The sequence below is a fragment of the Bufo gargarizans genome, chromosome 1 (assembly GCF_014858855.1).
Source record: "Bufo gargarizans isolate SCDJY-AF-19 chromosome 1, ASM1485885v1, whole genome shotgun sequence".
In the NCBI taxonomy this organism is placed as follows: Eukaryota; Metazoa; Chordata; class Amphibia; order Anura; family Bufonidae; genus Bufo; species Bufo gargarizans.
Window position 1 is genome coordinate 725,348,569 of NC_058080.1, and position 144,179 is coordinate 725,492,747.

Here is a 144,179-nt window from a genome sequence, read left to right on the forward strand (position 1 = left end):
CTTTTATATGAATTTTTATGATAATTGTATTATTACACAGTATTTGATGAATTGTGCAAATCTATATTATGAATAAGTTGCAACAATTGATTTATGACACGTAGATATTTTCTTTTCCTGTAATCATGATACATTAGATGGTTAAAAGTTTTATGTATTGTAATGATCACGTGACACTTTGTTAATAATGTGGGTGTATATATTCTGTTCACTGAGTCCCTTTAATTGCTTGAGAAAGGCTCAATTGTAGAGCCGAAACGTCGATACGCCATGGGTGAATACATTTTCTTGGATTTTATTTTATCATGCGTTGGAGTGCTGCTCTTTTTTGCACATTATATATAATGTGGGGAATTACTCCGGTAGACAGGGGTGCGGGTGCAGTATAGAGGCAAATGGAGTCCAGGTAATGAAGCAAAAGAGCGTTTATTTTACACTTGCTCAAACAGAAAAGCAAAACAGTCAGTTGGTGTTAGTTCACACACAAAATAACACAGAGCTTCACCTGGCTCCTTACTTGAATGAGTCCTGTCCTGGCCGATCGCACAGCCACATAAAGTTTTCGCACAGGATGCTGGGCGCTCTGTACGCTTGTGTCGGGGTCCAGGCCTCAGCTCCACACACTGCAAAAACCACCCAGACTCACAGTGAATTTTCCTTCCTTCTCCTCACAGCTGAGGTTGGTGCCTGGGAATTTAAATCCCAGCTCCAAAACCTGGTTCTGGAACGTGGGGAGTAGGCACCCGCCCAACTCTTTACCTACTCCCAGTAAAAGCCGGCCCGGATTGGCTTTGCAGCCATACTAAGTATTAAAGGTGTCTGCTGTTAACACACAAAATCCGGCTCTTACCTCACCGAGGCCAGGAACCTCTGTGACACGTATCTGCCATCCATTTTGGTACCCTGCACCTTACCACAATATATATATATATATATATATATATATATATATCTAAAGATCAGCGTGAGACCTGGGGTTTATTGGGCCCTCCAGAGAAAATAATTCTCGGGGCCCAAACCCCACATCATCAATAATCTATTCTAATAGGTTATATTTCAAAGAAATAGACCCTAGTGACAAGTGATTGGCTCCAAAGGTACCTTCAAATGTTGTTTTTTTCTCCTGGACTTTGGGGCCCACTATGGTAAGAGAGCCTGTGCCCAACAGAGGATCCTCTGATATCCTGGTGGTCCAGTCCGACACGGAAAAAGATGTTATATAACAACAATGTTAATGCTAAATAATAATAATTTAGGGTCAGGTGAACATAATTACAAATTTTGCTCATAAAACCCAGACGCTGGAGAAGTGTCACGACCATGGTCATGACTCCTTAGGACCCGCATGCATTTGCCCGCGGTCTGGTATTCTTGTCAATCACTGGTGAGGGCTAGTATCTTGCCTCACGTGTGGTTGCTGCGGGCAACTTGTGGTTGTTGGGCAGTGGAGCAGCCGGAGCTGGTGGCTAGGCGGCTCGCTGTCCATGCATGCGGTGGTCTTTGTTTACGTGTGTTTATGTGTGCACTTATCTTGTCTGGTGTGCACGGGGTTTATTGTGTGTATTCCCCTTTAAGTTGATGTCTTCCCTTCCCTGGTGTTGGAAGGGTTAACGTCCTTCCTAGTGTGTGTGTGCACTGGGTGTGTCTGATTGTGGGTGTGACTACATGGGCTATAAAGCCTCTTTGGAGATCTGAAGCTGAGGGGTTCTTCAGCCATGCTTTGCTGGAGACATCCTCCTGGTTATTCCATCTGCCAGTGGGGGCCACCCTTGTGGTCATAAGTTTATGTGATGTTCAGTTGATGTTTTCCTTTTGTTATTTGGTGCAGCTATGGATCTGGGTTCCTGTGTGTGGATGTGTGTGTGCTGTGTTCATTTTGTATTCTGTGTGGACATCAGCTTGCCAGCACAGGGATCCAGTCAGCAAGGCAGTGGCTGGAACTAGTGCAGTTCACCTGCCATATCCATAGGCCTGTTTGTGTTCCCCTCTTCCTTGCAGCGTGGCCAGTGAGACTCCTGTTCCTCCGTATCCAGAAGGAACAGGTCGTCTTACCCTACTCCTAGTTCAGGGATCGGTCGGAGGGTGAGTAGGGATCCGAGGTTCCTGAGCATGGCCCTCCTACCTTCAAGGTCGGCCCATGCAGCTGGGAGTTGGGGTCGGATTGGGGATGCGTTAGGAGGTGACCTGCTCCCTAATTCTGTCGTCCTGGCCGAGCAGCCATTAACATCTTCTGGCATCGCACGGCTGAGGGTTTTCCCCATCCTCAGCCGTGACAAGAAGACTTTGGGGGTATTGGTGGACAGTAGTGAACTTTAGCAACTAATACCAGGCAGCTGCTGCGGCAAATAAAGTAATGGGATACTTCAAAAGAGTTGTAGATGCTCATGACAAAAGCAAAACGTGTTAGGGGAGATCTAATTACAATGTACAGATATATGAATGGATAGTACAAATTTCTACAATCTAATGATTTTTCATACCTAGACCTGTAGACATGACAATAGGGCATCCTCTGCGTCTACATAAATGTGGATTCTTTACTGTAAGAGCAGTGAGACTATGGTCTCTCTGCCAGAGGAGGTGGTGATAGTTCATTTATTGTATGTTGGACCTGTGTCTTTTTTGAACCTTATTAAAGGGGTTATCAAAACTATAAAACATGCCCCCCAAACGCCCAGGCCCCTCATATAGATTATACTGTACTTACCCTGCTCCGCGGCACCTGCATCGCTTCTGATCCCTGCACAACCGCCACTGCATCTCCGCGTCGTGCGGATCAAAACATCCAGCAATGGGGGGAGCAGCCCGCGATGCTAGGGAGGCTCATCCCCGTTGCAGCCTGCTATTGAATGCTCTCCCCGTCTACAGATGTTTTGATCCGCACGATGGGGAGATGCAGCGATGGCTGTGCGGGGATCAGGAGCGATGCAGGTGCCAGGGAGGGTAAGTATAATCTATGAGGGGCCGGGAATTGGGGGGCACGTTTTATAGCTTGGATAACCCCTTTAACTATGTAACAATAAAACAAAACAAGAGAGGACTTGAGTCAATAGCTCCCTTGGCTCTCAAGGTTCAAATGGGCTCCCATTATGGTGCCAATTTTGCAACTGAAATCAGATTTGGTCCAATGTTTATTTTGCCCTCCAGACCCTTTTCACAACCCTTGGGCCAAGAATTATTGTGAATTGGTCTAGTGATGACTGAATCGAATTGTATAAATCATGAGTTCTTCATCTGTGGGGGGCCGTCCTTGCTGCTGATGAAGCTCGCCCCTGTGCTCGGTTGACAGGGAAGATTAATTATCCTGGAACCTCTAGGAATGGAGGAAATGAAAAATCTACAATGTCTCCTACTATGAGTCTTTGATTGGAGAAGAGGAAAAATATCTCCCCCGATGAAGAATAAAAGAAATAAGCAATACTCCCTCCGTTTTCACGCTCATGAGATAAGGCATCAAGGTAGAAAGTAGAATAGACGTGACTTGCGCAGTATCTGTGTCTTCCACTACTGATGCAGTGACTGCAAATGTGCCGCTACATTTCTGGACAGCAGCACTCATTAGTGAATTGGTCCCCAAAAAATTTTTGGGGTAAAACCACAGCTAGGCCCCCTCTCCCTTAGAGACCCCGTAGAAGCCACATATCCCATCTCTTTTGGACGTAAGTCCTTGTTACAATGCAAGTTCCAAAGTCAGCACCATGTGGGGTTGTCTTCTGCTGGATCTTTAGCCTCCTCCCACAATTCGCAGACATGCTGGCAAACAGGCAGGTTGTCTGGTTTCCATTACAGATGGGCACTGTAAACCATAAAGAAATTGTAATGCAGGCTCCTTCGGCTGGAGAATGATTTCATTCTCTATGGAGTACTGAGAAATATTGTGTTATATATAAATGAAATAAATGTATCTGCATGGAGCAGTATTTGCATTATATTCTGCTCATTTCTGCTGGCAGCACGGAAATGATAATGCGGTCTCCCAGGTGCACGTCCGCATTGTGCACAGTGGTTGTCAGGCAATCTTGCCAAATGACTGGATCCTAGCCGTGGACACCATGACATCACGTTGTATATTTGTAGAAATGGAGAGTTCTATATCTGGAAGCATTATTCCTTCCTTCGGAAACAAATGACATAAGTTGTGAACTTGTAATGATACTTACCGCTGCCAATGAGAGAATTGCATCCATGATGTTTGGAGTCTTCTAAACGGAAAATTAAAGGAAATAGCCCACTAAATGTGCCCTCCGCGTGCATTCATCAATTCTTAATCACTCTGCTGTGTATGTACAAACAGCTGGCAATTTAGGCTAATTACCAGAAATACCAGTCTCTTCAATTAGTACTCTAATTTTAACTCCCGCTACCTCTATGGTGCCCATGCTAAATGTCAACAAGTGCTGAATGATTGAATCTCTTCCTCTCCAATCAAGTTTTCATTGTCTGACATCTCCCGAGATATTTTAGTGGTCTTGAGGCAATGTAGCAATAGACAGAATCAAGGCTAAATTTTATCCCATGAATAGTCTGACAATTGTAATCACGTAGAAATTTCATCGTCTCTATCCCCCTCCTTCCGGATAGGAACGTTATCCTGGAGTCTCTGAAATTAGGAGTCATTTTGTTTCCTCCCTAGTCATTTCTGATGCCTCATTGTTAACCCATTCCTCATAGGAAGGACTGGAAACCATAGGGATAACACTATTACTAAGTAATACAAAGATGAAATATATCAATATAACTAATAAAAACCTACATCATTGTATGTATACACATTTTGGAAATATTTTTTATTTATACAGAGCCAGAATATTGTGCAAAGGCATACAAAATGACAGATATGATCAAGCTTTGCAACTTCTGGTGGATCTTGATCTATTGCTGCAGGAGTGTTTCTGGGGGAGGGGCCATGTGCCCGGAATACCAGATGGCATAGGGGAAAGGGCCGAAAAGCCACTCTGTCTTGGTTAGGGTAGCTAGATAAGCCTAGATATGAATATGGTTGACCTCAGACCAATGACTAGTAGATCTTTATGTTGGGACATCAGGGCATGTGAGTGTTCAAAAGTGCTATTAGCTGGTAGGGGTCTTATGTAGTTCCCTGGAACAAGGGTACTTTGGAGTATGGATATTTGTGGACATTTGCCCAGATTGCTAAAATGCCAAGCTATCAACTCACTACTTCATTGCACATTGAAGGGTTAACTTGCACTGTGATTGATGTCGTTATTTACATGTGTAACACCCCAGAGTTGTGTTACTACACGCCTCTACCCCGCTACTATCTGTTAAGAGCCTGTATATTGTCATCTGATTGCAAGAAAATTTAGACTAAAACCTTCAGAATCACAGGTGCATATCCATGAAGCAAACCGTTATATATACAAACAATAGTAAAAAGATCACAGAGAGGTAGATGGGCCCGACACGTATATGCACTAAGAGCTTCCATTACTCATTTATAATCGGTATTGTACCACTTTTATCTAGAATGACCCCCATTTCTTAGCTCTATTGTTTGTATATAACGGTGTGCAGCCATTTAGTTTTTTGCAATTATGTTTGCTTCATGGATATGCACCTGTGATTCTGAAGGTTTTAGTCTAAATTTTCTTGCAATATATTGAGGGTAGCGCCTCTTTTAGACTGAACACGCCCATCTACCTGGGACTTCTGGGCGGAGTACGTTTTTAGCTGGTTCCTACACTGCCCTGAATATTGTAGGCTTAAGGAAGTCCAAAGTGAGGCAGTATATTTAGTGTTAGGGACCCATCTGCGGAAGCCACCTTGACGCCTGGTAGATGGGCCCGACACGTATGTGCGCTAGGAGCTTTCATTACTCAGTTATAGTCTGTATTGTACCACTTTTATCTAGATTATGACCCCCATTTGTTAGCTCTATTGTTTGTATATATAACGGTGTGCAGAAATTTAGTTTTTTGTAATATTGTCATCTGATGTAATTTATATTATGTGTCCACAAATGTGCATAAACCTATGTTAAATACAATTGTTCCTTGTAATTTTCCAGGTTTACCAGCAGGTGGCAGCAATGCATTGGCCAGGTAGAAGTCTCAGTTTAATGTATCTAGGCTGAAATCTATTATTCCAGCTTAGCTCCCCCTCTGTGGAGGAGTGGACTGTTCCCACACCCTGCAGCATGGGTGGAGAAGGAAGTTAGAGTCAGTGTGACAGCCACCCCTGTTGGAGAAGGCTGTGAGATAGCGTTCAGGAGATCCCCTGCATAGGGAAGAGAGCCAGGATCTTGTCTTGGCTGAGATCTGATCAAATTCCCAGTCTGAGACCTGCAGCCTCAGCTGGATGAGAAGAAAGCAGACAATCTCCAGAGTTCCAGGAAGAAAGCATCTCCTGAGAAATCATCTGAGAGTAAGTCCAGAGACCTAGGAGAAGCCATTTCTCCTCAGCTAGTCTGTCCCCACGAAAGTACAGAAAAGTGCAGAAGATTAATTCCTGCCAAAGTTACAGAGCTACCAAGCAGACGTCCTATCCTGCAAGCTCCCCACATATCAAGCAGAAGCATTTATTCCTGCCAATCATTGCCAAAACCTGCTGGGACCAGAGACCAAAGCTGTATACTGCTTGGATGCAAGTTATCTTCAGTAAAGAAAAGTTTGAACTTCATCTAAAGGTCTGGACATCATTTCTGCTGCAAAATTCCTCTATTACTTCTCCTATCACTACACTCAAATTTATTGCAAGTGAGCCAGGAGTCCAGCCGTACCCAGGTAGGAGACACCGTTGACACAATTATCACCACCTTATAGAGACATTATAGGCCATTACACCACTCTGGCATTCCTAATCTGGGACGTGCGTTATTAAACCTTGGAAGGGCCCTGGGGTAGTACCATGTGCACGCTGCAATTGGTGTCACGAACAAATACAGACTATTATCAACCCGTACCTGCCCACTGCATAAGTGGAGTCAGCGTTACCCCATATCCTGCTCACTGCACATGTACTGTACTGTTTTATATTGTTGAACTGCATTTCATGTTTATTCTAATATATTCAGTTTGATTGCACTGCATTGTGGAAAGGGTTAATGCACAGCCAGTTCACATTAACAGACTTTGGGACATTCCAGTCTGTACACTGAGAAGCTAGTCATTTCCCACAGTTAGGCCTCTTGCACACGAATGTAATTTCTTTCTGTGTCCGTTCCGTTTTTACCATTCCGCATTACGGACAAGGATAGTACAAACATTCTTCTACAGTCTATACATCATTCTGAGGGAGAAGTGAGGGGCCTATTGCAGCTTCAATTCCCCTCCGTTCGCACCTTCAGTGTTGGACAAATAGACAGCTTGAAGCAAAGGGGGAGGGGAGGCAGTTGAGATAAGGAACAAGCAACTTAAGGCAACTATCTAAGAAAATCAATCTAGTTACATGAAAGAAAAATATTCACACATCTCTATCAGCCCCCCTTGAATCTCATTTTCCCTAAACCTAAACATCTGTCCCAATGCTCCGACTCCTCTTCACCAGCTTCCATGACAACTTATTATTAATGAATAGGCTCCGATGACACTGGACTTGAGCACGGGGAAGTCAGATGATCTTTCCCTAATTTGCGCTGACGTCATATGGGGGAAGACTGGAGGTCATCAGTGCTTCTGATTTTTCTGGATCGAAGTCTTCATACAATTCTCCCATCATCATCTCTGGTATGGCCTCGTCAACTGCCTTGCTGAGTCAGAATCAGCAGTCACATAAGGGGAAACAAGAAACATCATCCTTTCAAGTCTCCAGACTCAACTTTCTTGAAATGACTCTGACTAGGCTTTCCTTTGAGCTTCACTGGTGTGCTCATGGTCAATCAACACTCGGAATGGACCATCAAACCAGAGTTTAAGGACTTTCCTAACATGTTTTTTTTACTACCACCTAATCTCCAGACAAAAGTGGGTGGGTTCCCGGTACTACATTAAGATCTGGAAGTGAAGCAAGAACTCGAGAATATATTTTAACCAAATGCTTGTGCAAACTGATCACATAATCTGTCAGATAACCATGTTGCATCTGGGGCTGCTGTGGGAAATACAATCATGGCCTGACCCAAAAAGGACTTTATAGGGACTAAGCAACCAATAAATGTTTCCCTTTTACTTACTATATCAATGACCCAATATCACTATTATTGGAACCAATACTTGAATATATAGATCAAAACTAATCACAAATCATAACTCCACCACTAGATATATTTTAAATAATCATCAATTTTCTTAAATACTTCTGGAGTTACAAAATCTGGCCTCACATAGGTTAAGAACATTTAAAATCTTTCTTAGGCTTTAGGTGTATGGTAAATTCAAATTCATACATATAAAGTGCAAGTGCAAAAATACATATAGGATACTATAGTCAGTGCATAAAATGGGTGCTGGCCTGTCCACAATATACGGAGGTCACAAAGTCAGACTTCCGACACCTAGATCTCACGGTAAGGGAGTGGATGTCACATAGCCCATCTATGCGGTATAGATCCCCGTCATTTGTATACATCATATGAAGACCCAAAGTAAATTTCAAGATCATTACATAGAGATATATATAGAATTCAACATGTTTCTCCACAAGATCATTATATAAAGATGTACATAGGATTCAGCATGTTTCTCCACAAGACATCAACAAATACAATTTGTGCATATAACAGCCATTAGAGAGCTCAGAGATTTTTTGTTATATAAAAAATTATATAAAAATCCTCAAGTAGCCATAAAAATCTGCAGATAATGATATGTGTACATATAATATTGTGATATGTATTGTGCAATGTAAGATTGCACTGAAAGAATTTTTTTCTTAAAGTGACAGTGCATAATATACAGTGAATACACACCTCCATCAAATATTGTGCCATTAATGCTGAACATATAGTGATAATTCAATTTTAGAGCACAATTTAGATATGCGAGTAGAGAAAAATACACAAATAGGGACAAACGAAAAAAAAGAGAAATAATAGGTTTTATGGGATTTGGACTATATGTCCTGGAGAGCCAACTCATACATCCCTCCTCCCATATTATGTACTCCCAACGACACATCAAAAATTCATAAATTTGTGATATCAAATAACAAATAAGAATATATATCAAGTGTACAAAAAATATGTAATTATATAAATTAATTAATACTGGTGTGTCCATCACGAATCCCATACAGGGCCGATAATGATGATAGTGTCATGAGGAGAATGGACTTCCAATATTCATGTTCCATAGCCAAACTAAACATATATCCTACATATAAGATAAAAAAGAGAGGGATGCACATTAGTAGTTATCAAGAACCAATACTCCGGCTGAAGAATCACTAAAATAAAATAAATCTTTATTAATTAAACTGTTTAAGGGCTCTTTCACACTTGCGTTCTTTTCTTCCGGCATAGAGTTCCGTCGTCGGGGCTCTATGCCGGAAGAATCCTGATCAGTTTTATCCTAATGCATTCTGAATGGAGTGAAATCCGTTCAGGATGCATCAGGATGTCTTCAGTTCAGGACCGGAATGTTTTTTGGCCGGAGAAAATACTGCAGCATGCTGCGCTTTTTGCTCCGGCCAAAAATCCTGAAGACTTGCCGCAAGGCCGGATCCGGAATTAATGCCCATTGAAAAGCATTGATCCGGATCCGGCCTTAAGCTAAACGTCGTTTCGGCGCATTGCCGGATCCGACGTTTAGCTTTTTCTGAATGGTTACCATGGCTGCCGGGACGCTAAAGTCCTGGCAGCCATGGTAAAGTGTAGTGGGGGAGCAGCATACTTACCGTCCGTGCGGCTCCCGGGGCGCTCCAGAGTGACGTCAGGGTGCCCCAGGCGCATGGATGACGTGATCGCATGGCACGTCATCCATGCGCATGGGGCACTCTGACGTCATTCTGGAGCGCCCCGGGAGCCGCGCGGACTGTAGGTATGCCGCTCCCCGCTCCTACTATGGCAACCAGGACTTTAATAGCGTCCTGGGTGCCATAGTAACACTGAAAGCATTTGAAGACGGATTCGTCTTCAAATGCTTTCAGTACACTTGCGTTTTTCCCGGATCCGGCGTGTAATTCCGGCAAGTGGAGTACACGCCGGATCCGGACAACGCAAGTGTGAAAGAGGCCTAAAACACCACAATTCAAGGATGATGCTGCACCCTACAAGAATGAAGCAAATGGAATCTTATAATTTAGGCCATGTGGCACTTGCGTGTTCAATTTTACAATCCACTTGCTTTCAATCTGCTCCAACCGTCTGAACAAATTTCCACCTCGCGCACCCAAAGAGATCCTGTCTATCCCCCCGAATCTTAAATCCTGCCAACAGTTGTTATGTTTTTGGCGGAAATGTCTAGCAATCGGTTTCAACTTTAAAAGTTTCTCCCTATCCTCGTCCCCAATCTTAGCCGAATGTCTTTTTGATGTTCCTGTATGCGAATCCGTAATTCATGGGTTGTCATACCGATATATATCAGGCCACATGGACACGTGGCATGATATATAACACCTGTTGTGCTGCAGTTAATAAAGTGTACAATGTTGTAACTCACTTTATTGGAGGAGTCCTCAAACGTGTTGGTTTTAACAATGGCCCTACATGTTGTACAGTGTCCACACGGTGTAGATCCCCATTTGGGGCCCTTGGACTCAAATATGAAGCCAGATCTTGGTGGTATATAATCGCTCCTCACCAGGATATCCTTAAGATTCCTGCTACGTTTGGCCACAAACATGGGGGTAGATGTTAATACTTTCTCCAAGTCAGCATCCGATTTTAGAATGGGCCAAAATTTCTTAAAAATGTCTCTCATATTATACCACTGTGTGTTATAATTGGTTATCATCCGTACAGTAGACAGTGCTGATGATTCATCCCGAATTTTTGAGGATAGTAAAGACTCCCTCGGTGTGTTGATCGCACGCATATAGCCTTGCTGTATATCAGATTGGTTGTAACCCCGTTGAGTGAACCGATTTTTCATGGTATCAGATTCCCTTTCAAAATCTTCTCTGGATGTACAGATGCGCTTCGCCCTCAAAAATTGACCAATGGGTATTGAGCTTTTCTGATGTTTGGGGTGGAAGGAGGTGGCATGGAGCAGTGAGTTGACAGAAGTGGATTTTCTATGGACCGAGATTTCTAGGTCACCAGTCATTGTTACTTTGACATTTATATCCAGAAATTAAATTTCCTTTTGACTTAGGCTACTTTCACACTAGCGTTCGTCGGTCCGCTCGTGAGCTCCGTTTGAAGGAGCTCACGAGCGGACCCGAACGCCTCCGTCCAGCCCTGTTGCAGTCTGAATGGAGCGGATCCGCTCAGACTGCATCAGTCTGGCGGCGTTCAGCCTCCGCTCCGCTCGCCTCCGCACGGCCAGGCGGACAGCTGAACGCTGCTTGCAGCGTTCAGCTGTCCGCCTGGCCGTGCGGAGGCGAGCGGATCCGTTCAGACTTACAATGTAAGTCAATGGGAACGGATCCGCTTGAAGATGACACCATATGGCTCAATCTTCAAGCGGATCCGTCCCCCATTGACTTTACATTGAAAGTCTGAACGGATCCGCTCAGGCATCTTGCGCACTTAGAAATTTTTCTAAGTTATTAATGCAGACGGATCCGTACTGAACAGAGCCTCCGTCTGCATTAATATGATCGGATCCGTTCAGAACGGATCCGATCAAGCGCAAGTGTGAAAGTAGCCTTACTGTTTTGGTTAGGATGATGTTCCACTTGTTTTCATTCAGTTTCTCCAGAAATAAATTCAAAGACTCCTGTGACCCCTCTTGTTCAAGCAGAACTGGATGGACGAATGTCTTTTTTCGGCCTTATGTACTATGTTACTAGGTCTGATGGGGGTCTAAAACAAAAGGGTTGATCTGAGGTCTGAAAGAAAAGGGCTGTTCTGAGGTCTGTTGGGGGTCTGACATGGAGGGCTGATATGGGGGTCTGATGTGATGTCCTGATATTTATGGGGGTCTGATCTGAGGATCTGATAGGAGGTCTGATGAAAAATATTTTTTGTGCACCATTTGTTAAAGATGTGCACCATGCTTTTGCCTGTTTGTACACGGACCCCTTAGCCTGATGAAGGTAGCAGTCTGCCACAAAGGCATAAGTAATACTTTTTGTTTGTATATTTTTTAATAAACTTTTTATTGAAGCAGTCAGTGCAGGGTGTGTTTTTTCTTTTGCTCTATCCTTGAGCGTGAGTTCCTTCATTGTCTTTTCCGGACTCCCCTGTGATATATCTGACAAACAAGCGCAGCAGCCTGGTTACTCTCCCAGTCGGGAGACACTTCAGTCTTCACTAGTGTTGTGCCTGGTCTGCACAACACTATTCGGTAAGGTGTAGTGTTAATCGAGCACCATAGTGTTCCCGTGCTCGGGCCGAACACATCGGGGTGCTCGGGTGCTCTACCGAGCACCTGAGTTTAATGGAAGTCAATGGGAGAACCCGAGCATTAAACCAGGCACCCCCTGCTCTGAAGATGGGAGGGTGTCTGGTTCATATGAAAAGGTCAGAAATTGATGGAAACACCACCAAAATGGTTCGGGAACAGCATTGGGAGGATGTCTGGATGCATCTTGGACTCCCAGGTCACTGCTGGGAACGATGTTGGAAGAGGCACTCCAATACACCCTGTGCATCACATAAAGGAGAGCCTCATTCACATTGTAGTACAATTGTTCAGGTAGTGGGACTCCTACACTCATAAAGCCTATGCACTAAGTGAAAGGGCTGCCAAAAATTACAAGGAACCGGCACTACAATACACCCTTTGTTACACATACAGAAGGGCATCATACACAGCCTTGAAAAATTATGATTGATGGCCTGCTGGTGACCCTCAAAAACATTAGGAGCAAGGACCTGCTGATCTGACCATCTAAAACATTATGGGCGAGGGCCTGCTGCCGCTTTGGTGACTCTAGATGACCTGGGCCCGATCGCACGTCCCCGTGACAGCGACGATCTATTCGGATGTCTGCCCTATCAACTTTCGATGTTATTTTCAGCGCGAACCACGGGAAACTGGCAAATTACCTATTAGGTATAATTAGGTGAGGGCCTGCAGGTGAGCTGATCCTGTAAAAGATTGTAGGTGCGGACCTGCTGATGAGCTGACCCTATAAAAGATTGTAGGTGAGGGCCTGCTGGTAAGCTGACCCTCTTAAACAGTATATGCGAGGGCCTGCAGGTGATCTGACCCTTTAAAAAATTATATGCGAGGGCCTGATGCTGAGCTGACTCTCTAAAACATTATGGTTGAGGGCCTGCTGCTGAGCTGACCATTAAAAAAAGTTATGGGAGAGTGCCTGCTGCTGAGCTGACCATTTTTTACAATGTTCAAAGCAGGCCAAGTCGCGTGAATACTTCAGCTAGGAATAATGGAAAAGGACTCCGGTTCAATTTTGTTGATTTTCGGAATTGGGGTCATGATTAAGAGGGACGGCCGGGGCCATCCATATTGCGCCGCTAGAGGTAAAATTCTTGGACCGGCGCAAGAAGAACCAAAGCGAAAGCATTTACCAAGAATGTTTTCATTAATCAAAAAAGAAAGTCAGAGGTTTGAAGACGATCAGATACCGTCGTAGTTCGAACCATAAACGATGATGACTGGCAATCTGGCGGCGTTATTCCCATGAACCGCCGAGCAGCTTCCAGGAAACCAAAGTCTTTCGGTTCCGGGGGGAGTATGGTTGCAAAGCTGACAAAGTACACTGTATGTCACAGATACATTTTTGAAGCGCACACGTTACACTGCAGATGTGGCACTGGTAAGGTCACTGTCAGAAGCGGACAGATGCGCACACTTTACACTGGAGATGTGACGCAGCTAATGTCGCTGTCTGCAACGGACACCGTCTACGTAAAAAGTACACTGTATGTCACTGATATTTTAGGGATGCACACACTTTACACTGGAGATGTGGCGCAGCTAATGTGGCGCGGATAATTTTACTGTCCGCAGTGGCCTATTAAACGCTATTTAACGCAGGATGCGCTAAAAATATTGCTGCTGTGACACACAATAGTCCTTAAGGACTTTCGGGTCTCTGAAAAGTTTTTCTAATGAAAATCTTCCTATTACACTCCCTACACTCTGTCTCTTCCTATGCTCAGCTCTCCCTAAGGCCTCATGCACAAAAACAGGGGTTCCGTTGGTCCGTGATCGTTTTTTCGTCCGTGGGTCTTCCTTGATTTTTGGAGGATCCACGGACATGAAAAAAAAGTTGTTTTGGTGTCCGCCTGGCCGTGCGGACCCAAACGGATCCGTCCTGACTTACAATGCAAGTCAATGTGGACAGATCTGTTTGACGTTGACACAATATGGTGCAATTGCAAACGGATCCGTCCCCCATTGACTTCTAATGTAAAGTCAGGAGTTAATATACCATAGGATCTGAGTTTTCTCCAATCTGATGGTATATTTTATCTTGAAGCGTCCCCATCACCATGGGAACGCCCTTTATGTTAGATTATGTCATCGGATTTGAGTTAGATCGTGAAACTCATATCCGACAGTATATTCTAACACAGAGGCGTTCCCATAGTGATGGGGACGCTTCAAGTTAGAATATACTGAGAACTGTGTACATGACTCCCCCCTGCTGCCTGGCAGCACCCAATCTTTTACAGGGGGCTGTGATCCGCACAATTAACCCCTCAGGTGCCGCACCTTAAAGGGACACTGACAGGCAAATTCAGCATATTGTGTTATATATCTGACATTACAGGTCTTATACAGTCTATTAAAAGCATGTAAGTATCCCTCCTGTCCACCTTCTAAATACCGAAATATAAAGTTTTATAACTTGCCTGTCTCCTCACCAATCTGCCCAAGGGGCGGCGTTTCACCTGAAAATGCGCCCAGCCAGCTGCTCCCAACTGCCGTTCTGTAGCCCCGCCCAGCTCATCAATATTCACTTCGCTGGGCGGGGCTACAACTCTCCGCACTATCATTACCCCTTTGGAGATGTGAGTGAGCAGCGCTCTGAAGCGCTGCTTTGAACAGTGCCTGGGGCATGCGCATGAAGCAGAGGCTGCAGCTGCCTCTGGGAACGCAGGCAGGGTGTGTACAGCAGGCGCGATCTAACCACGGCGGGGCGCAGGCGCAGAGGATTAGACGGACGCTGCCAAGAGGATTCTATCAACCATACGCAGGATCGTGACTGGGGAGAGTTGTAGCCCCGCCCAGCGAAGTGAATATTGATGAGCTGGGCGGGGCTACAGAACGGCAGTTGGGAGCGGCTGGCTGGGCGCATTTTCAGATGAAACGCCGCCCCTTGGGCAGATTGGTGAGGAGACAGGCAAGTTATAAAACTTTATATTTCGGTATTTAGAAGGTGGACAGGGGGGATACTTACATGCTTTTAATAGACTGTATAAGACCTGTAATGTCAGATATATAACACAATATGCTGAATTTGCCTGTCAGTGTCCCTTTAAGGTGCGGCACCTGAGGGGTTAATTGTGCGGATCACAGCCCCCTGTAAAAGATTGGGTGCTGCCAGGCAGCAGGGGGGAGTCATGTACACAGTTCTCAGTATATTCTAACTTGAAGCGTCCCCATCACTATGGGAACGCCTCTGTGTTAGAATATACTGTCGGATATGAGTTTTCACGAAGAGAAAACTCATATCTGAAAAAGCTTTTATGCAGACGGATCTGCGATCCGTCTGTGTGAAAGTTGCCAACGTCCACGGATCACAGACGCTGATGCCAATCTTGTGTGCATCCGTGTTTTTTCACTGACCCATTGACTTGAATAGGGTCCGTGAACCGTTGTCCGTCAAAAAAATAGGACAGGTCCTATTTTTATGACGGACAGGAAACAGGGATCACGGCCGCGGATGAACAACGGTGCATTTTCCGAGTTTTCAACGGACCCATTGAAAGTCAATGGGTCCGCAGAAAATCACAGAAAACAGAACAACAGCCACGGATGCACACAACGGTCGTGTGCATGAGGCCTAAGACTGAGAAATTTAGAGCAGGTTGCGCTACAAACCTATATTGCTGCTGTCACACACAATAGTCCTTAAAAGAACTTTTGGGTCTCTGAACTGTTTTTGTAATAACACTCCCTGCACTGTCTTTCCCTTCCTATGCTCAGCTCTCCCTCACTAACACTGAGCCAAACACGTGTCATCGGGTACTTTATAGCACCTGATGGCGCGTTCCGGCCAGCCAATCACTGTAATGCCATTACAACGGCATTACAGTGCGTGCCACTACCGGTCTGCGCATTTTTTGGCTGCATAGCAGCCAAGAAACGTGCGGGGAGGAGACTCGACCATTGTGCTCGAGCACATGCGGTACTCGGCCGAGTACCGTTATGTGCCGAGCATCGAGATGCTCGAGCCAAACAGGTGTTCGGCCGAGCATACTCAATCATCACTAGTAAGGTGTATCCGCCTGTACAACCCATCTGAGAGTCCCTTGGGTATTACACTAGGGAGCGCCCCTCCATGTTTTATTCATCATACTTGTGCTGTGACATCACTATCTTTATTATCCCTGTACTGTGACATCACTGTGTCTATTATCCCTGTACTGTGACATCACTGTGTTTCTTATCCCTGTAATGTGACATCACTGTGTTTATTATGCCTGTACTGTGACATCACTGTGTTTCTTATCCCTGTACTGTGACATCACTGTGTTTATTATCCCTGTAATGTGACATCACTGTGTTTATTATCCCTGTACTGTGACATCACGGAATTTATTATCCCTGTACTGTGACATCACTGTGTTTATTATCTCTGTACTGTGACATCACTGTGTTTCTTATCCCTGTACTGTGACATCACTGTATTTATTATCTCTGTACTGTGAAATCACTGTGTTTATTATCCCTGTACTGTGACATCACTGTGTTTATTATCTCTGTACTGTGACATCACTGTGTTTATTAACTCTGTACTGTGACATCACTGTGTTTCTTATCCCTGTACTGTGACATCACTGTTTATTATCCCTGTACTGTGACATCACTGTGTTTATTATCCCTGTACTATGACATCACTGTTTTTATTATCCCTGTACTGTGACATCACTGTGTTTATTATCTCTGTGCTGTGAAATCACTGTGTTTATTATCTCTGTACTGTAACATCACTGTTTATTATCCCTGTACTGTGACATCACTGTGTTTATTATCCCTGTACTGTGACATCACTGTGTTTATTTTCTCTGTACTGTGACATCACTGTGTATATTATCCCTGTACTGTGACATCACTGTGTTTATTATCTCTGTACTGTGACATCTCTGTGTTTATTATCTCTGTACTGTGACATCACTGTGTTTATTATCTCTGTACTATGACATCACTGTGTTTCTTTTCCCTGTACTGTGACATCACTGTGTATATTATCTCTGTACTGTGACATCACTGTGTTTATTATCCCTGTACTATGACATCACTGTGTTTATTATCCCTGTACTGTGACATCACTGTGTTTATTATCTCTGTACTGTGATACCACTATGTTTACTATCCCTGTACTGTGACATCACTGTGTTTCTTATCCCTGTACTGTGACATCATTGTGTTTCTTATCCCTGTACTGTGACATCTCTGTTTATTATCTCTGTACTGTGACATCACTGTGTTTCTTATCTCTGTACTGTGACATCACTGTGTTTCTTACCCCTGTATTGTGACATCACTGTTTATTATCCCTGTACTGTGACATCACTGTGTTTATTATCCCTGTACTGTGACATCACTGTGTTTATTATCTCTGTACTGTGACATTACTGTATTTATTATCTCTGTACTGTGACATCACTGTGTTTCTTATCCCTGTACTGTGACATCACTGTGTTTCTTTTCCCTGTACTGTGACATCACTGTGTATATTATCTCTGTACTGTGACATCACTGTGTTTATTATCCCTGTACTATGACATCACTGTGTTTATTATCCCTGTACTGTGACATCACTGTGTTTATTATCTCTGTACTGTGATACCACTATGTTTACTATCCCTGTACTGTGACATCACTGTGTTTCTTATCCCTGTACTGTGACATCATTGTGTTTCTTATCCCTGTACTGTGACATCTCTGTTTATTATCTCTGTACTGTGACATCACTGTGTTTCTTATCTCTGTACTGTGACATCACTGTTTCTTACCCCTGTATTGTGACATCACTGTTTATTATCCCTGTACTGTGACATCACTGTGTTTATTATCCCTGTACTGTGACATCACTGTGTTTATTATCTCTGTACTGTGACATTACTGTATTTATTATCTCTGTACTGTGACATCACTGTGTTTCTTATCCCTGTACTGTGACATCACTGTGTTTCTTACCCCTGTATTGTGACATCACTGTTTATTATCCCTGTACTGTGACATCACTGTGTTTATTATCCCTGTACTGTGACATCACTGTGTTTATTATCCCTGTACTGTGACATCACTGTGTTTATTATCTCTGTACTGTGACATCACTGTATTTATTATCCCTGTACTGTGACATCACTGTGTTTCTTACCCCTGTATTGTGACATCACTGTTTATTATTACTGTACTGGGACATCATTGTGTTTATTATCCCTGTACTGTGACATCCCTGTGTTTCTTATCCCTGTACTGTGACATCACTGTGATTATTATCTCTATACTGTGACATCACTGTGTTTATTATCTCTGTACTGTGACATCACTGTGTTTCTTATCCCTGTACTGTGACATCACTGTGTTTATTATCTCTGTACTGTGACATCACTGTGTTTATTATCTCTGTACTGTGACATCACAGTGTTTATTATCCCTGTACTGTGACATCACTGTGTTTATTATCCCTGTACTGTGACATCACTGTGTGTATTATCCCTGTACTGTGACATCACTGTGTTTATTATCCCTGTACTGTGACATCACTGTGTTTATTATCCCTGTACTGTGACATCACAGTGTTTATTATCCCTGTACTGTAACATCACTGTGTTTATTATCTCTGTACTGTGACATCACAGTGTTTATTATCCCTGTACTGTAACATCACTGTGTTTATTATCCCTGTACTGTGACATCACTGTGTTTATTATCCCTGTACTGTGACATCACTGTGTTTATTATCCCTGTACTGTGACATCACAGTGTTTATTATCCCTGTACTGTGACATCACTGTGTTTATTATCCCTGTACTGTGACATCACTGTGTTTACTATCCCTGTACTGTGACATCACTGTGTTTACTATCCCTTTACTGTGACATCACTGTGTTTATTATCCCTGTACTGTGACATCACTGTGTTTCTTATCCCTGTACTGTGACATCACTGTGTTTCTTATCTCTGTACTGTGACATCACTGTGTTTCTTATCCCTGTACTGTGACATCACTATGTTTACTATCCCTGTACTTTGACATCACTGTGTTTCTTATCTCTGTACTGTGACATCACTGTTTATTATGCCTGTACTATGACATCACTGTGTTTCTTATCACTGCACTGTGACATCACTGTGTTTATTATCCCTGCACTGTGACATCACTGTGTTTATTATCCCTGTACTGTGACATCACTGTGTTTATTATCCCTGTACTGTGACATCACTGTGTTTATTATCCCTGTACTGTGACATCACTGTGTTTATTATCCCTGCACTGTGACATCACTGTGTTTATTATCCCTGCACTGTGACATCACTGTGTTTATTATCTCTGTACTGTGACATCACTGTGTATATTATCCCTGTACTGTGACATCACTGTGTTTATTATCCCTGCACTGTGACATCACTGTGTTTATTATCTCTGTACTGTGACATCACTGTGTTTATTATCCCTGTACTGTGACATCACTGTGTATATTATCCCTGTACTAGAGAAGGGTTGAAGGGGGCCCTCCCTGGTGTGATACCCTTTATACAGATCTCAGACTACAGGGGTAAGTATACCTGCCATGTAGTGTTGTGCAGTAGGTATGACACTAGAGACTTAGACAGCAGATTTACTCCTGAACAGAAGAAATGCCGTACTGCTGCTGCTGCTGCGGCGCTCCTGTGATAATCAGACCTTTGGGGACATTGGAAGAACCATTTGGAATTTTTTTCCCCGCTTCCCACCACATTTTGTGCAATTGCATATGGTGCCATTAGAAAATAATGCAACATTTCTTGGCCATTAAAGGGTTAGATAGAGCCTGACACCGTGAAAATGAGAAATAATCTGCAGGCAGCCCCTCCAGCATGCAGTCCCACGTAAATACCACCTTTGCTCTCTCCTTCACTACAACGTGCACGGATGTTTCCTCAGTAATCCCAGAGGCCCCGCCCAGAAGACCACGAGTCCCCGCCTCTTCCAGTGACGTCATACATACCAGGAGCAACTCCGTTGTGTGAGCGGCCAGCGCTGAGGACAGTGATGGAGAGCAGGATTACCGGGGGGAGGACACGGACCAGCCGCACCGTTATCCTACCCTGAGGCGGGAGAGCACGGCCGGGGACAGCTAGCACGGTGCGTTTTCATTTTACTCAGTGTGAACAGTGTTGTGAATTGGTGCCCTCCATCCCCAGCAAGGTCGCCTGTACATTATTAATCCCCCCGAGGAGGAGGGGGGCTGGAGGGATGCTGTAGTGGCCGCTGTGCTAGGCCTCTGGCTGGTAGCCTCTATGTCCCGGGTGTATTCAGTGCGGCCATTCACGGGTTAAGCATGGTCTGCGCTGTCAGTGACTGTGTGTCCATTGTGATGGCTGATACTAGTGACATTGTAACTTCTGAGCCTGTGGGGGTCCTGACTGAGGGGAATCCCTCCTGTATCACTTCTGGGAGGTTGTTATGGTTACTAATGTAACATTTAAAGGGGGTGTTCGTATTAACAATCGGATACCTGATTGTGGTGCTGTGGATGGGGGTCTGTATCCAGAATGAAGCCTGAGGTGCAGGATTCCCAGAACAGTACCCTACCAGGCTCGTCGATAGGATTTTTAGCGCAATTTTCATACGGAAAAATGACCTGCGGTGCGGATTTTGCAATCTGCGGCATGTTAACTTCTGCAGTGGATTTGTTGTGAATTTTGTCCATCAGAGAGGTCCCAACATGAATGGGGCGCACCCCGCACATGGGCGCTGAATGGAGAGGACGCTGCTACTACGTTGCATACTCGCGGTGGACCCCTGTTCTTGTGAAGGCGATGGGTCCTAGAGGTGGGACCTGTACCTATCCAACCTGCCTTAAATGCCCAGATGGGCCAACCCCTTTAAGGCCTCCTGCACACGACCGTTTTTTACGGATCCGTTCTGTTTTTTTTTTTTGCTTCCCTTGTGTTTCCGTATGGCATATACAGTAATTACATAGAAAAAATTGGGCTGGGCCTAAAATTTTCAATAGATGGTTCTGCAAAAACGGAACGGATACGGAAGACATACGGAGTACATTGCGTTTGTGTGCCGTTTTTTTTTTTTTTTTTTCCGGACCCATAGACTTGCATAGAGCCACAGAACATGAATTGCGGGCAGTAATGGAACATGTTCTATCTTTCAACAGAACGGAAATACGGAAACGGAATGCATACGGAGTCCAATCCATTTTTTTGAGGAACCATTGAAATGAATGGTACCGTATACGCAACCCATAAAACGTCCCGTAAACAGAAGGAGGCCTAAATGGGAAAGGCAAAATCGGCAAGCAACTCCATTGCTGGGGGTTACCTGCGGTTCTGTTGAAAGTCACTGGTATTTTCTTATCTTTTCTTTTTTTATTTTGCATAATCCGCATAAAAACTACAACATCAAATTTGCTAAATTGTTTTCAATATTTGCTGCAGAAATATTTTTCTCAGCAAATCCAACTCATGTGAACTTGACCATAAGTAGCACCTATAGGTCCGAGGCACATTACTGCAGTTGGGATGTAAGGCTTTTTGGGAGCTGAGATCAAGGACTACAGCTCCCAGCATCCCCCCCCCCCCTCCCTTTCATCCCGCAGCACTGGTAACTTAAGCCTGAGGAATTTCCCTTTTGCAGCCATTGCACATAATGTCACATATGGGGCACTGCACATACTGTATTCAGTCCTATTGATTTTAGGAGGAGGGGGGGGGGGGGGAGCTTGGCAGCCCTGGCCGTCTCCGTGAAGGGCATTTGCTGGGAGCATGGAAAGCCTGAGCTGTGTGTGAATAGGGAGTAGACAGCACGTTGTTCTGCTCATTCATAGTCTGGTGAGGAATGAGCCTCGCAGGGATCTCACGCCTCTTTGCTCAATTGTCTCTGGGCGACTCGGTCCGGCTGCAGCACTCTCCCCTGTCCGCGCTGCGTCCTCAGGAATTCCTGCCATGTGTCCAGCAGGCAGTTCTCGCTGGTCGTCCAGCTGTCCCATCAGTCTGTGGCGGATGATGAGCTGGGATTTGGAAAGATGAAACCTGGCCGGGTCCAAGCGATTATACGGAATTGAGGGCTAGCGCTGTTCAGCAGTTGTGTGAGGGTAAATGCAGGAAAGGGTGCTGCATTACTTGATGCGTGCGGGCAGTTTGCAGAGCTGAAATCCTTTTAGTGTGGACGGGGTGGAGCAGGTGCCCAGAGTATCATTGACGCTGCAGCCTCAGAAGCCAGGGGAATTGAAAATGGTACACCGCAGATAAATCTGCCAAAATGCAACCTGTCACCGCGCGGAAATCAGTGGCACGCCATTAATATTTCATTTAAATCCATTACATCCTGACCGGGGAGTAAAGTCGGGCTGGTTATGGCCGGGCTGGTAATGCGTTGGATTGATATGTGCAAGAAATTAGACGGACCCTGATCTTTTTGCGTAACGGACATAAGGATCCGGAAAAAACGTGGATGATCCGTGTACTTTCTACATCCGTATGTCCATTCTGCAAAGGGATAGAACATGACCTGTACTTGGCCACAAAATGCAGACCACAGACACATTGAAGTCGGTGGGTCCGCAAAAAATGTGGGTGCAACACAGCTGGTATCTGTATTTTGCAGATCTGCAATCTGCGGACCCCAAAATACATGCGATCATGTGCTTGAGGCCTTATTGTGAGTGTCTGTGGTGCTCAGTTTGCATCAGTTGTCAGTGGGCAGGACTTTTTCGCCCATCACAATAACTGATGTCTGTCGGAAATGACACATAATGATGCAAACTGGGCACAACTTTTTTTTATTTTATTAAATTTTTATTATTTTTATTATTATTGCATTGTACTCATTTTGAGCTACAAATATTTTTTTCAAATGGTCTTTAAGGCTTCGTTCACATGACCGTTCAGCCTTTCCGCTCTTAAAGAGGACCTTTCACTCGTATACAAACTAAAAACTAACTATACCTGTGGGCAGAGCGGCGCCCAGGGGTCCCCCTGCACTTACTAGTATGCCTGGGCGCCGCTCCGTTTGCCCGGTATAGGCTCCGGTGTCTGCAGCTCCGTCTGTTGTACTGGACTGATTTTTTGTAGGAGGCGTGTCCCTTGCTGCAGCACTGGCCAATCGCAGCGCACAGCTCATAGCCAGTCTATGAGCTGTGTGCTGCGATTGGCCAGCACTGCAGCAAGGGACACGCCTCCTACAAAAAATCAGTCCAGTACAACAGACGGAGCTGCAGACACCGGAGCCTATACCGGGCAAACGGAGCGGCGCCCAGGCATACTAGTAAGTGCAGGGGGACCCCTGGGCGCCGCTCTGCCCACAGGTATAGTTAGTTTTTAGTTTGTATACGAGTGAAAGGTCCTCTTTAAGGCAGGAAAACGGAAAGGACGGATTCAGCACATAACTGAGCCGAACGGATCCTAAGGACCCCACAGACTATAATGGGGTCCGTTAGGTTTCCGCTCAGAAAATGATTTTGCAGCAGAGACAAAAGTTGTGCACGCAGGACTTTTGTCTCCGCTTCAAAAATCTTCCTCTGAGCAGAAACCTAACAGACCCCATTATAGTCTATGGGGTCCTTAGGATCCGTTCGGCTCAGTTATGTGCTGAATCCGTCCTTTCCGTTTTCCTGCTCCGAGCGGAAAGGCTGAACGGTGATGTGAACGAAACCTTATAAACATTTCCAGCCCCTTTCTCTGTACAGCATTGAGTTTAGTGCATTTGCAGAGTACCAGGCTTTCTGTTTACACTCTCCCCTCAAGGAACTTGGCTGATGGCTCAAGTGAAGCCCTAACCCTGGGTTCACACCTGAGCGTTTCCCAAACGCGCGTCAAACGCGCGTTTTTGACGCGCGTTTCTGACGCGCGTTTTTGTAATAGTGAACGCGCGTTTGACGCGCGTTTGTGTCATTGACTGCAGTGTCCTATGGCCACAAACGCGCGTCAAAACGCCCCAAAGAAGCTCAAGTACTTGTTTGAGCGTCGGGCGTTTTACAGCGCGTTCGTACGCGCTGTAAAACGCCCAGGTGTGAACCATTCCCATAGGGAAGCATTGGATTTCATGTCTTGAGCGTTTTACAGCGCGTTTGAACGCGCTGTAAAACGCTCAGGTGTGAACCCAGGGTTATGTCTGAACTCCTGACAGCTCATAAACACTCGGCTCAATTCTTATCAAACTCATGAGAATATGACTTAAAGGGGTTGTGCAGCGATATATATTGATGACTTTTCCTCCTTCAGGATAGGTCATCAATATCTCATCGGCGGGGGTCTGACACTGAGCACCCTCACTAATCAGCCTTTTGATAAGGAGATAGCGCTCCAAACAAGCGCCACTTCCTCTTCATTACGCTGCACTTTGTTTCGGAAGTGCAGTGTAATGACAAGTACTCGCTCCATTTGCTTGAATGGGGCGAGTACTTGTAATTACACTATGCTGCCGCTCCACAGATAGATGTTGCGTAGTCTAAAGAGCAGGAAACGGCGCTAACATGGAGCGCTACCTCCTCTTCAAACAGCTGATCGGCGGGGGTGCCGGGAGTCGGACCCCCGCCGATCTGATATTGATGACCTATCCTGAGGATAAGTCTTCAATATCAATCACTGCACAACCCCTTTAAGAGGGTTGTCCGCTTTATTTATATTGATGATCTATCCTCAGGATAGGTCATCAATATCAGATCGGTGGGGGTCCGACTCCCGGCACCACCGCCGTTCAGCAGTTTGTAAAGAAGGCCATGCTCGTGCGAGCCCTGAGTTCTCTTCATTGTTTACCTGCTCGCCGTCGCAACTGAGAAAAGGTCAACAATATAAATAAAGCGGACCACCCCTTTAAGTAAGTGCTTATAAGCTGTCAGCGGTTCAGAGATAAGCGCTTCACATGAGCTGTGAAATGATGACTCGGAGTAAGGTCGCATTCACACGTTCACAAACTGCAGATCCCCACAATATACGGTTACTGGACGTGTGCATCCCTCACTTTCCTTGGTCACTTATAGAAATAGCTATTTCTGTTTGCAAAACGGGCAAGAATAAGGGCATGTTCTATAATTTGCAGAATTGCCGCACGGATTCGGACAGCACAGCATCTCCGTGCTGTCTGCAATTTTTGCGGTCCCAAAATAAAATATGAAATAAATTGGTCCACCTGCAATCCGCTGATTGGACGCGGACCAATAATATGCTCCTGTACATGAGACATAATGGTGAAATTAAGATTAGTCTGCAGCTAGGCTAAAACTTAACCCTTTATGACAAAACTGCCGAAAATTTCTAATAAAGACCAATTGAAATAAAGATTTTTTTTGTCCAAAATGAGTAAAATGCAATCATAAAAACTTGGACTTCTCTGTGGTGCAGTATAGTGGGCTGTGTAGGCGCTATGGGGAGACTTTATCAATGTGCACAAAAATTACAAATTTGTGCGCAAGCAGAAACTTTTGGGGATTTTCCGCTGCTCACAGCATTTGGCTAGGGCTTAGCAGAAGGGCTGGGCCTCCTCGGCTTGGCACATTTTTTATTTTTTTTCCGTTTCGTTTGCGGTCCGTATGTGGAACCATTCACTTCAATGGGTCAGCAAAAACAACGGAAGGTACTCTGTATGCCTTACATATTTTCGTTCATGTCCTATTATCGCCTGCAAATCACGTTCCGTGGCTCCATTCAGGTCAATGGTTTTGCAAAAAAATAACTGCACGCGGAATGCATCCGTATATCTTCCGTATCCGTTTTTGCGGAACCATCTATTGAAAATGTTATGCCCAGCCCAATTTATTTTTTTATATACTTACCGTTTAAACATTATTGTATGCTTCCGTTTCCGATCCGCAAAAAACGGATCACAAACGGAATGGAAGCGGAAACTACTGAAATAAAAAATGGAAAAAACTGATCCGTTTAAAACTGACCGCAAAATACTGAAAAAGCCATACGGTCGTGTGCAGGAGGCCTTATAATAATTTATGCTAGAAATTTATAGCTGCAATCTATGGCCGTCAATACCGCATAGCTGTGTAGAGTTCAGTGTGTGGTGCACAGGTAGCCCAAGATGATCAAGAGGCCTGCAAGTGAATTCTGTGGCCAAATTCTTGGTAAATCTGCTCCATGTGCCCTCGTGGGGAGACTCTTATGTATGAGCAGTACTGCATGGAACAGCAGAGGGCCATGTGGGTAGATTCCAGTGGAAGGTCCTCTAAAGGCACCATAAAGACTGCCACAAAAGGGAAGATGTGACCTTTTCCTGCTCTCAGACACTCAAAGGTCTCCAGCTTGCTGCTCCAACATGCTGGGAGTTGTACTGCAAGAGCTGGAGAACTACAGGGTGGGCGTGATTGGGCTGATGGACGATTATCAGAGCTCAGTATCTCCAGTGGTTGGCGGGTTCTCATATTGGGCATGCTGTGTATGATATTTTTATTCTAGTAGAACTCGCCTTTGTCTAGGGCTCCTTCAAGCCCCCAACGATCTGATATTGATGACCTCTACTGAGGATGGGTTATCAGTCTTGTACTTTTCGGAAACCCTTTTAGATGTATGAATTTCAACATTGTGGGGGACATTTACTAATGCTTTTGCTCTGCAGTAGTTGTGGGGGGAAAAAAGTTGCAAATTTTGGGACACCCCACTTGTGCACAATAATTTTTTAGAAAAGTGGCGAGAAAAGGGGCGTGGCTTGATATAGGAGGTGGGGCTTATCGATGCACACGGGATTTAATATTTCTGGGTAAATTATGGTTGAAGTATATGCCAGCTTCTAGCTGGAGTAGACTTCAGTTTTCAGTGTGCGGAATGCTTAAAGGGTTTCTGTCACCCCAATTTCCGCTATCTCACTGTGCATGCGCAGAATACTGATGGTGCAGGCGCAAGATTTACACGGCAGACGGGGCCAGCAGTAGAACCACTGTTGGCCTGGCCCTGTCAATCAAGACAGAAGGGCGTGGAAATGAGCCTCTAGGAGCAGGTGCAATGTGTCCCCCCCCCCCCCCCCCCCTTGCTCCTGCTCCTAGAGGCTAATTTGCATATAATACAAATTCAAATTAACTCTGCATTTCTTTTCTGTTTTCGTGTAAATTCATGTGACATTTTCACATCTATAATGTCATCCTGTTTAATAGAGAAAATTGGGGTAACAGAAACCCTTTAATAAATTAGGCGCATCTCACCCCGGTGTAGAGGGATCTAGACGGACGTATGGGAACTCCCCATTCATTGCTCCAGTTGTTCTCCTAGATTTATTTCAAGCTGGCAGCTCAGCAGGTGCTTCCATGCTCAGGGGGGGGGGCGTTTCCTTTCTGCTGCAGGTTTCTCCCAATCACAGCTCAGGCGCTGTGTCCTTTCTGCTGCAGCTCCCTCCCTGTAACTGGCACAGCTTCGATGGCAATAAAGCTTGTGTCAGTTGACAGCATGTGTGACCATTCCGCAATGTTACTGATGTGGAGTGAGCAATAAGGAAATAAACAAACAGCAGGTGGCGCTATACAGATACATTTTATTGAATAACTTGGCGGTTATACTACATTTTTGATTACATGTAATTACAAAACTTTTCAGATCTAGGAGCTGATTTGAAATATAGAGAATACTTTTCATGGGACGACCTCTCTAAAGCCAGTGCCACCGATCCTCCCTGCTAGTCTCCACTTACTTGACTGCAGTGGTGATGTGGCTGTATAGCCATGTGACCGCTGCAGCCAGTCTCTGGCCTTATGGTCTTGTGACATATACCTCTGAGGCCAGTGAAAATAAATGGAGACCAGTGGTGGGGATCGGAACAGCAGGACTGGAGCTTGCAAAGGAATCGATGAGTAAAGTAAGTTTCTCTTACTATTTTATAATCTTTTGCCCGACCTGTACAACCCCTTTAAGTAGCAACATTTGAGATGACAGGAGGAATAATAAAGTGCCCTGGTTTTCCCACGATATTCCTGGTTTTAGCTACTGATTGTTCTCATGGTATTTACGTCCTTCCACATTTACATAATTGGTGAGAACAAGAGATAAACTTCTTCCGATACGTGTTCTGCTCCTTTCTGGTGGAGTAGAGGGGCCTCCGCCGCCTCGAGAATTCCTAATTGGAAAGAGATTATGTCCCCGATGAGGGACTGCGCAGTCATCCATTATTTGTATCCTGCCAGCCCGTAAATCCTGCTAATTATCATTAATAAGTTGGTTGTGCCGGTTACCATTGCCAGCAGCCATGTCCTCCTGGAGTCGGCACAGGATGTAGACTGTCTATTGCAGTATGCAGCTCATGGGGAGGAGGAGGATGAGCGGGCACGCTGCTCGCCTTCTGATAATAGGCGTCTTTAAAGTAATATTCCTGTTTAAGCAAATAAAGGATATTTTAAAGTAAAAATTTTTCAAATATACCATTCCTCCCTCATTCGAGATCTTTGCTTGCTGTCATTTAGTGGAAACCTTCCGTGTTTACTTTCATTGGATACCAATCTCTCAGGTCATGTGACTGGTGCCCAGGTGCAACTGTACTGTAACGGCAAGTGCATCACATGCTCAGGACAGGTTTGCATCTTCGGAAGGCTGTCCTGGCAGGGAGCGGCCTGCCAGAAATGTCTGGATCCTGCACTGCCGGACTCCACCTGACACCCGCCAGCCCCATCCACAATAATGGGGACCGGTGGCAATCTGGCAAACATGTTGAAGGACCATACTGGGTTGCGGTTGGATCGCCGACGGTCCCTATTATAGTGAATGGTGCCGGGTGGTGATGCGGTTGCCACAGAAGCAACTGGGCCTGGGGCAGCTGTCCCTTTTGCCCGGCGTTAAAGACGGCCCTGCTTGCATGCTATAGGAAAAAGCACCAGCCTTTGTGCCCTCCCACGGTCTCGCCCACTAGAGAGGCTGGCACTTTTTCCTATAGTGTGCAAGCACGACCACCGCTGATGGATTGCAGGGTGGTCATAACCATGGAAATGAGCTGTGTGTAATGTGATGGAAAAATGTATCCAGCCAGCAAAGGAAGCAATATGGACAATCACAATAGATTAGTAAGTGCCTTGTATTAATTTTCTCTACTAGGTCATCAGTATCTCATCAGTGGGGGTCCGACACCCGGGACCCCCACCGATCAGCTGTTTGAGAACATACCGGCGCTCGCAGTAGTGCCACGGCCTTCTCTCAGTTTAGTCTAGGTCATGTGACATCGCATTCTCCGGTCACATGGCCTAGGCGCAGCTGTGCTTGGTGCAGGGAGAAGTCGGCGGCGCTACTGCAAGTTCTGAACAGCTGATTGGCGGGGGTTGCCAGGTGTCAGACCTTCACTAATCAGATACTGATGACCTATACAGAGGATAATATCTCACCAGTGCAGGTCCGAGACTCTGCACCCCCACCAAACCACTGTTCCCTGCAGCCTCCGGAACAGGAAGGACATCTCCGTTCAAATTGTAGCAGTTGTGTCCGGTTACCACAATTCTGCTCCAATTCACTTCAAAGGTAGCTGAGGTGCAGGAATGCAGCTGTCCTTCCTGTTCCCTGCACAGTGCCAGTTCCAGCGCCGGAAGCTGCAGGGAACAGCTGTTTGGTGGGGGAGCAGAGTCTCGGACCCTCACTGACTGATGACTTATCCTTGGGATAAGTCAATAATATCCAATGTCAGGAGCCTGCAAAACCCCTTTAAAGTGAGAGTGTCCCCAGGAAAGTCTCAGACAAGCCCTTCAAAACCTTAAAATAAAATAAAAAAGATAATTATACTTGCTCTATTCTCGGCGGTCACTCAGTAGTCTAAGTCTAAGGCCTCTTTCACACAGGCGAGTTTTCAGCGCGGGTGCAATGCATGAGGTGAACGCATTGCACCCGCACTAAATCCAGACCCATTCATTTCTATGGGGCTGTACACAGGAGCTGTGATTTTTCACGCATCACTTGTGCGTTGCATGAAATTCGCAGCATGTTCTATATTGTGCGTTTGAATGCAGCACTTTGACATTTCTTGCATGTGTTCCTTGGGTTTCTTGACCTTTCCGATCAGACACCTTCAGCTCATGGCTTCCTTCAGCAGTGACACACACACGAATTGTAATTACATCTTGTTCATTCTTAGCACTTCTTCGGATGAGTCGGCCAATGCGCTGAATGGCAAAAGCTGCCAGAAGATCCAGTTTGATCAGCGCTGTGTTGGCAGTGGTGTGCATGGCGTGGCACATTGATATTGTCAGTTTTGCGGTACCTTTCAGCTGCCTCAGCATCATCTGACAGAATAACCACTAATTGCCAGCTTCCATACACATTGGTGTTCCTGGATGATACCTAGCCTGCCGTCAGCAAATGTAATGTGTAATTTTGGTGTCTGCATACAAGGTCTTTTTCAGTAATCATAGGCTTGGGCATAGATTTTCCTTTGGACGTTATCCAGCTGTGCTAATTTTGATGCTATAAATAATTGTAATTGATCCTTCCAGAGCTTTTGTATGGTGGATGAGCTAGTGTGGGGAGACATGTCCTTCTGATTATCACTTCTTTCCAAAAGTGTACTGAATCCTTGTGTACAGTTAGGGCGAGTCCACATAGCGCGGCCCCAGTATGGTCCCCTAAAAAACAAGCATTACAGAACCTCGTCGATTCACATGCTGTTGCACTTTTTGCCCACTATGTGTGGCCTCGCCCTAAGGCTCCATTCACACGTCTGCAAATGGGTCCGCATTCGTTCCGCAATTTTGCGGAACGGATGCGGACCCATTCATTTTCTATGGGGACGGAATGAATGCGGACAGCACACAGTGTTTTTTTTTGTTTTTTTTTCCAGTTCCAGCACCTTCTGAAAGCATCTGATCAGTTATGGTGCTGGGTGTAGGACCCCCACCGATTTGATGACCTACCCTAAGGATAGGTCATCAGTATCTAGAAAGCGGAAAGAAGCCTTTTAAAGTAACTAGTGAGTTCACATGTGCGAGTTTCCCCTCGGACTGTCAGTGTGTGCTGATTAAAATGTAGTGGGTGGCAAATTTGGTGCAAAAATGTCAGTGATCATCCCATTTATATGAATAGAGCTGGCAAGAATCTATAGGCTTGGGACCAAAACAATCCTATTCCAATGACTGAATGTATGCAAATGAGCTGTAAGCAAGCTATGCCTCTAATAAAGTCAATGTTCCACCTTTTTAAACAGGCCCTGAGACATGACTTGGGTATTAAATAAGCTAGTGCAGAACAGAGAGTACTGGCTTAATTTACACTGCACTGATGAGGGAAATCACCCTGAAACATCTATCTGCAGAAGAGGAGAGGTGCTGGAAGGGGGGTTTTGATGGAGAACGTCCTACAGTATCTGTTTAATATTGTGTAGCAGATGATAACTTTGTAAGATCACCAAAGAGTGTAATTTTGGGCGGGCCTTCAAGACTTCTAACAAGTATGGACTGTTATCACGGGACCAGTCTTCTATTGGAAGTGTGATGCGTTTATTGTCATCAGTAAGGGTTGATCTAAAAAAGGTAGAAGAGTCCCATAGAACATCTCGTATCTGAGTAGGGAGATCTGGAGAGACAGCCTGGATCAGTCCTGCTCTCCACACCTTCACTGTATTCCTAGATACTGTAGGGAGTAATATGAGTAATATCTAAGGTTCGCGGCTGGAAGAGCAGTAATGATCTCAAAGGTATTATAGACATTAAGCCCATTACAATAACGGGCGCTAGAACATTAGTGCATACACATTAGTAGGAACAGTCTATATTAAATGGCACTGACTGGTGGCCGATACTGCTGGCGCTGAGACTGCTGGCAGCGACTGGTGGCTGAGACTGCTGGCACTGTGACTGGTGGTTGGTGGCACTGACTGATGGCTGAGACGGCTGGCACTGACTGGTGGCTGAGACTGGCGACTGTGGCTGGTTGCCGAGACTGCTGGCACTGTGACTGGTGGTGCTGAGACTGGTGGCTGAGACTGCTGGCACTGTGACTGGTGGTTGGTGGCACTGACTGATGGCTGAGACGGCTGGCACTGACTTGTGTCTGAGACTGCTGGCACTGTGACTGGTTGCTGTGGCTGGTGGCACTGACTGATGGCTGAGACTGCTGGCACTGTGGCTCGTGGCTGAGACGGCTGGCACTGTGACTGATGGCACTTACTAGTGGCTGAGACTCCTGGCACTGTAACTGTGGCATGTGTGATGTGTGCCGATTAGTGAAGTGTGCATGTGCGCTGTGCCCAGACCCGCTGTGCCTCCTCCCGCCCCCCCCCCCCCCCCGGCTTCCTCTGCAGCCGACTCACACCCCGGGATCTGGGCCCTGCAACCGCCTGCCACAGCGTATCCTTCACCGGACACCCTTATACACCGCCCACACCTGCGCATCAGGCAGAGAGAGGCCCTGTATCTGCTGCAGCATGGCATCCTGGAGTTCATAGAACTCCCAAAGAGCCTGGGTGGAAAAAGCTTCGAGCTCTGGGGACCTCTAATTCTGGACCCCAGGTATATGTCAGCACAGGGGGCACATGTTAGTCCCCGCAGCGGCCGCATACTCCTCACTCCTATTTCGCCCTAACCCGGCCCACCAAAGTCGGAAAATGGCTGCATAGTAGCAAGTGAGGGACGCGATCACAGGCTGGGAGCATTACACACGTATTACACTCCAACCCCTATCATTGTATACATATCACACAGGGATTTTATTATGTAGGATTACACTCCAGCCCCCATCATCCTACGTAATAAAAGCCCTGTGTGAGTGCCGTTTGTAATACTGGGCATGCGCGGCGCAGGGACCTATCAGCACACAGCGCTCCACACGCCGCCCGCAACTGTCCACTGCTGTGCCCACCTCCACCGTGCCTCCTCCAGCTTCCTCTGCAGCCACCTCATACCCCTGGGATTCCCATCACTATACACATATTACACTCCAATCCCCATCATTATACACATATTACACTCCAACCCCCATCATTACACACATTACACTCCAATGAGGGCTGTAGTGTAATGATGGGGGTTGGAGTGTAATATGTGTACAATGATGGGGACTGGAATGTAATATGATGGAGGTTGGAGTGTAATATGTATACAATGAAGGGGGGTTGGAGTGTACTACGTGTGTAATGCTCCCTGCCTGTGATAGCTTCCCTCACTTGCTACTGTGCGGCCATTTCCCGGTTTGGTGGGCCGGCGGGGACTAACATGTGCCCCCTGTGCTGACAGATACCCGGGTTCCAGAATCAGAGGTCCCCAGTGCCCCCAGCTTTGTCCTCCCAGGCTCTTTGGGAGTTCTATGAACTCCAGGATGCGATGCTTCAGCAGGTAAAAGGGCAACTCTCTGCCCGGTGCACAGGTGTGTAAGGGTGTCCGGTGAAGGATACGCTGTGGCAGACGGCAGTTGCAGGGCCCATAGTTGGCTGCAGGGGAAGCCAGAGGGGGAGGCACGGCGGAGCTGGGTACAGCAGCGGGCCGGCGAGCAGGTGTGGGCGCACACAGGGATTTTATTATAGAGGATGATATTCTGTCTATATATCTGTCTATAGTCGGTCTGTGGGTTCATATAACCATTTTAGACTCTGTACCCCTTAAATAGCTTTATAGTATAGGAGAAAATCTGGTAGACCAAGCCCATCCTTTTTATTCAGTTGAATAAAGTAGTGGTGAGAAGTCCTGGGACTGAGACTGAAATAACCTTAGAGCAGGTGTATAGGAAGAGTTTGCATGTAATACAACACTTTATGGAAGTGCCGAACAAAGGTAAAGGGAATGTGCCTCTAAGAGATATTTAATTTGGTAGATAGGTAGATCTTGGAAATTTTCTTTATTTGGCAGCGAGGGTTTGGATATGATATTAAAGGATATGCCCCCATTGCCTGATAGGTGCGGGTTCCACCTCTGGGACCCGCACCTACACGGACAACGGAGCTGGGAAGGTGGTGGCCGGAAGACCCCAGGTTTTCCAGGGTCCGGCCACCACCAAATGCTCTCTCTGTAGTAGTAAATGGGAGAGCACCACGCTTGCGCGGCCACTGCTTCTTTTCATTTCTCTGGGGCCAACTTTGGCTCCCCAAAGAAATGAATGGAGGGCAGCTCCGCATGCGCAGTGCGCCCTCCATAACTTTTGTGGATCCGTTCTCAGTGTAGGTGCGGGTCCCACTTCCAGGCACCTATAGGACAATTGGGGCTAGGGCTGCATCGATCGATTTATTTTAGTTATCAAGTAATCTATCGATTTAATCCAACGATTATTCAAGTACTCTAATAAGAAGAAACTAATAAAAAAGAACGTTTTCCTTTATAAAATGTCATCAGACCCCCGTGCGATCAGTGCTCTGTGCCATCAGCTCCCCCCAGTGCCATCAGTCCTTTGTCACATCAGACCCCCCCCATGCCATCAGCTCAACTCCCCCCCAAAAATTTGCATCAAGTATTTTTTTGTGTCAAATTACTCGATTCAATCGAGTAATCGTTTCAGCCCTAATTGGGGCATATCTTGGCGATATGCCCCCATTGTCTCAGATGGGAATAACCTTTTAACTTCAAGCAGATTAATGGAATTACTTGACCATTGGAATGGATTGATTAACTCCAGTGTCTTGTTGGTCTGAAGGTCCAGTGTTACATTAAGCTCTTGCAATTAATTTTGACATGTGATAAACTGCAAAAAAAAAATTGAGTATCGATTGCCAGGAATACTACAGCTGGAGTAGTTATTAGTATTAGAATGTCATCAGCAAAGGCAGCTAGTTATTGTAATAGAGATTCAACGGTCAAACAAAAAGCCTTGCAGAGATGGGGCATCCCTCACGGGCACCGTTGCGGATATGGAATGAGGGGAATAATATACTGTTTACTAAAAGGATGTGGATACATGGCCATGATGGCTGTTATAAACTGAGGTAGGGGCCAAATCAAAAGCCTAGAGAGACTAATAACATAGATTTCTAGTGGGCGAAGTATATGAAGTCATTAACCCCTTAAGGACCCTGAGGGATTATTTTTTGCAGGACAAGTTGTACTTTCTTATGGCACCATTTATGGTTGCATACCATGTAGTAGAGAGCGGGAAGAAAATGCCAAATGGGGTAGAATTGTGAAAAAACACAATTATGATAAAGGTTTTTATTTATGTGGTAAAATTGACCTGTTATCTTCATTCTCCAGGTCAGTACGGTTCCAACGATATCACACTTGTATAATTTTTCTTGCGTTTTAATACTGGAAAAAAAAATTAAAACCTTTTTGAGGAAAAAAACTTATTTTTTTCATAACCATATTCTGACCTCTAACTTTTTTGTAGTTATGTGTGAGGGCTCATTTTTGCGGGACGATCTGTTATTTTTAGTGATACCAATTTTAAGTGTGTGCGACTTTTTGATCACTTTTTTTTTAAATAAATTATTGGGTAGTTGAAGTGACAAAAAATTGCAAATTGGCTGTTTTTATTTTTTTTCCTGCTACTCCATTTGCTGTATGGCATTAATATTGTTATATTTTAATAGTATGGGCATTTTCGCACGCGGCTATGCCCATGATGTTTTATTTTTTTATTGGTTAAGTATTTTTATTTTACCCACCTCCCGTCCGCATGTTGACGTAAAAACGTCCGGGAGGTGGTTCTATATCTCTGAATCGCCAATCGTGCAGCTGCAGATCTGGTTGCCCGCTGTCAGTGACAGCAGGGGCAACCCTTACCCTAAGTTCACACCTGAGCGTTTTACAGCGCGTTCAAACGCGCTGTAAAACGCTCAACACATGAAAACCAATGCTTCCCTATGGGAATGGTTCTCACCTGGGCGTTTTACAGTGCGTACGATCGCGCTGTAAAATGCCCGACGCATAATCAAGTTCTTGAGCTTCTTTGGGGCGTTTTGACGCGCGTTTGTGGCCATAGGACACTGCAGTCAATCACACAAACGCGCGTTTACTATTACAAAAAACGTGCGACAAAAATGCACGTAAAACGCGCGTTTGAGAAACGCTCAGGTGTGAAAGCAGGGTTAGAGAAGGCAATGACAGTTCCCAGGTGTCCCTGCCTTCTAGATTTCTGTATACACAGCGCTCACCGGGCGCTGTGTATACAGAGCTGTTTTGGCCCGGTGGTCATGTGACCGCCGGGGCCGGAGAGTGCAGGAGCTGTCGGGTCTTATACATATTTGGTATTGCCATGTCCATGACGGTCGGCTCTATAAATATATCACATGATCCACCCAGTCCGATAAACACCATAAAAAAATATATAAACGGTGTCAAAAAAAGCCATTTTTGTCACTTTACATCACAAAAAGTGCAACACCAAGTGATCAAAAAGGCTTATGTCCCACAAAATGGTACCAATAAAACAGTCACCTCATCCCGCAAAAAATGAGCCCCTACATAAGAAAATCATTAAAAAAATAAAAGAACTATAGCTCTCAGAACATGGACACATTAAAACATAATTTTTTGGTTTCAAAAATGATATTATTGTGTAAGGCTAGTTTCACACTAGCGGCAGGACGGATCCGACAGGCTGTTCACCATGTCGGATCCGTCCTGCGGCTATTTCGCCGTGCCCGCGGACCGCCGCTCCGTCCCCATTGACTACAATGGGGACGGGGGCGGAGCTCCGGTGCAGCACGGCGGTGCACGGAGAAAGCCGCCGGACTAAAAAGCCTGACATGCAGTAATTTTAGTCCGGCGGCCTTTCTCCGTGCAGCGCCGTGCTGCGCCGGAGCTCCGCCCCCGTCCCCATTGTAGTCAATGGGGACGGAGCGGCGGTCCGCGGGCACGGCGAAATAGCCGCAGCACGGATCCGACATGGTGAACAGCCTGTCGGATCCGTCCTGCCGCAAGTGTGAAAGTACCCTAAAACTAAAATAAATAAGAAAAAGTATACATATTAGGTATTGCCACGTCCGTAACAATCTGCTCTTTAAAAATGTCACATGACCTAACCCCTCAGGTAAACGCTGTAAAAATAAAAAACTGTGCTAAAACAACCAATTTTTGGGTCACATTGCCCCATAAAGTATTATAATGAATGATCAAAAAATCATATGTACCCAAAAATAGTACCAATAAAACTGGCACCTTATACCTTAGTTTCCAAAATGGGGTCACTTTTTGGGAGTTTCTACTGTAAGGGTGCATCAGGGGGGCTTCAAATGGGACATTGCATCTAAAAACCAGTTCAGCAAAATCTGCCTTCCAAAAAACATGTGGCGCTCCTTTTCTTCTGCGCCCTGCCGTGTGCCCATACAGCAGTTTATGACCACATCTGGGGTGTTTCTGTAAACCGCAGAATCAGGGTAATAAATATAGAGTTTTGTTTGGCTGTTAACCCTTGATGTGTTAAAGAAAAAAATTGATTAAAATGGAAAATCTGCCCAAAAAGTGAAATTAAAGAATTTGATCTCCATTTTCCTTTAATTCTTGTGGAACAACTAAAGGGTTAACAAAGTTTGTAAAATCTGTTTTAAGTAACTTGAGGGGTGTAGTTTCTACAATGGGGTCATTTATGGGGGTATCCTCTATGTAAGCCCCACAAAGTGACTTCAGACCTGAACTGGTCCTTAAAGTGGGTTTTGGCAATTTTTTTTTTTTTACAATTTTAAGAATTGCTTCTAAACTTCTAATCCTTCTAACTTCCTAAAAATATAAAAAAATGACATTTCCAAAATGATGCCAACATAAAGTAGACATATGGGGAATGCTAAGTAATAAATATTTTATGAGGTATCACTTTCTGTTTTAAAAACCGAGAAATTTTAATTTTGAAAAATTTTCAAACTTTTTGGTAAATTTGGGATTTTTTTCATAAATAAAGGTAAAATATATTGACTCGAATTTATGACTGTCATAAAGTACAATGTGTCACAAGAAAACAATCTCTGAATGGCTTGGACAAGTAAGTGTTCCAAAGTTATTACCACATAAAGTGAGATATGTCAGATTTGCAAAATTAGACCTGGTCAGGAAGTGGTTAAGGAAAGGGGGGTGATTTAAACTTTTAGGTTATTATATTTGTAAAAAAAAAAAAAATGTAAAACTTTTTTTTTTTTAAAGTCACCTTGGGTGACAATAACTGGCAATCATTCGATTGCCCATAGTATTCAGTGATGGCTAAATAGCCATCATTGAAGACTTCATTTGCACTATATCAATACAAGGCTGCCACCTAGTGGCCTGTATTGATATATACATCTAATTGACTCTGAAGCCTGCTTGAGGCTTCAGTCAATTAGAGCAAGGCAACAGGTTCCCCGATCTCAGCTGGGGAAAGCTGTTACGGGACCGGAAGCGCCTGACTTCCTGTTCCGGTCTGTGCAGATGCCGTGGTCACATTTGACCATGGCATCTGAAGGGTAAGATGTATGCAATCAGCCTTATGGCTGATTGCATACATGTGCTGCGGGTCTCTGCTATTTAAAATAGCAGAAACCCTGCGACTAAGGCGCCCGCTGCACATGCGAGCGGGCGCCATGTTTAGGGATCAGACCCATGATGTACAGCTACGTCATGGGTCCTTAAAGGGTTAAAGGGGTTGTCTCACTTCAGCAAGTGGCATTTATCATGTAGAGAAAGTTAATACGAGGCACATACTAATGTATTGGGATTGTCCATATTGCTTCCTTTGCTGGCTGGATTAATTTTTCCATGGTTACGACCACCCTGCAATCCAGCAGCAGTGGTCATACTTGCACACTGTAGGAAAAAGTGCCAGCCCCTCTGGTGGCCAGGACGGCGGGAGCTTACATAGACTGGTGCTTTTTGTCTATAGTGTGCAAGCACGGCCACCGCTGCTGGATTGCAGGGTGGTCATAACCATGGAAACAAGCAGTGTATATTGTAATGGGAAAATGAATTCAGCCAGCAAAGGAAGCAATATGGATAGTAATACATTAGTAAGTGCCTTGTATTAACTTTCTCTATATAATAAATGCTATTTGCTGAAGTGACACAACCCCTTTAAGGCTTGCAGGGTTCATGCATCCTTCCTGCCACACTACAAATCCTACTTACTCCATATTTATTTAAATAGGGGCTTCGATCTCATGGCTATCATATTAGAATATAGTTTTAAAGCATTGATCAGTAATGAGATTGGATTATAACTTGGGTCTTTCCCCTCTTTTGGAATGATAGATATCTGGTCTGTTAACATATATACAGGAAGTTGATGCCCTCAAAGAGTGTTGTTGCACACTTGTAAGAGTTTAGGAAGAAGGATAATGTTGCGTTGTATCTAATAGTTAAAGGCTATGGACACTTTTGGGGGCAAACGTTTTTTTCTGTTGATCTTTATCTCCCTTTTCTCTGTACAGAGATGAGATGCTCTATTAACAGGATCTTAATTTTCTCTCTCTTCCGTCAGGCAGGGAGCTGATGGGCTCCTTTTCTCTGCTCTCTGACATTATAAGCACCCATTACAGCTCAGTTCTGATCTTACTGATAAGAATGTGGCTTAAATACGTGTTTATGACCTCTTAGTAATCTAGAGAGAAGAGTTATTAGTAGGACAGCTAGAAAAACTGTTAATCCTTTGTGACAGAACGGATCAATATTTTTTAATAAAGACAAATTGATAAAGTGACTCTTAGCCCAAAATGAGTAAAGTGCAATAAAAAAAATATTAAAAATGCCCTGAAAGGTATACATAGCCTGGACTCTTAAGAGGAGGAGAGGCATCTACTAGTTCTTTCCGGGTGAATGGTTGAAGTAGAGTGGAAGATTGTTCTTCTGTTAGTGAAGGGAGATTCAGGGACTGTAACCAACCGTCAATTTTATGCGTCCTGGGTTCCCTTTCTTGAGGAGAAGGCTTTTCTTTAATATTGAACAGGTGGTGATAGAATTCGCCAAATCGATCTGCTATCAATTTAGTAGGTGAAAGCAGATTTAATGGTGTGTGTATAAGAGAGGGGCCTCGGTTTTTTGTTTTTTTTGTTTAGAGACTATAAAATATTATCGAAATATTATCACCATGGGTGTAAGAGTGGAATTGTGAAGACAGATAAAGATTAGCTGCTCATACATTAAATAAATTCTTAAGTTCTGCTGTAAGATGTTCTAGACGTGGTAGCATATCAGGTGTCAGATGTTTTTTATGTAGCAGTACCAGTTTAGAATTTTCTGTTTGTAAGTCTATAATTGCAGTTTCTTTACATAGGAACCAAGGGAAATTGTGGTAAATCACCCCCTACGTTGGCTTTATGAGCATCCTAAATTATACTAGAGGAGAGGGAGGGGTTTTCATTCATTTGGAAATATTCTTCTAATGTCTATATATTAGTCAATACTAATGACTTCCATGTGTATTCCGTATTTTGCGGAACAAAACAGCTGGCCCCTAATGAGAACAGTACTATCCTCGTCCGTAATGCAGGCAATAATAGGACATGTTCTATTTTTTTGTGTGGAACGGAAATACAAACATACGGAAAAGGAATGTTCGTATTTGGTGGACCCATTGAAATGAATGGTTCCGTATACGGTCCGCAAAAAAAACCTGAATGGACACTGAAAGAAAATACGTCTGTGTGCATGAGGCCTAATACAGCCTCTGATATGAGCGGTGGACTACCAAAAAAAGGAGAAATCTTTATCAGTGGGGTTTAACATTCGCCACAGATCTAATAGACCTGTCTGTCTAAGTGCTGTTTGGGAGACAGAGGATGGTCTGTAGACATATGAGTGTAATCTCTGTAAATCCTTCCGTGAAATAATGTTAGGGTTGCACATTGCAAGAAGCTTGGGCAGAGTTTGGATGTTTCCAAAAACAATTGTACATGTAAAAAAAAGGTAGCTCCCCTGAACATCTATGAGGGTTTAACGGAGTGACAATTGGGGGAGTGACCCACCAGAAACAGGCCTTGTCATGGGGTAGGAATAGAGATGTATAATATACACAATACATGATATACAGTGAGGAACAGAAGTATTTGAACACCCTGTGATTTTGCAAGTTCTTCCACTTAGAAATCATGGAGGGGTCTGGAATTCACATTGTAGGTGCATTCCCACTCAGAGACAGAATAAAAATAAAAAAAATCAGGAAATCACATTGTCTGATTTTTAAAGAATTTATTTGTCTTGCACTGCTGAACATAAGTATTTGAACACCTGAGAAACAGCAAGAATTCTGGCTCTCAAAGACCTGTTACTGTGCCTTTTAAAAAGTCCACCTCTACTCCACTCATTAATCTAACTTAGTAGCACCTGCCTGAGCTCTTTAAAGACACCTGTCCACCCCACAGTCAGTCAGACGCCAACTACTACCATGGGCGAGAAACCGTAGACAAAATTGTGGACCTCCACAAGGCTGGAAAGGGCTACGGGGCAATTGCCAAGCAGCTTGGTGAAAATAGATCAACTGTTGGAGCAATTCTTAAAAAATGGAAGAGGCTAAAGACGACTGTCAGTCTCCCTCGGACTGGGGCTCCATGCAAGATCTCACCTCGTGGGGTATCACTGGTGATAAGAAAGGTGAGGAATCAGCCCAGAACTACAAGGGAGGAGCTGGTCAATGACATAAAGAGAGCTGGGACCACAGTTTCAAAGGTCACTGTCGGTAGAACACTACGCCGTCATGGTGTCAAATCATGCATTGCATGAAAGGTTCCCCTGCTCAAGTCATCACATGTCCAGGCCTGTCTGAAGTTTGCCAATGACCATCTGGATGATCCAGAGCAGGCATGGGAGAAAGTCATGTGGTCAGATGAGACCAAAGTACAACTTTTTGGTCTAAACTTCACTCGTCATGTTTGGAGGAAAAAAGCATGAGTTGCATCCCAAGAACACCATCCCTACTGTGAAGCATGGGGGTGGTAACATCATGCTTTGGGGGTGCTTTTCTGTGAAGGGGACAGGATGACTGCACCGTATTAACCCCTTAAGGACATAGGACGTACCGGTACGCCCTATTTCCCGAGTCCTTAAGGACCAAGGACGTACCGGTACGTCCTAACTTTAAAATCGGCATTCCGGCGCCCCAGGGGTTAATTTGAACAGGATGCCGGCTGAAATCATTCAGCCGGCATCCTGTTAAAACGCCAGGGGGGTCATGTGACCCCCCCGTGTCGGCGATCGTAGCAAACCGCAGGTCAATTCAGACCTGCGGTTTGCTGCGCTTTTTGCAGTTTCTGATCCCCGCGGTCCCTGACCGCGGGGATCAAAAAACTTCAGAGTGCCTAAAATCAATATTGTACACCCCCCCCCCCCCGCACCCCTGCACGATTTGATGGCGGCGGGTGGTGCAGGGGGGGTGTCGCAGGCGGTGGGGGCGTTGCGGGAGGCGGGCGGTGCAGCAGGCGGGATCGCGATCCCCCGCCCGCCTCCCATTGCATAATCGTTGGTGTACAGTGGGTATACCAGGGTGCCAGCACATTGCTGGCACCCTGGTATAAACGGCTGACATCGTTGATGCGATGTCAGCCGTTTAACCCTTTCCATACAGCGGTCCGTACGGACCGCTGTATGGAAAGAGTTAACAGTAAGAAGGAGCTCCCTCCCTCTCCGATCGGGGGGCTGCTGTGCCTTTGCAGCCCCCCGATGGGAGAGGGAGATAGCCCCCCGAAGCCCCGTCCTCACCCTTCCCCGTCTGCGAAGTTGTGGCAGACGGGGAAGGTTCCCATGGCAACAGGACGCCTGCTCAGGCGTCCTGCTGTCCATGGTGCTGAACAGATCTGTGCTGAAAGCATAGATCTGTTCAGTGTAAGTAAAATACAGTACAGAAACCTATATAGGTTCTGTACTGTATTTTACAGACATCAGACCCACTGGATCTTCAAGAACCAAGTGGGTCTGGGTCAAAAAATTAAAAAAATAAGTGAAAAAAGTTAAGATAAAAAAAACTGAATAAAATATCACTGAATAAAAATTAAAAAAATTAAATACACTACACATATTGGGTATCGCCACGTCCGTAACGACCTGATCTATAAAACGGTCATGTTACTTTCCCCACACAGTGAACGCCAAAAAAATAAAAACTATGAGAAAATTGAAATTTTGCCCACCTTACTTCCCAAAAAAGGTAATAAAAGTGATCAAAAAAGTCGCATGTACGCCAAAATAGTACCAATCAAACCGTCATCTCATCCCGCAAAAAATGAGACCCTACTCAAGATAATCGCCCAAAAACTGAAAAAACTATGGCTCTTAGACTATGGAAACACTAAAACATCATTTTTTTTTTGTTTAAAAAAAAAAATCATTGTGTAAAACATACATAAATAAAAATAAAGTATACATATTAGGTATTGCCGCGTCCGTATCGACCGGCTCTATATAAATATCACATGACCTAACCCCTCAGGTGACCACCGTAAAAAAATAAATAATAAAACTGTGTAAAAAAAAAAGCTATTTTTTGCCATCTTACGTCACAAAAAGTGTAATAGCAAGCGATCAAAAAGTCATATGCACCCCAAAATAGTGCCAATCAAACTGTCATCTCATCCCGCAAAAAATTAGACCCTATTCAAGATAATCGCCCAAAAACTGAAAAAACTATGGCTCTTAGACTATGGAGACACTAAACAATTTTTTGGTTTTAAAAATGAAGTTATTGTATAAAACTTACATAAATAAAAAAAATTGTATACATATTAGGTATCGCCGCGTCCGTGACAACCTGCTCTATAAAATTACCACGTGATCTAACCTGTCAGATGAATGTTGTAAATAACAACAAAAAAAACGTGCCAAAAAAGCTATTTCTTGTTACCTTGCCGCACAAAAAGTGTAATATAGAGCAACCAAAAATCATATGTACCCTGAACTAGTACCAACAATACTGCCACCCTATTCCGTACTTTCTAAAATGGGGTCACTTTTTTGGGAGTTTCTTCTCTAGGGGTGCATCAGGGGGGCTTCAAATGGGACATGGTGTCAAAAAACCAGTCCAGCAAAATCTGCCTTCCAAAAACCGTATGGCATTCCTTTCCTTCTGCGCCCTGCCGTGTGCCCGTACAGCAGTTTACGACCACATATGGGGTGTTTCTGTAAACTACAGAATCAGGGCCATAAATAATGAGTTTTGTTTGGCTGTTAACCCTTGCTTTGTAACTGGAAAAAAAAAAATTAAAATGGAAAATCTGCCAAAAAAGTGAAATTTTGAAATTGTATCTCTATTTTCCATTAAATCTTGTGCAACACCTAAAGGATTAACAAAGTTTGTAAAATCAGTTTTGAATACCTTGAGGGGTGTAGTTTCTTAGATGGGGTCACTTTTATGGAGTTTCTACTCTAGGGGTGCATCAGGGGGCTTCAAATGGGACATGGTGTCAAAAAAACTGTCCAGCAAAATCTGGCTTCCAAAAACCATACGGCGCACCTTTCACTCTACGCCCCGCTGTGTGGCCGTACAGTAGTTTATGGCCACATATGGGGTGTTTCTGTAAACGGCAGAGTCAGGGCAATAAAGATACAGTCTTGTTTGGCTGTTAACCCTTGCTTTGTTAGTGGAAAAAATGGGTTAAAATGGAAAATTAGGTAAAAAAATGAAATTCTCAAATTTCATCCCCATTTGCCAATAACTCTTGTGCAACACCCAAAGGGTTAACAGAGTTTGTAAAATCAGTTTTGAATACCTTGAGGGGTGTAGTTTATAGAATGGGGTCATTTTTGGGCGGTTTCTATTATGTAAGCCTCGCAAAGTGACTTCAGAGCTGTAGTGGTCCCTAAAAATTGTGTTTTTGTAAATTTCAGAAAAATTTCAAGATTTGCTTCTAAACTTCTAAGCCTTGTAACATCCCCAAAAAATAAAATATCATTCCCAAAATAATTCAAACATGAAGTAGACATATGGGGAATGTAAAGTCATCGCAATTTTTGGGGGTATTACTATGTATTACAGAAGTAGAGAAACTGAAACTTTGAAATTTGCTAATTTTTCCAAATTTTTGGTAAATTAGGTATTTTATTATGCAAAAAAATTAATTTTTTTGACTTTATTTTACCAGTGTCATGAAGTACAATATGTGACGAAAAAACAATCTCAGAATGGCCTGGATAAGTCAGTGTTTTAAAGTTATCAGCACTTAAAGTGACACTGGTCAGATTTGCGAAAAATGGCCTGGTCCTTAAGGTGAAAATGAGCCTGGTCCTTAAGGGGTTAAGGAGAGGATGAATGGGGCCATTTATTGTGAGATTTTGAGCAACAACCTCCTTCCCTCAGTCAGAGCATTGAAGATGGGTCGTGGCTGGGTCTTCCAACATGACGACCTGAAGCACACAGCCAGGATAACCAAGGAGTGGCTCCGTAAGAAGCATATCAAGGTTCTGGAGTGGCCTAGACAGTCTCCAGACCTAAATCCAATAGAACATCTTTGGAGGGAGCTAAGACTCCGTGTTGCTCAGCGACAGCACCTAAACCTGACAGATCTAGAGGAGATCTGTGTGGAGGAGTGGGCCAAAATCCCTGTTGCAGTGTGTGCAAACCTGGTCAAGAACTACAGGAAACGTTTGACCTTTGTAATTGCAAACAAAGGCTTCTGTACCAAATATTAACTCTGATTTTCTCAGGTGTTTAAAGAGGACCTTTCACTGTGAACTAAGAATACAGACATGGAGAGCGGTGCCCGGGGATCTCACTGCACTTACTAATTATCCCTGGGCACCGCTCCGTTCTCCTGCTATGCCCTCCGGTATCTCCGGCCACTAAGTTATAGTAGGCGGAGATTTCAGTCACTAAGTTATGGTAGGCGGAGTCTGCCCTTGTTCTGCTCTAGCGCTGGCCAATCGCAGCGCAGAGCTCACAGCCTGGGAGGTTATTTTCTCCCAGGCTGTGAGCTCTGCAATGCGATTGGCCAGCGCTACAGAAGTACAGGGGCAGACTCCGCCTACCATAACTTTGTGAGTATAGTAGACTTACCAGGTTCACCAAGTTTGTAGGCCAAGGTAGAATTAAAGAAAAAGTAAAAGAAATAGGCATTCAGGTGACATAGAAAAATATAATGGGAGGTCATGCAGTCAGTGTCCACTGAGATTCTTCGTGGTATCAATTTATCCAGTTTCACCCTCTGCGGTTGTGGTTTTGCTGTGCCAGAGGTAGTCCACGACATTATCACAGGCAGTTTTGGGAGCGATTTTGTATCACAAGCTTGATTCCAGTCCTCAATGGCTAGCTGTAACCATCTATAGATTAGCTTCTTTTCTCGTAATATATCCAGTAGAGATTTCAAGATGTGGCATTTCCTTGGGGAATTGGGGAGACGTCCTGAAAGATGAGTACAGTGGACCCCAGGAAGGTGTGAGTGGAAGACATTTTTGCAATTCTAAGTAGCTATTCTTTGTTTCGGAACTTGCCAAGCGGCATGCCACATGTCTGGGCTGTTAAGTTGGTGGTCTCTGTGCCCTTTGGGTTCTGTCCATAGTAAGTGCCCCAACAACGAAGTAAAGAATTCAGTGAGCATGACCATGAGCGAGTCGGCAGAGACAGACTTGGGGGATCCCTTTCTGGAGTAAGTTGTTGCACCACCCTTGTATATCTTGACCAGGTTATATAGTAAATAGATGCAGGGTAGTGAATAATCTAAGTTGTGAGATATAGCCATGTTGATGTCTATAGTGTCTCAACCCGCCCACTTGCCTGAGGTCTTGCTTTATGTCCTTCAGGTCACGTTTCAAAGGATCAACGACCTCTGCCAAAAGCTCCCTCATAAAAGATCTGGAGATCGGTAAGTTTTCTTGTGTTTGTTGTGTCCTTCCATCTCTCTGTCTCCTTCTCCCTCTGAGTCACCAGCTTCACCAGCAGGAGGATGCAGGGTTTTCCCTGGCGCCATCTTGTCCTTTTCTCTTGTCTTTTTGATAAATCTGTCAATTTCCCCCATGGCTTCTGCTTTTTGAGGGCCAAGACTTGTCCTTGGTGAGCTTGCACATTTTCTATTTGTGTAGAGAGCTGATGTTGATCACACCTGTTGGGCCCACAGCAGAGCTCAGTCAGATGTGGAATGTTAGTAGATTTGTTGAAGATTTAGGTGTGAATCCTGAACTTATGAATGTGCCCTAGCTGTGAGCAGTTGTTTTCTCCACTCTCTGTCTGCTCACTCTGGCAGTCAATCACTGTGAGACAAACCTTTTGTCCTTCTCACTGTGCTGAAGCATGGCTGACTGGATCTATTCCTCTAGCTGAACGGTAAGTCCAAACAGTGGGTGAATGTAAAATCCCGTAAATAGGAATACATTTATAAAGAGACCCTGGCTGAACGTACAAAGCACATAAATAATGCATATGAGTATTGAAAGCACACGCTAAATAATATATAGACATTGATAGCTCTCTGGAGAGATACCCGGCATGCTGGGTGATATAGTTCGTTGGAGGGAGGAGGTTACAGTTTGCGGGGGAAACCTCCTTTCACACACACTAATGCAGTGTGCAGCTTATGTAGAGTTGGGTGCGTTAGACTTGACAACAGTTTGACAATGAGCAACTATAGTCATTTCATTGTGGAGACTTTGACTGTTTCCTGTAATGTTTTTGGAAATGCCCTTTAATTGAAGGGATACAATGGGAGTGTTAAAAGGGTTGTCTAGTTAAACAAGATTTGGTGGCATCATGGTCAGAATGTCTTAAAAACATAAAAGAACCAATACTCTCCTCCACCAATGCAGAGGATCGGTATAAAGTAACACCAGTAATGCACTGCAGGCAGCTCTTTTTCATGCACAGCCCCAGCGATTCCACTAATATTTGGGCAGCACAGTGGCTCAGTGGTTAGCACTGGTGCTCTGCAGTGCTGGGGTCCTAGGTTTGAAACGGACCAAGGACAACATCTGAATGGAGCTTGTATGTTCTGCTCTGTTCAGTGTTTGCGTGGGTTTCTACCGGGTGCTCCAGCTTTCTCCCACATTCCAAAGATAGACTGATAGGGAACTTAGATTGTGAGCTCCACTGGGGACAGCAAGTGATGATAATGTCTGTAAAGCGCTGCAGAATGTCAGAGCCAGGGGAGTTGCTAGGTTAAAATATTTGGGGCCTGGGCCCCTGATGTTTTGTCCCAGGCCCCGAATGTCCTGCCTGCTAAATACAACTGTATTGCCGTCCTCAGGACAGCAATACACTTGAATCTAAGGCAGTGTTTCCCAACCAGTGTGCCTCCAGCTGTTGCAAAACTACAACTCCCAGCATGCCCGCACAGCCAAAGGCTGTCCACGCATGCTGGGAGTTGTAGTTTTGCAACAGCTGGAGGCACACTGGTTGGGAAACACTGAGGCACTGGAAGAGCTGAAGGACATGTGACCAGTAAAACAGGCAGTGGTTGAGAAGGACCTGCTATGATGTCACCATCATGTGACCAGTGCAGGAGAAGACGGCAGTGAAGAGGCGAAGTCCTGGGGGAAGAAGCTGTGTCTGCTACATGAGGAGAGGTAAGTGAAGGGAGAAGGAAGAGCAATGCTGGGAGTTGTGGTTATTTAACTGGGACTGTATGTTAGGGATGAAGGGAGGAAAGTTATTTACATGGGATGTATGTTGGAGGGGGCTGGGGGAGGGAGTGATGTTATTGACATGGGACTGTATGTTGATGGCGGCTGTGGGAGGGAGTGATGTTTAATACATGGGACTGAATATTGGAGGGGGCTGGGGAAGGGAGTGATGTTATTGACATGAGTCTGTATGTTTATGGCGGATGTGGGAGGGAGTGATGTTATTTACATGGGACTGAATGTTGAGGGGGGCTATGTTATTTGCATGGTACTGTATGTTGAAGGCGGCTCTGGGAGGGGATTATGTTATTTACATGGGACTGTATGTTGGTGGTGGCTGTGGGAGGGAGTGATGTTGTTTACATGGGACTGTATGTCGGCGGGGGCTGGGGGTATCAATGATGTTATTTACATGGAACTGTATGTTTATGGTAGATGTGGGAGGGAGTGTTATTTACATGGAACTGAATGTTGAGGGGGCAATGTTATTTACATGGGACAGTATGTTGAAGGTGGCTGGTGGGGTAGAATGATGTTACTTACATGGGACAGAATTTTGAGGGGACGGTGTTGACATGGGATTGCATGTTGGAGGCGGCTGGGGAGAGGTGATATTATTTACTTGGGACTGTATGTTGAAGGCGGCTGGGGAGGAGGTGATGTTATTTGCAGCAGGGGGTGATGTTATTTACATGGGACTGTGTGGTGGAGGGAGGAATATAACTACAGGGGGCATTATAAATACTGGGGGAACTTCATGTGAGCATTATAACAGTAGAGGGCAGTATAAATACTGTACTGGGTGCACTGTAGGGGTATCATAAATCCAGGGGACATTATAGGCATTCTTATTACTACTGGGGGCTCTATAAGGGGACTTATAGATCTGCCTTATTTCTACTAATAGCACTATGGGAGCCTTATTACTACTGAGGGGTCTGTAGAGAGCTTTATTACCACTGACGTAACAATAGGGGGGCCTTATTTCTACTGGGGGCTCTGTGAGGCCATTATTAATACTGGAGGGCTCTTCTACTAATGGAGGCACTCTTGTTGAGCATTATCACTGTTGGAGACACTGTAGGGGGCAGTATTACTAATGAGGGAATTCTAGAAGGGAATTACTATTGGTGGGACTATGATGAGCACTATTACTATGGGGGGGGCACCATTTTTTTTCTTCAGGATAGTATTTGGGGGTATTGGGGAGCACAGCAAGCACATGATAACACTGTGGGGACTCCAGGTTGGGGGATAATGATAAAAAAAGGGAGGAAGCTAAGATGTCTGTGTGTCACAGTCTGCAGAGATATACAGACCAAATGGAGAAGATGATGACAGAGAAGATCTACATCGGAGGAGACGTCACCTGGGAGGCCCGGGATGTGAGAGGTATGTGCTGCTGTATAGCAAGTACAACAAAATGCGGTGTATGGGGGGAGGGGGGACTACTTAGAGAACTGGGGCATATACATTGGGGCTTGGGCCCCGGATCTTTTGAGACCCTAGCAATACCCCTGGTCAGAACTATATCTGAGAGTTAAATAAATAATATATAGCACTATGATTAATGCCCCTTCCAAAACTTCTTTTTCCGCTGTCTAGCTGTGGGTCTATGAATCTAGAAGTGGGGATGAATGAATGAAAGGTGTCTGGACCGTTTCATCTGCTTCTGTGTAAGATCACTATGCCTGCACTGATATCAGGAAGGGAGCAGGGAAGCTACTGAGCAGGTCTCTCCACCTCTGAATGCAGGAGAAGGTGAACCAGAAGGATAGACAGCAGGGGGCGCAATCAGAGAGAAAAATACAAGCACATAAAAACCTACCAATATTTTTTATTGCAGTAATATTCATTGTATAGTAATACTCTTCATGGATAAGTGGGGATAGTCATCTTCTCACTTGGGTCATGGCCAGTTGGCATGATGCAAGAGGAGCAGTGATTTGCTGCAGTAGTGTCAAAGCGGATGTTGAGAGCAGGTAACCCAAGTGAGACCGCAAAGGCCGTGGAGTGAAGGAGCCGGGACCTAGTGCTGGGGAGCAGTTAAGTATGCTTCCCTTTGCAGGTCTGCCGGGGGTGGGGGGTTGCCAAAAAAACTAAAACAAACCGCAAAATGTGGCCAACCTCCTTTAACCACTTGGCGCCACGCTAACGCCGAAAGGAGTCATCTCCGCGGCGCTCCCAGGCTACGCTAACGCCGATTGGCGTCATCTCGCGTGAGCCGAGATTTCCTGTGAACGCGCGCACACAGGCGCGCGCGCTCACAGGAACGGAAGGTAAGCGAGTGGATCTCCAGCCTGCCAGCGGCGATTGCTCGCTGGCAGGCTGGAGATCCGAATTTTTTAACCCCTAACAGGTATATTAGACGCTGTTTTCATAACAGCGTCTAATATACCTCCTACCTGGTCCTCTGGTGGTCCCTTTTGTTAGGATCGACCACCAGAGGACTCAGGTAGGTCAGTACAGTCGCACCAAACACCACACTACACTACACTACACCCCCCCCGTCACTTATTAACCCCTTATAAACCCCTGATCACCCATGATCACCCCATATAAACTCCCTGATCACCCCCCTGTCATTGATCACCGCCCTGTCATTGATCACCCCCCTGTCAGGCTCCGTTCAGACGTCCGTATGATTTTTACGGATCCACGGATACATGGATCGGATCCGCAAAAAGCATACGGACGTCTGAATGGAGCCTTACAGGGGGGTGATCAATGACAGGCGGGTGATCACCCAATATACACTCCCTGATCACCCCCCTGTCATTGATAACCCCCCTGTAAGGCTCCATTCAGACGTCAGCATGCGTTTTGTGGATCCGATCCATGTATCCATGGATCCGTAAAAAATCATGCGGATGTCTGAATGGAGCCTTACAGGGGGGGTGATCAGTGACAGGGGGGTGATTACCCTGATCACCCCTGTCATTGATAACCCCCCTGTAAGGCTCCATTCAGACATCCGCATGCGTTTTGTGGATCCGATCCATGGATCCGTAAAAAATCATACGGACGTCTGAATGGAGCCTTACAGGGGGGTGATCAATGACAGGCGGGTGATCACCCATATACACTCCCTGATCACCCCCCTGTCATTGATAACCCCCCTGTAAGGCTCCATTCAGACGTCAGCATGCGTTTTGTGGATCCGATCCATGTATCCATGGATCCGTAAAAAATCATGCGGATGTCTGAATGGAGCCTTACAGGGGGGGTGATCAGTGACAGGGGGGTGATTACCCTGATCACCCCCTGTCATTGATAACCCCCCTGTAAGGCTCCATTCAGACGTCCGCATGCGTTTTGTGGATCCGATCCATGTATCCATGGATCCGTAAAAAATCATGCGGATGTCTGAATGGAGCCTTACAGGGGGGGTGATCACCCTGATTACCCTGATCACCCCTGTCATTGATAACCCCCCTGTAAGGCTCCATTCAGACGTCCGCATGCGTTTTGTGGATCCGATCCATGTATCCATGGATCCGTAAAAAATCATGCGGATGTCTGAATGGAGCCTTACAGGGGGGGTGATCAGTGACAGGGGGGTGATTACCCTGATCACCCCCTGTCATTGATAACCCCCCTGTAAGGCTCCATTCAGACGTCCGCATGCGTTTTGTGGATCCGATCCATGGATCCGTAAAAAATCATGCGGATGTCTGAATGGAGCCTTACAGGGGGGGTGATCAGTGACAGGGGGGTGATCACCCTGATTACCCTGATCACCCCCTGTCATTGATAACCCCCCTGTAAGGCTCCATTCAGACGTCCGCATGCGTTTTGTGGATCCGATACATGTATCCATGGATCCGTAAAAAATCATGCGGATGTCTGAATGGAGCCTTACAGGGGGGGTGATCAGTGACAGGGGGGTGATCACCCTGATTACCCTGATCACCCCCTGTCATTGATAACCCCCCTGTAAGGCTCCATTCAGACGTCCGCATGCGTTCTGTGGATCCGATCCATGGATCCGTAAAAAATCATGCGGATGTCTGAATGGAGCCTTACAGGGGGGGTGATCAATGACAGGGGGGTGATCAGGGAGTCTATATGGGTGATCACCCGCCTGTCATTGATCACCCGCCTGTCATTGATCACCCCCTGTCATTGATCACCCCCTGTCATTGATCACCCCCCTGTCATTGATCACCCCCCTGTAAGGCTCCATTCAGACATTTTTTTTGGCACAAGTTAGCGGAAATTTTTTGTTTGTTTTTGTTTTTTCTTACTAAGTCTCATATTCCACTAACTTGTGTCAAAAAATAAAATCTCACATGGACGCACCATACCCCTCACGGAATCCAAATGCGTAAACATTTTTAGACATTTATATTCCAGACTTCTTCTCACGCTTTAGGGCCCCTAAAAAGCCAGGGCAGTATAAATACCCCACATGTGACCCCATTTCGGAAAGAAGACACCCCAAGGTATTCCGTGAGGGGCGTATTGAGTCCATGAAAGATTGAAATTTTTGTCCTAAGTTAGCGGAAAGTGAGACTTTGTGAGAAAAAAACAAAAAAAAATCAATATCCGCTAACTTATGCAAAAAAAAAAAAAAAATTCTAGGAACTCGCCATGCCCCTCATTGAATACCTTGGGGTGTCTTCTTTCCAAAGTGGGGTCACATGTGGGGTATTCATACTGCCCTGGCTTTTTAGGGGCCCGAAAGTGTGAGAAGAAGTCTGGGATCCAAATGTCTAAAAATGCCCTCCTAAACGGAATTTGGGCCCCTTTGCGCATCTAGGCTGCAAAAAAGTGTGACACATCTGGTATCGCCGTACTCAGGAGAAGTTGGGGAATGTGTTTTGGGGTGTCATTTTACATATACCCATGCTGGGTGAGAGAAATATCTTGGTCAAATGCCAACTTTGTATAAAAAAATGGGAAAAGTTGTCTTTTGCCAAGATATTTCTCTCACCCAGCATGGGTATATGTAAAATGACACCCCAAAACACATTCCCCAACTTCTCCTGAGTACGGCGATACCAGATGTGTCACACTTTTTTGCTGCCAAGGTGGGCAAAGGGGCACATATTCCAAAGTGCACCTTTCGCATTTCACCGGTCATTTTTTACAGATTTTGATTGCAAAGTACTTCTCACACATTTGGGCCCCTAAATTGCCAGGGCAGTATAACTACCCCACAAGTGACCCCATTTTGGAAAGAAGACACCCCAAGGTATTCCGTGAGGGGCATGGCAAGTTTTTAGAATTTTTTATTTTTTGTCGCAAGTTAGTGGAATATGAGACTTTGTAAGAAAAAATAAAAAAAATAAAATCATCATCATTTTCCGCTAACTTGTGACAAAAAATAAAAAGTTCTATGAACTCACTATGCCCATCAGCGAATACCTTAGGGTGTCTACTTTCCGAAATGGGGTCATTTGTGGGGGTTTTCTACTGTTTGGGCATTGTAGAACCTCAGGAATCATGACAGGTGCTCAGAAAGTCAGAGCTGTTTCAAAAAGCGGAAATTCACATTTTTGTACCATAGTTTGTAAATGCTATAACTTTTACCCAAACCATTTTTTTTTTGCCCAAACATTTTTTTTTTATCAAAGACATGTAGAACAATAAATTTGGCGAAAAATGTATATATGGATGTCGTTTTTTTTGCAAAATTTTACAGCTGAAAGTGAAAAATGTCATTTTTTTGCAAAAAAATCGTTAAATTTCGATTAATAACAAAAAAAAGTAAAAATGTCAGCAGCAATAAAATACCACCAAATGAAAGCTCTATTAGTTCGAAGAAAAGGAGGTAAAATTCATTTGGGTGGTAAGTTGCATGACCGAGCAATAAACCGCTAAAGTTGTGGAGTGCCGATTTGTAAAAAAGGGCCTGGTCACTAGGGGGGTATAAACCTGTGGTCCTTAAGTGGTTAATATTGGCACTGGAAATTATTAGAGATTCTCAAATTCAGTGTGGCCTGAGAATATCAGCAGATCTGTTATGGTGAATTCACAGGGCATTAATTTGTTGCAAAAAAAATTCTGCAACTGTGCCATTCATCTGGATGGAGCTGGCAGAATCCCATGTGCTTGGCGAAACTACATCATTCACATGAATGGAACTGATTTCTGCAACAGATCTGTATGTTAATACAGCACTATAAGATTTGTGTAGTAGAATCTGAAGACCTTCATAGGAGAGTGGTCCTGTCATGTTCTTCTGATCCCCTCCCCTTTCTCAAGAAACCTTGATTGATGTTTCCGGATAGCTCATAAATTATTTTACACTATAGTAGTTAATAATTCAGGAGAACTGTCTGTTTTCTTTTTTTTGATTTTATTTTTATTCTTGTGACTCGTCAACTTAGAATATACTTGAATGGAGAACCAAAGCAGGTGAGCGTGCTTTTGTAAAGAATTGCTTGTTCTCCCAGGATGGGTTCCGATCCTGACCTTGGCACTAGGTTCACAGCTCCAGCACAGACTGGTCAGGACGAACTTGAAAAAAATAATTTCAGGGATGCAGGAGGAGGTACATCTGTATGATATGTTTGGGCTTGGTGATGTAACATACAGCGGCAGTAATTGATCTCCATTATAGTCGGCACATTATTGATCCAGGAAGCATATACCACAGCTGTGCAGAACAGACCATAACGTCGAAGGTAAGTACCATGTATTCTACATTTTATTTCATTTTTGTATTTTGTGGGATTTGAGGAGATTTGATCTTCATGAAATTATTTGAAGGCAAATTTGTTCACACAGGGTCTTTATCTGACGGAATTTGGCATGGATTCCATGACCACGTCAAGAAAAGACATGACCTTTCTTGGCAAAGTGTCACTATGGATGCCGCTTGACACTACAGCAGGTGCCTGCTCGCGGTTTAGCTCCATTCAGTTGGGCTAAACTGCAACAGGGGCTAAACCGCAACAGGGTCTACAAAATTCACATTGAAAAACCACGGCAGAAACCGAAGTCCCCTGATGAAGCCAGTACGCTGGTGAAACATGTAGGGAGGGTTTGGTCACTGGTACCTTTTTTTAGGCAGGGGACCGCTATTCTACATCTAGCATGGGATAGTGCTTGTTAACTAACGGACCTACAGAATCTACCTCTTGATAGAAGTGTTTGTGTGTGAGCAACTCTAGTGTGCTTTCTCTCCCTTCTCTTTCCCCTGCTTAGAAAAGAGCAAGGGGAGATCCTAGCAGTGAAAGAGGTCTCTCTCCACACCTAGGTTCTGATAGGAGTGTGTACTGTATGTGTGGTCTTAACGTACCTTCTGCCCCTCACGCCTTCCCCGTTTAGGGGTGTAAGAAAGGAGGAAGAGGAGTTTTTAGGAGTGGAAGAGGCCAATCTCCACACCTATGTATGACTGCTGACAAAAGCGAGCAATCACAAAATCGAATGCTCCTCTGCTACTATGGAAGAATCTAATAAGTAGCCTGCAGCCAGACCACACTAAGACCACTAGACCTAGGACGTATTGGGTAATCTGGATACCTACATGACTGCCCCCTGCTGCCTGGCAGCATCCGATCTCTTATAGGGGGCTGTGATCCGCACAATTAACCCCTCAGGTGCCGCACCTGAGGGGTTAATTGTGCGTATCATAGCCCCCTGTAAGAGATCAGGTGCTGCCAGGCAGCAGGGGGCAGACCCCCCCCCTCCCTCCCCAGTTTTGAATTCATTGGTGGCCAGTGCGGGGGGGCCGCACTGGCCATCAATGAACTCAATACAGGGGAGGGGGGCCCGCGGAGGCCGCACTGGCCACCAATTAATTTAATACAGGGATGGGAGGGAGGGGGGGGGCCGCACTGGCCACCAATGAATTTAATACAGGGGAGGGAGGACCAGACTGGCCACCAATAAATTTTAAACGAGGGAGGGAGGGGGGTCTGCCCCCTGCTGCCTGGCAGCACCTGATCTCTTACAGGGGGCTATGATATGCACAATTAACCCCTCAGGTGCAGCACCTGAGGGGTTAATTGTGCGGATCACAGCCCCCTGTAAGAGATCGGATGCTGCCAGGCAGCAGGGGGCAGTCATGTACACAGTTCTTAGTATATTCTAACTTGAAGCATCCCCATCACCATGGGAACGCCTCTGTGTATACGGTCGGATCTGAGTTTTCACGATGTAACTCAAATCCGATGGTATATTCTAACATAGAGGCGTTCCCATGGTGATGGGGACGCTTCAAGTTAAAATATACCATCGGATTGGAGAAAACTCTGATAGGGACTCCTGACTTTACATTGAAAGTCAACGGGGGACGGATCCGTTTGCAATTGCACCATATTGTGTCAACGTCAAACGGATCCGTCCCCATTGACTTGCATTGTAAGTCAGGACGGATCCGTTTGGCTCCGCACGGCCAGGCGGACACCAAAACGACTTTTTTTTAAACTTTCCTTCATGTCTGGTGATCCTCCAAAAATCACGGAAGACACACGGAAGAAAAAATGGACATGGATCACGGAACAATGGAACCCCATTTAGCGGACCGTGAAAAAATACTGTCGTGTGCATGAGGCCATAGGCTGCTTTTTGTCTTTTCTTGCCCTGGGCGCTCATGGCAGTGCTGTCTTCTAAAACTCTTTATCTGAATTATGGATATAGCCTTCCAAGTTTTATACTGTATGCAGTTTTTTTCCTGGCATTTGTTGCTGTTATTTTCAAGCTGCTAAAATCATTGTAAAGTGTTCTTGCTAACAGGTGTGCGCCATTGAACCAAAGCGATAATTTGTAGTCCTTTCCTCCCATTGTCGCCATGGTAACGGGCACTTACCAGCACATCATATAGGCACCTGCCTGACCCAGCGCTTCCCATGTGCTTGTCAATGGTATCATACACTGAGCTGTGTTGCTGTTGCAGACTGGTTTATACTGTATACTTTCATGCTTCTTCATAATGAGCAGATTCAAAAGGTTTTCAGGGACCTAAGTGTTGATAACCTATCCTCAAGATTGGCCATCAGTTTTGATCTGGGTAGGGATGGGGGGGGGGGGGGGGGGGGTTGCGGCACTCAGGAGAGAGCTACGGGTTCTTCTTTGCCCATTGACCTCATGACCATGGTTCACATGTCCTTTGTGTACCCAATTCAAGTGAATTTATTGCCAACTGTTCTTTAGTTCGAAGGGGATTTTGTCTAGACCAGAGATTGCCAACTTGCGTCTCTCCAGCTGTTACAAAACGACAACTCCCATCATGCCAAGTCTGCCTACAGCTATCAGCCTACAGCAGGGCATGGTGGGAGTTGTAGTTTTACAACAGCTGAAGAGCCTCAGGTTGGCCAGCCCTGGTCTAGACGGACCTCTTCTAAGCGATAACAGTTACTGACTGCCACCAAACTAATTTCAAGGAGTTGTAAAGGGTTCACCACTTGTTTGGCTAAGAAGGCTTATGTGACTCCTAAGTAACTTTATTTAAAAGCAGTTGGCGAGCCAGCCAGATGATCATCTTGGCCAATATGTGAGAGACTTAAAAATGACCCTAATGGACCTCATTATACAATATGTTAATGAGTTCTTTAGGGTGTCCAACGGGAATATATATATATATATATATATATATATATATATATATATATATATACTCACCTAAAGAATTATTAGGAGCACCTGTTCTATTTCTCATTAATGCGATTATCTAGTCAACCAATCACATGGCAGTTGCTTCAATGCATGTAGGGTTGTGGTCCTGGTCAAGACAATCTCCTGAACTCCAAACTGAATGTCAGAATGGGAAAGAAAGGTGGGCTACAACAGCAGAAGACCCCACCGGGTACCACTCATCTCCACTACAAATAGGAAAAAGAGGCTACAATTTGCACGAGCTCACCAAAATTGGACTGTTGAAGACTGGAAAAATGTTGCCTGGTCTGATGAGTCTCGATTTCTGTTGAGACATTCAAATGGTAGAGTCCGAATTTGGCGTAAACAGAATGAGAACATGTATCCATCATGCCTTGTTACCACTGTGCAGGCTGGTGGTGGTGGTGTAATGGTGTGGGGGTTGTTTTCTGGGCACACTTTAGGCCCCTTAGTGCTAATTGGCCATCGTTTAAATGCCACGGGCTACCTGAGCATTGTTTCTGACCATGTCCATATCTTCATGACCACCATGTACCCAATCTCCGATGGCTACTTCCAGGAGGATAATGCACCATGTCACAAAGCTTGAATCATTTCAAATTGGTTTCTTGAACATGACAATGAGTTCACTGTACTAAAATGGCCCCAACAGTCGCCAGATCTCAACCCAATAGAGCATCTTTGGGATGTGGTGGAACGGGAGCTTCGTGCTCTGGATGTGTATCCCTTAAATCTCCATCAACTGCAAGATGCTATCCTATCAATATGGGCCAACATTTCTAAAGAATGCTATCAGCACCTTGTTGAATCAATGCCACGTAGAATTAAGGCCGTTCTGAAGGCAAAAGGGGGTCCAACAAAAAGCTCAGTGTGTTATTAGGTTGATTCCTAAGCGAAAGGTCACTGGTTCAAATCCAGGAGCAGCCATGAAGTAGATTTCCCAAGAAAAGGGAAACTGCATCATCCAGCTCATCGATAGCAGTATCTCGGCCAAGAAAATTGCCAAACTGCATCATCATGTGAGTGACTTGACATTTGGAAGAATAAGGAATGGAGTCCATCCATCCATTCCAAAGCCAAGAGGTGTATGTCCAGGCAAAATATCGGAGTCAACAATTTGGCTCATCTAAAGTTCTATCAGTTCTGGTGCGACAAACACTGCAGTGGAGGTGGCTCGTATGCTTCGTAATATTGAGATCACAGACGTCCATGCAAGCACCGTGCGATGCACATTACAAGTCTAGAATGGTGGCCTGAAAAAAGGTGAAGAAGCCTTGATTTATCGATATCCTAATAAGCGTTGGCTTGAGTTTGCAAAAAAGTATGAATAATGGACAGTAGAAGATTGGAAACAGGTGATTTAGAGTGATGAGATGAAATTCAACAGATTGGGCACTTATGGGTGCAAATGGGTCTGGATGAAAGGGGGCTAACGGATCGAGAAATTGAAGGAACTGTCAATTTCGGTGGAGGAAGCCTGATGATATGGGGTTGTTTCACGGCCAAAGGCATTGGGTACTTGACCAGGATCGATGGTGGTCTCAATGCTGAGCTATATGTGAGTATACTACAAGACGAGTTACTTCGTACACTCGAGTACTATGGGTATAAAAAGGATGACATGGTGTTCCAGCACGACAACAATCCAAAGAATTCGTTGAGATTAGCGAAGAAATGGTTCAATGACTATGAAGTAGAGAAGCTTGATTGGCCTCCCCACAGTCCCCAGTCCACAACCTAATTGAACACTTGTGAGTAGAGTTGAAGAAAAAGCCGTATTTGTACCGAAGTAAGGCTACTTTAACATTAGCGTTTTTTGCGGATCCGTCATGGACCTGCAAAAACACTTCGGTTACAATAATACAACCGCATGCATCCGTCATGAATGGATTCGGTTGTATTATGTCTTCTATAGCCATGACGGATGCGTCATAAACACCATTGTAAGTCAATGGGGGACGGATTAGTTTTCTATTGCGTCAGAGAAGACGGATACGTCCTGACTTACATTGTGTGCCAGAACAGATCTGTCTTGCTCCGTACCACATGGCGGACAGAAAAAAACTATGCATGCAGCGTTTTGGTGTCCGTCTCCAGAGCGGAATGGTGACTGATCGGAGGCAAACTGATGCATTCTGAGTGGATCCTTTTCCATTCAGAATGCATAAGGGCAAAACAAATACGTTTTGGACCGCTTGTGAGAGTCTATGACGGATGTCGGAAACAGAAAGCCAAAACGCTAGTGTGAAAGTAGCCTAAGCCGACCAGTATGCCCCAACATTGGGAATGAATTGGGACAGATTTCGCTCTATCAGATTCAAGCATGCCCAGAAAGATTCAGACAGTGTTGAAAGCCAAAGGTGGATTTACAAAATGTAGAATTTTAGGAGCAAAACAGTAATATCACAGTTACATGACAAGAATCTGCATAACTAATCATATGCTAAATAGTTGCTAGTCCAATTTATGTATGAGATAGCCAAGATGATTGTCTATAAAATGATGGGAGTCTCACGTTCTAAGCTGCAGTAGATGGTGAGATATGGAGCCTGAAAGTCAAAAGTTCAAAACATTGTTACACTTTTGCTCGTGTGTGTGTGTGTGTGTGTGTGTGTGTATATATATATATATATATATATATATATATATATATATTCGTGTTTTGGCTTTCCATTTGTGAGATCTGTCATGGGCTCTCAGAAGGAGTCCAAAACGGATCAGTTTTGCCCTAATGCATTCTGAATGGAAAAGGATCCGCTCAGAATACATCAGTTTGCCTCCGTTCCATCACCATTCCGCTTTGGGGGAGGACACCAAAACGCTGCTTGCGTTTTGCTGTCTGTTTGACGAAACTGAGCCAAACGGATCTGTCCTGGCACACAATGTAAGTCAATGGGGACGGATCCGTTTTCTCTGACACAATCTGGCACAATAGAAAACGGATCCGTCTCCCATTGACTTTCAATGGAGTTCATGGCGGATCCGTCTTGGCTATGTAACAGATAAAACAAACGGCTCCGTTCATGACGGATGCATGCGGTTGTATTATTTTTGCAGATCCATGACGGATCCGCCCAAAAAGTGAGTGTGAAAGTATCCTAAATTGCATGAGCTGTGTTATTTGGTATTAGTGGGTAGGAATGCTAGATGGGAGCAATAAGGCATCACCCTGAAAAGGCAAGACAGACACTCCTTGGTGGTGTGTACACAGGAAAGGAATCAAATGAGGTTGTATGCACGTAACTAAAACAAGAGGATTTGGAAAGGAAGAAAGTTACATATAACTTGGTACAGGTGCCAGCAATCTGAACCTCTAGTCCAGATCCTTCCAGTGATATAAGATCCTGGGGGACCTAATTTTCATACGTGTGTCATTGAGACTACTGGTAAAATTTAACTTGTTATTAACCTCTATGAAGGGGACAGAGTATTTCTGTTCCTGGTGTGGGGACTCGCTCTGGTAGTTAGGATAAGCGGGCGCAGTACAGAGGCAAAATACAAGTTTATAATTAAAACTTCAGTGTTCATTCACACATGATGCCAAAAGCAAAACGTCACTTTTGCAGTGTTTTTGTTACCTCACACCCAATGGCAAGTTAACATAATAAAAGTCACCTTGGTGGCAGTTCTGCCTCAGAAAGTTCAAACAGAGGCTTCAGACGGCCCGTTCCCCTGACACACGGGTCTAAGTTGCCCAGCACAGCCCTCAGATACCAGCACACAGACCTCCTGAGCTCCACTGTCAGACGGAGGTAATCCTCTGCACCTGGCAGTGCTCGCTGGTTTTAAAGGGGGTCTTTCACCTAATCTGAGCGTTTTAGACCGCTCAGATCAGGTTATAGACTCTTTAACCCTCATTACGATCATACCTTTGTCTTATGTGTCCCTCGCCCAGATAATGAAAATAATACTTTTTAAACTTATGCAAATTACCTTCTTAAGGTGCCCAGGGGCGGCGTTACTGGGCGATGTGCCCAGAAAAACACACCTCCAGCCGGCGGACGTCACGAGCGGCACCAGAGGACGGCGGGCTGTGAACTGGCCCGCACCTGCGCACTGCTCTGCCCATTATGGGCAGAGGAACATCCTTTCATATTGCACATGCGCCGGCCGGCTGTCTTTAGTTGGCCGGCGCATGCGCAATATGAAAAGCTGTTCATCTGCCCATAATGGGCAGAGCAGTGCGCAGGTGCGGGCCAGTTCCCAGCCCGCCGTCCTCTGGTGACGTCCGCCGGCTGGAGGTGTGTTTTTCTGGGCACATCGCCCAGTAACGCCGCCCCTGGGCACCTTCAGAAGGTAATTTGCATAAGTTTAAAAAGTATTATTTTCATTATCTGGGCGAGGGACACATAAGACAAAGGTATGATCGTAATGAGGGTTAAAGAGTCTATAACCTGATCTGAGCGGTCTAAAACGCTCAGATTAGGTAAGAGACTCCCTTTAAGCCTGGCAAAACCCAGCCTGGAATGTGGGGAGTAGTCACCCACCCAGCACTTTGACTACTCCCAGTAAGAGCCGTCCCGGATCAGCTATACAGCCATGCTAAGCACCAAGGTGTCAAACAGCAACTGCTACATAAAACCGGCTCTTACTCCACCTAGGCCAGGAACCTCGGTGACACGTACCTATCATCCACGATGATTCCTTGTACCTTCTTACATTGGCTATTGTTTATTGACTAGCAATGGGAAGAAGTCTTGTCATATAGCTTCAGAATAAAATTGACAAAATGACGACAACATCCTTTTTAATAGTTATCATTTTTTATTAATTTCAATAGACCAAACATTTTTTAGCATTATTGTGTCACAGTGGTATAACCCAGCCGTGGACCCTCAGTTGAGATCCAAATATAGCAGCCCACCGAATAAAACAGTACAATTCCCCTGTGGCTGCAGAATATTCTGTTGTCTTCAGAGTTAAAGCCGAGGTGTATGTTTCTTAGTTATTGAATTTTTGATCATAAAGTAGACCCATCTAGCCACAACCCTGGAGTCAGGTGGCCATGCCATTGCCAACCCATTCAGGGTTTCCTGTTGATGTCTCAAAAAAAAATTAAAAATAAAACATCAGGTGTGGTCTGCCTGCTCTCCAAAGTCAGCATTAAGTTGTCCATTCTTGATTACAATTTCCCATAGGCCCAAAAAGTTCTCATAGACATGGTAAATCACTTACCAACCGATTTCAAGGAACAGACTATATAGCAGATTAAGGACCATTGTCTAGCAGCCTTCACTAAGTACTTTAGTTATTATTAGCTGATTTCCAGCTCAAGATCTTTTTTTAACTATGGCTTGATCGGAATTAGAGAAGCTTTTTTTTTTTTTTGTAATCCCAATAAAGCCATTTGTGTATTTGATGAGGAAGAGCTACTTGGTATCATAGACAGCTGGCACCCAAGGTATACACAGTGTAGCTCCCATCTTCAAGAGACCCCCTTGTGAACCATCTGGATCTGTGGAAGTTCAGTCTGAGTGTCTAAAAGAAGAGGATTAACACGTCAGCATCTTCTTTCCTTAATACTTTAATCTAGTTGGTGCTTGGAGAAGGAGAGTGGCCAAGTTACCAGGCAGCTCTTGAATTTGTTTGCAAATAGGGGGTCTAGAGTGAAGAACCCTGCTAAAATCTAGGAGGTGGGCCTATCCTAGGGAGGGCGCACACCCAATACCTAGGCAAGTGAGCAGTAGGTCAATCATTATTTAGTGTAGATGGTGTTAATTCCTTGTGGTAGTGTTTATTTCTTAGGGTACGTTTAGATGCTGTGGAAAACAACTGCCACTGATTTAAGGGTACGTCCACACCCACACGTGATGGGAAATACAGAGGGAAGGTCTGCTGTGGATTTTGCAGCTGATTCATGAATATGTAAATATTCATGATTCAGTATTTCATGCAGGTTGTTACTGTGGCATTGGCCGTAGACTTTACCCTCTCCACTGAGTGAAATCCGCTGGGGGGATCTGCAGCATAAATTGACACTTGGCAGATTAAAAATTTCTCACCGCAGATCAATTTACAGTTCAGATTTTTTTATGTAGCGTGTGGATGGGAGTTCCTAAAATCTCACCCACTTGGCTGGTACTGTGCAACACTGCAGACTTGCTGCACGAAAATCTATGACTGCAAATTTGCAGTGCGTGTGAACAAACTCCAAATCCACAGTGATGCAGATTCTGCCGCAGATTTCTCCCTATGCATTGCAATGGTCATGTTCAAGGAACAGCTCGATTTTAAATGATTGGGACTATTATACATTGTTCTGCACAGCAGGTCCCCAAGAGTGCACCTGCGCAAGAAATCCCGCTAGGGAGGCCTTCCCATGCTGCTGATTTTGTTGCAGAATGGGGCAGCAAGCACACGGATTTCTCCAAGCCTCGCTCAGGTGAACGGAACTGATTTTCGATTGCAGAAAATTCTGCAACAAAATCGGCAGCGTGTGAAGCCACCCTTAAATGGGCCACAGTGCAGCTTTTGCAATCAGTGGCAGCATCAGGAGCCGCACCACTCAGAAAGTTATCTTAGTGATATACAGCAAACTTCTGTGGTGGAAACGGACGAATTCCGCCTGTCACGGTTTTACATCCCTGACCTATTTTGGCCAGGGATGGACAGAATTTGGCATCCAGAGGTTTCCAGGGGGCAGCTTGACTTTTTTTTTTATTTTTTATTTTTTTCCCTCAATGGTCCAACAATAAGTACATCCATAGACAGAAAGCTCAAAAGTGCGATGCTGTCAGTAAAGTTGACGGAAAAGGGAAGTTGTGGTTTGGACTCAGGAGTGAGACGCCCAAATATCTGTAAAGTTTACTGCCAGTCCACTGATCTCTCATTTTATTACTTTGCTGGTTACAGCTCTTCTAATTACATTTTTCTGTAAAGCTGGCTTTAAGGGTTTTTCTGGGAATAATTACTTTTTATCTAATGCCCATGCAGTGCTGGATGTAAACACTCTTTTTGGACCAGGATATGGACTCACCGGATGCAGTGTGGAGTAGGTAGGTATAAATCTGTGGGCATTACATAAAAAGTAATTATTCCCGGACAACCCCTTTAAGGGGTGTTCAGCATTTATAAATGAAACTTGTTATGTAGAAAATGATTTGCGTTATTCCAGCCTAACAATATCGATGACCAAACCTTTGATAGGCCACCAGCATCCCTGCCGATCAGCTGTTTGGAGGAGCGCTGCAGCCTCTTCAGTATTTCCTAGACGCCCCTTTACATAGTAGTGACTGTGCATGGCAATTACAGTTTCTTCTAAGCAAACAGGACAAAGCTGTAATCACCTTCAGGATGTTTTCCTTAGAGCAGGAAACATTGAAGAGGCTGCAGTGCTTGCAGAAGTGCTGCACTCTACAAACAGATGATTGGTGGGGTGTTAAGTCAGACCAAGGGCGTTGCTAGGGTCTTCTCAAAAGATCCGGGGCCAAAGCCCCAATGCATATGGCCCAATTCTCTAAGTCCACCAAACACCCCCACCCCCCAGAAACACTAGCACTGAAGACATTTTACTGTATTTGCTATACAACAGCACATACCTGTCACATCCAGTGCCTCCCAGGTGACGTCTCTTCTGATGTAGATCTTCTCTGTCATCATCTCCATTCGGTCCGGACAACTTCTCTCAGCCGCGCCTCGTCTCTGCAGAGTGTGACACACAGACATCTTAGCTTCCTCACTTTTATGAACCCCCAAATACTATCCTGAAGAAAAATGAGTGCCCCCATAGTAATTGTACTCCTCATAGTCCCACCAATAGTAATTCCCTTCTAGAATGCCCTCATTAGTAATACTGCCCCCTACAGTTCCCCCAACAGTGATGACGCTCCCCAAGAGTGCCTCTATTAGTAGAAGAGCCCTCCAGTATTAATAATATCCTTACAGAGCCCCCAGTAGAAATAAGACCCCACCTATGGTTTCCCTAGTGGTAATAAAGCTCTCTACAGACCCCTCAGTAGTAATAAGGCCCCCATTGTGCTCTGGTAGAAATAATGTGGATCTAGAAGTCCCTCCTATAGAGCCCCCAGTAGTAATAAGAATGCCTAATGTCCCCTGGATCTAAAATGCCCCCACATTGCCCCCGGTATTTATAATGCACCCTACTGTTATAATGCTCGCCCTGAAGTGCCCCCAGTATTTCTAATGCCCCCCGTAGTTATGTAGTTATATTCCTCCATTTACTGTCCTCAGAAATTATAATTCCTCAGCCCCCTCCAAAATACTGTCCCATGTAAATAACATCACACCATCTCTCCTGCCCCCTCCAATATACAGTCCCACATAAATAACAGGCCCCCGAATGTTTTAACCCAGCAACGCCCCTGAGTCAGACCTCCACTGATCTGATATTGATGGCCTGATACCACTGTAAGCTTATCTTGCTGATTCTGCGTCCCTCCTATTCTGCTGATCTGTGTTGGTCCTGTTCACAGTTTGTATGCGATGATGTTGTGTGCCAATCCTTACCTTGTGGTGTGACATCAACCTAGACAACATGTCACCAGGGTGGCTAAGTGACACCTGCCATTGTAGCATTTTGTCCATGACAACATCACGTCATGTGGCAGAGAGGTCCAAAGACCAGTGGAGATCGGCATTGTGGCAACTTCGCTGAATCAAATTGACAGACCTTTCTATGCTTACAGCAATGGGTCGATCAGTGTAACGGACTCCTCTTCTGCCTATTTTATATAGTGGGTTCCTGAGACAAATAAAAGATACGTTGAAATAAATTCCGAATTTTTACTTGGACTTCGACCACACCTGAGGAACAAGTGTCATCATGTTCTGGTTGGTAAGGTATATTAGATGTGTATCGGACAAACCAGCCATTATCTGTGGCACTGGCCGGCCATCTAATGTGTATGGAGACCTACCTCTCCCCTTACACCTGCCTGCATAAGCATCAGGCGGTTGGATTTCAGTATGCCCAATCCTTTTGTTCATAGGTAGATAAGACACCACTTTTAGACTTGTGCGTTACTGGTGTTTTGTAGATTCTCTCCACCGTGCAGCTAGAGATCGATGAAACCCACTGATAATTCAGCAGACGTCTCCATTACTCTAGCCAGAAATGGACTGAGGAACGGAAACCAGTTCTAGCTGTGCAGAGGCTTTGATTAGAAGACAGCACTTTCCATTTAAGCTGGTTCATTTTCCTTTTCTACTTTGACTTTGACATTATTTTCTTATGCCACCCCCCCCCCCCCCTTTTCTTTCCCTTTAGATACTAAGCCATGCCATTGGTGAAGAGAAACATAGAACCCCGGCACCTCTGCCGGGGATCGGTGCCGGATGGGATCACCAGTGAACTGGAGTGCGTGACCAATAATACCCTTGCCGCCATCATCCGACAGCTCAGCAGCCTAAGTAAGGAGCCTTCATTCTGTCATGTACAGCTGACTTAATGGTCTAAGTAAAGGCGCTATCGGTTTTAGGGTGCCCGTACACATTGGTTGTGCTGCACCAGGTTTACTATGAATTACTGCAGTTCGGCTTGTGCAGGTGAAGCATGTTTTTTGCATTTTTCACCTTTACTAGCCGCACGACTGAAAACGTCGCGATTTACTATAAAACAGTAAGCAGATTTGGCCACAGCGATCCAGCCATGCTTCACATACACTTTGTAAGCACCGCACTATTGTAATATACCTCCTGATTTACCCAGATCCCTTCCCCCAAACCACCAATTAATTATCTAATTTTATAGAGCACTGCATGCACCTCCATTGATATCAGCTGGCGTCCTGCAATGTGAAGCAAGCCCTGGGCTCCCAGCAGCAGGACCCGCTATAATGAACCTGCAATGTCAGATGGGATTTTTATTTTATACGGTTTCTTTAAATGAGATTACACAAGATCCTGTCTGCCGGTCACAGCATTATTCTCAATAGCTGTACATTGTCCTGTTTGCCAGCACAGCTTTATACTGGATGTCCTACCATCTGTGCCCTCCTAAGATCAGACAGGAATATAAGTGGTAGATTTGTCTAGTCTAAGGCTCCATGCACACAGCTGTTGCCGTTTTTGCGGTCAGCAAACCGTGGATATGCAAAATATGGTTACCGGCCGTGTGCATGCTACACTTTCCTCAGCCCCTATTATTGAAATGCCTATTCCGACAAAAATAGGACATGTTCTATAACAGGGCTTGTCAAATTTTCTTGGAACCTAGGAGCTAAAAAAGTTAGGAGCCAGGCAGAGCCGCGTCATAAAGCCCCCAGTAGATGCCCCCATAGTGCTCCCCCCCCCCACTTCTCCATAGAGCCCCCTAATAATGCATGCCAATACATAGGGCCCCCAGTATGTGCCCCCATAGTGCTCCTTCCCCTCTTATCCATAGTGCTCCCCATAATGTGCCAGTATATAGGGCCCCCATAGTGCCTCCCATAATGTGCCAGTATATAGGGTCCCCATGGTGCTTCCCCTCTTCTCCATAGTGCCCCCCCCCCCGTTGTGCCAGTATATAGGGCCACCATAGTGCTTCCCCTCTTCTCCATAGTGCCCTCCCCATATTGTGCCAGAATATAGGGCCCCATAGTGCTTCCCTCTTCTCCATAGTGCCCCCCCATATTGTGCCAGTATATAAGGCCACCATAGTGCTTCCCCTCTTCTCCATAGTGCCCCCCATATTGTGCCAGAATATAGGGCCCCATAGTGCTTCCCTCTTCTCCATAGTGCCCCCCCTTGTTGTGCCAGTTTATAGGGCCCCCACCCCCCTTCTTGCCACAGTATACTACAAATAATAGAAACCATAAACGTACCGGTATATACTTACCTTATGCTGCTGTCAGTGATGCGATGCAGGCCTCTTCCGCCCTGTGTCCCACACTGTACGGCTCAGGCGGCACGATGACGTCATTGCGCTGCCGGCACCTGCCTCTGATAGCCTACAGGCACTAGGCCTGTAGCATTTCAGAGGAACGGGCGAAGGAAGACTCCTCTCCCCTGCTCCTCCGCACCATTCATCTGTATCGCTGTCCTGAGGACGGCGATACAGATAAATATGGAGATGAGCGCTTCCACAATGGAGGCTCTCATCTCCACTCCTGCTGCCTCCGGACAGATTGGGGCCCCCTCCGCTGCTCCGCACCCGTCACCCGGGCACCTTTGAAACAGGCTGACAAATACCCAAGCGCCAGGACCAAATTCCTGATCGGCATGGCGACCTGGCGCCTGGGATTTGTCGAGCCCTGTTCTATAATTTGCAGAATGCACGGATGCGGACAGCACTCGCTGTCCCCAAAGAAATGAATGGAAATTCTTCAAAATAAAAGTGAATCTCCAGATAAAGAGAGAGTAGTTTTTTTGCCTGCAGGGTTTCTTAACTGTTCTGCTGCCAGGAGATCCTACTAGGGATGAGCCATAAGTTATGGTCCATGGTAGCGGAATCCATAACGGAATTCTTAGATAACCCGAACCTTGTATGCCGAACTTGACAACACTAGATCCTACACATTGTGCACAGTCTTTGTCATACAGTACAGACCAAAAGTTTGGACTATGAAAATTGTAGATTCACACTGAAGGCATCAAAACTATGAATTAACACATGTGGAATTATATACATAACAAAAAAGTGTGAAACAACTGAAAATATGTCAGTCTAGGTTCTTCAAAGTAGCCACCTTTTGCTTTGATTACTGCTTTGCACACTCTTGGCATTTTCCTGATGAGCTTCAAGAGGTAGTCACCTGAAATGGTTTTAACTTCGCAGGTGTGCCCTGTCAGGTTTAATAAGTGGGATTTCTTGCCTTATCAATGGGGTTGGGACCATCAGTTGCGTTGTGGAGAAGTCAGGTGGATACACAGCCGATAGTCCTACTGAATAGACTGTTAGAATTTGTATTATGGCAAGAAAAAAGCAGCTAAGTAAAGAAAAACGAGTGGCCATCATTACTTTAAGAAATGAAGGTCAGTCAGTCCGAAAAATTGGGAAAACTTTGAAAGTGTCCCCAAGTGCAGTCACGAAAACCATCAAGCGCTACAAAGAAACTGGCTCACATGCGGACCGCCCCAGGAAAGGAAGACCAAGAGTCACCTCTGCTGCGGAGGATAAGTTCATCCGAGTCACCAGCCTCAGAAATTGCAGGTTAACAGCAGCTCAGATTAGAGACCAGGTCAATGCCACACAGAGTTCTAGCAGCAGACACATCTCTAGAACAACTGTTAAGAGGAGACTGTGTGAATCAGGCCTTCATTGTAGAATATCTGCTAGGAAACCACTGCGAAAGGACAGGCAACAAGCAGAAGAGACTTGTTTGGGCATTAGACCAGTGGAAATCTGTGCTTAGGTCTGATGAGTCCAAATTTGAGATCTTTGGTTCCAACCACCGTGTCTTTGTGCGACGCAGAAAAGGTGAACGGATGGACTCTACATGCCTGTTTCCACTGTGAAGCATGGAGGAGGAGGTGTGATGGTGTGGGGATGCTTTGCTGGTGACACTGTTGGGGATTTATTCAAAATTGAAGGCATACTGAACCAGCATGGCTACCACAGCATCTTGCAGCGGCATGCTATTCCATCCGGTTTGCGTTTAGTTGGACCATCATTTATTTTTCAACAGGACAATGACCTCAAACACACCTCCAGGCTGTGTAAGGGCTATTTGACCATGAAGGAGAGTGATGGGGTGCTGCGCCAGGTGACCTGGCCTCCACAGTCACCGGACCTGAACCCAATCGAGATGGTGTGGGGTGAGCTGGACCGCAGAGTGAAGGCAAAAGGGCCAACAAGTGCTAAGCATCTCTGGGAACTCCTTCAAGACTGTTGGAAGACCATTTCAGGTGACTACCTCTTGAAGCTCATCAAGAGAATGCCAAGAGTGTGCAAAGCAGTAATCAAAGCAAAAGGTGGCTACTTTGAAGAACCTAGAATATGACATATTTTCAGTCGTTTCACACTTTTTTGTTATGTATATAATTCCACATGTGTTAATTCATAGTTTTGATACCTTCAGTGTGAATCTACAATTTTCATAGTCAAGAAAATAAAGAAAACTCTTTGAATGAGAAGGTGTGTCCAAACTTTTGGTCTGTACTGTCTGTCCTTGGTTACAGAAGGCTTTGCCGTGTAAAGGTAGTTGTCCAAGTAATTTAAAGGGGATCTGCCAGTTCCAAAATTATGGTAAGCAGTGTATAGTCTTCTGAGTTATGTAATTTTTATCTTTATACTCACTTGCATTCTGCAGCTGTGCTCCAACATACCAGCTGTAAAATGCATTAAGAGGACTTAAAGAGGAGTCCTCCCAATCAGAGGTCACAATAATGCCTGTACAAGCGTCATAGACGCCTGTTCAGGCCATTTTACTACCTGAAAAAAGACTTTTTCGAGTCAGGAGCGCTGTATCAGAAGCTACTAGGTCCGGTGTTCCGTTAGTATTCCCTACCCCGTGAGATTTCCCTACCCTTGTCACTTCCGGCCACACCGGATATGACGTGAGGAGGTGTGCTGCGCCGCGCAGGCGCACCACGACGTGGTAGGGAAATTTCACAGCAGAGCCTCACCAGCGGTTAGGGTAGGGAAAAAGCACTGGCCCGCAGTGTCGGGCCAGTGTCCTGCTGAGAACATCCATCCGATCACCGCGCCTGTGCACGGCATACCTCCTCACATCATGTCCGGTGCGGCCAGAGGTGACGAGGGTAGGGAAATCTCACTGGGTAGGGAAATCTAACGGAACACCGGCACACATGAAGCCATGCCCCTCTCCCAAGAAGCCCCACCCCTCACGGATCGCTCTCTTGCTCGCTCTCTCCAGCTCTCTTGCTCTTTCTCTCTCTCTTTCTCTCTCTCCAGCTCTCTTGCTCTTTCTCTCTCTCTCTCTTTCTCTCTTTCCAGCTCTCTTGCTCTTTCTCTCTCTCTCTCTTTCTCTCTCTCCAGCTCTCTTGCTCTCTCTCTCTCTCTCTCTCCAGCTCTCTTGCTCTCTCTCTCTCTCTCTCTCTCCAGCTCTCTTGCTCTCTCTCTCTCTCTCTCTCTCCAGCTCTCTTGCTCTCTCTCTCTCTCTCCAGCTCTCTCTCTCTCTCTCTCTCTCTCTCTCTCTCTCTCTCTCTCTCTCTCTCTCTCTCTCTCTCTCTCCTCTCTCTCTCTCTCTCCAGCTCTCTTGCTCTCTCTCTCCAGCTCTCTTGCTCTCTCTCTCCAGCTCTCTTGCTCTCTCTCTCCAGCTCTCTTGCTCTCTCTCTCCAGCTCTCTTGCTCTCTCTCTCCAGCTCTCTTGCTCTCTCTCTCCAGCTCTCTTGCTCTCTCTCTCCAGCTCTCTTGCTCTCTCTCTCCAGCTCTCTTGCTCGCTCTCTCCAGCTCTCTTGCTCGCTCTCTCTCCAGCTCTCTTGCTCTCTCTCTCTCTCTCTCTCCAGCTCTCTTGCTCTCTCTCTCTCTCTCTCCAGCTCTCTTGCTCTCTCTCTCTCTCCAGCTCTCTTGCTCTCTCTCTCTCTCTCTCCAGCTCTCTTGCTCTCTCTCTCTCTCTCCAGCTCTCTTGCTCTCTCTCTCCAGCTCTCTTGCTCTCTCTCTCCAGCTCTCTTGCTCTCTCTCTCCAGCTCTCTTGCTCTCTCTCTCCAGCTCTCTTGCTCTCTCTCTCCAGCTCTCTTGCTCTCTCTCTCTCTCCAGCTCTCTTGCTCTCTCTCTCTCTCCAGCTCTCTTGCTCTCTCTCTCTCCAGCTCTCTTGCTCTCTCTCTCTCGCTCTCTCTCTCTCTCTCTCCAGCTCTCTTGCTCTCTCTCCAGCTCTCTTGCTCTCTCGCTCTCTCTCTCCAGCTCTCTTGCTCGCTCGCTCTCTCTCTCCAGCTCTCTTGCTCGCTCGCTCTCTCTCTCTCGCTCTCTTGCTCTCTTGCTCGCTCTCTCTCTCTCTCGCTCTCTCTCTAGCTCTCTTGCTCTCTCTAGCTCTCTTGCTCTCTCTCTAGCTCTCTTGCTCTCTCTAGCTCTCTTGCTCTCTCTAGCTCTCTTGCTCTCTCTCTCTCTCCAGCTCTCTTGCTCTCTCTCTCTCTCCAGCTCTCTTGCTCTCTCTCTCTCTCCAGCTCTCTTGCTCTCTCTCTCTCTCCAGCTCTCTTGCTCTCTCTCTCTCTAGCTCTCTTGCTCTCTCGCTCTCTCTCTCCAGCTCTCTTGCTCGCTCGCTCTCTCTCTCCAGCTCTCTCGCTCTCTCGCTCTCTTGCTCGCTCTCTCTCTCTCTCTAGCTCTCTCTCTCTCTAGCTCTCTCTCTCTAGCTCTCTTGCTCTCTCTAGCTCTCTTGCTCTCTCTAGCTCTCTTGCTCTCTCTAGCTCTCTTGCTCTCTCTAGCTCTCTTGCTCTCTCTCTCTCCAGCTCTCTTGCTCTCTCTCTCTCTCCAGCTCTCTCTCCAGCTCTCTTGCGCTCTCTCTCTCTCTCTCTCTCTCTCTCTCTCCAGCTCTCTTGCTCTCTCTCTCTCTCCAGCTCTCTTGCTCTCTCTCTCTCTCCAGCTCTCTTGCGCTCTCTCTCTCTCTCTCTCTCTCTCTCTCTCTCTCGCTCTCTCTCTCCAGCTCTCTTGCTCACTCTCTCTCTCTCCAGCTCCAGTGCGTGGACTAAACACTACATTGTGGTTACAGTACCTGTGTTGATGTCAGTCATGTGATCAGCTATGTGTGTGTGTGTGTGTGTGTGTGTGTGGGAGGAGTTAGGGGAACACAGGCTCCATGTAGGACTGTGCTGGTGTAGAGTGCAGAGGTACTTTATGTATGGAAGGTGTGTATAAAGCAGGGCTATATCAGTGTAAACAGTCTACAGTTTTCTGTGTGTAATGTGCACACAGTAATTCCATCTGTGTAAGGCCTCATGCACACAACCGTTTTTTTTTTAACCACTTCAACCCCGCTAGCTGAAACCCCCTTAATGACCAGGCAACTTTTTACACTTTTGCACTACACTACTTTCACCGTTTATTGCTCGGTCATGCAACTTACCACCCAAATGAATTTTACCTCCTTTTCTTCTCACTAATAGAGCTTTCATTTGGTGGTATTTCATTGCTGCTGACATTTTTACTTTTTTTGTTATTAATCGAAATTTAACGAATTTTTTTGCAAAAAAATGTCATTTTTCACTTTCAGTTGTGGGTCAAAAAAAAATGGTTTGGGTAAAAGTTATAGCGTTTACAAACTATGGTACAAAAATTTGAATTTCCGCTTTTTGAAGCAGCTCTGACTTTCTGAGCACCTGTCATGTTTCCTGAGGTTCTACAATGGCCAGACAGTAGAAAAAACCCACAAATGACCCCATTTCGGAAAGTAGACACCCTAAGGTATTCACTGATGGGCATAGTGAGTTCATAGAACTTTTTATTTTTTGTCACAAGCTAGCGGAAAATGATGCTTTTTTTTTTTTCTTTTTTTTTTTCTTACAAAGTCTCATATTCCACTAACTTGTGACAAAAAATAAAAACTTCCATGAACTCACTATGCCCATCACGAAATACCTTGGGGTGTCTTCTTTCCAAAATGGGGTCACTTGTGGGGTAGTTATACTGCCCTGGCATTTTAGGGGCCCAAATGCGTGAGAAGTAGTTTGAAATCAAAATCTGTAAAAAATGACCAGTGAAATCCGAAAGGTGATCTTTGGAATGTGTGCCCCTTTGCTGCAAAAAAGTGTCACACATCTGGTATCGCCGTACTCAGGAGAAGTTAGGGAATGTGTTTTGGGGTGTCATTTTACATATACCCATGCTGGGTGAGAGAAATATCTTGGCAAAAGACAACTTTTCCCATTTTTTTTATACAAAGTTGGCATTTGACCAAGATATTTATCTCACCCAGCATGGGTATATATAAAATGACACCCCAAAACACATTGCCCAACTTCTCCTGAGTACGGCGATACCAGATGTGTGACACTTTTCTGCAGCCTAGGTGGGCAAAGGGGCACACATTCCAAAGAGCACCTTTCGGATTTCACCGGCCATTTTTTACAGATTTTGATTTCAAACTACTTCGCACACATTAGGGCCCCTAAATTGCCAGGGCAGTATGACTACCCCACAAGTGACCCAATTTTGGAAAGAAGACCCCCCAAGGTATTCCGTGAGGGGCATGGCAAGTTCCTAGAATTTTAAATTTTTTGTCACAAGTTAGTGGAATATGAGACTTTGTTAGAAAAAAATAAAAAATAAAAAAATCATCATTTTCCGCTAACTTGTGACAAAAAAAATAAAATTCTAGGAACTCGCCATGCCCCTCACGTAATACCTTGGGGTGTCTTCTTTCCAAAATGGGGTCACTTGTGGGGTAGTTATACTGCCCTGGCATTCTAGGGGCCCTAATGTGTGCAAAGTAGTTTGAAATCAAAATGTGTAAAAAATGACCTGTGAAATCCTAAAGGTGCTCTTTGGAATGTGTGCCCCTTTGCCCACCTAGACGGCAAAAAAGTGTCACACGTGGTATCGCCGTACTCAGGAGAAGTTGGGGAATGTATTTTGGGGTGTCATTTTACATATACCCATGCTGGGTGAGAGAAATATCTTGGCAAAAGACAACTTTTCCCATTTTTTTTATACAAAGTTGGTATTTGACAAAGATATTTCTCTCACCCAGCATGGGTATATGTAAAATGACACCCCAAAACACATTCCCCAACTTCTCCTGAGTACGGCGATACCACATGTGTGACACTTTTTTGCAGCCTAGATGCGCAAAGCGGCCCAAATTCCTTTTAGGAGGGCATTTTTAGACATTTGGATCCCAGACTTCTTCTCACGCTTTCGGGCCCCTAAAATGCCAGGGTAGTATAAATACCCCACATGTGACCCCATTTTGGAAAGAAGACACCCCAAGGTATTCCGTGAGGGGCATGGCGAGTTCCTAGTTCCTGTATTTTCTCACAGTCTCCCTTTCCGCTAACTTGGGACAAAAATTTCAATCTTTCATGGACTCAATATGCCCCTCACGGAATACCTTGGGGTGTCTTCTTTCCGAAATGGGGTCACATGTGGGGTATTTATACTGCCCTGGCATTTTAGGGGCCCTAAAGCGTGAGAAGAAGTCTGGAATATAAATGTCTAAAAAATTTTACGCATTTGGATTCCGTGAGGGGTATGGTGAGTTCATGTGAGATTTTATTTTTTGACACAAGTAAGTGGAATATGAGACTTAGTAAGAAAAAAAAAACAAAAAAAAAAAATATATTTCCGCTAACTTGGGCCAAAAAAAGTCTGAATGGAGCCTTACAGGGGGTGATCAATGACAGGGGGGTGATCAGGAAGTATATATGGGTGATCACCCCCTTGTCATTGATCACCCCCCTGTAAGGCTCCATTCAGACGTCCGTATGCGTTTTGCGGATCCGATCCGTGGATCCGTAAAAATCATACGGACGTCTGAATGGAGCCTTACAGGGGGGTGATCAATGACAGGGGAGTGATCAGGAAGTTTATATGGGTGATCACCCCCTTGTCATTGATCACCCCCCTGTAAGGCTCCATTCAGACGTCCGTATGCGTTTTGCGGATCCGATCCATGTATCCGTGGATCCGTAAAAATCATACGGACGTCTGAATGGAGCCTTACAGGGGGGTGATCAATGACAGGGGGGTGATCAGGAAGTCTATATGGGTGATCACCCCCTTGTCATTGATCACCCCCCTGTAAGGCTCCATTCAGACGTCCGTATGTGTTTTGCGGATCCGATCCATGTATCCATGGATCCGTAAAAATCATACGGACGTCTGAATCGAGCCTGACAGGGGGGTGATCAATGACGGGGGGGGGTGATCAGGGAGTGTATATGAAGTGATCAGGGGTTCATAAGGGGTTAATAAGTGACGGGGGGGTGTAGTGTAGTGGTGTTTGGTGCTACTTTACACAGCTACCTGTGTCCTCTGGTGGTCGATCCAAACAAAAGGGACCACCAGAGGACCAGGTAGCAGGTATATTAGACGCTGTTATTAAAACAGCGTCTAATATACCTTTTAGGGGTTAAAAAAAATCACATCTCCGGCCTGCCAGCGAACGATCGCCGCTGGCAGGCTGGAGATCCACTCTCTTACCTTCCGTTCCTGTGAACGCGCGCGCTTGTGTGCGCGCGTTCACAGGAAATCTCGCGTCTCGCGAGATGACGCGTATATGCGTGACTGTGCGCAGCGCTGCCGCCTCCGGACTGCAGATCTGCGTTAGGCGGTCCGGAGGTGGTTAAGATCCGCAGAAACGGGGTCCGTAGGTCCGTGATCCGTGAAGGTTTTTTCGTCCGTGGGTCTTCCTTGATGGTGATGGGGACGCTTCAGGTTAGAATATACTCAAAGAACTGTGTACATGACGTCCCCCTGCTGACCCCCCCTCCCCCCCCCCTGTATTTAACACATTGGTGGCCAGTGCGGCCGGCCCCCCCTCCCTCCCCTGTAGTTAACTCATTGGTGGCCAGTGCGGCCGGCCCCCCTCCCTCCCCTGTAGTACTGTAGATTCATTGGTGGCCAGTGGGCCCCCACCTCCCTCCCCCTCCTAATTAAAATCTCCCCCCCCCTATCATTGGTGGCAGCGGAGAGTACCGATCGGAGTCCCAGTTTAATCGCTGGGTGTGGCAGGGTCGGGTGGGCCCTGGGTGTGGCAGGGTCGGGTGGGGCCTGGGTGTGGCAGGGTCGGGTGGGCCCTGGGTGTGGCAGGGTCGGTGTATCTCACTGTGTTATGTGGTCTTATGTTTTATTTTCCTTATTGCTATTTCTGCACAGAAGACATTATAGAAGAGACTAGTAATGGTTTCCCTGCAGAAATAGCAGCCTCATAGTTATGTAGGACTATGTATTTGATATGAATTACCGCATAATTTGTACTCCTCCTTGGATAAAAATACCTCAAAATTGTTAAGAGGAGTATTTTTACTCTTCTAGAAAAAAATGTAGTGCAACCTCTGCTCCCAATGCACTTTACTGCTGGCTTTTTGGAGCACAGGGTAAGAATGTAAGTGAGTTTACAGAGATCACTGATGTGATGAACAGCGTCATCTGTAGGCAAGTATTCTTTCTGCTGTGTTCTGTAATATGGAGGAGATTTATGGTCTCTCTCTAGCTGTGCGTCTGCGACTTAAAAGTGCTTTTTAAGCTTCTCTTCCCACTTTTCCAAAAGGGAGCATGGCAAGGGTTGGAACGGGTTGTGACCAACATCAGAGACAAATTTATCTTCATTTACGCCAGTTTTCTGATGCAAATAAAGCTCCGCCTAAATTATGATTTATTTTTTATTCAATAAGATTTTTATTGAAAAGAGATTTTGTACATAAGTAAATTATGATAATTTATAATTCATAATTCAAGACTCTAAAACCGCCTGTCTTGATAAATCCTTCCCCCTTCATGTTTACCGATGAGGAGGCGGCTCATGACACCAACTTATGCAATCTTTTCTCAGACATTGGATTATGCCATTCCTCTATTATTCCTCCTGGAACTAAGTGAAGTTACCATTTCCTTAGTCAATAAGGCGAGTCCCTGCACGCTTGGGCCGTGGCAGACTGTGCTTGGAGGATATCTAGTTGTCAATTCAATTATACAGTTCCCGGAGTAATAATAGAGGACCAGCACAATGCAGAGCTATGAGGAATGTGAAAGGGATTAGTAAGGCTCGTCGGAGGGCTTGATGTATGCCGCTGTTTAGTCATATAATGGCATGCATCCCCTATTGGCTGCAATGGCTTTTTTTGTTTTTGTTTTTTTGCTGGTGACGCAATGTATGAGAGAGTGCTTTCCTATGAAGAAAGAATGTGCCGCGCATGCCAGCCCAGTGGAGGAGCCTCCGTCAGGTGACTGAGAGCCTGTGGGAATAATCAGCAAGCTTTTCTGCTGCCTACACAGAATGTAACCAAAAACCAAAGTGTGAACCTAGCCATAAGAAGTCCTCCAGAGAGCTGGCGGGTCCTCTTTGGTGGCAGTGACAGCTTGCACCGCTTTTACGTAGTTTTCAGCGGTAAAACTTCTTAGTTAATGCCATTCTTCACACCTAACACGTCCCGTTGTCCACATCTCGACTCAGGCGGTGAAATCCGCAGCTGTCGGATCAGCAGTCCCTGCCAGTGTGTGTTGACATGTTTTCTCTGTTTGGCAGGCAAGCACGCAGAAGACATATTTGGCGAGTTGTTTAATGAGGCGAATACTTTCTACATCAGAGCAAATTCTCTTCAAGACAGAATCGATCGGCTCGCTGTCAAAGTCACCCAGCTGGATTCAACGGTGGAAGAGGGTGGGTGACTGGAAGTGTGTTACGCACGCGTGCTATTAATTACCCGGCAGCAGCTGCCTCCTAGCGGGGGAGCGCCGCTGTCATCCCAGGAAGCAGAGCGTGCCGTTGCTATATCACATGTTAATTGGCCGGCAACATATTGCAACTTACTGTCTCTCCATAATATGTATGAAAACTTCTGGAGCAGCCAAGCTTCCTCCCACACGGCCTATACCAATATTATGGCAGCTCAGGTGTCCTCCTCTAGACCTAAGAGAATTCAGTTTTTGCATCATTATGGTTCATGTAAATGCAAAATGTAAATTCCTTACCAGCCCGGGGGCCACACGCCTCATTTCTGATGGGATGAGTTGCACTACCCTGCTGTGTGTGGGTTTTAAAGGTTATGTCTACCTTCCAGCACCACTTTCTAGTTTATATATACATTTCATTTACATAAAAAAGGATTTAAAGCTGTAAATTCATTCATTCCGTTACATTTTCCTGCACGGACCATGAACAGACATATCCCCCTAGCATTTTAGCTAAGTTCCCATAATGCAGTGGGACAGTGTCAACTGTATTACTGGCGCTAACCCAGGATCAGTACAGTTTACAAGTTACTCAACTTTTATGTAGGTTTTACTCCTCCCCATTATCAGTGCCTTTTCTCATATCAATCCATTTACACTGGATGGGTTCAATAAAAGCACGGCTTACCCTGTCCAGCTTCCTCTCTAGTGCCCTCTTAATCAGTACAGACACGAAATAATGCCACATAGTCATTACGTCATTGAAATGTTAGGGGCTTTGGTTGATGGTTGGTTGTGCAGGGGTTTTATATTGATGAGCTGCCCTCGGGATAGTTTAGCAATATCTTATCGGCAGGGGTCCGACACCTAGCACCCCCGCCGATCTGCTGTTTGAAGAGGAGGCTGTGATGCATACGAGCTCGACTTCCTCTCCTTTGCAGCAGCGGCGAATGGAGCGAGTACTTGTAATTGCACTGCACTGCTGATGGGCAGTGTAATGAAGAGGAAGTAGCGCTCGCATGGAGCTCCGCCTTCTCTTCATACAGCTGACTGGCGGGGGTGCCCCCCTACCAATCAGATATTCATCCTGAGGATAGGTCATCAATATATACTGCCTGCACAACCCCTTTAACAATGGCTCACATTTATTAATAGATTTTTGGCGTAACCTGTACCTTTTAAAAGGGTATTCCGGTTTTACGATATTGATGACCTATCCTCAGGATAGGTCATCAATATCGGATCATTGGGATCTGACTCGCAGCATCCCCACAGCTGTTTGAAGTGGCTGTGGCACTCGGGCAAGCAATGCATCCCCTTCAATGTTTACTTGCGTTCCGTCTACACTGTAGGGGCAGTGTACGGTAATTACAGCTTTTCTTCCCATTGACTTGAATGGAAGAGGAAAGTGGAATTACTCTGCGCTACCGCCACAATGTAGGCGGAGCAGTCAGACCCCAACGACCTTTCCTAACAGTTGCCGGTAGTAGAGAGTGCTGAGAAAAGCAGGGACTCCTAGTTTTAGATTTATAAAGAATACTGCTAGAAATTGGCACACAATTTAGCACAAATCTACACCTACTTTATATATTTTTACTTTACAGACTCAAATTTTTTTTTTTAAAGGGGTTGTTTTGGATGTAACTGTCTCCAAGAGCTTGTTGTGCCTATTGAAAAAAATCATACTCGTCCTGCTCCATCCAGGGATTGTCCCTGCCCTGTAAATTTCAGGACAGACGATATCACGTGTGCCGCTGCCGCCATTGACTGGCCTCAGTGGTGATGCATCCCCAAGCAGTACGTGACCCAGCAGTGACCTGCTGTTTATGGACACGTCACCACTGATGATAGTCATTGGGTGTAGCAACAGGGACTCTGATCACTAAATGGAGTCAGAGACCCAGAATGCAGCAGCACAGAGCAGTTGAGTATGACTTTGGTCAATTGGTGCAACACACTAAATAAAAAAAATACAGAAGGTTTTAGGGCAACCCCTTTAAGGCTTCATGCACATGACCGTATTTTTGATCTGTGTCCGATTCCACATTTTTGCACATTGCACACAGATTCATTTCTATAGGTCGTCAAAAAAAAGTACAACACATGGATGTCATCTTTTTGCTGTCCGCATACGTGTGGTCAGGCCGCAAATGATAGAACCTGTCCTATTCTTGTCCGTTTTGCGTACAAGGAAAGGCTGTCTTACAGTGGGTCCTGCGAAAAATGGAGGATGCACATGGGCCGCAGCTGTATTTTGTGGATCCGCCTTAGACATACCAAAATGTTCGGTATTAAGAGGCATGCACCATGTAATGAATTGGGCACACATTTTTCCATCTATGTTTTTGGCTTATGAAACACCAGGGGTTTCCATTTTTTTGGATTAATGTCCATAGGGCTTGGTAGGAAAGATGTTCTGTGCTCCTGATGTTACTGCCTGTGAGAAAGAAGGACAATATGTAGGGCATATGTAGGGTCTACGCATTTTCGCCTGTACACTCTAGCACCCCTTGGGTGATCCTAAAAGGTATTGGCTGTGAAATCTGTGTCTGTAAGAAGCAATTCATGAGTGCGGAGCTTAGATTAGTCCAGCAGAGTGGACTCACATCTGCGGGGAGGAAGGTGAGGAAGCTTTCTGGAGAAATCTTCAAGCTGTGAAATGAAATTAGAAGGTGAAAGAAGCCCCACTGGTAAGTCTGGCTCATTCAATGTGTACAAAGCCAGACGAGCGTTATCGACAGGAAGCTGGGGGCGGACGGAGAAGGAAATTATAGCATATAGAATGAGTGCAAGGTGACAGTGCAAGACAGTGTGTAATCATTGAGGTCACGCTCTGAAAGGCAAGTTCACCATGTGCTCCAGAAAAGATTGAACAAACGGTAAAGGCACCAGGAATTACACTGCTAAACCAGGCAACGTGGGGGAGATTTATCAAAGCTGGTCTAAAGGAAAACTGGCTTAATTGCACATAGCAACCAATCTTATTCCACCTTTCATTTTTCAGAGCTCTTTTGGAAAATGAAAGGTGCAATCTGATTTATTGCTATGGGGAAAATAAGCCGGTTTTCCTTTACACCAGCTTTGATAAATCTCCTGCAATGGCTTGTAGGGCACGCTCAGCTGAATGAAGCATTCTGGGAGTTGTAGTTTCTGAACAGCTGGAGGTTGCTGATTCGGGTTATAAAGACATAGCCATAGTTTGAATTGGTGGGGGTCTGAGCACTGAGACCCCTTCCAATCTCTAGAACGAAGGGAGAGAAGTACACACTTAGCTTGTTCTCTCTCCTCACTGTAGGACAGGAATCTAACGTTACGTCAAACGGAGCCATAAAACGTGATGTGAACCCACCCTTGTGTGCGGCTACCACAACTCCGGCCAACTTCTGAGCTGGAATGGCTCTAAAAATTAGAGATAAGAAATTCAGGACTATTAGCAATTATGGGGATGGCAGCTGCTCATTTTTTCCTGAGGACATAAAAGCTACCGAACATGTACATTTGCCACAGCTGATCACCTGTATTATTAAGATGGGAATTTTACATGCTCAATTATGACTTTTCTATGTTTTTCTTGTCTTATTGAATTAATGTTTACTCTTGGTCCTTCAATTCTAGTTTCCCTTCAAGATATTAACATGCGAAAAGCTTTCAAGAGTTCAACCATCCAAGACCAGCAAGTGGTCTCAAAAAACAGCATTCCCCACCCGATCACTGACCTCTACAACACCTGCGACAGGCCGCCCCCACTTAATATACTCTCCCCTTACAGGCAAGTGACATCACTGATGACATGTCGATTAGTTAGGTTTGATCGAATAGGCAGAGGGCTTCCAAAATGGGCCGGGTAAAGACGGAAATGGTGAAAGTGACCCATAAATGTATGCTATAGAGGAAAACCATATAATACATATATCCAAGATTTCTTTGTTTATGAATTAACGTCTTTTCAATTTTTGTTTTGTGCTGTCAGGGATGACAGAAAGGATGGCTTGAAGTTTTACACAGATCCTTCCTATTTCTTTGACCTTTGGAAGGAGAAGATGCTGCAAGACACGGAGGATAAAAGAAAAGAGAAAAGGAGGCAGAAGGTAGTGCTGATGGTATCCGTTCCTCACGTTTTTTATGCAGTTATTAAATGGGAACTTCCATTATGTCCTTCCTGGGACTAAAGTTAATTCCTGGTCATATGATGGACATGTATCTGGTACTGGCGGGAGCTCAGATAACGGCACTGTGACCATCACATGACCAGGACGGATTTTTATCCCGAGAGTAAAGTTTCTGTTAAATGCATCTCCTCAGAAATTTTGGTAAAAACCATGAGGAATTAATACAGAAAGTATATTATTATTTTTTTTACAATCAATAACCTCTGCTGCAATTATTATAATTTCTAAACTTTTATTTTCACCCATTTAATTTTCCTATCTCAGGAACAAAAGCGCGTGGATGGCACAACTCGTGAAGTGAAAAAAGTCAGGAAAGCCAGGAACAGACGTCAGGAGTGGAACATAATGGCCTATGACAAAGAGCTGCGGCCTGACAACAGGCTGTCTCCAAATGTATACCAAGCAGCGTCTTCTGAGGGATCCATGTCCCCGGACACTAGGTCTGTCTTTAACTCCATCAGATCTGTTCTGCAGATTGTTAGCGTTGCACTGTGCTGTTTGAAATATCAATGATCTAATGACTGATCCTACCAGGGTATCTTTTTTTTTATGCACTTCATTATGTATAATTTTCATTTTTAATTATCTTCAAGACGGCTCCAGGAGTAAAATGTGAGCCAATAAAATAGTTTTCTTTTAACCATGAGTGGGTCCATGGCATTCAGAGGGGAAAACTGCAGTGGTTTTTGTCACAGATTTGGAAGTGTCAAAATCTTCTAGGTGAACTGGCCCTTAAAGGGTAACTAACCTTTTATATAACTTTATTCAAAACCATTCTAAATACCCTAAAACTCATTTTTGTAAGGTAGTTTATTTTTACTGTTTCACTGCCAAAGTAGGCACCCAAAGTTTAGGGTGTTTATAGCGCTTTTCACTGTTTGGAATCGGTACACTCATACCTGGCCAACATGTAAGCGGTGTACAGATTCCACAGTACTGCTGGAATAGGAGGCGCAGCAAGCTCAGTACTGGTAGGAGTATTTATCACTGCTTCTGTCTGTACGCTCTGCTCAGCTAACGCCTGGCGTAGCGTATTCGTGCAAGGTTTCCTCCTGTACCGATGTGCTATGCAGAGCTTTTACCTGAGCGGAATGGGCGCAGTCAAGACCATCGATCTGTACTACAACCCTACTGTAATTTTATTAACTATGAGCTGCAGTATTCTACCCTAGAGATACATCCAGGCCTCTCTTGTGAGTTTGCAATTACAAGCTCCTTTGGGAAAGTTCATAGCTGCACTGCTCTTTCAGTAAAGAATCCTTCTATGTTGGTGTAGAAACCTTCTTTTCTCTAGACGTAAAGAAGGCCCCGTTTGTCAAATTCTCACGGGAGGGATCTCTGTATTGACCTGATATATTTATAGTTATTAGATCTCTCTGAATGAAGACCAACAGAAAAATGATTGTTAAGCCCAAAATGAAGATGTTCATAGCCTTCAAAGATCCTCTTGTTCTCAGGGTATAAACCGCTAGTCTAGCACCAGCTTTCTCCCCTCTCCATAATAAGAACACAGGACCTCTTGCGGGTCCACATGTAATTCTGCAAAGACATTCCTGATAATCATGCATCTGCAGGAGCAGGGAGCTGGTTGTCAGTGACAGCCCACTTGAGAAGGCAAAGGCAGTTTTTTACTGTCCCTGCCGTCCTAATCCCTGTATACACAGTGCTCCATGAACGCGGTGTACAGTTCATGAAGTGCCCATAACTTTTCCTGCTCAAGTCTCTGCAATCATGTGATGACCAGGTAACTGTAGGAGCTGCTGGGTCTTAGCAGAGCCATATCGGTTCTGGTAGTGATGCTTCAGAAGCTGTATTCCCACATAGCTGGGCTTTTATCTCAGCCCCAGTTGCAGGGGAAATCAGTGATTTAAAAAATAATAATTAACAAAGCCAATGGCAGGCGGTGACGGGGACTAGCCTCCATAGTGTCACCCGCAATGCTAGGAGGCTCGTCCCTGTCACCGCCTGCCATTGGCTTCTCCCCCACGACAACGGATGTTTTCATCAGCGCATAGGAAGAAGCAGCGGTGGCCGTGCGGGGACCAGGAATGGCTCGGGGAGCCAAGTAAGTAGAATCAGTGTGAGGGGCCCGGGCATATGCGGGGGGGGGGGGGGGGGGGGGTGTGGTGGTATTTCCAGCCTTGGATAACAGCTGATCGCTAGTAGTCCCTACAGGGAGACACTTGTGAGCAGCTTATTGTCTAACAAGTAGCACAGAACTCCTTTAAGGAAGTCATAATGCCATAAGTCCATCGTGATAGTGGACTAGACATTATTATGTGAAATGGTCATGTAATTTAGTAGTCAACAAGTGGCCATGGTCGGGCGCTATATCTGGTAAGTGAGAAACGAGCTACAGTAATGCCTTTACCATAATATTGAAGAGTTGACTATCTAGCAACGACATGATGGTTCAGGCTCTTCCAGAGAAACTCTATATGAACGTTTACTGGAGACATAATGACTAAAGGGTTAGTTACATTTATTTTATTGCATTGGGCGTGCTTCTGTCTGTGGTGTGCTGGTTTAGGCTATGTTCACATCACTTTTGGGATGTCTGCTTAGCTTGTACTCCAGGAGAAGCAACTTGGGTACAGTCTAAGCGTATCCATAGGAATCTATTACCTGATGGAGGTCTAAAGAGTGTCCTTGTGGCCTCCACTTGGTCGTGTATGCCCATATACCGGAAGGGAAAAAATACTTTTAATACTGTAGTAAATGCATACTTCACTGTGTAGTTTTTTTACGCTTCACTGATGCCACTGTGCGGCAGGCTTCAGTCGGACATTATACTGTACATCAGAGGCTTTTCACAGTGGAGGCCATTAATGTAATGTGAACAAAGCCTTAGTGGAACATGCAAAATACGCCTAAAAACTGACTTTTAGCTGTACATCTGGCAGACACAGACAGCATGGGGCCCCTGTGAAAGGGAAACATATGGACCATTTGTTTACTAATTGTTCATTTGATGGGAATGGGATGCTAGTCCTGGACCACCATTGCAAGCTGTGGATGGAAATCATTTACATAGTCTTTTAAGTGCAGTCTGATAGTTTTTATTTCCAACGGTAGTCCTCTCGTCTACTGGTTTACTCCTATGTGCTGTCTGCCTCTGATCTGATTGGATACTATGGATAACGCTACTGTTTGTATTGATTTAATGCATGTATTATTGGGTTGTTTGTTTTTTTTGTGTTGTTTTTTTGTTTTTTTTCTTTATAAACCTGCACCATGGTAATTATAATTATATAATTGAATCAGATTTATTCTGGCTACTTCTGTAATGCCACCAGCCTTATTGCCTATTCCTATTGCAAATGTATGAATAACTTGACAACGGGGGTGTTGCTACATAAGGTAGTACTGTCAGCACAGATTGGATAAAGTCAGACTTTGCAGGGACCCCTCTTTCCCCCCAGTTTGTAACACCTAGTTGTCAATTTAGTTGTCAAAATATGAAGCTGACTTCGGCTTTGTTAATGAGGCACGAAGCCAAGTTCGGCTTAGTACTTTGATACAGTAATTTATGCGAATAAACGAAAGTGACACGTGATAGAGGTGAGACGAAGTAAGTCTCGCTATATTTGCTGAAACTTCAGCAAAACTCTGCGGAAGCAATACATTTTACAGTAGAACGGAGACGATATTATTAACGACGTTTTTAAAATTATCTGGTTCAGATGCAGCAATCCAAACCCGATTCACTCAGTCCTAGTTATAAGGAAATAACAGACGTGTCAGGATTCCTTTTGATGACAGGTCCCCCTTTTAAGGCTGTGGACACCATTTGACCCATTGTTATTGACTTGAAGGGTTTCTGTTACCCCAATTTTCCCTAATAAACAGGCTGACATTATAGATGTGAAAATGTCACCTGAATTTAACTCTACATTTCTTTTATTTAAGTATGCCCCCCGTTTTCGAGTAATTTTAACTTTTATTATATGCAAATGAGCCTCTAGGAGCAGCCGGCTTTCTCACTGCGCCTGTGCAGAATACTGAATGGGACGGCGCAGGCGCGAGATTTACACAGCAGGAGAACCAACGCTGGCCTGGCCCTGTCAATCAAGACAGAAGGGCGTGGAAATGAGGTGGGCGAACGGAGCCTCTAGGAGCAGGTGCAACACCCCTCCCCCCTGCTCCTAGAGGCTCATTTGCATATAATAAAAGTTAAAATTACACACAAACGGGGGCATACTTAAATAAAAGAAATGTAGAGTTAAATTCAGGTGGCATTTTTACATCTATAATGTCAGCCTGTTTAATAGCGAAAATTGGGATGACAGAAACCCTTTAAATATGTTTTGGAGGGTGGGGCGACAACTTTCTGTAATAGGTTTTTATGAGAACCTGTCACCTCTTTCCAGTGTATCGAACTGGAAATGACAATGCATTCTAGTTCAATTTACCATCATCAGCCTTATACCTTTGTTAGGGATATTACTGTTTACGATCGGGGGGAACAATACGTTTTGTTTGATATGCTCTGTTAAGGAACCAAGGCCGCCTCTACTTAAGTCCATGAATACCTATAAGATAAATGCCAGACCGCTTGCAATCAATATACATTTTTTTGGTAAATAAATACATAAGTTATAACCAAGTATAGGTGCAGGGGAAATAGGTGACATCTACTGAAGGGGAACACAGTGGTATTAGTTCATATAGGTCCACAAAAGGAAAAGAGAACCAATAATACCCTAAGTTCCCAGTGCCGCCCCCTCCTTTTGCGATGTGACGATCTACACAAAACTCCTCCTGCCTGTCTGTGTCTCGCCAAAATCTGTGCAGAGCAGTTGAGTTTTGTGCTGATGGTGATGTCACATGGCATGGGTGGACATGAAGGCATAAGGTTTGACACTGAGAACTTGAGGAGGAGGCTAGCTTGGACACTTGGGCTCCTGCAACAATTAAAGGGGTATTCCAGTTGGTACAAGTTATCCCCTATTCACAGGTTAGGGAAAAACGTTAAGATCGTGGGGTTCCTACCACTGGGACCCCAATCGATCATAAGAACAGGGGCTCCGTACCACCTGCAGCTCCCCTGAAATGACAGGAGCGGCTGGTCGCACATGGCTATCTCTGGAACTCCCATAGTGTGTGGCAAGGATTACATAGTACCGTGTTAGCCCACAAAAACAATGTGATGTTAATAAATACAAAAGTATTAAGGGAGTGATTCCTCCAATGTGATGTACATGATACTCTGTACTAGGTGTCCTAATGGAGGAATTTATATTGGGGAGACTGTACAGAAACTGCGATCCAGAATGAACCTGCTCAAATTTAAGATGAACCACAAAGCCGATAAAACTGTAGGAATCCATTTCTCTGGACCAGGACACTCCATGGATGACTTAAAGGTTTTCATTTTCAAAGAGAACATTAAGAATGATAGAGACAAAAAAACTTGGGAATTTAAAATGATGACTACATTCCAGTCATTAAGTGATGGACTGAATCTCACCCCTGGTTTTATTACCCACTATTTAGACAAAATTCACACCTTCCTCAGTTCGACTCCCAATCCCTAATCTACATGGTCTCCGCTGACCATGTCCACCTGCTGATCAGTCTTATCTTAATTATGCATCCCCCCCATGTACATGTTTTGCTGTAACATCCTATTAGTGTTGTGCCTATTTCTCAGTCGTTAATTTATAATTATGCCTGAAGAAGGAGCATTTGTGCTCTGAAAGCTTGCAATGTTTTTTTTCTGGTTGGCCTAAAAAAATCACTCAATACTTTTGTATTTATTAAAGCAAAAATATTCAACTTCACATTGGAACGCCCATGGAAATGAATGCAGCAGCCGCACACATGTGTGACCCCCATCTATCTTAAAGTTATCCCCCTATCCTGTGGAAAGGGGATAACTTGTACCAACCAGAATACCCCTTTAATAATGCCCCACCAGACACTAGGAAGGGTAATTAGCATATCAAGTAAACTTCATTTTCCGACAATCGGAATCAGTATTATCTCTAACAAAGGTACAGTGGTGGTGATAGTAAACTAGAATGCATTGTCATGTTACATACACTCGGAAGAGGTGACATTATTCCCTTTAAATAATGTGCTTCATTTGGCTTCTGTGGCTTCTATACATCACAGGACACAGCAGCTTCAGAATGCCATTCACAGTGAAATCTCTCCTGAACGACCTAAGATGATTTATCACCAAATTTAACTTTTGATTTGGTCATAAATCAGCTTAGGTCATTCAGAAGAGGAGGCGCTGGAGTATGAGCCATCGGACAGCCACACTAATGGATTTTGCTGTGAACAGCATTCTGCAGTTGCCAAGTTACTGTGATACGTGGAAGCTGCAGAATGCATCTAAATAAATCATAAAAAAGTAAAAGGTGTCCACAGCCTTTAAAGCACAAGTTAAAGGTAGAACTACACAGTATACCTTGTAAGCTTTGTGGTGGAAGCAATCTTTCACTAATGCTCTTTTTCTCCCCATTGAGTCTTCATGCCACAGTTCCATGGTTTCCCTTAGGAAATACCAATGACCTTGATTTCCTATTGGAATTCCAATATTCATCCATGAAGGTGTGTTGGCCACATAACCCTCATTAGGTCTGTCCTTGTAATAGCATGTCATGGAGTTTACTAAATTAATTAATTTTACTAAAAGTCTGCAAATGTCATATTTTTCATTGTGTGATGCTAAATGACTCACGTTATGGAGCGAACTTTGATCTAGTATGGTCTAATTTTGTTTTTTTCTTATCCTAAGGTCTCATGTATCTGATTTGACTGAATACTCCTATCCTGCAACCCCAAATCACTCCATGCATCAACATTCCGTGACCCCAACTTATGTTGGATCAGGAGAATCACTGCATCATATAGGCACCAATCAATTCCATGAGCACGATTACAGATCCTCAACTGGCACTTTAAGACATGGGACGTTGAGTAGACCACAACAGCCGCCGCCACCACCACCATCAACTATGGATGGACCGCATCCACCGCCCCTAACTTCTGCTGAGTGCAGGTAAGGCTTCTGTATGCAACCAATCTGATCTAAGGTTGTATCTTAGTGCTCTTCATTGTACAGTATATGTAATTTTCAGAAATATACAGTACAGACCAAAAGTTTGGACACGCCTTCTCATTCAAAGAGTTTTCTTTATTTTCATGACTATGAAAATTGTAAATTCACACTGAAGGCATCAAAACTATGAATTAACACATGTGGAATTGTATACATAACAAAAAAGTGTGAAACAACTGAAAATATGTAATATTCTAGGTTCTTCAAAGTAACCACCTTTTGCTTTGATTACTGCTTTGCAAACTCTTGGCATTTTCTTGATGAGCTTCAAGAGGTAGTCATCTGAAATGGTTTTCACTTCACAGGTGTGCCCTGTCAGGTTTAATAAGTGGGATTTCTTGCCTTATGAATGGGGTTGGGACCATCAATTGTGTTGTGGAGAAGTCAGGTGGATACACAGCTGATAGTCCTACTGAATAGACTGTTAGAATTTGTATTATGGCAAGAAAAAAGCAGCTCAGTAAAGAAAAACGAGTGGCCATCATTACTTTAAGAAATGAAGGTCAGTCAGTGCGAAAAATTGGGAAAACTTTGAAAGTGTCCCCAAGTGCAGTCACAAAAACCATCAAGCGCTACAAAGAAACTGGCTCACATGCGGACCGCCCCAGGAAAGGAAAACCAAGAGTCACCTCTGCTGCGGAGGATAAGTTCATCCGAGTCACCAGCCTCAGAAATCGCAGGTTAACAGCAGCTCAGATTAGAGAGCAGGTCAATGCCACACAGAGTTCTAGCAGCAGACACATCTCTAGAACAACTGTTAAGAGGAGACTGTGTGAATCAGGCCTTCATGGTAGAATATCTGCTAGGAAACCACTGCTATGGACAGACAACAAGCAGAAGAGACTTGTTTGGGCTAAAGAACACAAGGAATGGACATTAGACCAGTGGAAATCTGTGCTTTGGTCTGATGAGTCCAAATTTGAGATCTTTGGTTCCAACCACCGTGTCTTTGTGCGACGCAGAAAAGGTGAACGGATGGACTCTACATGCCTGGTTCCCACCGTGAAGCATGGAGGAGGAGGTGTGATGGTGTGGGGGTGCTTTGCTGGTGACACTGTTGGGGATTTATTCAAAATTGAAGGCATACTGAACTAGCATGGCTACCACAGCATCTTGCAGCGGCATGCTATTCCATCCGGTTTGCGTTTAGTTGGACCATCATTTATTTTTCAACAGGACAATGACCCCAAACACACCTCCAGGCTGTGTAAGGGCTATTTGACCATGAAGGAGAGTGATGGGGTGCTGCGCCAGATGACCTGGCCTCCACAGTCACCGGACCTGAACCCAATCGAGATGGTTTGGGGTGAGCTGGACCGCAGAGTGAAGGCAAAAGGGCCAACAAGTGCTAAGCATCTCTGGGAACTCCTTCAAGACTGTTGGAAGACCATTTCAGGTGACGCTCGTCAAGAGAATGTCAAGAGTGTGCAAAGCAGTAATCAAAGCAAAAGGTGGCTACTTTGAAGAACCTAGACTATGACATATTTTCAGTTTTTTCACACATTTTTGTTATGTATATAATTCCACATGTGTTAATTCATAGTTTTGATGCCTTCAGTGTGAATCTACAATTTTCATAGTCATGAAAATAAAGAAAACTCTTTGAATGAGAAGGTGTGTCCAAACTTTTGGTCTGTACTGTATGTAGTGGTTTGTACAGCTGAATGGCAGATTTATATCTAATGTGTACGGACAGCGTCCAGCACAAAGGTAATTTTGGTCTTCAGGACCTAACACAGTTCAGCCATATTTTGAATTTGTTAGTTTAAAAGGAACCTGTCACCTGTGTTTTGGGTATAGAGCGAGGACATGGGTTGCTAGATGGCCGCTAGCACATCCGCAATACCCAGTCCCCATAGCTCTGTGTGCTTTTATTGTGTAAAAACAAACGAATTGATACATATGCAAATTAACATAAAAGAGTCATATCTTACTTGTGTGACCAGAGAAGAGTCATATTTTCAAGCTCTGACTCATCTTAGGTTAATTTGCATATGTATCAAATTGGTTTTTATACACAATAAAAGCTCACAGAGCTATGGGGACTGGGTATTGCGGATGTGCTAGAGGCTATCTAGCAACCCATGTCCTCAGCTCTATACCTAAAATCCAGGTGACAGGTTCCCTTTAAGGGCTATAACTTTTTAATTTTTTTAAAGCCAGAGAAGTGATTTTTTTCCCCCAGTGTGTTCTATTTTAATGAACAATGTTGGTGTATCTTAATATTTTAGACTTTTTTTTTTTTTTTAGGGGTTGTCCGAGGTTATGAAAAAAAAAATATATATATAGTACTGTAAATCTGATGGGCAGCAATATATAACTAAGCTAAGCAAGCAATCTATTTCCTAATTTCCCTGGTTCTCTTCTGGCCCTTTGTTTACCTGCAATAAAAACAATCTCTGCCCCTCCCCCTACTCTGCTAAGGGAGTGAATACAAGTGCTGCCCTGAGTGACATGTCTGCCTGCTGGGGTACTCAGCAGCATGTTGTATGTGTAGGACTACAAGTCCCAGCTGTATAATGACACTGCTGATACACACAGGATTTTCCCCCTACCTGTTCTTGTGCAATGCTCAGCAGAACTTCTTTGTCAGCTCCTGTGCCCAGAATTTGTCTCCTCACTGCCTGCAGCTACTCAGTAAAGCCTTCAGCCCTGATGTCTTTGCTGCTGAAGGGTAAGAATTCAGGGAGAGATCAGACAGCAGTGCAGGGGGGTGTGGCCAGCACAGTGATGTCTGGTGTACAGACTCATATCTGCTCTCTCGGGCTTGTGCACGAAACATCATCATGAAATCTGAGAAAGGAGCAACTACAAATGCAGTAAGTGCATGGTAAAGCTGTTACATTCGCCTAGTTAGAAACATACAAAGAACAAAATAAAACTCTGACAACCCCTTTAAGCACTTTTAGCCGTATACATATGTATCCGGCATTATTTTGACACCAGCTATACAGAATGGTCACTTTCAGGCAATTTGCTGCATTACTTTAATGTGTATTTGTTGCCTTAACATGTTAAGTCAATATAACCCTAACTACATCTGTAGTTTGAAAAAAATTTTTTACAATAACATGTTTTTACATGTTAACATTTTTTTTTTCTGGTAGTAATACGGTACTACCCTCAAATAGATTTTTCATTTACGTTAGTCTAGCATTTTGATATTAGTCTAATCAGGTCTTGGCTAGCATTATCACAATGGTTGGCTGAGGGAATACTTAAAAAAAAAAATTTTTTACAGGGTATTATTTTTTTTTATGTTTTTCTACTCTGTCAAAAAATGCTTTTTTTTTTAATTAATTTAGAAATTATTAAAAAATTTTCACACTATACTTTTCCACTGTAGTTACGGCTGCCCAATGCAAGGAAAGTCTGCCCAGTTGCAGTGACAGTTGCTACTATTACAGCACTGTTGGGTCTAGTTCTGTGATGGCTAACCCAAGATTTACACTTGCTTGGCTGTTCTCAGAACTCCATAGGAATGAATGGAGCATGCTGGGAGTCAGTAGTTTTTACCACAGCTGGAGTGCCGGAGGTTAGCCATCACTGGTCTAGTTAAACCTAGTGTCAGCCTTGTAGAACTGGCATATCAGTCACACGAGGCCTCTGCTGCCTCAGTTTTACGCATAGTGCTCATCTAGTGCTAAGTATGTCAAAATAGAGAATACAGGAGCACTGAACACCATTTCTGTCCTTTCTCCTGGGTCCCCAGCAGTCCTCTATAACAGGAGGAAACAAGATTAATCAGCTTGGTCGCTTATTTATCAACCTAAAGCCCGTGCTGTAAATATACTATGGCGCTTTAGGAACATGAACTTTAATCTGTTAGGCCTCTTTCACACTTGCGTTGTCCGGATCCGGCGTGTACTCCACTTGCCGGAGGTACACGCCGGATCCGGAAAAACGCAAGTGTACTGAAAGCATTTGAAGACGAATCCGTCTTCAAAATGCGTTCAGTGTTACTATGGCACCCAGGACGCTATTAAAGTCCTGGTTGCCATAGTAGTAGTGGGGAGCGGGGGAGCGGCATACTTACAGTCCGCACGGCTCCCGGGGCGCTCCAGAGTGAAGTCAGAGTGCCCCATGCGCATGGATGACGTGCCATGCGATCACATCATCCATGCGCCTGGGGCGCCCTGACGTCACTCTGGAGCGCCCCGGGAGCCGCACGGACGGTAAGTATGCTGCTCCCCACTACACTTTACCATGGCTGCCAGGACTTTAGCGTCCCGGCAGCCATGGTAACCATTCAGAAAAAGCTAAACGTCGTATCCGGCAATGCGCTGAAACAACGTTTAGCTTAAGGCCGGATCCGGATCAATGCCTTTCAATGGGCATTAATTCCGTATCCGGCCTTGCGGCAAGTCTTCAGGATTTTTGGCCGGAGCAAAAAGCGCAGCATGCTGCTGAAGACATCCTGATGCATCCTGAATGGATTTCACTCCATTCAGAATGCATTAGGATAATCCCGACGACAGAACTCTATGCTGGAAGACAAGAACGCAAGTGTGAAAGAGCCCTTAACTATTCTTTATATACTGGGAATGTTTGTGCTAATACCAATGCTAACCCTTCGGAGGCTAAATCCTTAGTAGAGAAATAGGAGATAATGGGCTAATGATTTAAAATTATATGAAATCTTTCCTCAGACGGGTTCTGCCAGCACAGATGATGGAATATTATTCCACTGGATCACCACCTCCTCCTCCACCACTGATTCCTTCAGCTCAAACTGCTTTTGTTAGTCCACTTCAGCACCCAGTCCCTGGATCCCCTGGAGGGCAGTTGTCTGGATTGCCATATGCACCTTCTCCACCTCCGGGTGGAATCAGCATCTCTGCTTTAAGTGGGCCTCCCCCACCACCACCAGGACCACCTTCATCAGTTCTGTCTCTCTCTTCATCTCCAATGCACTTTGCCAAAGTGTTAGAAGCAAAACGTCACGATGGTGCACATCTCCTTGGCCTGACAAGTGACGCTCGTAGTGATCTCCTCTCTGCTATCAGGATGGGTGAGTAAAAGTCTTTACCAATGACAAAACCTGCTTGGCCAATTTTGTGGTGTTTTTGAGACGACTTTAGCATTGTATCACCCATTTATAGCCTCATCCACCAGACCTCCCAAGGTTTATCTGCACCAAACTTAAATCATGGTTACACTGCAGTCTTGGATTGTGGACACAATATAGAGTTAAAACACAGATGGCGTAAAATGGGCCGTGGAGAAGACCTTTGAAATTGGTCCAGATTTATTTACGGTGCTTCTAAGGCTGTGTTCACATATTTCGGACAATTGTATTTTTGGCCCTCATATCTTCAGGTTTTGAGAGAACATCCCTTTAGTGAGAAAGAAGATGAACTGGAACACAGAGGAATACACATTACATTCTTTAATTTCTACGTTAGCCTCATGTATTACTGTATAGAGGAAAGCTAAAAGCATGGAAGCAATCAAAGAATACGTTAGCAGAAGGCTACAATTAGGCTGGATTAAACAGTGAGGTTTTAGGAGAATTTATTGGATTACTGCTGAGATGTGTTAAAGGCAACCTGTCAGAAGTATTAGGCTGCCTATACTACAAGCGGTATAAAATCCCAACAGGATCCCTGTTTATAAGCAACTGTGTTCTGCTATAAAACACTGCGAGTCATCAGAGAAAAATTGTAAAAAAATGAGCCCGGAACAGGGAGAAGAGACCTCGCTCAGATTGATTGACAGGCCTGTCCGTATACAGAAATAGGGAAAAACCTGTCAAAATCAAGCTTATTGGGGAGATGTTGGTGGGGAGCCACCCAACGTTCACTTCTCCCCAGTATACATTTGTGTTTAAAGTATGTTACATAGTTGGTAATGTTGGATTAAGGATACAGCTCGTTACCGATGATCTGCCTGTGTAAAAGCGCCGCCGATGAATGAGCAAACGCTTGTTCATCAGACAATGTCATCTTTTATGCAGGCACAAAAATCATGGTTTGCTGCCAGCAAACAATGATTCTGTACGGGGGCGAGGGATTGCATTAGCGATCACTCCTCCCCATACTGTGGAGGAGATCGCTGCATGTAATAGCAGCTGTCTACTCCACTGACGAGCAGGCAATTGTCGGGAAGGAACGCTTCCCTCCCGACAATTCTAAGGCTCATCTGTAATACAGCCTTAGCCCATGTTTTTCCAGACTAAACAAACCCAAGTTTGATAACCTGTCTTGGTACTGCGATCCACCCATTCACTGAACGACCTTGGTTGCCATCCTCTGTATCTAGTTCAACTACGTTCTTCTTCTACAGATACCTAAGATTAATACACACTATTTCATATTTGGTCTGACTACTGATTTGCACAGAGGCACAATTTTGTACTTGCGAGCATCTATGCCTCTTTTCATGCATCCCATTATTTTATTTGCTTTGGTGGCAGCTGCCTGACATTGGTCACAAAAATTAAAGGGAACCTGTCATCAACTTTATGCTAACCTCACTGAGGGCCGCATAAATTAGTAACAGAAATGCTGATGTCAGCGATGTGTCACTCATGAGCTAATAGTAAGTGGTTGCCAAGAACCAGCATCATAATCATTTAAGCCCAGGCCTGGAGAAGAGTCCAATCTACCTGAGAAGAGTCCTGGTTATTCATAATCTCCTGCTCTCCCCCATCTGCTGATGATTGGCAGTTCTCTCCTAGAGAGAAAGGGAGAAAACTAGGTAGAAGACTGTCAGTCATCAGCAGGTGGGCAGGAGAGCAGGAATTCATGAATAACCAGGACTCCTCTCAGGTGGCCGTGACTCTTCTCAAGGCCCAGTCTGCAATGATTGTGATGTTGGTTCTTGGCAACCACTTACTTTTAACTTTTTAATGACAGACCGCTGAAATCAACTCACCTGTCTTTACTTTATTCTGCCGTTAGTATGGGCTGCATAAAGTTGATGACAGGTTCCCTTTAGGTTTACTGTCCACCAATATTCCTAAGCTATTAGGAAGTATTTAGTATTTTGGTTTACAGATTTATATACTTAGTACATGACTTCACCTGTTTTCACATTAAATTTCATTTGCCATTTCTCTATCTGTGTTGAATACTTTGGTATCCTGTGCAAATATTGAAAGTCTGCTCTGTAAGTCTGTGCACAGTCATTAGGTAATTTTTTTAACGTTTTTTCTAAAATCCACAGCGGTTCGGAGTAAAACATAGGAGGAAGCTTTGCGTGCATTTCATTCCGGCCGAGGTTCCAGAAACATGAAGCTCCTGACATGTTCCTGTTTAGGATTTGGCCCTAGATTTGGGCTTGTGTAGCCTAAAACGCATTGGCAGTACTTGTATTTTACCTCTGCTCCGGTTTTATGGAGACATTGCAGTGCTGGACACATCATTTAAACTTTGTTTTGGAGCTCCAACGATCAGATTCCACTGTAGCTGGTGAAAAGTGCTGTTGTGCTTATATTTGCATAGTAAGTCATGTGTATTTTTTTGTGTGCAGGAATCCGGCTGAAAAAAGTACAAGAACAGCGTGAACAGGAAGCCAAACGAGAACCAGTTGGGAATGATGTTGCGACAATCCTGTCCAGGCGCATTGCGGTGGAGTACAGCGACTCTGAGGACGAATCAGAGTTTGATGAAAATGACTGGTCTGACTGATTCCGTCAAGCAGGTGTAACCGCGCCCGATACCAGGACATGGGTAGCTGTCGGTTCGCCACCCATTTAGCCCTCTGAGTATTCAGCTGGTCATACAGAATTTCTCTGGCTGATATAGTTGGATGGAAAACTGAGATTTGAGTCAATGGCAAGCATGAGAATTTAAGATTCTAGTCTGTATATGACATAGGTACCAAGGACATGCCTTAGCTACGGTAACTGCGCAGAAGGAAGATGTACAGTATATGTACCTATAATTACAGAATTTTGAAGCCAGTCCTTTTTTTTTTTATTTTTTTTTATATAAGTGTAAACTCAGGGACACATTACGATAGTAAATGACTGGAAAAGTGCATAGGATTAAGTGCAGGACTTACAGGTGTCTATTCTGTACATTAATCTCTAGTTGTATTTTACAGGTAAGTTTTAGATGAACTTATCGTGGTAGGATCATTTTGTAAAAATTCTAAAATATCTCCACAACTAACAGTCCACTGCTGACAACACTAAGGCACAAAGTCTCAGAATACGGAAAACACAAAAGCACAAAGATGGCCGTAGACTTGAAGATAATTTGGCCTTTCTGTATTGAAGTCAGTTGCTGGTCAGGATAGGGCTGCATAGGTGCCAGGGATTTAGTCACCCATCATCCATGGAAAACTAGAAGCATTACCGCGACCATTACATAGTCTCCACTATGTAAAGAAGTTGCAAGTGGCCTTGCAAACATCTCATGTGGTCAGATGCTTTTGCAGTGGTCTCAAGGTTCTTTGTCACTGTGGATTTTTCACCTCAAATAAGTTTTTAGGTCATTTTGTATTGATGGCCTATCCTCAGGATAGGCCATCAATATCTTATTGGCTACTGCTATCCTGCAGTAGCTCCAGCAGGAACTAAACTCCATTCATTGTGTGTAGTAGACAGTGCTGGGTACAGCAGTGTACAGCTGCTTCAGAACAGCTGATCATTGGGGGTGTGGTGTGTTGGACCCCCTCTGTTCAGATATTGATGGCCTAATATAAATGGACCAGAAAACTCCTTTTGATTAGACTTGATTAAAGGAAAAATACAAGAAATCTATTAAAGGGGTTGTCCGGGTTCAGAGCTACCCACATTTTCACCCCTCTGACCCCTGTGATATCAGCATCCGATGCTCTCCCTTGCCCTGCGCTGGGTCGTGCAGGGCATGGGCTTGTTTGTTTACTTTGCTACACTGCTAGGTGGAGGCTTCTGCCCAGCAATGTATTTGGTGACGTCACTGGCTCTAATGGGTCGGCTTTAGTGCTGCCCTAGCCGTTTTACAGGCTAGGGCAGCGCTAAATCCTGCCCATCAGTGCCATCGACGTCACAGGGCTCACTGCTGGGCGGAAGCCTCTGCATGGCAGCCAGGAGAGCCAAGCACATCACTGGATCTCCAAAAATGCCTTTGCCCTGCATGATTCAGCTCAGAGCAAGGGAGAGCTTCGGAGCTCATATTAGTGGGGCTCCCTGGGTGAACATATGGGTGTGTTTGGGTTCAGAGCTTTTCAGGGTGTTTAACCTTTTTATTGCCAAGTCCATATGGTATCCACTTATATCCCAGTATCATAAGTGGTAATTTATCACACCCTGCACTCAAGAAATCTGGCTTCAAAATAATCTTGCAACTTTTTTGAGTTATTTGCACAAAAATGTAGCTTTTTTTTTTTTTTTTCTTTTGCATTTTTACACCACTCAGTTCTGAAATATAGGTGGGAAAGTGGGCATGGTTAGGTATGTTAATGAGTTTTGCTCAAGATTTATCACTGTGACCTTTGTAAAAAGTTGTAAATTCCAGTTGGAAGGTGGCGCGCTCAAGCAGTGTTAGGTTAGAAATGTAACTAACAGTAGCCCAGATTTACTAATTCTTTAGATGGTGTAAGATTAGACCGGCTGTCTAGACCTGCACCTGAATATCACAGGGGCTTAGGCTGGATGCCAAATTTCCTCAATTTGTGCCACTTTTTAGACAGATTTTATACGCAGACACGTTGGTAAATATGGGCCAGTGAGCCACATTTGATAAATGTTGTCCCAACCACACTAAATCCAGACTGAAGCAAAACTGACGTCAAATATTACCCTTGTGATAAATCCCCCCTGCCCCCCATAGTAATCCCCCCTGCCCCCCATAGTTTTTAATCAGGCTTATTAGTTTGTCTCTACCTGTGTGGCAGAGATTTTTTTGTTCAGTTTTTATGATTTTTGTGTAGACATAAGTGACATGTATGAACTATTATTTTTATGGCATGTGGTGCATCTCTGGCTCTGCTCAGGGGCCAGACTTTTTGCCACAAACATGAATTTTGTATGCATTTTTTTTTTTTTTTTTTACAAACCATTACAATTTGATGCAAAGTTGCATGAAGGCTCTAATGATTGTAAAGTGCTGGCTGGCATTTTTTACAATATTCATGTGTCTACTTTCAGAAAATACGAGTATTGGGTGATTATTTGTTATTTTATAATTCTGGTTTTAACTTGGGTATGTGGAGGGAAAAAAAAGTCCAGAAACCTCTAGCAGTGAGAGGGTTAAAATGGGAACAAACCTATGCGTTAACTACATATTGCACTTTCCATCCAATCACCGGTTCTAAGTCGGTGAATAAATGGATTGTTTTCACAAAATGGCCGCTTCTGCCGCCTGTCCATTTTGGGCAAGTGATTTATGTACATGAAATATAATCTGTTATTTGCAATCAAATGGGTTGTGTGACATTAGAGAATATAGGGCTTCAGGCTTCCAGGCACAGCACCATTCTTGTCCGTGAGCTATATCTGGTATGACACCTCAACCCCATCAAGTCAATGGGACTGAGCTGCAATACCAGACCAAGCCATTTGATAAGAGTGGCGCTGGAAGGTAGAATTCCTATATTCTCTCATTTAATTTAACCCCTTTTAATTGCATTCCTTTAAAACCTGTTGGGGTACAGATCTGGCAAGCTCCAACAACAGTGGGTTAACGCGTTAGCCCAATGGTGTAACGCGATACCAGCTTTAAGCACAATTTTAAATGAAGCTTTGCCAGGAATTATATCTGTACGTCCACACAGTGGATTTTGAATGAGCCGCTTGCCACTAGAAACGCGTCGAAATACACATCAAAAACCACTCGACATTAGCCTCTGATTGTTTTCAGTGGGAATCTATGCCGTAGTTCATACGGGATAGATTTTTCCACGAGAGGATTTGAAAGCTGGATTGTGAAAAAAAAATAAAGGGGATCATGTCCCTGTTTCCATGCGGAGACCTTGCCAGCCTGGACCTGGCCCTACCATGTTATAAGAGCCTGGACCCACCGGAGGATCCTCTGGTACTCTGGTGGGCCAGTCCAATGCTGATCAAGACTGTATGTGGATTGGAGACCATCACATAAGTCATCAATTAGTAGTCCGATGCATATTAGCTTCATTGAATAGGGCAAATCCGCCGGCAGATGTCCAGAGAGTCTTTTTCCAATATGTGGACATGCCCTTAAAAGCACAATATAATGTTTTCAATGCTATATCCATAAAAAACTTTTTCAAAAAAATTATAAAACTGTGAGCTGGAGAACTGTGTTAGGCCTGTGGAGTGTGAAATACTGTGATCATGTATTTTTTTATTTTTATTTTGTTAACATTGCTTTGATACTACTAATTTTATGGTGTCTAGCATAGGTTTTAATTGAATTCTTAGTTTGTTGTAATAATTCACTTTACAGTCATGTCGGTCAATGTAATTGCCATTTAAAGAAACTCCTGCCAAATGCTTCTCGTTCTTAGTGAAGAAATGCGTTGAATGACTTTTCTCAAAGAATGGCTTATATGAGCGAGCAGTTTAGAAGTCCATATACAGTATAGGTATTACCGGAATTGCCGAGTAGTCACAAGGAGTTTTTGTTCCCCGTCAGCAGAATGCAGTTTGCCTTGACCCTGGGCCCTCTCTGGAATGGGACATCGGGAACTATACAATTAATTAAATCTCATTGATTTCATGATCAATGTAAAACATGAGAATAAGACATCACATCGTACATGACAACCTCTTTCTAACACGGCTACAACCAGCCCTGTACCTCACATGGATCCAGAGATCTCCTTATTTGTTGCTTTACTAGATTTATATCAATCTGGCACTTCAAGGGGCATGTCCTTTCTGCTGCATCTCTCTCCCTGTACACCTTATAACAGTAGATCCGGCTGATGCCAGTTGAATGCGAAAACTGAGCATGTGCAAACACCTCAGTGGACAGAGAGATGAGGAAAAGACCAACCAGCAGGTGGCGCTACACAGGTAGATTTTTACTGAATAACTCAGTGGCTATGCAACATAATGACAAGCAATTACAAAAGTATTCAGATCCAGGGGCAGGTTTGAAAAATGTGGAATATTTTTCATCCAACTACCCCTTCAATGTCTTCATTGCCCTGGACCATGAGGAGTTTTACCATTAACCCCTCCCGTGCCAGGGACTTTCAGCGATTTAGCTTATAACCCCTTCATCACCTGAGAGTCCCCATTTAACATTTCACTGATCAAGACCTCCCAGGATGTTACATTTTAACCATCCTAGAATAAAACATTTAATTTACAGTTACCCCTTATAATTTTGTGGTAAATGGTGATATTATTTGGGTATTGAATTTTCAGTATTATGCAGACGCTCAATATTGTAGTATTGAATATGCATATTATTTGGGCACTATGTGGCGGTGTTAAGTGAGTGCTTTATTTGGATAATGCATATTTGGGCACCATACAGTATAGTACTATATTGGCATTGTATGGTTAAAAAATGCTAGCCGGGGCTCTTCTTCGTTTTCTTGAGGGATACGGCTACATGGTCGGGTTTCTGCTTGCAATATTGGAAGCCAAAACCAGGAGGGAATTAAAAAAGAGGAGACGTCGTATCTGTGCTTTCTACTTTCTCTCTTTTATGATCCTCTCCTGATTTTGGCTTCCAGACTGTATAGTGTACCCTAACATACAGCAGTCCATCTGCTCAGTACATTCCAAAAATACGAGCAGGAAAACTGCCACCTGTGTTCTGCAAGGAGGTAGACGTGGGAATTGGATTTTCTGCAGCTGCCTTGCTCTATTACCAAAACTGCCCCCACTCCTAAAAGAAGCAATTCCTGTAATATATGTATTATATGGAATTCCTAGTAATGAAATGTTCAAAGCAATTACAGGGTAAAAGGGGTTGTCCAAGATTTTTTATTTTTTTTTATTCCCCCAAGCAGCGGTACCTGTGAAGTGATCTATACTTACCTGCTCCCTGCTGCTCTATTCCGGCTCCCCGGGCGGTTGTCACTGGAGTTCTGGTCCCGGTCTGTCTATGGGCAGGCAGGGTTATGTGCACCGCCTCAGCCAATAACTGGCCTCAGCAGTGATGTGTTGGGGGACATTACCCCTGACCACCATTGTGAATAGGTTACATTTGGTAATGGACCCCAGCTGAAATAATGGATTTGACCCATTATCAAGTAATGCTCTGTATTTAAAAATGTTTATTTTGTTTTATTTTTTATTACTTTTGTTTTTGCAGCGGCCACTAAGCCTAATAATATACTGAGAACATCTCTGTATAGATAATACAGGATCCACCATTCACAATAGATGATCTATACAGCTCACCTCCTCCCCCTCCCTGCACCCATCACGGAGCATACACCCTAGAAAACTCACACTATGGCCTCATGCACACGACCGTTGTTGTGTTCCGTTCCGCAAAATGGGGTTCCGTGATCCGTTTCCGTTTATTTTTGGAGGATCACCAGACATGAAGGAAAGTAAAAAAAAGTCTAAGTCAAGTTTGCCATGCAAATGATAGGAGAAAAATGGACGCAGATGCGGATGACAATCTTGTGTGCCTCCGCGTTTTTTCACTGACCCATTGACTTGAATGGGTCCACGAACAGTTTTCCGTGAAGGAAATAGAACAGGTTATATATTTTTGACGGACTGGAACCACGGATCACAGACGCGGATGACAAACGGTGCATTAGCCGAGTTTTCAACGGACCCATTGAAAGTTAATAGGTCAGCAGAAAATCACGAAAAACAGAACAACGGACACGGAATGAAACAACGGTCGTGTGCATAGCAGTTCAGGCAAGATGGTTGCCCCGATAAACATGTATATAAAAATGAAAACCTCTACAAGCAGAAAGTAAAAGCAGATTGGGGGGGGGAATAACTGTTTCACTGGTTTCAATTTTTTTGCTTAAAAAAAAAAAAATAGGTTATAGTTTTGCTTTAAATCACTGATCACTAGTGAAGCGGGGTCTTCATAATGGGAATTATGGCTGCTACTGCTCAGAATGTGTATTATTTTAGATTGAAATGTCAAAAAAAAATCAAAATGGCTGCAGATGGCACAATGTGCTCAAGTCACTACTGATTCCTGCCGTGGTTTTACTATGTTGTGTTAAAAGGGCTAATTTTTATTGTATTTAATAACTGTACTAAGCAATTAGTATAAAGTGGAAATCATTGTTTGGATAGGTCTACATTGGAAATAAATGTGTTTCTTAGTCAAGGTCTTGTGCCTCTGTGTGTATTTTATGTCTTCTAGGTTTATACATTTACAGTATTACACTATATAACGTCTGGTATCGGCACAGTAACCAGCCCCTTATAACATTGGAAGCTCGTGCTTTCATTTTTTTTAAAGATTTTGTAGCGCAGGCGTCAGCAACCTTCAGCACTCCAGCTGTTGTGAGACTACAATTTCCAGCATTCTCCATTCAATTCTATGGGGGTTCCGAGAGCAGCCAAGCAAGTGGGCATGTTGGGAGTCGTAGTTTCACCACAGCTGGAGTGCTGAAGGTCTCTGGTGTGGTGATCCCTAGTATAGTGAGTATGCACACATAAAAAAAAATAATTGATCAGAGGGTCTCTAATCCTTATAATATTATAAAAGAGGTGTGCCCCATGTGATATTATTTATATATATATATATATTTATTATCTTGGAAAAAATAGGACTGCACTCCGGAATAAAAGTGAAATATGTGAACTTTTATTCACCCATAATATGGCAACCTTGCGACGTTTCGGCTCACAAGACCCTTCTTCTATTTTTTCCAAGTTGTATTATTGGGGTACTGCCGCTGCCCTTGTGGACATTGCACCGTTCCGTGGTGGTGCTCACGCTGGATGTTTAATTTAATATAATTATATTTATATATATTCTTTATCTATGGGTGAGGATTTTATTTTTTTTTTACTATTTTCTTCTCCGACTGCCCCTCTTCTCTTATATAAAGCTGTGACTCCATCAGACTCTTCATCATCCTGCATCCCCCCAGAACACAGCGGTGCATAGTGGCGGTGTATCTGGTGGACAGCCTGCAGCTGCTGTTTTCTTCTGTCCTACACGACAAGCCGATATTTACACAGTAAAACCGTTTGCACTTAGACCAAACTGTAGACAAACAGCTCTGCAGCTGCTGCCTTCTCTCCAACATGAACCAGGATCATAGACATCCCAGATATACAGAATGGTGACCTATAGCCAACAGTATGTTAACACTCCTAGATCTACACATTTAAATACTTAAGTTTCCATTCATGATAACCAGGTTACAGTTCTATCATGCTCATGTGATTCTCCAAATTTCTGGCCAGAAACACAGGTTTAAAAAAGATGACGAGACCTTTACATGTTAACCTGTAGTGGGTGCCTGTAGAGGACCCAACAGTTTGTAGAATTAGAAATTGATGGCACTCAACACAAGAAGCCTTTTGCGATTCAGAACATTTTATTCAATAATGTGCCTAATATTCAGTTATCAGACACATTGAAACGCAGGTTTAGACACCACTTGGTAAGAAAGACTAGACTGCTCTTGGGCATGTATGTTTTAGGAGCAAATGACCACTCTGTCCATAAAAAAACATGTTGGTTGAGTACATGTAACATATGATAAAGAGGTCGGATCAGGAACAACCCTGGGTAGGTGTAGCGCATTCAAGAAAAATGCCAGGATCAGGATACTCGAAGGAGGACACCATGAGCAGACCTTGGGTGCAGGCAGTAAGATGAAGGACACCAGGAATTAAACTTGGAACTCTGGATCACGAGAGGAGGACTGATGGCAGATGTGTGGAGGGTCGGGGGTCAGTACATCTTACAGTCGTATCTTGGACTTGCAGTGCACAAAAAACGTATCTGCAAAAAATACAGATGATGTTCGTGTGCATTCTGTATTTTGCGGAACAGAACAGCTGGCCCCTAACAAAACAGTCCTATCCTTCTCCGTAATGTGGACAATAATATAATTTTTTTTAAGCGGAACGAAAATATGGACATATGGAAACGGAATGCGCACGGAGTAACGTCAGGTTTTTTTCCGGACCCATCAAAATGAATGGTTTCTCATACAGTCCGCAAAATGAAACTCGAACAGACACTGAAAGAAAATACTTTTGTGTGCATGAGCCCTAACACTGGTCCAGAGGTACGCTCGTGCACGAGTAAGGGGAGACAGGAGGACAAATGCCTCTAAATCAAGATTAAAAAATGAAAGACACTTTTGCCAAGCCTGTATTTTTGATGACCACATTTTTCCGAGTATGCATAATGGCTGTTTCCACCCATCTTAAAAGGAACGTGTCATCGGAAAAAGAACTGTGGTTTATATCGCGATTTTACAAGTGAATCTTTTTTTTCCATGTCTTATTTCCACACTGGCTACTAGGCCTAATAATGGGCCCTGATTTACTGTTCTGTATAAGTGACTTTTCAGCAGTCATTGCATTATCATTACAGGCAGAATTTCAATGACAGATATCAACTCTGCACCAGAACACAAGCTCCACCACAGCTTATTTTCTCCCTCCTGACCTCTGCACAAGTCACAGAGAATTTCCTCGTGCTTGGTGGTAGCAAATTGACTACCTAAATTAGTGTAAAACACAAATAAAAAAATCATACCTCATCCATTTGCTTGCGACGGCTGACTGCCGCCATCTTGCTTGATGATCTTGCGCGAAATCCCATGCACAGTGACATATGAGGTCACCACGGGCCGCGTGAGATTTTGTGACAGATCTTCAAGCAAGATGGCGGTTGCTGTTTTTTGTTTTTATTATTATTTTATTTTACACTGTTATTTCAGATACCACAAACATTTATGAACGCGGCTTCTGAGGGGTACATTCAATCAAACTTTTTAATAATTTGCTCATCTCTAATAGTGACTTTGAAAATCCAAAATAACCACCAAAGTTCTTTAAAAATATGTTTAACATAAAAGCTTGATTTAAACAATAGGTCATTTACTGATGACACATTCCCTTTAAGACAAGGATTGAAAGACTCAGACTTCCCTGAAAAAACTGAACTTGTCAATTTTGGCCGGATTGGCTGACAATTAGAGATATGTGAGTTTCTTGAAACTATTTTCTAGTCCGATTCTAATGAATCAGCCAGCAGTTACAAATAAATATGACCCGGATCGAAAGTGCTCAGACTGCCCTAAAAAAAAAAAAAAAATCATGTATGGCACTCAGGTCTCCTGGGACTGTAAACTCTTTTGGCCTCTTTCAGTATAATGGGTGCCTATGGGAGCTTTCCCAGTTCATACGTTAAATGCGCACACAGTGTGAAAGAGGCCAAATGTATATAAGGCACCTTCTGATTTTCCTCTGACATCCACATGGATCTGATGGGTTTCAGCATGCCCAAGTGATAGCATTTACTATGGCACGTCATATGTGGAAGCTGGCCAATGGAGGGCAAGACAGGAAAAGCATTGACACCTTTTGTATTCACTATGGACATCAAATATTAGCAAATCCCTCCTTTACACTTGAAAAAAAATACAGTTCCTCTCCAAAATTTAAAGGGAAATTATGCTGACCAGTAAAAAGGTAAGATGCAATGACAGAAATCCTGATGTTGTGCAGGATGATGTCGAGGATCACTATTCAGTAGACTGCTATTCAATAACCGTAGGAGATCAACATGGTAGAACCATTTAACTTTCTGTAAGATGCTCTTACATAAATGTGATTGGAGCCACTCATTCCAGTTTAGGCTGCCCTACACCTACAATGTGCGAATTAGAGGCTCTCACTGCATAGTCTATACCTTTTAATAATTTTGATGCCTATAGGATAAATGATTGTCAGTCTTGGTGCCCTTTTACATTGGGTTATGATGGGAACAGAGGTTAGTTCACTTGATCATGGCCACATATAAACATGCTGCCAATAAACCAGCAAATGGATGCTGAACTGTATGGGGGATGACTGATCGTATGAATGATTGTTCATCCCCATACTAATAATAATTGTCACATGTACATGGCATCTAATGACACACTGTATCGTCAACTTCAATCTACCTACAGTATGTGAAAAAACCCTTAGGCCAATTTCACATTATGTATGCGAGATCTACTTCTCCACACATCAAATGTAATCATTTTTTATCTGAAGGATAATCGAATATTGATGCAACTATGGACTTTACAGTCGATCTTCAATAAGTGATGCTAGAGTGACCTCGTAATGACACTTTAGTCAATATGACCCGCCAATCGCCCAATGAATGAGGAAATGCTTGTTCAAGGGGTGAAAGCATAGAGAATTTTGGTGGCCACATCAACTATGGGACAAGCGATTGAGGTAGCGATCTCTCATCGGCATACAGTGGAGGTGATCACTGCATGGAAATGCGGCTCTCACCTCCTCTAACATACGGGCAATTATCGGGAAGGATAGGTTCATTTCCAATAATTGCCTGCTTAGTCGGCAAGTATAAATAAGCCTTTGGCCATAATTGTCCCTTACAAAAAAACACCTTTTTTCCATCCCCGTCCTCCATACAATGCCAATGACCTACTTTGGGCAACTGAATAATTTAGCTCTTTCCTGGAGACTAACGGTCTGCTGCGCTCCTTTTGGGCTTTACAGGAGCTGCCATTTATAGCTAAGCTTTGTCATGTTCTCATTGAGGACAGACAATGTTAGAATTTGACAAAATACCTTTTGTGGCAGATATTCAAAATAACAGCAAGCATCAAAGACCTTTTCCACTCAAGTTATGAATATTTCTTCCTCTCCACTGAATTTCCTTGGACTTTACAATAAAAGATGAGGAGCTTTCCGTAACAATGGTAAGACAGGTGCTGTCCTGTTTTTCTAATGCACCAAGGTTTTTATAGAAAATTATGGAGGAACATTGTGCCGGGAAGTACTACCACACACTGTTATGCCGTAGCCATGTTGGTTACTGGAATTACAGTGATTGGCTGGCCGATACGTGTCATCGGGTGCTATATAGCATCGGATGACATGTGGTTCGGCTCAGTCTTAGTCAGGGAGAGCTGCACCAGAAGGGACAGTGTGAGGACAGGAATTGTTTAGTGTTAAAAGGTGTTAGAGACTCAAAAGTCCTTTTAAGGACTATTGTTTTATCTGGCTGCAATATATATTATTAGCCTCTAAATTGTCCAAAAGCAGTTCACCGGTACACTCCTCAATATACCAACATTTACTACAAACAAATGGAGTGCAAAATACCTTTACAATTAAAAATATATTTTAATTTAATGCCATATAAAAAGAACTATCATGAACTATTAAATTTAGGTTGGAGCTGTGTCTCATACCAGAGTGGCATTAGGTTGGCACACTACATATTATTGTATGCTGGATGCATCAGATTATACAACTACAGGCATTTTCCTATGCAGATTCATGATTAATATTAGCACGGCTCTTTCCTCCTATTTTCCTATTCATGGTTTGAGAGGGGAGGATGGGGCAGCTGTTATTCCCTACTATTGTATTATATCATGTCATGATAGTTCTTTTTATATTGCATTAAATAAAAATATATTTTTAATTGTAAAGGTATGTTGCACTCCATTTGTTTGTAGTGAATATATCTTATTAGCGCAACCTACGCTAAATTGCGTGCAATTGCTTGGCCGCTGCTGACAGTGACACAACCTCTGCTACATCTGTTGTGTTACATGAGTGCATCCTAAATATCTGTGACATTCAGCGCAATTGTTTGGCCGCTGCTGACAGCGACATTACCTGCGCTACATCTCCTGTATAACTTTTGCGCATCCTAAATATCTGTGACATTTAGTCTAATTTATTTGCACATACACTTACAAAACCTGCGCTTCTGTACGTGTGACATACTTGCAAGCATATATACCCTTTAATATGCTCAAGGCGAGCAGTAAGGGACGGAGAAGTGGTCGTGCTGCTGATAGTGCACGCAGAGGCTGTGGCCCTGGGCGCAGTGAAACTGTGCCTCCTGCAAGAGCACAAGAAACACACTCATCCATGATTCCTAGCTTGATGTCCCAGTTTGCAGGGCGACGCAGGACACCACTCTCGATGTAACACCACTGTGACCATGTGGTCGATTGGATTGCAGCAGATAATGCTTCCAGTCGGTTAAGGGTACTTTCACACTTGCGTTTTTCTTTTCCGGCATAGAGTTCCGTCACAGGGGCTCTATACCGGAAAATAACTGATCAGGCATATCCCCATGCATTCTGAATGGAGAGTAATCCGTTCAGTTTGCATCAGGATGTCTTCAGTTCAGTCGTTTTGACTGATCAGGCAAAAGAGAAAACCGTAGCATGCTACGGTTTTATCTCCGGCGAAAAAAACTGAAGACTTGCCTGAATGCCGGATCCGGCATTTTTTTCCATAGGAATGTATTAGTGCCGGATCCGGCATTCAAAATACCGGAATGCCGGATCCGTCCTTCCGGTCTGCGCATGCGCAGACCTTTAAAAATGGAAAAAAAAAAAAAAACGGATCCGTTTTGCCTGATGACACCGGAAAAACGGATCCGGTATTGCAATGCATTTTTCTGACTGATCAGGCATTTTTCTGACTGATCAGGATCCTGATCAGTCAGAAAAATGCCTGATCAGTCAGAAAAAATGACATCCGTTTGCATACAGTTTGCCTGATCAGGCAGTCAGTTCAGGCAACGGAACTGCCTGCCGGAATCAAACAACGCAAGTGTGAAAGTACCCTAAGCACCACCCTGTCTTCCACAAAGTCCAGTCTCAGTCTCCATCAGGATTTCCGCCACCATCTACATTAGTGGCTGCAACTCCCCCTCCTCCACCTCCTCTTCCACCTCTGAATTCTCATTTTGCAGCACCAGTCAGCCATCAGTCAGTAGCTGGAAGCAGTGTAGCCCTGCAGTGGGGAAGCGGCAACAGGCCGTGCTAAAACTGATCTGCTGAGGTGACAAACAGCACACCGCCGCAGAGCTGTGGCAGGGTATAAAGGACCAGACTGAGCTGTGGCTCTCACCACTCAACCTACAACCAGGCATGGTTGTGTCTGATAATGGCCGTAACTTGGTGGCGTCTTTGGAGCTCGGCAAGCTCACACACATACCATGCCTTGCCCACGTGTTCAACCTAGTGGTTCAAAAAAAATCTACCCCAATTTTCCTGAGCTACTGGTGAAGGTGCTCCGGGTGTGTGCCAATTTCCGAAAGTCATCTACAGCTGCCGCTGATCTGGCAACGCTGCAGCAGCGCTTGCAATTGCCAGCTCACCGACTGTTGTGCGACGTGAGCACGCGCTGGAACTCCACATTCCACATGTTGGCCATGCTTTGTGAGCAGCAGAGGGCAGTAGTGGAATACCAGCTGCAACATGGTCGTCGCTTTTCCAGTCAGCTTCCGCTCTTCACAAGCGACGAGTGGGCATGGATGTCTGACCTCTGTGAGGTTTTACGCAACTTTGAGGAATCAACACAGATGGTGAGCGGCGATCACGCTATTATCAGCGTAACCATCCCACTTCTGTGTCTACTCAAACGCTCGCTGGTCACAATAAAGGCGGACGCTTTGCTTGTCGAATAGGTGGAAATTGGTGAAGACAGTACACAGGGTGATAGCCAGACCACCCTCACTTCATCTTCTCAGTGCGATTTGGATGATGAGGAGGAGCAGGAGACGGTTGCCTCCACTACAGAGGGTAGTACCCATAGCTGGTTTATTCCATCTGTTCAGCGTGGATGATGGTCAGATCAGCAGCAGACCCTCGCCCCTAATGTTTCAAATGGTCAGATCAGCAGCAGGCCCTCGCCCCTAATGTTTTAGAGGGTCAGCTGAGCAGCAAACCCTCGCCCCTAATGTTTTAGAGGGTCACCAGCAGGCCCTTGCTTCTAATGTTTTTGAGGGTCACTAGCAGGCCATCAATCATAATTTTTCAAGGGTGTGTATGATGCCCTCCTTTATGTGTAATAAAGGGTGTATGGGAGTGACGGTTCTTTGTAATTTTTGGCACTTTGGCAATTTTCACTTAGTGCATAGGCTTTATGAGTGTAGGAGTCCCACTACCTGAACAATTGTACCACAATGTGAATGAGGCCCTCCTTTATGTGATATACAGGTTGTATCGGAGTGCCTCTTCCTTGCAATTTTTGGCAGCACTTGCACTTTATATACAAGTAAATATTCAGGAAAGAATGTTTCCTAACAATTTTTCCTCTAAAATCGATTTTATTTTCGGTTTTGTGTGTATTATTGTCAGTCTGTAAAAGTGGCGTACTACTCGGACAACATCGTTCCCAGCAGCGACCTGGGAGTCCAAGATGCATCCAGACATCCTCCCCATGCTGTTCCCAAACCATTTCAGTGGTGTTTCCATCAATTTATTTTCCTGTGAACCCGACATCCTCCCCTCTTCAGAGCACGGGGTGCCTGGTTTAATGCTCTGGTTCTCCCATTGACTTCCATTGTGTTCTGGTGCTTTGGTTCTACTCGAACACCAGAGCACTTTGGTGCTCGATCAACACTACCAAGGACTAAACTGCCACCATAACACATATGCAAAGGCATAACATCAAGATCCAGAGCCCTCTAAAAACATTGTATTTGTAGTCCTGATATACTCATGTGGCAGTTAGGTCATTTGGCCTATAGAGTCCCAAGGGCCTGGCTGTGACTACAACTTTGGAACCCCTTATAGTAATAACCTTACATAACCACATCATAAACCAGGACATTATATTATGCTAAGAACCTGTGGAAGTACACTGATCAGCCATAATATTAAGGCCTGGGTTTCCACATTCAGGTTTCTTAAAGGAGTTTTTGAAACCAAAGATGGGAACAGATCATAAACTGAGTGAACATATAAATGAGAGGCTGGGGTTTCTCCTCTTTTTGAATTCACCCTTGGTTTTGGCTTCAAAAACTACCGGTAAATCAAAGGACCTGAATGTGGAAACCCAGACGCAAAACACTGACAGTTCAAGTGAATAACATTGACTGTATCGCTACAATGGCTCCTGTTGAGGGTTGGGACATATTAAGCAGAAAGTGAACACCCAGTTCTTGAAGTTGAAATGTTGGAAGCAGGAAAAAATGGCAAGCGTAAAGATCTGAGAGCCTTCGACAATGGCCAAATTGTAATAGTTAGATGACTTGGTCATATCTCTAAAATGCAAGGTCTTGATGTTCCCAGTATGCAGTGTTGGTCGAGCACCAAAGTGCTTGGGTGCTCGAGTAGAACACCTCGGGATCCTCGGGGGCTTTACCGAGCACAATGGAATACAATGAGAGAACCTGAGCATTAAACCAGTCACCCCCTGCTCTGAAGAGGGGAGGGTGTCTGGTTCATAGTAAAAGGTCAAAAATTGATGGAAACACCACTGAAATGATTCAATAACAGCATAGGGAGGGCCTGCTGCCCAGCTGACTATCTAAAGAATTTTGTGGACGAGGGCCTGCTGCCGAGCCGACCATCTAAAACATTTTGTGGGCGAGAGCCTGCTGCCGAGCTGACCATTTAAAAAGAATTGTGGGCGAGGGCCTGCTGCCGAGCTGACTATCTAAAAATTTAGGGGTGAGGGTCTGCTGCTGAGCTGACCCGACCCTCTAACACATTATGGTTGAGGACCTGCTGGTGACCCTCAAAACATTATGGGTGAGGGCCCGCTTGTCACAATGGAGAGGGGGGGAAACTTCCCACTGTATAGTGGAAGCAGTTACTAGTCAAGACTACAATGAAGGGAGCAGGCCAAAACCTACAGCCACCCTAATCCTGACCGCATGAGCGAACCCTGAAGGTGGGAGGGCTCATGCACTGGAACCTGTATCCTGCTGACCCTGACGGTCCCTGGCATAGGGGTCAGGAATACCAGTTCCTCAGAAACTAACCGGAGTCTCCAGCTGCCTAGTAACAGGTGGAAGGGAAATGACCATATGCAGCAACTGGTTCAGCAGGTAAGAACACTGGAAAACTCACTTACCTGCCGCTGCCCCTCACAACTGGAATCAGTGCATACAAACCGGAGCCCACACACCAAACAGGGCACAACACAAACAACGCATACAGGAAACCAGCATACCAGTAACTGCCTGGACCCCAATGCAGGAAGGTGCACGGCAGCCCCAGGCAGTGCTGCATGCAGGCTAATAGTTCACCGCTCCGGGAAACCAGCCCCCTCACGGAGGTACAACATACAACAGGGGAATATCTAGCAGACATGCTGGAAACAACATAAACAAACCAGACAGTCACAACACACTAGACATAAATACACCCTGGACAAAACCCACACCAATCAACAAAGGGTAGTATGGGAAGGAGACACTGGGAAGACCTTGATGACCACAAGGGTGGTCCTCACTAGAGAGATGGTAAAGCCAGGAGCAGTGAACCACCAGCACACACCAAGCCTGGAGGAAAACTGAGCTAGAGGCATCCAGCAGAAGCTAAATAGCCCAAAGCGACCACACCCACACCAAGAACACACATTATCCCCAAGTAAACAAAACACAAGGAAGAAGCAACTGAAGGGGAATTGCACACACAAGCAAAAGGCAACAGCATGCGTGGCAAGCAAGTCACGGCGCACACAGCAAAACCCGTGACACTGCCACAACATGCCAAAACAGCAACACGTTGCCACCGGCAACAGCAAGCGTGGCAACGGTGTCACGGCGTACACCATAGGCCGTGACACCGCTGCTGAGCTGCCCGTCTAAAACATTAGGAGCAAGGGCAGCCTAATAAGCATGTTGATATGATGGAGAAGGAGAAAAGCGAGATTAAACCATATACCCTTTTTAGTGGTGGAAGGGGTGCATGGGAATACAGTGTATTCAATACACCAAAAAAGCCACATTTAGAGTGCCTTTATGTTCAGCCGCTTTCCTCTGGTGGAGTAGAGAAGTCAGGGGCAATCCAGGCCTTGTTCATTTTTTTTATAAGAGTCAACCGGTCAGCATTTTCAGTTGACAGGTGGATGCGCCAATATCAGTTATTATGCCCCCAGCAGCACTAAATACCCGCTCTGACAAAACGCTGGCGGCGGGGCAGGCCAGCACCTCCAAGGCGTAGAGCGCCAGTTTGTGCCACATGTCCAGCTTGGACACCCAATAGTTGTAAGACACACAGGGATCACTGAGGACGCTGACACGGTCTGCTACGTACTCCTTTACCATCTTCCAAAAATTTTCCCTCCTTGTGACACTAGGCCGTGCATCAGGTTGAGGGTGCTGGCGGGGTGTCATGAAACTGTCCCAGGCCTTGGAAAGTGTTGCTCTGCTGTGTGTTCCCCTCGTCTCCCCTCCTCGATTGGCCAAGGAACTAATTACTCTGCAACCAGCTTTGTCAGCTGGAAATTTTTGGAGCAATTTTTCCACAAGGACCTTCTGGTATTGCACCATTTTGCTCGTCCTCTCCACCGCAGGAATGAGAGATGAGAAGTTCCCTTTGTAGCGGGGGTCGAGAAGGGTGAACAACCAGTAATCGGTTTTGGCCAAAATGCGTACATAGCAAGGGTCACGGGAAAGGCAGCCTAACATAAAGTCAGCCATGTGTGCCAGAGTCCCAACAGACAAGACTTCGCTGTCCTCATCAGGAGGATGACTCTCAATCTCCTCATCCTCGTCCTCCTCTTCTACCCATCCACGCTGAACAGATGGAATAAAACTTCCATGGGTACTACCCTCTGTAACAGAGGCAACCGTCTCCTGCTCCTCCTCATCATCCAATTTGTGCTGAGAATACGAATCGAGGGTGGTCTGGCTGTCACCCTGTGTACTGTCTTCCCCCATTTCCACCTCTTCCACATGCAAAGCGTCCGCCTTCACTGTGAGCAGCGAGCGGTTGAGTAGACACAGAAGTGGGATGGTTTCGCTGATAATAGCGTTATCGCCGCTCACCATCTGTGTTGATTCCTCAAAGTTGCGTAAAACTCACATAGGTCAGACATCCATGCCCACTCGTCACCTGTGAAGAGCGGAAGCTGACTGGAAAAGCGACGACCATGTTGCAGCTGGTATTCCACTACTGCCCTCTGCTGCTCACAAAGCATGGCCAACATGTGGAACGTGGAGTTCCAGCACGTGCTCACATCTCACAACAGTCGGCGAGCTGGCAATTGCAAGCGCTGCTGCAGCGTTGCCAGACCGGCGGAAGCTGTCGATGACATGCGGAAATGGGCACACATGCGCCGCACCTTAACCAGTAACTCAGGCAAATTGGGGTAGGTTTTGAGAAACCGCTGAACCACTAGGTTGAACATGTGGGCTAGGCATGGTATGTGTGTGAGCTTGCCAAGCTCCAAAGCCGCCAGCAAGTTACAGCCATTATCAGACACAACCATGCCTGGTTGTAGGTTGAGTGGCGAGACAGGTGCTGCAAAATGAGAATTCAGAGGTGGAAGTGGAGGGAGGAGGCGGAGGAGAAGGGGGGTTGCAGCCACTAACATAGGTGGTGGCGGAAACCTTGATGAAAGTAGGACCCGCAATCCTTGGCGTCGGTAGCACCTGTCCCATTCCAGGGTACGACTCGCTCCCGGCCTCCACAACGTTCACCCAGTGTGCCGTCAGAGAAATGTAGCGTCCCTAGCTAAAAGCACTTGTCCATGTGTCAGTCGTTAAGTGGACCTTCCCAATAACTGCGTTGGTCATGGCACGGGTGATGTTATTGGACACATGCTGGTGTAAGGCTGGGACTGCACACCGTGAAAAATATTGGCGGCTGGGGACAGAGTACCATGGGACAGCCGCTGCCATCAGGCAGCAGAAAGCCTTAGTGTTCACAAGCCTAAATGGCAACATTTCCAGGGCCAGCAATTTGGAAAGGTGCGCATTTAGTGCTATTGTCTATGGGTGGGTGGCTGGGCATTTGCTCTTTCGTTCAAAGGCCTGGGGTATGGACATCTGTACGCTGCGCTGGGACACAGAAGTGGATGTGCTAGCTGATGGTGCTTGCGAAGGTCCAGGTGCAGGGCGGGAGGCATCCGGGCCTGCGTCTTGGACAGGGGATTGGCCAGCATGTAACACAGGGAGGCAGGAGGCAGTGGTGTGACCCTCAGACACTGATTGTCGGCCCACCTATTAGGTTGCTTTGATGCCATGTGGCGAATCATGCTGGTGGTGGTGAGGTTGCTAGTGTTCACGCCCCTGCTCATTTTGGTACAGCACAGGTTGCAAATGACAATTATTTTATCGTCCACACTTTCCTCAAAAAAGAACCAGACTGCGGAACATCTACTCCTTGGCAAGGGAGATTGCCGCAAGGGGGTGCTCCGGGGAACAGTTGCGGGCCTGTTTGGTGTGGCCCGCCTTCTCCCTTTTGCGACCCGAGTGCCTCTTCCATCCTGTTGCGGTGCTGCGGATCCCTCCCCCTCTGTACTGCTGTCCTGGCTCGGCTTGCCACCTTTTCAAGTTGGGTCAGTGACTCCATCGTCCAGCACGTCCTCCTCCACTTCCTCACTCTGGCCATCCTCCTGACTTGTTGACCTAACAACAACCTCAGTTATTGACAACTGTGTCTCATCCTCATCATGAACCTCTTAAGACACTAATTGCGGTTGACTTATTGGCAACTGTGTCATATCATCATCATCCACCTTGTGAAACACTAATTGCCGTTCCCCACCGTCATCTCCTTCTGACTGTGGATGCTCCAGAGTTTGGGAATCAGGGCACAAGATCTCTTCATGTCCCTCTTCAAGCGGGCTTGGTGAGAGGCCCAAATTAAGGAATGGCGATGAAAATAGCTCCTCGTAATATCGGAGTGTGGGATCACTTGTTTGCCAAGATTTTCCATGGTGGGTGGAAGGAGTGTCAGGGTGAAGATTCTGTTAACCAGACTTTTGGCTACCGAGACTGGACTTTGTGGAAGACAGGGTGGTGCTTAACCGACTGGAAGCATTATCTGCTGCAATCCAACCGCACTGGTCTGACTTCGAGAGTGGTGTCCTGCGCCGCCCTGCAAACTGGGACATGAAGCTAGATATTGTGGATGAGTGTGTTTCTTGTGCTCTGGCAGCAGGCACAGTTTCACCGCGCCTAGGGCCACGGCCTCTGCGTGCACCATCAGCAGCACGCCCACTTCTCCGTCCCTTACTGCTCGCCTTGCGCATATTAAATGGTATATATGCTTGCAAGTATGTCACACGCACAGTAGCGCAGGTTTTGTAAGTGTATGCACAAATAAAGTTCACAGAATCTCCCAGATATTTAGGTTAGAAACATAGAATGTGTCGGCAGATAAGAACCATTTGGCCCATCTAGTCTGCCCAATATACTGAATACTATGAATAGCCCTTGGCCCTCTCTTATATGAAGGATGGCCTTATGCCTATCCCATGCATGCTTAAACTCCTTCACTGTATTTGCAGCTACCACTTCTGCAGGAAGGCTATTCCATGCATCCACTACTCTCTCAGTATAGTAATACTTCCTGATATTACTTTTAAACCTTTACCCCTCTAATTTAAAACGATGTCCTCTTGTAGCAGTTCTTCTTCTTTTAAATATTCTTTCCTCTTTTACCTTGTTGATTCCCTTTATGTATTTAAAAGTTTCTATCATATCCCCTCTGTCTCGTCTTTCTTCCAAGCTATACATGTTAAGGTCCTTTAATCTTTCCTGGTAAGTTTTATCCTGCAATCCAGGTTGCACAAACGTTATACAGGAGGTATAGCCCAAGTAATGTCGCTGTCACCAGCGGCTAATAAAAAATTACACTGAATTAATGTCACTGATATTTAGGATGGGCAAACGTTATACTGGAAATGTCGCTGTCACCAGCAGCAAAAAAATTAGACTGAATGTCACTGATATTTCAGATGCGCAAATGTTATACAGGAGATTTAGCGCAGGTAATGTAACTGTCCGCAGTGGACACCATCTACAGAAAAAGTACACTGGATGTCACAGATATTTTTAGGCTGTGCACATGTTAGACAGGAGATGTAGCGCAGATAATGTCGCTGTCACCAGAGGTGAAAAAAAATTACACTGAATGTCACTGATATTTCGGATATACTAATGTTATACTGGAGATGTAGCGCAGGTAATGTCGCTGCCAACAGCATAAAAAAAAATTGACTGAATGTCACTGATATTTCGGATATGCAAACGTTATACAGGAGATGTAGCGCAGGTAATATAACTGTCCGCAGCGGACACCGTCTACGGAAAAAGTACACTGGATGTCACAGATATTTTTAGGCTGCCGCACACGTTAGACAGGAGATGTAGCGCAGATAATGTCGCTGTCTGTAGCGGTCAAACAATTGCAAGCTATTTAGTGCAGGTTACGCTAATAATATATATTGCTGCCAGATACAACTATAGTCCTTAAAAAAACTTTTGGGTCTCTAACAAGTTTTAGCAATTTAGTGCAGGTTGTGCTAAAAATATATATTGCTGCCACACACAATAGTCCTTAAAAGCACTTTTGGGTCTATAACAAGTATAAAAACTAAAATATTCCTATTTCACTCCCTACACTATCTCTCCCTTCTGCTCTCCAGCTCTCCCTGACTAATACTGAGCCGAACACGTGTCATCGAGTGCTATATAGCAACATGGCTATGGCAGTACCCACCTGCAAGTTTTTTTGGCTGCGCAGCAGCCAACAAACGTGCGGGAAACAAACGTGCGGGGAGGAGACTCGAGCATCGCGCTCGATCACATGCGCTCGATCACATGCTCGAGTCAAACTAGCATGCTCGCCCAACACTAGTAAGTACCCATCAAAATTTAGTCAAGAAGGGGCACCAGGCTCATTAATGCAAATGGAGAATAAAGGCTAGCCTGTGTGGTCTGATATCACAGAAGAGATACTGTAATGCAAAATGCTGAGAAAATTAATGTTGGTTATGATAGAAAGATGTCAGAATATACAGTGTATCAAAGCTTCCCGTGTAGCTGCAGACAAGGCAGGACACCCATGCTGACTACAGAAAGAACATGCGAATTGGACAATGTGAGCAATGGAACTGGAAGAATATAGCATGGTCTGATGAATCACATTTTCTTTTACATTATGTAAACAGGTGCATGTATGTTGCTTACTTGGGGAAGAGATGGCACCAGGACGGACTATGGGAATAAGACAAGCTGGTGGAGGCAGTGCGATGCACTGTTCTGTTGGAAACACTTGGGTCCTTGCATTTACCTGTATGTGGATGTGGCATGTACTGTAGCACCTACATACCTAAACATTTTTAAAGACCAAATACCCCATGTTTATGGCAACATTATTCCCTAATGGAAAAGGCATCTTTCAACACTACCCTGCAGTTTAAACTTCCCAGCATATATTATATGGTTTACAATTACAAATCATGAGGCATGGCAGAGCTGCCCCAGCCTCACTGCGAAAATTGTTCAGGAATGGTCTGAGGAACATGACAAAGTCAAGTTTAATGTGTTGACATCCCCTTCAAATTTCCCAAACCTCAATTTGATTGAGCATCTGGGGGATGTGCTGGAAAACAAGTCCACTTGATGGCAAGGCTTAAAGAATCTGCTGCTAATGCCTTGGTGGCAGATACCAGACGACATCTCCAGACATCTTGTGGAGTCCATACCATGCTGATGGTGGGTTGATATCAGTAGACTTTCAAGGGGAAATGTGTACTTCGCTACAGTATTTACAACTGAGTCTTTACATGTCATGAGCAAAGAGCATTAAATGGCGATTCCCATCTGGACATCTATGGCATACTTCTGGTACCCACTACTATCTCAAGAATGGGGCCTCGTCCTGCATGGAGAAGGGGCCTTTTTCCTGGGGAAGGGAGGGAAAAGTTAATCACATGTTGAGCACAGATACCTGACAATTGTCAATATGGACATTTTAATGCCCCCTGTGTTTGATTAGAATTCAGATTTTAACTCTGTATAACAACAAAATATTAGTAGGAGTTTGTAGTAGGCCCCAACCTTGATGTAACTCGCTGATGATGACATGTGCCATGAGCTGTTTCATGATGTATGACCTAAAGAAATGGATTTATAGCAGATGTCTGATGTAAAAAAACAATTTTCAAGTACCCTATGAAGTCTCACTCTATTAATCAACACAATGAGAGGGTCTCACCCTGGAAGACCTAATTCATCCATGCAGTCTGTGGGCAGCCCATTGATTATGTGAACTCTGTAATACTTGATGTACCCTGTGGTGGTGGAACAGGCCAATTAAACGCTTGCTGCTGTACTTCTCTTCACACTATAGCTGATTGCAGGGGGTCTCAGCCCTGGCTAGTAAGATATCATGTTAGCACTGTCAAAGGTGGACAACCTTCAGTTACACTGAAAAATTACCCAATAGTGGTATATTGACAGCTCAGTCATGCTATATTCTGCAGTCTTCATTCATTAAGGGAATTGTCGAAGATTAGAAAAAACATGGCTGCTTTCTTTCAAAAACTGCACCACCCCTGTCCACAGGTTGTGTGTGGTATTGTAGCTCTGCCCCCTTGACTCCAATGGAGCAGAGCTACAATACCAGACACAACCCATGGACAGGGGTGGTGGTGTTTTTGCAAGAGAGAAGCTTTGTTTGCCTTAGAGACTGCTCTGTGGTGGTCTATTTGAGTTCCACAACACAAGAAGGCCCTCCCCATTAATTTCTAATGTTAATCTGTTTTTTCTTAGTCCTAACAGCAGCACAAGCTTCCCGCCCTAAGCCCTCATGCACACGACCCTCAGCACTCCCTCAGTGCGCCTGCGCCGATGACATCACCGAAAGAGAAGACGTCATCGGCGCAGGCGCACTGAGGGAGTGCTGAGGAGGCGAGCCTCCTCATCTCAGAGCGCCTGCGCCAAATGAACAGAGGCGCGCGATTATTGAAATGCTGACAGGGCCGGCCGGAGGAGGAGATCGCGGCTGGCCCTGTCAATCAACACGACGAGGGGGCGGTTTTTTGCAGCGGCTACCAGCAAGTAGACGCCCTACTTGCTGGTAGAGACCTCATTTACATATTATAAAAGTTTGTTTTTATAAGAAACTGCTGAAGGAAAGTAAGTAACACCATTATATTTTCATATATCGCAGTATAAGGAATTTAACTAGCCCAAAAAAAAAATATATGACTTTAGTGGGGTGACAGAAGCCCTTTAATCACTTCAGCCCCGCTAGCTAAAACCCCCTTCATGACCAGGCCACTTTTTACACTTCTGCACTACACTACTTTCACCGTTTATCGCTCGGTCATGCAACTTAATGAATTTTACCTCCTTTTCTTCTCACTAATAGAGCTTTCATTTGGTGGTATTTCACTGCTGCTGACATTTTAACTTTTTTTGTTATTAATCGAAATTTAACGTTTTTTTTTGCAAAAAAATGACATTTTTCACTTTCAGCTGTAAAATTTAGCAAAAAAAACGACATCCATATATAAATTTTTAGCTAAATTTATTGTTCTCCATGTCTTTGATAAAAAAAAAATGTTTGGGCAAAAAAAAATGGTTTGGGTAAAAGTTATAGCGTTTACAAACTATGGTACAAAAATGTGAATTTCCGCTTTTTGAAGCAGCTCTGACTTTCTGAGCACCTGTCATGATTCCTGAGGTTCTACAATGCCCAAACAGTAGAAAACCCCCACAAATGACCCCATTTCGGAAAGTAGACACCCTAAGGTATTCGCTGATGGGCATAGTGAGTTCATAGAACTTTTTATTTTTTGTCACAAGTTAGCGGAAAATGATGATTTTATTTTTAATTTTTTTTTCTTACAAAGTCTCATATTCCACTAACTTGCGACAAAAAATAAAAAATTCTAGGAACTCGCCATGCCCCTCATGGAATACCTTGGGGTGTCTTATTTCCAAAATGGGGTCACTTGTGGCGTAGTTATACTGCCCTGGCAATTTAGGGGCCCATATGTGTGAGAAGTACTTTGCAATCAAAATGTGTAAAAAATGGCCTGCGAAATCCGAAAGATGCACTTTGGAATATGTGCCCCTTTGCCCACCTTGGCTGCAAAAAAGTGTCACAGATCTGGTATCGCCGTACTCAGGAGAAGTTGGGGAATGTGTTTTGGGGTGTCATTTTACATATAACCATGCTGGGTGAGAGAAATATCTTGGCAAAAGACAACTTTTCCAATTTTTTTATACAAAGTTGGCATTTGACCAAGATATTTTTCTCACCCAGCATGGGTATATGTAAAATGACACCCCAAAACAAATTCCCCAACTTCTCCTGAGTACGGCAATACCAGATGTGTGACACTTTTTTGCTGCCAAGGTGGGCAAAGGGGCACATATTCCAAAGTGCACCTTTCGGATTTCGCAGGCCATTTTTTACACATTTTGATTGCAAAGTACTTCTCACACATATGGGCCCCTAAATTGCCAGGGCAGTATAACTACGCCACAAGTGACCCCATTTTGGAAATAAGACACCCCAAGGTATTCCATGAGGGGCATGGCGAGTTCCTAGTATTTTATTTTTTTTGTCACAAGTTAGCGGAAAATTATGATTTTTTATTTATTTTTTTTCCTTACAAAGTCTCATATTCCACTAACTTGCGACAAAAAATAAAAAGTTCATGTGAGATTTTATTTTTTGACACAAGTTAGTGGAATATGAGACTTTGTAAGAAAAAAAAAAAAAAAAAAACAATTTCCGCTAACTTGGGCCAAAAAAATGTCTGAATGGAGCCTTACAGGGGGGGTGATCAATGACAGGGGGGTGATCATCCATATAGACTCCCTGATCACCCCCCTGTAAGGCTCCATTCAGACGTCCGTATGATTTTTACGGATCCACTGATACATGGATCGGATCCGCAAAACACATACGGACGTCTGAATGGAGCCTTACATGGGGGTGATCAATGACAGGGGGGTGATCAATGACAGGGAAGTGATCAGGAAGTCTATATGCTTGATCACCCCCATGTCATTGATCACCCCCCTGTAAGGCTCCATTCAGACGTCCGCATGTGTTTTGCGGATCCGATCCATGTATCAGTGGATCCGTAAAAATCATACGGACGTCTGAATGGAGCCTTACAGGGGGGTAATCAATGACAGGGGGGTGATCAATGACAGGGAAGTGATCAATGACAGGGAAGTGATCAGGAAGTCTATATGCGTGATCACCCCCTTGTCATTGATCACCCCCCTGTAAGGCTCCATTCAGACGTCCGCATGTGTTTTGCGGATCCGATCCATGTATCAGTGGATCCGTAAAAATCATACGGACGTCTGAATGGAGCCTTACAGGGGGGTGATCAATGACAGGGGGGTGATCAATGACAGGGAAGTGATCAGGAAGTCTATATGCGTGATCACCCCCTTGTCATTGATCACCCCCCTGTAAGGCTCCATTCAGACGTCCGCATGTGTTTTGCGGATCCGATCCATGTATCAGTGGATCCGTAAAAATCATACGGACGTCTGAATGGAGCCTTACAGGGGGGTAATCAATGACAGGGGGGTGATCAATGACAGGGAAGTGATCAATGACAGGGAAGTGATCAGGAAGTCTATATGCGTGATCACCCCCTTGTCATTGATCACCCCCCTGTAAGGCTCCATTCAGACGTCCGCATGTGTTTTGCGGATCCGATCCATGTATCAGTGGATCCGTAAAAATCATACGGACGTCTGAATGGAGCCTTACAGGGGGGTGATCAATGACAGGGGGGTGATCAATGACAGGGGGGTGATCAGGGAATCTATATGGGTGATCACCTCCCTGTCATTGATCACTCCCCTGTAAGGCTCCATTCAGACGTCCGTATGTGTTTTGCGGATCCGATCCATGTATTCATGGATCCGTAAAAATCATACGGACGTCTCAATGGAGCCTTACAGGGGCGTGATCAATGACAGGGGGGTGATCAATGACAGGGAAGTGATCAGGAAATCTATATGCGTGATCACCCCCTTGTCATTGATCACCCCCCTGTAAGGCTCCATTCAGACGTCCGTATGCGTTTTGCGGATCCGATCCATGTATCCGTGGATCCGTAAAAATCATACGGACCTCTGAATGGAGCCTTACAGGGGGGTGATCAATGACAGGGGGGTGATCAATGACAGGGGGGTGATTAGGGAGTCTATATGGGGTGATCAGTGGTTCATAAAGGGTTAATAAGTGACAGGGGGGGGGTGTAGTGTAGTGTGGTGTTTGGTGCGACTTTACTGAGCTGCCTGTTTCCTCTGGTGGTCGATCCTAACAAAAGGGACCACCAGAGGACCAGGTAGCAGGTATATTAGACGCTGTTATCAAAACAGCGTCTAATATACCTGTTAGGGGTTAAAAAAATCACATCTCCAGCCTGCCAGCGAGCGATCGCCGCTGGCAGGCTGGAGATCCACTCGCTTACCTTCCGTTTCTGTGAGCGCGCGCGCCTGTGTGCGCGCGTTCACAGGAAATCTCGGCTATCGCGAGATGACGCGCAGATGCGTCCAGGAGGAGTAAATCAACCACCTCCCGGACGCATCGGTGCGTTAGGCGGTCGGGAGGTGGTTAATTTGATTAAATTAAAAATTCTATCTGTCCTACTAGTACACAGGGGTAGAAATACCCCATTATTGTGCTGCTGTTAGGACTAAACGAAAACAGATTAACTTTAGAAATCAACACTTAGGACAACCCCTTTAAATCATGCCACTTGATCTCTTCATTTAAATTTGAATGGAATAACATTACTGGTATTGCACTGTAACGCTGTACAATCTGTGTTCAATATTAAATGGTTAACAATTTTAATTCCAGGCATCACATACCCATATATACAATCCTTGATTTGCCTGGTATGTTGGCAGTGCAATTAAGGTCAAACTAAATCCGTTTATGTTACTAGAAGTTTTGTGCAGAAGCTGGAAAAAGAAGGAGAATTAGCAAAGCACCATCTGTAGGAGCTTTAAGGAACTGCAAGTTGTTTAATAACCAGAATCCTATTAAGTTTCCAATAGGTACCATACAGCTGTGTGCTGTCTCATGATTTGTAATTGTAAACTTTATCATATGTGATTTGTTCAGGTCTAATGAACCAGCTACGAATTATTTTGATTCTGGAAGTGACAGGTTCTTTAAGTATATTAGTAAAATCATATTGATGGGAAGTTTAAACTGCAGGGTAGTTCTTTCCTGAGTCCTTGAAAAGTAGGTTAAGGCTTTCCTGTAGAAATATATTTCCGTCCTCAGGAGGACGGCACAGCTGAGATTAAGCCTTCATACCTATGCTCTGCATTTAAATACATCAGCCGATCCCACAAGAATTGGCCTGATTTTTAAACTAGTTGAAGAAAATGCTTTCGCTTGTAGTTTCCTCTCTCGCCTAAGGAATAAATACGAATCAAAATGACGTAAAAAGTAAAAGTAGTTATAAAACTCGACCTGATCTACACAGCGATGCTTCTACGGCCAGTAATCCTGCTGGATGGTCAGCTTGTTTATATGAAGAGTTAAAGGGAACCCGTCATCAACGTTATGCTGACCTCACTGACGGCAGGATAAAGTACTGACAGAAATGCTGATGTCAGCGGTGTGTCACTCATGAGCTAAACGTAAGTGGTTGTTAAGAACTAGCATCATAATCATTGCAGCCCAAGAGTCAAATCTACCTGAGAAGAGTCCTGGTTATTCCTAATCTCCTGCTCTCTCGCCCATCTGCTGATGACTGGCAGTTCTCTCCTAGAGAGAAAGGGAGAAAACTAGGTAGAAGACTGTCGTCCCTTCAGTGGAGGCAGACCACACAACTGGGTGAGGCCAGGTAGCCTTTTTTTTTTTTTTTCATTAAAATTTATAAGAATTCATCAGAAATTTGGGGTATTGCACTGTGCATTCTGCATTGCCTGGGAGTGATTGGCGCACGTGTACTGGGAAACTGGGTGGAGTAGGGGCCCATAATAAGCTTTGCTATGGACTCCTATGAGATTTATTTATGCCCCTGCTGGGGGGGGGGGGGGGGGGGGGGGTGTCCCTACGCAGTCAGACACCATCCAGTCAGTGCTGCCAGTGACAGGCTGTGTAGATACCCCCACCTATTGGTAAAAACCCATCTGGACCTTCATTGCAAACTGCTGGCAATTCATTTATAACTTCTAGCAGGAGAAGTGCTAATTTTTTTTAATATATCTTTAGCTGTTTCTCAGCTCCAAATACCCTTACAGTTATATAATAAAATCCTGGCTGCCTGAAGCCAACACTAGAGGGATTTCAGGATTTTATGATATGCCGCATTATTATTGAGTGCCCGGAGTGCTTCTCTCACCCTATCAGCCACAGACAGCCATATCTGTGGGCTCTGCTGACTGACTGGGGGGTAAGTTTGTAGCTGCTCCTCACGCTCAGATAGCACAATGCTGCTGAAAAAGGAGGACATCCCTGCGTCTATTCAGGCCCTGCGCTGGACGGAGGACAGGGAGCTAGAAAACCGGACTGTCCAGCCTAAAACCAGATGTCTGGCCACCCTAGTAACAGTACAACCACATGGTCAGGTTCCTGATGCTCTTTTGGAAGCCAGAACCAGGAGTGGATCACAAAAGGAGTGGAAGTATAAAGCACAGATACTCCTCCTGTTTTTTTAATTTTTTTTATTCACTCTTAATTTTGGCTTCTAAACCTGCATCTAAAAACCCGACCATGTGGCTATACCCTTACAACAAGAGCTACTGGGTCTTAGCAAGATCATCCCCGGTTCCAGTTATAGAAGAAATCGGTTAAAAAAAATGACGTAATGTTAATATGTATCCTTGTATGACCTTATGGGTGCACAAACTGTAAAATGAGAAAACGTAAAAAAAAAAAAAAGGAATTTTTTTTTTTTTAAAAAGCTACCACTAGCATACATGGCAGCTTCTAGCCCTGCCCCTACAACTCTATACTAGCTATCCTTTATATCAAAATGGCTGTAAGAGAGGACAATATACAAAAATAATTTTAGTTGCCGTTTTTGCTATAAAAAATATTTTGAAATGTGAAAACAAGCTATTTTTTCACCCTTTTTGCTTGCGTTTTTCAGTCAAAAATAAAATTAAAACAATTTCTAAAATAAAAATAAGGGAGCATTCACACTACCGTACTCATGGCCCATATACAATCCACATTTTTTGCGGATCCCAACTGGACCAATTAATTTCTATGGGGCCACATAAATGCTGACAGCACATGGATTTCATCCGTGTGCTGTCCGCATCTGTGCTGCCGAGCCGCAAATGATAGAACATATCCTACTCTTATCCGTTTTGCGGGATGCAGGCGGACATCATCCGTACTTTGCAGATCTGTGATAGGCAGACCAGCAAAACGGATGCGGTCACGTGAATGCACCCTAAAGCCCCATGTATCGCTGAAAAAATGCACATAATTAAAATTACTGCATGAATAAAAAGTTATTGCTTTTGAAAAAAATAAATAAAATATATGTCTGGTTATGAACTAGGGAACAAACACGTCGGCTTCTGAACTGCTTCTAGGAATTGTTTCATTAGAACAATCCCTTTTCTTCATGCAGACCACAGTGTGACCATAGCTCATATGGGAGACGTATACCATACAGAGTGTAAAGATAGTCCAGGCAGCGGGCAAATTTATCCCAGTGGCTCACGCTGTGTGATGGAGTTGGTGCTTGTTACTAGATTTAGGCACTTTTCCCTCTTTGCTTACCAAAGTTCCCCAATCTGTGGCTCTCAGAGCATGATAGGAGTTGTAGTTGTGCAACAGCTGGAGAGCCGCAGGTTGGAAATTACTGCTTTAGACCAATATTTTGGGTGAATATGTAGAAATACAGAACAAAAAAATCACCTATAGCCTGTGGAGCGGAGAATCAAAATTCAGTTAACTAAACTCACCATAGTGTTATAATAGAACATTTTTACTTTAAAATGTCACTGGGGCATCAGATACTTTTGAGGATAATTTTTACAAATTTTTGTTGCTATAAAGTTGATCTCAGAGATAAAAATACTGTGAGGCCTCGAGCATGCGGCCAAACCAGAGGCACATTGTGTGCCTCCTACATCACTGCTTCTAGGGTAATAACAGCTCAGTAGGAAATTGGAGACTGAGGTGCAGTAAGGTCCCACATAGGTCTATGGGTCGACTGCATGAGACACAAAGCTTTCCTGTTGATTTTTTGATCCTGCAATCCCTTTTCTATTACATGCCAGTTACCCTAAATTCGTGGAATACTATATTTCTTTATGGAGAGCGCCCAAATGGCACAAGGAGTCTTATAGGCCCAACGATCCTCACCCTAGATGATACAAAATAAAGGCTCATTCACATGAACGTGTGCTGCCCTTTGCCGTATTGTGGATCCGCAATACACGGGCACCGTTCCGTGTGCATTCCGCATCATGGATGCTGACCCATTCACTTCAATGGGTCCGCAAATCCGGAGATGCGGAACGGAAGCACGGAACGGAACACTACGGAAGCACTACTTACTCTATCTTTTTGCGGAACGGAGGGATCGCGGACCCACTCAAGTGAATGGGTCCACGATTTCCATGCGGCTGGGCCACTGCCGTGTGAACAAGCCCTAACAGAGAACAACCTCCGGCATGATGGGTGTTGTAGTTTCACAACAGCTGGAGAGCTGGAGATTGCTGACCCGTACAGTACAACACTACACTAGGCGATATCCTTGGGAGGCTATGTTATCATCTGATGTAAGTAGATGGCCTCTCTGGTTCTGTACTGTATATAAATTGATCAGTACCTGATATGGTCTGCAGTGAAATAGCGACATCTGGTGGACATGATTAGAACTCAAGGGAATTTAAAATACCATTCATTTTTGTATTGGGAACATTTAACATTTAAAAAATGTTGCTTTAAACTGTTATGGCAGTAATGATCCACGAGTGAAAAAAAATCAAAGACCATAGAGAAGAAAAGAAACACAATAGAACCTCATGCAAGATACGTTATATACTTGGTGTATATAAAACCTGCTAGTCATATCCATCCATGTAATATTTCATACCTACAGTGCTGCCCATAATTATTCATACCCCTGGCAAATTTTGACTTAAAGTTACTTTTATTCAACCAGCACGTAATTTTTTGACGGGAAATGACATAGGTGTCTCCCAAAAGATAATAAGACGATGTACAAGAGGCATTATTGTAGGAAAAAAAAAATTCTTAGCTTTTATTTACATTTGAGCAAAAAATACAAGATGTTCCGCACTGTGGAAAATCTCAGAGGATGTGGTCGGAAGCCAAAAGTGACACCTGTGCTGGCCAGGAGGATAGTTAGAGAGGTGAAAAATAATCCAAGGATCACCACCAAGGCCATCCTGGTGAATCTGGGCTCTGCTGGTGGCAACGTCTCAAGGCAGACAATCCAACGGACACTGCACACTGCTGGGTTCTACTTCTCCAGATAAGGCACAGAAAAGCTCGCTTGGCCTTTGCAAAAGCTCATCTGGACAAAGAAGAAGACTCTTGGTCTTCTGTGTTATGGTCAGATGAAACAAAAATTGAATTGTTTGGTCACAATGATGTTTCCTTCATTTGGCGTAAAAAAGGAGAAGCCTTCAACCTAAAGAACGCCATCCCCACTGTCAATCATGGTGGTGGGAACCTAATGCTTTGGGGGTGTTTTTCAGCCAATGGACCAGGGAACCTAATCACAGTAAACGGCACCATGAAAAAAGAGCAATACATGAGGATTCTCAAGGACAACATCAGGCAGTCTGCAGAGAAACTTGGCCTTGGGCACCAGTGGACATTTCAGCCTGACAATGACCCAAAGCACACAGCAAAAGTGGTGAAGAAATGGTTAGCAGACAACAACATGAACGCTTTGGAGTGGCCCAGCCAGAGTCCAGACTTGAATCCAATTGAGAATCTGTGGAGGGAGCTAAAGATCAGGGTGATGGCAAGAAGACCCTCCAACCGGAAAGATTTGGAGCTCATTGCTAAAGATGAATGGGCAAAAATACCTGTGGAGACCTGCAAAAAGCTGGTCTGCAATTATGGTAATCGTGTGATTGCTGTAATAGCCAATAAAGGCTTTTCTATTGATTATTGAGAAGGGTATGAATAATTTTGGACTGGACACTTTTTTCTCAAATGTAAATAAAAGCTGAGAAATGTTTTTTCCCACAATAATGCCTCTTGTACATCGTCTTATTATCTTATGGGAGACACCTATGTCATTTCCCGTCAGAAAATTACTTGCTGATTGAATAAAAGTAACTTTAAGTCAAAATTTGCCTGGGGTATGAATAATTATGGGCAGCACTGTATCTAACACATACTTCTAATATCTATTTGGTCACATCTGACTATGTATTTATTACATGGTTATTAAATGGACTGTGTCATCAGAAAATAACCTATTGTATAAGTTGTGTTTTTATGTTAAAAATGTTTTCCAATAATTTTGGTGGTCATTTTCCATGTTAATATTTATAAACAAAAAACATTAAATCCTGCAGTTTTTCGCACTGGCCACTAAGAATAATAATAATAGGCGCCGCTTCTTGGTCTGTACAGATCACTTCACTGCAGTTATCCTCCATTGACAATTGATTGTCAAAGCTTATCTATTATTTCCTTGTACAATGACCTCTGCACAGGTCACAGAGCATGCCTTGTAAATTCACCCACAGAAGTCAATAGGGTCCCCTCCAAACCAGTGGCATGCCTAAGGTATTTCCTTTCTCTGGCCCCCCCCCCCCCCTTCCCCCATACTTTAAAACATTGTGCCCCCTCACAGTAGTAATGCCCTCATTGCACCCCACAGTATTTATGCCCACATTGTGCCCCCTTCACAGTAGTTATGTTTACATTGTGCCCCCTCACAGTGGTTATGCCCTCATTATGCCCCCCTCACAATAGTTATGCCCACTTTATGCCCCCCTCGCAGTAGTTATGCCCTCTCTATGCCCCCTCACAGTAGGTATGCCCTTATTGTGCCCCCTCACAGTAGCTAGACCTCTATGTGCCCCTTCACAGTAGTTATGCCTTAATTGTGCCCCCTCACAGTAGCTAGACCTCTATGTGCCCCTTTACAGTAGTTATGTCCTTATTGTACCCCCTTCAGAGTAGTTATGCCCTTTCTGTGCACCCCTCAGAGTGGTTATGCTGTCACTGTGCCTCCCCTCACAGTAGTTATGCCCTCTATGCTTTCTTCACAGTATTTATGCCCTCTATCTACACTCAGAAAAAAAAGATTAGAAAAAAAAGATGTGTTACTATCTCATTTTAACTGGCAAATAAAATTTTCTGTGCCACATTCTCTTTAACTACTTAATTACTGGAGTGTTTATCCCCCTTCCTTACCAGGCCAGTTTTTCAGTTGTAGCACTGCGTCTATCTAACTGCAAATAACTGATTAATTTCTGAGCCAGCCTATATGTATTTGATATTATTTTTCACCTTAGACCTTTCTTTTGTGCCATTAGATAATGGATATATTATAAATAAATAAATAAGGAAAAACTGTAAATATTATGAAAAAAATACATTTTTCCTTTCTTATAAATTTTCTTATTTATTACAAAAGGTTTCAAGACAAAACTAATACCGTACTATTGTAATCTGAAAATAAGCGCTATTTATGTAATTTATGTACTGGCTGGGCCGGCCGCAAGACTTTTTAGAGACCGGAGAGCATTTTGGATTTTGGCGACCTATTTTTCTATTACTGGTTCTATAGAACCGTACTGCCAGAAAAATTTTGTACAGCGCCAAAACGCTACAAGCCGCTTCGAAGGGGCTAACATTTCATTTTAAAGCCAGCAGGTGGCGCTCTTACATAAGAAAAAGCGTTCCCTGCCGGCTCTCAACTTCTTCAATGTAATACACTCTTGTAGCAGAGTGCTACAAGCTGTATTACAGCCAAACTGCTCCAGCTGGCTTCGGTACTTCTCCCTGTGACCGCAGCTGTCTAATGACAGGTCACAGCGATTTGCGGTGGTACGGGCCGCCGGCAGATTGCAATGCAACCCAACGCTTTTATACGTCGGGTTACAGATAAGAGCCAACCGCCACGACGTAGAAAGTCATGCGGCGGTAGGAAAGTAGTTAAAGTAGTTATCCGAGATTTTGATATCTGATCGGTGGGTGTTCAGCACCCGGGACCGCCGCCGATCAGCTGTTTGAGAAGGCACCATTACTCCTGTGAGTGCCACGGCCTTCTCGTAACTTATCAAGCACAGTACTGTACATTGTATAGCGGCTGTGCTGGGTATCGCACTTAGCTCCATTAAAGTGAATGGGGCTGAGCACGATACCAAGCACAGCCACTATACAATGGATGGCGCTGGGCTTGGTAAGCTATGAGAAGGCCTCGGCACTCACAGGAGTACTGGTGCCTTCTAAAACAGCTGATCGGCGGGGTCCCGGGTGCCAAACACCCACCGATCAGATACTGATGATCTATCCAGAGGATAGGTCATCAGTATCAAAATCCCGGAAAACCCTTTTAAATGTGCATTCATTGGTTTGCAGAATCAGGACTGTGATAAAGGAATATGTAAATCAAGTAAAATGGTTTGCGCTTTGCACTGGCTTTTAACTACAGTTTAACCTGCTATCCCGGTATTCTTGACCATCCACTGTATATTAATCACCATTGTCCTTTTGTTGATTGGCTTTGATTGATCACATGGCCTGCTCCAAATAAATGGTATTAGCAAAAACTACAGACCGACCAGCAAGAAATGAGCCATCGCTTATCACCATATCAGGCATAACTAAAAAAATTTGCACAGAAATTATGACAAACTCCACTATGTATCCCACAGCAAAAACCACAGCGCTATTCTGCGGTCTCTGCCATGGGTTTTCATATGCACTCGCTTTAGTTAGCCCTCACGTGAGCCCTCACATATCTCCATAGACATAATGTCACGGCTGAGGATAGGGGAAACCCTCAGCCGTGCGATGCCAAAAGATGTTAGTGGCTGCTCGGCCAGGACGACAGGATTCGGGAGCAGGTCACCTCCTATCGCATCCCTAATCTGACCCTGACTCCTAGCTGTATGAGCCGACCTTGATGTTAGGATGGCTCATACTCAGGAACCTCGGATCCCTACTGACCCTCCGCAGATCCCTGAGCTAGGAGCTGGGTAGACAACCTGTTCCTCCTAGACGCGGAGAAACAGGAGTCTAAACTGGCCAAGCTGCAAGGGGATATAAACATGAACAGCCTATGGATATGGCAGGAGGATGAAAAGCACTTCCACACCTACCTGCCACAGACACAACTTCCTGGATTGTGTGCATGCTGGATGCTGCAACTGATGCTTCAATAGATAAGTCTGTTCCTTTATTTGTGTTTTCCTGTTGGCTTGATTCTAGGTGACCCTGACTCCCTCCGTATTAAGTGTAGGGAGATGGTGGTCGTGTCCCCTCACTATTATAGGGTGTTCAGGTGTCATACAGTCGAGGCACAAGGGCATGCAATTATCTATCATAGAGATCTTTGCATGGGCTGAGAAGTCAGGGAGAGCGCGAGGGCTTTTACAGGGCTCACCCTTATGTTCTTTAGTTTGGGATCAAGTCAGTCGGATCTTCATTTGTTGTTTTCTAGTTTTCTGCAACACCATCCGTGACACATAACTATAAAAAAAAAAGTTATGGGGTTCAGATTCCGGTGATGACAAGAAAAAAATAATTTTTTTCAAAATGTTTTTTTTTTTTCAGTATCAAAAGACAAGTATACAATAATTATATATATATGTGGTATTTTCGTAATCATACTGACCTAGAGAATGAAGAGCACAAGTCCGTTTTACTGAATACAGTAGTGAACGCCGTAAAAACAAAACCCTTAAAACTGTGACGGAATTGTGTTTTTTTCAAGTTCCAACCCATTTGGGAATTATTTTCCCGGTTTCCACTGCATTGTATGCAACAATTAATAGTAGCATTAGAAAGTACATGTTCCACAAAAAACAAGCTCTCATACGGCTATGTGAACGGAAAAGTAAAAAAGCTATGGCCCCAGGAAGGCAGGGAGGGGTTAATGCACATTTATTTCCCAGGTCAAAAAGAGGGACATTTAAGGAGCAAAGAGGGACAGAGGGACTTGGGTTAAAAAGAGGGACAGTTGGAAGTCATGGATTGGCTGAGCACTATGCACAGCCATTTCCTGCTGTGTCAAGAGCAGTAGAGACCCTGGCACCATCGGAACGGCCGTAGTGGGTGATCGGTGAGTATTAGTTTTTTTTTTACTTGTGCTGGAATACCCCTTTAGGGAAGCTCTTTCTGGTCACAGAATCTCCAGTGTATTGTGGTCCTGCACCGCCTCCCTGTGCTTTACAACCATTTGCCTCTAAAAAGGCATTTCCTTTCATGCTGCAGACAATATTATGCCAATTTTTCTAACACAGGATGGTTTCTGATCTTTAAACAATTGGATTCAAGTTTGTTCTGATCCTGGTTGAGTGCAGGAGTGTGGTCTTGTATCGTGGGTCTTCCATGCACGTTCTCCCCATGATTCAGGCTCAATGCAGGAGTGTGTGGTCTTGTATCGTGTGTCCTCACATGCACTTTCGACCCATGATGCAGGTTGAGTGCAGGAGTGTGGTCTTCTATCGTGTGTCCTCCCATACACGTTCTCCCCATGATTTAGACTCAGTGCAGGAATGTGTGGTCTTGTATGTCCTCCCATCCACATTTTCCCCATGATTCAGGTTGAGTGTAGGAGTGTCATCTTCTCTCGTGTGTCCGCCCATGTACGCTTGCCTGATGACAGTCAAGAAACATGGATCCCAGCGATCTAAGTGGGCAAACCTCAGCCCACCATAGACCATGACAGCATCATCCTCCAGACTCCTTTTCTTTTATCTCCCCAAGTGTGCCCATCACTCTATTCAGCGTTCTCCTTGTTGTGCAGTGAGAAAGGAGCAGGGAACCTCTATTTTAGTGATCGTTTGTCTTCCGGCGATCAGACATTTATCACCTTCTCCTGTGAATAGGTGATTAATGCCCATTGTGGGAGAATCCCTCTATTAAATGCACAATCGGAGAGATTTATCATGGCGGGAATTTTTTAAGTCAGTTTTGCAGGAGTTTGTGTTGCCATAATTTGTTCCAAATTTATTCCACGATGTTTGATAAATTTGGTGCATCTCTAAGTCTAACAATGCTGTCTTGAGATGTTACTCTAGTCCCTATGCCATCTGTTTACTGGAGTAAAGCTGGCCGTACACATTAGATGGAAGTTGGTTGATGGTTGAACAGTGGATGAGCAGACAGTCATCTGGTGAACAACAGTTTCGTAGACATGGTCATTTTACTCTGTATTGGCCGTTACAGTTGATCACACTGGCCATACAAGTTCAATATGACTGGGAGATGGACGAAAGATCTTTCTGGGAACATTCATTCCAAGAAAGGTCTTCATCTAACTATGATCATTCGTTGTTAAATTACAACCCACGAACTATAGTTTTGGTTGAGATTTGTCCATTTTGATAAACTTTAGACTATTGTGTATGGCCACCTTCAGACTGGAATGGAAATTTTAAAATTCAACTTAAATCAGACTCGACACCTACTTTCTAAAACTGAAGTGAGTGGTGTAAAATACTATTTTTGCTGAAATAAGCCCAAAATCTTGAAAAGTCTAATTTTTTTAAGACAGAATTATGGAGTGTAGGATTTGATAAATTCCTTCAAATGAGTCATGTTGAAGATATATTTCTGGAGGTTCTCCCTCCCAACCTATACCTGATGGAAGGCTGCGACAGATCCCACTGTATAGGCATACAGTGCGACCCAGCATTAAAAGGTTTCCATCGTAAAAATAAAGAATACCATGCGGTATATGTTTTTTTTTACTGTATACCTATACAGTATCATAGTACCACATGGTATGCTATATGCTATAACAAATGCAGCCTATTAGCAAAGTCTACTACCCCAAAAATACTGACTTAAAGGAAACATGTCACCAAAAATTGTATCTGTCAGTTAAAACCAGATAGTAGCACATATCATTTTTTCTAATCTGTTTTTTTTTTCTATTTTCTAAACATCTTGCCTGAGCTGTCCTTAACGCTGGGTTCACACCTGAGCGTTTTACAGCGCGTTCAAACGCGCTGTAAAACGCTTAAGACATGAAAACCAATGCTTCCCTATGGGAATGGTTCACACCTGGGCGTTTTACAGCGCGTACGAACGCGCTGTAAAACGCCCGACGCTCAAACAAGTACTTGAGCTTCTTTGGGGCGTTTTGACGCGCGTTTGTGGCCATAGGACACTGCAGTCAATGACACAAACGCGCGTCAAACGCGCGTTTACTATTACAAAAAACGCGCATAAAAACGCGCGTAAAACGCGCGTTTGAGAAACGCTCAGGTGTGAACCCAGCGTAAAGGGAACCTGTCGTCAACTTTATGCTGACCTTACTGAGGGCAGTATAAAGTAGTGACAGAAATGCTGATGTCAGCGGTGTGTCACACATCAGCTAAAAGTAAGTGGTTGCCGAGAACCAGCATCATAATCATTGCAGCCCAGGCCTTGAAAAGAGTCAAATCTACCTGAGAAGAGTCCTGGTTATTCGTAACCAGGGGGCACACTCAAAAGGGAAACACAAGGGGGCGGAGCCTGGACTGAGAGCATGGTGGACGTGTGTTAGCTCGCTCCACCACACTAGGCCCGTGCATAGCTCATACCTTAGCTGATATTGATACCAGGATGGTCAAACCCAGCAGGGATAAAGCCAAAGACCCGAGAGAACCTGCGAGAACGGAGTTAAAGCACACAGATATGGAGAAATTCCTAAGTAAAGCGGCCGCCTCGTCGGGGGCCCGCGCGAGCAAGATGGCGCCTGAACGCCGGAGAGACCAGTCGCTTGAATCGGACGCAGGCAGCGTCTCTGACTCCACGGTGGCTAGCGGTAACGGGGCACAGGACCGTATCACTAAGCGGTTCCTCAAACAAGCACTATCCCACGCTATCTCCCCGGTGATGAAGGAGTTGGCGGATATAAAGGGCGACCTGAAACAGATAGGGCACCGGGTTGAGGCCTTAGAACATGCTCAGGCCGACATGGTTGCCTTCAGTTCACACCTAGAGAAACGAACTGCTTCACAGGCCGACTCCATTAATACGGCCTTCACCCTCTTAGAAGACCAAGAGAATCGTGGCCGCCGGAGAAATGTACGGATCCGAGGGGTCGCCGAGACTGTCCTACCTGATCAGATAACGGACACGGTCACCTCCATTTTCTCAGACCTTCTAGGGGAGGACAGAGCGGCTACAATTGTAGTTGAAAGAGCCCACAGGGCCCTGAGACCGGTGCCTAAACCGAACGACCCCCCAAGGGACATTGTATGCGGCCTGTTAAATTATCTGGACACCGCGGCAGTGCTTAAGGAAGCCAGGAGCCGCACTGACTTGCAACATGGAGGAGAGAAGATCCAGCTTTTTCAGGACATTTCGCCGGCTACCCTCAACAAAAGGAGGCTGCTACGTCCTCTAACGGACCACCTGAAGGCCAACAACATCATGTACAGGTGGCTGTTTCCATTTGGCCTAGCCTTCACTAGCAACGGCCGGCGGTGCATAATCAAGGTTCCGACTGATCTACCAGCTGCCTGGCTTATTCTCCAGATCGCGCCAATTGAGATCCCTTCTTGGCTCCAGATTGATATCTCAGAAGACCCGATGCCGGACTTACCTGCTCCGGGAGCCTGGGTGCAGCCGAAGAAGAAGAAATCCACCAATCGGGACGTTGCTGGCACGTGAGAGGCCTTAGTGCGGGCCAGCACTATTGATGGCGGTATGGCGCTCTACGGAGCACCCAGTTTGGAGTCGCTTGTTGATGCGATAAGATAGTTTCCTTGCAGTGGGTCTTGTGGGATTGATCAGTGCAGGAGTGGGCTGTGGGGTTTCACTCTAACATAAGGTCTTGCTGCTGACGGGGATGGATTTGCAGGGTAGGCAGACCTTCTTGAGTGTTCGATCTCCCATGTCACCCTGTGATTGCATCCCGGTTGTAGTGTATTGTATGCTGCCCACAACTGTCGTTTACCTGCTTGCAATGTATCCCTAGTTTACAATTTAATTTAGCATGCGAGGCACGGGCCTGATGGACCTCATCCAGGCCCATATGTTGTTCTCAGTTCTGCCTCGTCTGGTTACCCCCACCCCCAGACGGAGCCAAGGTATAGGAGTATATTCCCTTTTATGGCCTCAATTCTTTTGCTCGCTGTCATTTTGCGTATGCTCCATAATACCAGTTAGTTTTGGTAGACCACTTGTGTTTGTCTCCCCGTGCCTTTCCTCCCCCCTCTTTCCTTCCCTCTTTTTCCTCCTCCATCCCCCCCGCAGCATGGGGTTGTGTGTCGCAAGGTTTGGGTCTAGTATTTTACAATTATGTCTCAGGTGACTTGTACTACTTTTAATGTTAGGGGCATGAATACACCACAGAAACGCTCACAAGTTTGTAGGCTGTTGCGTCAGTCCAAGACAGATATATGCTTCTTGCAGGAAACTCATTTTAAGGCGGGTCGTGTCCCTTGCATGACGAGACTACACTTTAAGATGTGGTTCCATAGTACCTTTGAGAAGTCATCCAGAGGAGTGAGCATTGCTATCGCAAACTCCGTACCATTTTTACATATCTTGACGCAGGCGGACCCAGAAGGGCGATTTTTATTTGTGAAGGGCAAAATAGGCTCAGATGTTGTTACACTTGTGAATCTATATGCCCCCAATAAGGGTCAAGGGCTCTGGCTCAAAAGGACTTTGTCCAAACTAGATTCCTTTGCTGAAGGGGTCAGAATAGTGGGAGGAGACATTAATTTAGCCCTTTCGCCAACGCTAGATACCTCATCTGGTTTGTCTAGTCATTCTCAACGCTCTCTGGGAGGTGTTTATGCTACGCTGAAGAGAACAGGTTTAGCAGATGTTTGGAGGATATTGCACCCCAAGTCTAAGGACTTTACGTTTTTCTCGGCTGTACATGGCACCTTCCAGAGGCTTGACTATATGTTTGTCTCTGAGCAACACCTAGAACTGGTGCGTTCTGCCTCTATAGGCCCAGTGACTGTTTCGGATCATGCTCCGGTATCGGTCTCAATATGCCTTACTGGCCTCTCTGCTAGGGCGAAAACCTGGCGCCTAAACGAAACCCTCTTAGATAGGGATGCTGATTGTAAGTCACTGCTCCAAAAACTCACACTGTTCTTTCAGGAGAACCCCCCGGAAGACACCTCTATGATGACAGTCTGGGAGACGCACAAAGCTGTAATCCGGGGTGAGCTCATTTCCCTAGGTTGCAGAGTCAAACGAGATAGGCAGAATCAACTACAATCTTTATTATCCCAGATATCTAGTTTGGAATCCCTTCGTAAGCGAGCACAGACCTTACAGGTACAGGAGGATCTCACGCTCTTAAGGGGTCAGTTAAAGGACTTGCTTAATGTGCAGTCAGCAAAAGCTTACCAGTATGCTAAAATGAAAATGTATGCTCATGGAGATAAGGGCTCGAAATTTATGTCCCGACTCATTAAGCAGCGTCAGGATGCCACATATATCCAAGGGATAAAGAACTCAGCTGGTGTCAGGGTGACTAAAACGTCGGAGATTGCGACTGCCTTCCAAGATTTCTATGCTCAGTTGTATAATCTGAGGGGTGGTGAATCAGTCCAGGGGGATGCGAGGTCTAAACTAATTGACGACTTTTTAGATTCGCTAAATCTTCCATCTATAAAAGCGAGTGACTGCGATTCCCTGCTCCAGCCCATCACGGAAAAGGAACTTAGGGTAATCATTCACTCCATGCCACTGGGGAAAAGCCCGGGACCAGATGGATTCCCTATAGGCTACTATAAAAAGTTCCTCCCTGTGCTCCTTCCTCATATGACTAAATGGTGTGGCTCATTGCTGGCGGGGGGCTCTCTGCATTCCCAGTCCCTTGAAGCTATTATAACTATACTGCCGAAAGATGGTAAGGACTTGGAACAATGTGGAAGCTACAGGCCAATCTCCTTACTGAATGTCGACGTTAAGGTATGGGCAAAAATTTTAGCTTCCAGATTGAGCCGACTCCTACCTGAATTAATACATCCTGAACAGGCGGGCTTTGTTTCGGGGCGGGAAGGCAATCATAACTCGTGTAGAATCTTGTCAGCCATGGCATATGCTAAAAAATGTTCTCAACCTCTAGTGTTCCTCAGTGTTGATGCTGAAAAAGCATTTGACCGGGTGGACTGGACATTTATGCAGAGAGTCCTCAACCGATTTGGCATACCTTCAGCCTTTATCAGGGCGATCATGTCGCTATATTCCTCGCCGGGGGCCAGAGTGCGGGTAAATGGTACTCTTTCAGCGGCGTTCTCCATTACTAATGGAACCCGTCAGGGATGTCCGTTGTCGCCTTCGCTCTTTATAATGGTAATGGAGACGTTAATTCAGGCGATTCGGGAACACCCCAATATTCAAGGATTGAAGTTGCCTGACCCATTACCGCAACAGCACACTGCTGCCTTTGCGGATGATCTGTTGATCTTCGTCACTAATCCCCTGGAGGCGTTCCCGCATCTGTTAGACGTATTTAATAAGTTTGGTGTGCTCTCCAATTTCAAAGTGAATTGTTCCAAATCGGAAGCCATGAATATTTCGGCCCATCCCTCGGTAATCGCCAAATTGCAGGGTCTTACCCCCTTTAAATGGCAATCGTCACACCTTACATATTTAGGGATTAAAATTCCCCGAGATCTGGGTAATGTCTATAAAATTAACTTTCCTCCCATGGTGACTAAGCTTCAAAGCCAGTTGTCATCTCTGGCAGTCCCATATATCTCTTGGATGGGCCGTAAAAACCTCCTTAAGACCTTTGTCATGCCCCAACTACTATACGTCTTACAGATGCTTCCTATTCTTATTCCCAAGAGTTTCTTTCTGCAAATTAAGTCGACCTTTTCAAAGTTTCTATGGAACAGGAAAAGAGCAAGGTTACCCTATTCTAGACTGTCTATGAGGAGGGAGCATGGTGGATTTGGGCTTCCAGACCCATATATTTATTACAAGGCAATAATTATGAGACGGTGGCTCCAACTCAACTCCAGAGATCGGCGCATTTATGGAGTGGATGTGGACCTTATCTCTGTTACCCCTCCCCAACTAGCAGGTCTTTGGGGTCTGAAGATAACTATACCTCCTTTCACTAACCCGATTCTGCAGGGAATAATAGCTATGGTGAGATCAGTGGCTATGGATCAGGATGTCCTAGGTTCCCCCTCTCCTTTATTACCAGCCTCCCTGATCCCATTTCTGTTGAGACCACTTTCCCTTAATGCGCCTCAGATTTGGAGTAAATTCAGAGACCAGACTTGGGTCAGTTTCTATAATGACCTGGTTCAAAGAGAAGGGGTCCCTCAACCGCCAGAATTAGATGGGCTCTCGTCAAATTTTTTAGACAGGGCAGAATTGCTGTCAACATGTAGGGTCTTATATTCCAAAAATATGAGGGCTGGTGATTTGACTTGGTTTGAGAAGATCTTGACCAAACCAGATTTACCCAAGAAGTTGATCTCACTACTCTACAATTCATTTCTGAAGGGGCAGAGTAAAGGTACGCCTGCCTATATAGCCCAATGGTCAAAGGAGTTAGGTAGATCTTTCACGGAGAGTGATATAATACGAATGCATTCTTGTTCACATGGGTTCTCGCGTTGTGTTAGGGTCCAGGAACATTCTTATAAGGTTCTGACTCGCTGGTACAGAACCCCTAAATTTTTGTATTCAATAGGCCTCGCCCCGACTGGGAATTGTTGGCGCTGTGGGGATGACTCAGGTACGTTGAGTCACATTTTCTGGTCCTGCCCTAGAATTGCTGGGTTCTGGCGTAAAGTAGCGATAGAAATTGAGAGGATTACAGGCAAACGATTGCTGTTGTCTCCTGAATCTGTCTTGCTCTGGCTCCCTAATGAATCTTGGTGCCCGGGCAGGAAGGATCTTGCGACGCAGCTAATCCAAGCTGCTAGGCTACTCATCCCCCTTAAGTGGTTGGATACTAGCCCCCCGACATTAGATATGTGGGTTGACAAGGTGGACCAGATTTGCAGATTAGAAGAACTCGTAAGTTGGGAGCTACGGAAACACCAGGGATTTGTGAAGTTCTGGGCGCCTTGGAGACAATACAAGACCCAACCCCCCCTAGTGGGTTAGTGAGGTACATTCGTGTACTCGGATATCCGCAGGCAGGCTGCAGACACTTGATGAGCTATAATGTAGCAAATGGTCACACCCTAGGTCTTTATAACTCCAATATGCGGCGGTCTTCCCCCCCCCCCCCTCCCTCTTCCCCTCGTGGTACTCCCCCTCCCCAACTTCCCCCCTCCCTCTGAGTATGTTGTTTGGGGCTCGTATTCACACGGCCTCCATGTTACGTAGGGATATGTGTTATGTGCCTTAACTGATGTGCATTGTACTGCTAAAATATGCTTCATAATTTAAGGCAGGCGAGAACTGTTATGTCCAGTTATGTATGTAAACTGCCTATGTCGGCAGTTATTCTATGTTCATGTAAATGGAATTTTTCTTGATGCGATATTATTTGCATTTGCTTTCAATAAAAAGAAATTTGAAAGAAAGAAAAGGGAAACACAAGCGGTGATAGCGATAATACACTTTAATATTCTAACATTTTAAGAACATACCCCTAAAACAACTACATAAAATA

At 44.6% G+C, this 144,179-nt stretch overlaps 1 protein-coding gene across 1 annotated transcript; it reads left to right on the forward strand.

Annotated features, from left to right (window-relative positions):
• The first annotated feature begins 20,424 nt into the window (after positions 1 to 20,424).
• Positions 20,425 to 98,286, forward strand: WASF3 (WASP family member 3). The gene is made up of 10 exons (XM_044276383.1): positions 20,425 to 20,496; positions 46,874 to 46,935; positions 67,479 to 67,621; positions 79,269 to 79,403; positions 83,030 to 83,183; positions 83,385 to 83,502; positions 83,848 to 84,023; positions 90,332 to 90,595; positions 95,305 to 95,666; positions 98,129 to 98,286. Exons 3-10 carry the CDS (start codon positions 67,489 to 67,491, stop codon positions 98,284 to 98,286), a joined length of 1,500 nt encoding a protein of 499 aa, XP_044132318.1. The 5' UTR covers positions 20,425 to 20,496; positions 46,874 to 46,935; positions 67,479 to 67,488.
• The last annotated feature ends 45,893 nt before the right edge of the window (positions 98,287 to 144,179 follow it).

Excerpts from the sequence above, each read along its gene's own strand:
- WASF3 (XM_044276383.1), top strand. The coding sequence starts at position 67,489 with ATGCCATTGGTGAAGAGAAACATAGAACCCCGGCACCTCTGCCGGGGA. Across the intron at positions 67,622-79,268 it reads CCGACAGCTCAGCAGCCTAA|GCAAGCACGCAGAAGACATA; the intron begins GTAAGGAGCCTT and ends TCTGTTTGGCAG. Across the intron at positions 83,184-83,384 it reads AATATACTCTCCCCTTACAG|GGATGACAGAAAGGATGGCT; the intron begins GCAAGTGACATC and ends TTGTGCTGTCAG.